The following is a 125,955-nucleotide window of genomic DNA, read 5'->3' as shown; positions in this document are numbered from 1 at the left end:
CTCATAATGAGACTCTACAGGATTCAATGAGCATTGTGGGACATTTCACTATTAGATTACAGATAGAATAACCTGGATTTATTTTTAATTAATAAACGGGTAAATTAATGAGTGTGGGGAAGTCTTAATTCAAACAAACACACAGAAAAAAATACTTTATTTTTACTACTAGGTTAGTAATGGGGGTGTCTGACTGGCACCTCTCCATTACTAATCCCTGGGCTTGGTGTCATCCAGCTGCTAACATCAGCCCCAAAAATAATTACCCCAATTGCCACCGCACCGAGGCAATCGGGAAAAGCTGAGGCTGAATGGCAGAATTGGGTCATCAAATATGACGCGCCACTTCTGGGGCAGCTGCAAGCTGATATTTGTAGGATGGGAATGGTCCAATTACCATCGGCATTTCCAGCCTATTAATATCAGCCACCAGCTGCCTGCTTTCCCTTAGCTCGTTATTAAAATAAGGGGGGGACAAGAAGCCGTTTTTTCTTTTATTTATTATTAAATAAATAAATGAAAAATGCTAATAAATAAATAGAAAAAACTACATGGGATCCCCCTCTATTTTTTATAACATGCCGATGGAAAGCAAACAGCTGTGAGCTTGTCTTATTTTAGGAAGGGGCTAATGTCCATGGACCTTCCCAACCTATTATTATTAGCCCCCAGCTGTCTACTATTAGCCCCCAGCTGTTTGCCTTTGCTGGTTATTAAAAATGGGGCGAACCTAAAAAAATTGACATGGGGGTCCCCCCTATTTTTAATACCCAGGAAAGGCAAAGCAGACAGCATGGGGCTAATATTAATAGGTTGGTAAGGGCCATGGATATTGTCCTTTGAAAAGCCTCATAAGACTAGCCCTCAGCCGCCCCAGAAATGGTGCATCCATTAGATGCGCAAATTCTTGCTCTCACCTCGGCTCTTCCCGATTGTCCTGGTGTGGTGGCAGTCGGGGTAATGGGATTGTGGGGTTGATGTCAGCTGTGCAATGTTTGCTGACATCAAGCCCATGGATTAGTAATGGAGAGGTGTCTATCAGACACCCCCATTACTAACCCAGTAAGTAAAAAGAGAAGAAAACACACCAAAAAATATCTTTATTTGAAAAATAACACCCCAACAATTTCCCTCCTTCCCCAATTTATTTTAAAAAAAAATCCACAGGTCCTCCGTAATATATAATATGGAGGTCCCACGACAATTTTAGTCTTCTTCATATAATCTATGGAACTCTGCTCAGAGAATGCATCTCCTTTGACTCGAACAGCAGCCACTGCTGGATCTTGCGCTGCGCTCTTCAAGACCTGGCTGCTGTGAACTAAGGTGACATCAGTAAGGTTATCTCAGTTCACATGAGGGCAGCGCACACCGGCACTCGAGCTACTGCGAGACCTGGTGACTGTGAACTCAGAGTTCACAGCCACTGGGTCTCTTGGCAGCTGTGAGGCCTAGAAACCTTAAGTCAGTATTTAAAGGATACTTTAAGATTACTCGAGTTTCCAGCTACTAGAACCCCTGGAGGCTGGTTGTATAAATTATTCTTTTGAAAGCTGAAACCCTCTGAAATGTGGTTTAGGTTAAGAAAATAAATTGGCATCAATGCAGAAATATTGATCAGTTAATGGACACAGAATGGTCAGATTTTGGCAAGACAAAAGTTTTGTCGTCTGGTCATATAATGTGTTATGATCCTAGTGGCAAGGATCGCAAGTCTGACTAGCTAAGTAACTTAAACAGACGACTAGCTCTGGGGAAGTGGTAACTGGATTGACCGCAACCTGATCCTATCCGCACACAACTATAGGTAGCCGTGGAACGTTACCTGAAAATCCTAGACGTCTCTTCACGGCCTGAGAAACTGACTATTCCTAGAAGGAAAGAAAGTCCTCACTTGCCTCAGTGAAATGACCCCAAAGATATAGAATAGCCCCCCACAAATATTAACGGTGAATTAAGGGGAAAGCACAAACACAGAGATGAAATAGATTTAGCAAATGAGGCCCGCTAACACTAGATAGCAGAAAATAGGAAGGGAACTGTGCGGTCAATTAAAAACCCTATTCAAAATATCCACGCAGAGATTGCTCGAGCCCCCGCACCAACTAACGGTGCTGGGGAAGCAACTCCGTACCCCAGAGCTTACCAGCAGCAAGAAATCACATATTAGCAAGCTGGACTAAACTCATCATACACAGAAATCATATTGCAGACAGATGAGCAAAAGATAATCAAACAGAACTTAGCTTCTCCTGAAGAGACTGAAAACTAAGATAATCAGGAGTAATCAGAATAGCACTGAATACATCGACAGCCGGCAACAAGTGGAGGTGAAGCAGAGCTAAATACGAACCTCCCTAGAGAATAACGAGGCAGCTGATCCAGCCACAGACCCGCAGGATAACAAACAAAGCCACCAGGGGGAGCCCAAAAACAAAAGTCACACAATACCACCTGTGACCACAAGAGGGAGCCTGAAAACAGAGTTCACAACAGTACCCCCCCCCCTTGAGGAGGGGTCACCGAACTCTCATCAAAACCCCCAGGGTGATCAGGGTGAGCCACATGGAAGGCACGAACCAAATCGGCCGCATGAACATCAGAGGCGACAACCCAGGAATTATCCTCCTGACCATAGCCCTTCCACTTAACCAAATACTGAAGCCTCCGTCTAGAAATACGAGAATCCAAGATCTTCTCCACCACGTATTCCAATTCTCCCTCAACCAGCACAGGGGCAGGAGGCTCAACCGAAGGAACCACAGGCACCACATACCTCCGCAACAACGACCGATGGAACACATTATGAATAGCAAACGATGCTGGGAGGTCCAAACGAAATGACACAGGGTTAAGGACTTCCAAAATCTTATAAGGACCGATAAACCGAGGCTTGAACTTAGGAGAGGAGACCTTCATAGGAACAAAGCGAGAAGACAACCACACCAAGTCCCCAACGCGAAGTCGGGGACCCACACAGCGACGGCGGTTGGCAAAGCGCTGAGCCTTCTCTTGTGACAGCTTCAAATTGTCCACCACATGACTCCAAATCTGATGCAACCTATCCACCACAACATCCACTCCAGGACAGTCAGAAGGCTCCACCTGACCCGAGGAAAAACGAGGATGAAAACCCGAATTACAAAAAAAAGGCGAAACCAAAGTAGCAGAACTAGCCCGATTATTAAGGGCAAACTCGGCCAATGGCAAAAAAGTCACCCAGTCATCCTGATCAGCAGAAACAAAACATCTTAAATAGGTTTCCAAGGTCTGATTAGTTCGCTCGGTTTGGCCATTCGTCTGAGGATGGAAGGCCGACGAAAAAGACAAATCAATGCCCATCTTAGCACAAAAGGTCCACCAAAATCTAGACACAAACTGGGATCCTCTGTCGGAAACAATATTTTCAGGGATCCTGTGCAAACGAACCACATTTTGAAAAAACAGCAGAACCAACTCGGAGGAGGAAGGCAACTTAGGCAAGGGCACCAAATGGACCATCTTAGAAAAACGATCACACACCACCCAGATGACAGACATTCTCTGAGAGACAGAGAGATCTGAAATAAAATCCATGAAAATGTGCGTCCAAGGCCTCTTCGGGACAGGCAAAGGTAACAGCAAACCACTGGCACGAGAACAGCAAGGCTTAGCCCGAGCACAAATTCCACAAGACTGCACAAAGGAACGCACATCCCATGACAAGGAAGGCCACCAAAAGGACCTGGCCACCAAATCTCTGGTACCAAATATTCCAGGATGGCCCGCCAACACAGAAGAATGAACCTCGGAAATAACTCTGCTGGTCCATCTATCTGGGACAAACAGTCTCTCCGGTGGACAACGGTCAGGTCTATCCGCCTGAAACTCCTGCAGCACTCGTCGCAAATCTGGGGAGATGGCAGACAAAATCACCCCTTCTCTGAGGATACCATCCGGCTCTGAATCTCCAGGAGAGTCAGGCACAAAACTCCTAGAAAGAGCATCAGCCTTCACATTCTTTGAACCAGGCAGGTACGAGACTACGAAATCAAAACGAGAGAAAAACAACGACCAACGAGCCTGTCTAGGATTCAGCCGCTTGGCCGACTCGAGATAAATCAGATTCTTGTGATCAGTCAAGACCACCACACGATGCTTAGCTCCCTCGAGCCAATGTGGCCACTCCTCAAATGCCCACTTCATAGCCAACAACTCCCGATTACCGACATCATAATTCCGCTCGGCAGGCGAAAACTTTCTTGAAAAGAAAGCACATGGCTTCATCACAGAGCCATCAGAGCTTCTCTGCGACAAAACAGCCCCCGCTCCAATCTCAGAAGCATCAACCTCGACCTGGAAAGGAAGAGAGACATCTGGCTGACATAAGACCGGAGCCGAAGAAAACCGGTGCTTCAGCTCCCGAAAGGCCTCCACAGCCGCAGGAGACCAATTAGTAACATCAGAACCCTTCTTGGTCAAATCCGTCAAAGGCTTAACAACACCAGAAAAATTAGCGATGAAGCGACGGTAAAAATTAGGAAAACCCAAGAACTTCTGAAGACTCTTAACAGATGTAGGCTGAGTCCAGACTTGAATAGCCTGAACCTTGACTGGGTCCATCTCAATAGTAGAAGGAGAAAAAATGAAACCCAAAAAAGAAACCTTCTGGACTCCAAAAAGACATTTTGAGCCCTTCACAAATAAAGCATTGGCACGCAGGACCTGAAACACCATCCTGACCTGCTTAACATGAGACTCCCAATCATCAGAAAAAAACAGAATATCATCCAGATACACAATCATAAATTTATCCAGATATTCGCGGAAGATGTCGTGCATAAAGGACTGAAAGACAGAAGGAGCGTTAGAAAGTCCAAAAGGCATCACCAAGTACTCAAAATGGCCTTCAGGCGTATTAAATGCAGTTTTCCATTCATCACCCTGCTTAATACGCACAAGGTTATACGCACCACGAAGATCAATCTTGGTGAACCAACTAGACCCCCTAATGCGAGCAAACAGATCAGATAACAATGGCAAAGGATACTGAAATTTGACCGTGATTTTATTTAGAAGGCGATAATCAATACAATGTTATGACCCCAATGGCGAGGGTCTCAGAGGAACGTGGAAGTCTGCAGAATACAAAAATCCAGCTCATAGGGCAGTGGTAACTGGGTTGACCATATATCTACTCCTAACGCCAACACTAGAAGTAGCCGGGGATCATTCCTACGTATTCTAGATGACACGCGCCAGCCGGAGAATCTAGCTACCCCTAGTAGAGGAAAACAAAGACCTTTCTTGCCTCCAGAGAAGGGGACCCCAAAGCTGGATAGAAGCCCCCCACAAATAATGACGGTGAGGTAAGAGGAAATGACAAACACAGAAATGAACCAGGTTTAGCACAGAGAGGCCCGCTTACTGATAGCAGAATAAAGAAAGGTAACTTATATGGTCAACAAAAACCCTATCAAAATCCACACTGGAAATTCAAGAACCCCCGAACCGTCTAACGGTCCGGGGGGAGAACACCAGCCCCCTCGAGCTTCCAGCAAAGGTCAGGATATAGATTAGGAACAAGCTGGACAAAAATACAAAACCCAAAACAAATAGCAAAAAGCAAAAGGCAGACTTAGCTGAAATAACTGGAACCAGGATCAGTAGACAAGAGCACAGCAGACTAGCTCTGATAACTACGTTGCCAGGCATTGAACTGAAGGTCCAGGGAGCTTATATAGCAACACCCCTAACTAACGACCCAGGTGCGGATAAAAGGAATGACAGAAAAACCAGAGTCAAAAAACTAGTAACCACTAGAGGGAGCAAAAAGCAAATTCACAACAGTACCCCCCCCTTAGTGAGGGGTCACCGAACCCTCACCACGACCACCAGGGCGATCAGGATGAGCGGCATGAAAGGCACGAACTAAATCGGCCGCATGAACATCAGAGGCGACCACCCAGGAATTATCCTCCTGACCATAGCCCTTCCACTTGACCAGGTACTGAAGCCTCCGCCTGGAGAGGCGAGAATCCAAGATCTTCTCCACCACGTACTCCAACTCGCCCTCAACCAACACCGGAGCAGGAGGCTCAGCAGAAGGAACTACAGGCACAATGTACCGCCGCAACAAGGACCTATGAAATACATTGTGAATAGCAAACGACACAGGAAGATCCAGACGAAAAGATACAGGATTAAGGATTTCCAATATCTTGTAAGGCCCAATAAAACGAGGTTTAAATTTGGGAGAGGAGACCTTCATAGGAACAAAGCGGGAAGAAAGCCATACCAAATCCCCAACGCATAGTCGGGGACCCACACCGCGACGGCGGTTGGCAAAGCGCTGAGCCTTCTCCTGTGACAACTTCAAGTTGTCCACCACATGATTCCAGATCTGCTGCAACCTATCCACCACAGAATCCACCCCAGGACAGTCAGAAGGCTCCACATGACCCGAAGAAAAGCGAGGATGGAAACCAGAGTTGCAGAAAAAAGGCGAAACCAAGGTGGCGGAACTAGCCCGATTATTAAGGGCAAACTCAGCCAACGGCAAGAATGTCACCCAATCGTCCTGATCAGCAGAGACAAAACACCTCAAATAAGCCTCCAAAGTCTGATTGGTTCGCTCCGTATGTCCATTAGTCTGAGGATGGAAAGCAGACGAAAACGACAAATCAATGCCCATCCTACTACAAAAGGATCGCCAGAACCTGGAAACGAACTGGGATCCTCTGTCTGACACAATATTCTCAGGGATGCCGTGCAAACGAACCACGTTCTGGAAAAACACAGGAACCAGATCGGAAGAGGAAGGCAGCTTAGGCAAAGGAACCAAATGGACCATCTTGGAGAAGCGATCACATATCACCCAGATAACGGACATGCCCTGAGATAGCGGAAGATCAGAAATGAAATCCATGGAGATATGTGTCCAAGGTCTCTTCGGGACAGGCAAGGGCAAGAGCAAACCGCTGGCACGAGAACAGCAAGGCTTAGCTCGAGCACAAGTCCCACAGGACTGCACAAATGACCGCACATCCCTTGACAAGGAAGGCCACCAAAAGGACCTGGCCACCAGATCTCTGGTGCCAAAAATTCCCGGGTGACCTGCCAACACCGAGGAATGAACCTCGGAAATGACTCTGCTGGTCCACTTATCCGGGACAAACAGTCTGTCTGGTGGACAAGACTCAGGCCTATCAGCCTGAAATCTCTGCAACACACGTCGCAGATCCGGAGAAATAGCTGACAAGATAACTCCATCTTTAAGAATACCAACAGGATCAGTGACTCCAGGAGCATCAGGCACAAAGCTCCTAGAAAGAGCATCGGCCTTCACATTCTTTGAACCTGGTAAATACGAGACAACAAAATCAAAGCGGGAGAAAAACAATGACCAGCGGGCCTGTCTCGGATTAAGGCGTTTAGCAGACTCGAGATACATCAGATTTTTGTGATCAGTCAAGACCACCACACGATGCTTAGCACCCTCGAGCCAATGACGCCACTCCTCAAATGCCCATTTCATGGCCAACAACTCCCGATTGCCCACATCATAATTTCGCTCGGCAGGCGAAAACTTCCTAGAGAAAAAGGCACATGGTTTCATAACAGAGCAACCAGGGCCTCTCTGCGACAAAACGGCCCCTGCCCCAATCTCCGAAGCATCCACCTCAACCTGAAAGGGAAGTGAGACGTCAGGCTGGCACAAAACAGGCGCCGAAGTAAACCGGCGTTTCAACTCCTGGAAAGCCTCCACGGCAGCAGGAGCCCAGTTAGCTACATCGGAGCCCTTCTTGGTCATATCCATCAAAGGTTTCACAATGCTAGAAAAATTAGCGATAAAACGACGGTAGAAGTTAGCGAAGCCCAAGAACTTCTGAAGACTCTTAACTGACGAGGGCTGAGTCCAATCAAGAATAGCTCGGACCTTGACTGGGTCCATCTCCACAGCAGAAGGGGAAAAAATGAACCCCAAAAAGGGAACCTTCTGTACACCAAAGAGACACTTTGAGCCCTTGACAAACAAAGAATTTTCACGCAAAATTTTAAAGACCAACCTGACCTGCTCCACATGCGAATCCCAATTATCAGAAAAAACCAAAATATCATCCAGATAAACAATCAAAAATTTATCCAGATACTTCCGGAAAATGTCATGCATAAAGGACTGAAAAACTGAAGGCGCATTGGAGAGCCCAAAAGGCATCACTAAGTACTCAAAATGACCTTCGGGCGTATTGAATGCGGTTTTCCATTCATCACCTTGCTTAATGCGCACAAGGTTGTACGCACCACGAAGGTCTATCTTGGTGAACCACTTGGCACCCTTAATCCGGGCAAACAAGTCAGACAACAGCGGTAAAGGATACTGAAATTTGACAGTGATCTTATTCAAAAGCCGATAATCAATACAAGGTCTCAAAGATCCGTCCTTTTTTGCCACAAAAAAGAATCCCGCACCAAGAGGGGAAGAAGACGGACGAATATGTCCTTTCTCCAGAGACTCCTTGATATATGAACGCATAGCGGTATGTTCAGGTACCGACAGATTAAACAGTCTTCCCTTAGGAAATTTACTGCCCGGGATCATGCTGAGATAACATGTGTAGAATCACCACAGTAGTAGCACAAGCCATTCTGGCGTCTATGAATTTTCCGCTCATTTCTAGTCAGGATTCTATCACATTGCATTAAATCAGGTGTCTGTTCAGACAACACCATGAGGGAATTTGCGGTTTTTCTATCACATTGCACCGAATTAGGTGTCTGTTCAGACAACACCATGAGGGAATTTGCGGTTTTGCGCTCCCGCAACCGCCGGTCAATTTGAATAGCCAGTGCCATAGTATCATTCAGACCTGTGGGAATGGGAAAACCCACCATAACATTCTTAATGGCTTCAGAAAGGCCATTTCTAAAATTAGCGGCCAGTGCACACTCGTTCCAATGTGTCAGCACGGACCATTTCCGAAATTTTTGGCAATACACTTCAGCCTCGTCCTGCCCCTGAGATATAGCCAGCAAGGCTTTTTCAGCCTGAATCTCAAGATTGGGTTCCTCATAAAGTAAACCGAGCGCCAGAAAAAACGCATCAAGATCAGCCAATGCCGGATCTCCTGGCGCCAGCGAAAAAGCCCAATCCTGAGGGTCGCCCCGTAAGAACGAAATAACAATTTTTACTTGCTGAGCAGAATCTCCAGATGAACAGGGTCTCAGGGACAAAAACAATTTACAATTATTCACGAAATTCCTAAACTTAAACCTGTCTCCGGAAAACAGTTCAGGAATCGGTATTTTAGGTTCTGACCTAGGATGTCTGATAACATAGTCTTGTATGCCCTGCACACGAGTAGCCAGCTGGTCCACACTTGTAATCAAGGTCTGGACATTCATGTCTGCAGCAAGCATAGCCACTCTGAGGTAAAGGGGAAGAAGAAAAAAAAAAAACAAAACTCAGAATCTTCTTTCTTATAATCCCTCTTCTGCAATGCATTAAACATTTAATACTGGCCTGGCAAACTGTTATGACCCCAATGGCGAGGGTCTCAGAGGAACGTGGAAGTCTGCAGAATACAAAAATCCAGCTCATAGGGCAGTGGTAACTGGGTTGACCATATATCTACTCCTAACGCCAACACTAGAAGTAGCCGGGGATCATTCCTACGTATTCTAGATGACACGCGCCAGCCGGAGAATCTAGCTACCCCTAGTAGAGGAAAACAAAGACCTTTCTTGCCTCCAGAGAAGGGGACCCCAAAGCTGGATAGAAGCCCCCCACAAATAATGACGGTGAGGTAAGAGGAAATGACAAACACAGAAATGAACCAGGTTTAGCACAGAGAGGCCCGCTTACTGATAGCAGAATAAAGAAAGGTAACTTATATGGTCAACAAAAACCCTATCAAAATCCACACTGGAAATTCAAGAACCCCCGAACCGTCTAACGGTGCGGGGGGAGAACACCAGCCCCCTCGAGCTTCCAGCAAAGGTCAGGATATAGATTAGGAACAAGCTGGACAAAAATACAAAACCCAAAACAAATAGCAAAAAGCAAAAGGCAGACTTAGCTGAAATAACTGGAACCAGGATCAGTAGACAAGAGCACAGCAGACTAGCTCTGATAACTACGTTGCCAGGCATTGAACTGAAGGTCCAGGGAGCTTATATAGCAACACCCCTAACTAACGACCCAGGTGCGGATAAAAGGAATGACAGAAAAACCAGAGTCAAAAAACTAGTAACCACTAGAGGGAGCAAAAAGCAAATTCACAACATACAAGGTCTCAGGGAACCATCCTTCTTAGCCACAAAAAAAAACCCCGCACCAAGAGGGGAGGAGGAGGGGCGAATAAGTCCTTTCTCCAAAGACTCCTTTATATAACTCCGCATAGACACTGACAAATTGAAAAGTCGTCCCTTAGGAAACTTACTACCAGGAATCAAATTTATAGCACAATCACAATCCCTATGAGGAGGTAGAGAACTGAGTTTGGGTTCATCAAATACATCCTGGTAGTCCGACAAAAACGCAGGGACTTCAGAAGGAGTGGATGAAGCAATTGACACCACAGGAGCGTCGCCATGAATTCCCTGACAACCCCAACTTGACACAGATATTGCTTTCCAATCCAGGACTGGATTATGAGTCTGCAACCATGGCAGACTCAACACAACAACATCATGAAAATTATGCAGTACAAGAAAGTGAATCACCTCCTGATGAACAGGAGTCATGCACATGGTCACTTGTGTCCAGTACTGAGGTTTATTCGTAGCCAATGGTGTAGCATCAATTCCCCTTAGTGGAATAGGGAATTTTAAAGGCTCCAAAACAAAACCACAGCGCCTGGCAAATGACAAATCCATCAGACTCAGGGCAGCACCTGAATCCACAAAAGCCATAACCGGGTAAGATGACAGGGAACAAATCAGGGTAACAGACAAAATGAACTTAGGCTGTAAAGTACCGATGGTGACAGATTTATCAATCTTTTTTGTGCGCTTAGAGCATGCTGAGATAACATGAGCTGAGTCACCACAGTAAAAGCACAACCCATTTTGCCGTCTATAATTTTGCCATTCACTTCTGGTCAGAATTCTATCACATTGCATAGACTCAGGTGTCTGTTCAGAAGACACCGCCAAATGGTGCGCAGGTTTGCGCTCCCGCAAATGCCGATCAATCTGAATGGCCAGAGTCATTGACTCATTCAGACCTGCAGGCGTAGGGAACCCCACCATGACATTCTTAATGGCTTCAGAAAGACCTTTTCTGAAATTTGCAGCCAGGGCACACTCATTCCCTTGAGTAAGCACCGACCATTTCCGAAATTTCTGGCAGTACACCTCTGCTTCATCTTGCCCCTGAGAGAGAGCCAACAACGCTTTTTCAGCCTGGTTCTCAAGATTAGGTTCCTCATAGAGCAATCCAAGGGCCAGAAAAAACGCATCCACACTGAGCAATGCAGGATCCCCTGGCGCCAATGCGAAGGCCCAATCTTGAGGGTCACCACGCAAGAAAGAAATAATAATTTTAACTTGCTGAACGGAATCACCAGAGGAACGAGGTTTCAAAGAAAGAAACAATTTGCAATTGTTCTTAAAATTCAGGAACCTAGATCTATCCCCAGAAAACAACTCCGGAATAGGTATTCTAGGCTCTGACATAGGACTGTGAACAACAAAATCCTGAATAGTTTGTACCCTTGCAGCAAGATGATCTACACTGGAGGCCAAACTCTGGATATCCATATCAGCAGCTGAACTCAGAGCCACACCAAGATTAAGAGGAGGAGAGAAGCCAGACACACAGCAGCTAGACACACGGCAGCAAAAAAAAAAAAAAAAATTCTCAAGGCTTCTCTTCTCCTGCTTCTGCCATGCAATTAACACTTTACTGGCCGGCTGTACTGTTATGATCCTAGTGGCAAGGATCGCAAGTCTGACTAGCTAAGTAACTAAAACAGACGACTAGCTCTGGGGAAGTGGTAACTGGATTGACCGCAACCTGATCCTATCCGCACACAACTATAGGTAGCCGTGGAACGTTACCTGAAAATCCTAGACGTCTCTTCACGGCCTGAGAAACTGACTATTCCTAGAGGGAAAGAAAGTCCTCACTTGCCTCAGTGAAATGACCCCAAAGATATAGAATAGCCCCCCACAAATATTAACGGTGAGTTAAGGGGAAAGCACAAACGCAGAGATGAAATAGATTTAGCAAATGAGGCCCGCTAACACTAGATAGTAGAAAATAGGAAGGGAACTGTGCGGTCAATTAAAAACCCTATTCAAAATATCCACGCAGAGATTGCTCGAGCCCCCGCACCAACTAACAGTGCTGGGGAAGCAACTCCGTACCCCAGAGCTTACCAGCAGCAAGAAATCACATATTAGCAAGCTGGACTAAACTCATCATACACAGAAATCATATTGCAGACAGATGAGCAAAAAATAATCAAACAGAACTTAGCTTCTCCTGAAGAGACTGAAAACTAAGATAATCAGGAGTAATCAGAATAGCACTGAATACATCGACAGCCGGCAACAAGTGGAGGTGAAGCAGAGCTAAATAGGAACCTCCCTAGAGAATAACGAGGCAGCTGATCCAGCCACAAACCCGCAGGATAACAAACAAAGCCACCAGGGGGATCCCAAAAACAAAAGTCACACAATACCACCTGTGACCACAAGAGGGAGCCTGAAAACAGAGTTCACAACAATAATGCACCGAATCCTAGTTTACATCCTCACCTGTGCTAAGTAAATGATCGTTTAATTAGCGTGTGTGTATAAAAAGAAACCCAGCACCCCAGACCTTCACTTTAACTGCAACTTGAGCTCTGACAACATGTCAAAAATCCACCCTGCGACTAAAGCCTGGATTATCGAGATGCTAAAGACCAGATCCACTGCAGAGGTGGCTGGCACCTTTAATGTGTCTCAGTGTCAAGTACAAAGAATTAAACAAAATTTGAAGAGACCAGAGATATTTGACAAGCCCAGGTCCGGCATACTCCGCAAGACAACTGCTCAGGAGGAACGTTTGTTGGTTAGAAAATAAAAAGCAAGCCCCTCTTCCACTGCAGCAGAGCTCCAACAAGCCTGGTCACCTCAAGTCCCTGTGTCAACTAGAACAGTTTGTAGGATTCTGTCTCAAAATGGCCACGATGGTCGAATCAGTGCCCAGAAGCCAGCACTAAACAAAAGACAAATAAAAAAATGTGGCATTTGCAAAGTCCCACAGTCAGCTAAACAGATGGACGCTGGAAAAGTGGCAGAAGGTGGATTTCTCTGATGAATCTTCATTAGAATTACACCACAGCCACCGCAAATACTGCAGGAGACCTACTGGAGCCCGTATGGATCCAAAATGCACCCAGAAAACCATTAAATTTGGTGGTGGAAAGATCATGGTCTGGGGTTACATTCAGTATGGGGGTGTGCAAAACATGTGCAAGATGGAAGGCAATATCAATAGCCTAAAATATCAAGAAGTATTAGCTACCTCTTATATTCCAAATCATAAAAGGGGTCAAAATCTGCAGCAGGATGGTGCTCCATCTCATACACCCATCTCTACAACAAAGTTCCTCCAGGCAAAAAGATCAAGGTGCTCAAGGACTGGTCAGCCCAGCCACCAGACATGAACATCATTGAGCATGTTTGGGGCAGGATGAAAGAGGAAGCGTGGAAGACAAACGCAAAGAATCTAGATGAACTCTGGGAGGCATGTAAGACTGCATTCTTTGCTATTCCTGATGACTTAATTAATAAATTGTATGAATGATTGTTAAACCGCATGGATGCAGTCCTTCAAGCTCATGGAAGTCACACAAAATATTAAATATGACTCTAATAGCACCACAACTTCATTCACCAATGTTATGCAACATATATTTGTATTTTAAGTTAATTATTTGTTTGAATATCACATTACTTTCTGTGGGCGACAAAACGTTTGTCTTGCCAAAATCTGACCATTCTGTGTCCATTAACTGATCAATATTTCTGCATTGATGCTAATTTATTTTCTTAACCTAAACCACATTTTGGAGGATTTCAGCTTTCAAAATAATAATTTATACATCCAATGGATGAATTTAACGTCAGGTTATAAGTTTTTATTTACATAACATGGATAAGCGACATAACTTTTGTCAGGGAGTGTACAGGGACACCAAAGATGTCCATGTTATTTGCTTATTTGTGATGTTTTAAATTTTTTCAAGAAACGCTTTAAAAATAGAATTGTGTTTTTTTTTTCGTAATTGACATTCGATGCATGCTTAATGTAGCAGGCACTTGCCGGACCATGATATGGACATCACTGATGACACTTAGTTTCAGGGTGGAGACAGTGGGGCAAGGACTGCAGCCTCTGCCTCCTAATGACGTCTCATTTGAGTATCCCATCATGGACTTAAACACAAAAAAACTGGTTAAAAAAACCCCCACATATCGAGGAGAGGGCGAATGGTAGGGTCGGGACTTTTAATTGAAGTGTATTAGATTATTACATTAAACAGACATTTAGGATTAAATCAATGTTAGTTTCAGGCTACACCATTTAATGGGCTTCTTTATAATGATATGGTCCCTTTATGACATAAGTCATTATTTGATTGTTGATACCAATATTTATGGGAATAGCGAAGTGAAAAGGTAAATTATGTCAACTGTTAAAGTGAATATTTGTGCAATTTTTATGTAAGTCTTATTATTATAATGTATTAGAATACAGTAATCGTCAGGAGCCGTGACCTGAAACCTCCGTCCCTGTCTGGTTTCTAACTCTAGACATAACATTTATCAGTGGAGGTAACACGTCACATCGGTATGATGAGATCCTCCCGGACACTTGGCCGGCGGTGTGATCCTTTAATCTTTAGCACTGACTCATACTCTGAAAATAGTCTCTGTTCAAGTCATATTGGGATACACTTGTTTCCAGGGGTGCAGAACAATCCTGGATACATACGATGCGCTGACAGAGACCATCGACACATAGACTGTACAAATACCATCTCTTCTTCATGGGAGATCTTTTGTATATGTCACAGGTGATAGGAGTCTTTGTTTTTTTTAGCAGGGAAAGATGCATTTAATTTCAAATCTTTAAGAGACTGTCCTTATTTTTCTATTTTTAAGACAAAATGTTTTCTCATCATTTTATTCAAATAATTTCTTCCACTTTTTTTCATGATACACGGGACCTAATTTTTTATGCCATTTTTATATTTGCATTTTTTAATTCTTGTTTGCCAATATCAGAGGAAAGTGGGAAGAGAAAACATTTTTCACATTTAAAAAAATAAATAATTGTAACTTAAGACCATAAATGCATCTTAATTTGTGTTTCCCTTCCTGTTCCAATTATTTATTTTCATAAATAGGAAACTAATTTGTTTGTTTTTCCTGACTGGCAGCGGCTTTCCTATTTTTCAACTTTTTTCTTTTTTGCAGGTTGTAGAAGACCGCTCCGGGGGAAAGGGGTATCTTTAAACATCCTTTTTTTGCTATTTCTGATTTATTTTGTAAATTGGGCTGCCATAATAATCCATTTTAGAGACCCACTCAGAGGTTCGCCGTGACATGGTAGTGGGCTTCTTACAGCCTGATCAAAATATTAAACTAAGATCCTCATGTTCAGTTTTGAAAATTTTTGATCAATGTATGGTTTTTGGATGTGCGGTCCATGTCTTTCTTGCAGTACTGGTCAATTTTTTTTTTAGCAAAGGACATATTGGGAAGCATGGTGGCTCAGTTGTTGGCACTGCAGCCCTGAATTCAAATCCCACTAAGTACAACATCTGTAATGAGTTTGTATGTTCTCCCCATATTTGCGTGCAGGTACAGGTGCTTCTCCCACAATTAGAAAGTTAATTTCAGTTCTTAAATATAAAGAGTGAAACTGATATGATAGAGTCATTACAAACAGAGTGATCTATTTCATGTGTTTATTTCTGTTCATGTTGATGATTATGGCTTACAGCCAATGAAAACCAAAAAGTCATTAACTCAGTAAATTAGAATAATTAACAAAAACACCTGCCAAGGCTTCCTAAGCATTTAAAAAGGTCCCTTAGTCTTGACAGATGTCCAGAAGGCAGTCATTGACACACTCCACAATGAGGGTAAGCCACAAAAGGTCATTGCTAAAGAAGCTGGCTGTCCACAGAGTGCTGTATCCAAGCATATTAATGGGAAGTTGAGTGGAAGGAAAAAGTGTAGAAGTAAAAGGTGCACAAGCAACCGGGATAACCGCAGCCTTGAAAGGATTGTTGAGAAAAGGCCATTCAAAAATTTGGGGGAGATTCACAAGGAGTGGACTGCTGCTGAAGTCATTGCTTCAAGAGCCGCCACACACAGACTTGTCCAGGACATGGGCTACAAGTGTCACATTCCTTGTGTCAAGCCACTCATGACCAATAGACAACACCAGAAACGTCTTACCTGGGCCAAGGAGAAAAAGAACTGGACTGTTGCTCAGTGGTCCACGGTGTTGTTTTCAGATTAAAGTAAATTTTGAATTTCAATTGGAATTTAAGGTCCCAGAGTCTGGAGGAAGAGTGGAGAGGCCACAATCCAAGCTGCTGGAGGTCTAGTGTGATGTTTCCACAATCAGTGATGGTTTGGGGAGCCAGGTCATCTGCTGGTGTAGGTCCACTGTGTTTTATCAAGACCAAAGTCAACTACCTACTTGCCTGTTGTGCCCAACACAGTTCTCCGCCAACACAGAGTGGTCACAGACCTCTGCTGATGTCATGCCAACAGAGCAATGATTTATTTTCCTGTTGACAGGGTGGTACTACTGGTGTCATGCTGATTGACAGCCGACTCTCTGCTGTCTAATTGGGGGAGGATGGCTGTCAATCAGCATGACGCTAGTTCTCCTGCCTGTCAACAGGAAGTGAAACCGATAATTTAGAATAGATAAAATAGAAGGCACTCACACACCCCTATTATTTAGGAAGTGTAGAAATCTACGGGATTAGTTGGTAAAGTAGTTTTAATGGTGATGTTCAAGTATGCTCAGATGCACCTAATGACCCTGTCTAATGAAACATATGACAGCCAGGATGTAGCACTGCTCAGCCATGCTCGGCTCCGAAGATCCCACTACTACCTTATGAATTTGCATATAATAACCTTGTCTAATTCATGAAAAGCAGATGCACTTATTACCCTGTCTAATGAAACAGACTCTCTCACGACATCCTCATTGTCCTGACAGTCATGACATGACATATCAGCTATGCTATGCTCAGCTCTACTATGCATGCGTAATTGAGCTTGATCATTAACTGAAGATGCCTATGAACAAGCAGTAAAATTTTGGTAAATAGCAATGAACATTGGTCAAATAATGCGTCACAGTGATTACATTCAGAACAATCAATGGCTGCCTCATGCATCTGAATAAAAATTGCGATATATCTATCAAGTATCACAAAGAATGGCAGAGTGCGGGACCTGCAGCACTAAGGAGAGGCAGGGTGCTGCTGGGAAACGTAGATTCAACAGATAAGAATAGGACTGTCCATTCAGGATTTTAAAGCTGGAAGCACAGGACAGAAGGAGATGAAAAAAGACACAAAAGTTACTAGAATCATTATGTCGGGCTTGTAAGGTGTGGATGACATTTATTTTTCAGAGAGCAATATAACCAGAAAATCAGTTTGAGTTGGTGGTTGATTCTGACAGATTCTCTTCAATTTCTCACATGTTTCACTATTCACTATTCGTTTCTCGTTTTTTTTTTTATTTCAACAGTTAAGCACGGTCTGATTTCCAGTAAGTTCACAGTTTCCATCTATTTTCACCCAGTTACTCTGGTTTTCTGCACTATTTTTCCTTTTTGTAAGCTTTCACTTACATAAAAAAGAAGGGTTCCTTTTTGCGATGCAACTTCTGTAAAAATAGACATTACATACAACATGATATAATGCTGTACAGAAGGATTTTTTTCTATAGTAGCATATCCAGATACGTGTTAAGTTTCAGAACACTGGAATTAGTGCAGGCATGTCATACGTGCAGCTCTACAGTATAGTGGCCCAACGACACCTTAAAGCAGGGGTCCCCAACTCCAGTCCTCAAGGACCACCAACAGGTCATGTTTTCAGGATTTCCTTAGTCTTGCCCAGGTGATGATTGCATCACCTGCGCAATACAAAGAAAATCCTGAAAACATGACCTGTTGGTGGGCCTTGAGGACTGGAGCTGGGGATCCCTGCCTTAAGCCAGTTTCACACGTCAGTGCCTCGGGTACGTGTAGTGACAGTTTTCTCACGTACCGGAGACACTGACACAAGTAGACCCATTCAAATGAATGGGTCTATATAGGCACATGTCAGTGGGTTTTCACCGACCGCCTGTCCGTGTGCAAAACATGGAGACATGTCCGTTTTTTACCGGCAGCACGTACTGCAATACATCTCATACACGTGCACACGGAGAACCTTGCACACTGTCGGCCGCGGGAGAAAGGTGATGAATATGGAGGCATATTCATGACCTTAATGAGCGGTACCACGTGACCGCTCATGCAGGAAGAAGGTGCTGCGCCCGCGCCTGGACAGAGCTGGAGGAATGTTCGGTGCGGTGTGGAAAAGGTGAGTATAACAGCCAGGGAGGACGGGAAGCCGAGCCATGCAAGATGGGAGCCGATGAGCCATGCATACAGAGAGGGAGAGGGGGAGATGAGCCATGCAAGATGGGAGCCGATGAGCCATGCATACAGGAGGGGGGGGGGGAGAGATGAGCCATGCAAGATGGGAGCCGATGAGCCATGCATACAGGAGGGGGAGGGAGAGATGAGCCATGCAAGATGGGAGCGGGGAGCCGATGAGCCATGCATACAGGAGGGGGGGGGGGAGAGATGAGAAATGCAAGATGGGAGTGGGGAGCCGATGAGCCATGCATACAGGAGTGGGGGAGAGATGAGCCATGCAAGTTGGGAGCGGGGAGCCGATGAGCAGGGCCGTATTTAGAGTTTCTGCTGCCCTAAGCACTGCTAGTGCTGCCTCGCCCATTGGTGAGTATGACACTATCTGCAGTGACTTTTGGCAAAAATCGCTGATGTGAAAGTAGCCTTTTGCAGCAGATCCGGCAGTTTTTCCGCATCTAATGCGTAACGGATCACTTACGGCAACACTGCGTTTGGCCTCATTCATTCCCTATGGGATTTGCGGTACTTGCTGTGATCCGGCAGATGCGGTATCATACCTCCCAACTGCGCAGGAGGGGGGGCATTATACAGTATGGAGCATCATGTGTTGCCATTATACAGTATGGAGCATCATGTGTGGCCATTATACAGTATGGAGCATCATGTGTGGCCATTATACAGTATGGAGCATCATGTGTGGCCATTATACAGTATGGAGCATCATGTGTGGCCATTATACAGTATGGAGCATCATGTGTGGACATTATACAGTATGGAGCATCATGTGTGGCCATTATACAGTATCGAGCATCATGTGCGGACATTATACAGTATCGAGCATCATGTGTGGACATTATACAGTATGGAGCATCATGTGGGGCTATTATTCAGTATTGAGCATCATGTGTGGCCATTATACAGTATGGAGCATCATGTGTGGCCATTATACAGTATGGAGCATCATGTGTGGCCATTATACAGTATGGAGCATCATGTGTGGACATTATACAGTATGGAGCATCATGTGTGGCCATTATACAGTATCGAGCATCATGTGCGGACATTATACAGTATCGAGCATCATGTGTGGACATTATACAGTATGGAGCATCATGTGGGGCTATTATTCAGTATTGAGCATCATGTGTGGCCATTATACAGTATGGAGCATCATGTGTGGCATTATACAATATGGAGCATCATGTGGGGCTATTATATAGTATTGAGCATCATGTGTGGCCATTATACAGTATGGAGCATCATGTGTGGCCATTATACAGTATGGAGCATCATGTGTGGCCATTATACAGTATGGAGCATCATGTGTGGCCATTATACAGTATGGAGCATCATGTGTGGACATTATACAGTATGGAGCATCATGTGTGGCCATTATACAGTATCGAGCATCATGTGCGGACATTATACAGTATCGAGCATCATGTGTGGACATTATACAGTATGGAGCATCATGTGGGGCTATTATTCAGTATTGAGCATCATGTGTGGCCATTATACAGTATGGAGCATCATGTGTGGCCATTATACAGTATGGAGCATCATGTGTGGCCATTATACAGTATCGGAGCATCATGTGTGGACATTATACAGTATGGAGCATCATGTGTGGCCATTATACAGTATCGAGCATCATGTGCGGACATTATACAGTATCGAGCATCATGTGTGGACATTATACAGTATGGAGCATCATGTGGGGCTATTATTCAGTATTGAGCATCATGTGTGGCATTATACAATATGGAGCATCATGTGGGGCTATTATATAGTATTGAGCATCATGTGTGGCCATTATACAGTATGGAGCATCATGTGGGGCCATTATACAGTATGGAGCACTGTGTGGCCATTTTTTTTGTTTATAATTATTGTTTATGAAACAGTGTGATCAGCAGTGCTAAATGGGTGTGGTTGGGCCTGGATATGGGTGTGACTAGTTGTGAAATGGGTGTGGTCAGAGGCGTGGCCTAAAATGTGCCCTCTTTCACCTCCTTCAACAGTTGGGAGGTATGATACCACATTTGCCAGATCACAGCAGGTACCGCAAATCCCACAGGGAATGAATGAGGCCGAACACAGTGTTACTGTAAGTGATCCGTTACGCAGCAGATGTGGAAAAACTGCCGGATCTGCTGCAAAAGGGCGACTTTCACATCAGCGATTCTTGCCAAAGTCACTGCCGATAGTGTCATACTCCCCAACTGGGAGGCAGCGCTAAAAGTGCCTAGGGCAGCAGAAACTCTAAATACGGCCCTGCTGTAATGGTCTTTTTCTCGCCCCTCCTGGGTGGCTGACCGCACACCTAGCACCAGCACACAGCCATTTGTGCAGTGTCACCGTCCAGCCACGGTAGTGTCGCAGCCAATGGGCGCAGCGCGGACACAGACGCGTGCAGCACCGGGCAGCAGCGCCGCCTGTGGTCGCCTATGGCCGCGAAGGGTGGGAGCTGCGCTCGGCCAATCAGCGGCCAGCTCCGTGTATACGTCATCCTGGAGCTTAGAGCAATAACAATAACAAGCCAGCGACAAAGCCAGAGCAGCTGCGGCAGCTGTGCCCGTGCAGGAGCGCCAGGAGCGGGCACACAGCGCCATGTCCCACAGTGAAGGGCACAACCTCCCGGAGGAGCCCCTGCAGGGTGAGGGGCACACGGCTGGCTTTTCTGTAATGCTATTATTATAGTGAGGTAGCAGAGCTGAGCGGGGGACTTCAATTTTCTTTAATCTGGTTGGAGTATTGCAGCATCAGCAGTCCTATATGCAACCGCTGATGAGGATATTATGATGACGTGGATAAAATCATGATTGCTACATGTGTGATGAGCTCTGCTACATGTGTGATAAGCTCTGCTACATGTGTGTTTAGCTCTGCTACATGTGTGATCAGCTCTGCTACATGTGTGATCAGCTCTGCTACATGTGTGATCAGCTCTCCTACATGTGTGATCAGCTCTCCTACATGTGTGATCAGCTCTGCTACATGTGTGATCAGCTCTCCTACATGTGTGATCAGCTCTCCTACATGTGTGATCAGCTCTGCTACATGTGTGATCAGCTCTCCTACATGTGTGATCAGCTCTGCTACATGTGTGATCAGCTCTCCTACATGTGTGATCAGCTCTGCTACATGTGTGATCAGCTCTGCTACATGTGTGATCAGCTGTGTTACATGTGTGATGAGCTCTGCTACATGTGTGATGAGCTCTGCTACATGTGTGATGAGCTGTGTTACATGTGTGATGAGCTGTGTTACATGTGTGATGAGATGTGTTACATGTGTGATGAGCTCTGCTACATGTGTGATGAGCTCTGCTACATGTGTGATGAGCTCTGCTACATGCGTGATGAGCTCTTCTACATGCGTGATGAGCTCTGCTACATGCGTGATGAGCTCTGCTACATGTGTGATGAGCTCTGCTACATGCGTGATGAGCTCTGCTACATGCGTGATGAGCTCTGCTACATGCGTGATAAGCTCTGCTACATGCGTGATGAGCTCTGCTACATGCGTGATGAGCTCTGCTACATGCGTGATGAGCTCTGCTACATGCGTGATGAGCTCTGCTACATGCGTGATGAGCTCTGCTACATGCGTGATGAGCTCTGCTACATGCGTGATGAGCTCTGCTACATGCGTGATGAGCTCTGCTACATGCGTGATGAGCTCTGCTACATGCGTGATGAGCTCTTCTACATGCGTGATCAGCTCTGCTACGTGTGATCAGCTCTGCTACATGCGTGATGAGCTCTGCTACAAGTGTGATCAGCTCTGCTACATGCGTGATCAGCTCTGCTCCATCTGTGCAGTGATAGCAGATTGTACTGTGTATTGAGCATTGTTTGCTTTCTTTGCAGCATTTTTTTCAGTTTTCTTTGTGTCATTCTCCGCTCTGTTTCCTGGCATTTGTCAACAGTCCCCATGAGGTGTGATTGTTTTTCCCAAGGGTTTGTTGACATGACATAGACTAGGGCAATGGAGTCAGTGTCAGTGTTTCCTAATAGTCAGCATAGATGGATTCCTGACAGTGGTGACGACGGCCCGCTCCTAAAAGTGGCCCCAAGTAGATCCAACAGGCAACAAATCTGATGATGTAGCAGAGCTGAGTTTGTCAATGTTCCAGATATTTGGTTGTTGTTTAGTAGGTAAAACTACTGGTATAAGAGAAGCAGCAGAATGACACAGTCAGCTCTGCTCCACCTGTGCTTCTGATGACCCCATGAGGACTGCTAGCTCAGCTCTGCTGTATTTGCATTTTTCCTGAAAAGTCCTTTGTTGTGCGTGACCTGTGGTTACAAGATATTTCTCCCATGTACTAGGGAAGAGTTTTCTGGTTGTTTTACGTCTAAAGGACATAATACAGAGCGACAGAACCCCCATTATTCTCCTGACATGATTGGCGTCGTAGTTCAGTCACAACTGGAGAATCATCGGTTGTTGCAGTAACCTTTAATACATTTTAAAAAATATGGTTTTCGGTTAATTTACTCTAATATTTAGACCATGACGGAGATTCAACACTACTAAAATAATAAAAAAATAACTAAAATAATAAAAAGAATAAATCAATCATAAGAAAATATATAATAATGAATTAATAATAATAATTATAGATTAATAAAAATGATTAATAATAGAATAATAAAACTGAGTGTTGTTATTATATTAGTATTAATAATAATAATAATAATAATAATTAATAATAATACATAATAAGAATAAGATGAATAAAAAAGAATAGTAGAAAGAATATTTTTCAAACCAAAATGTGAAACATGGAAGTTTCCCCAGAAACTTAAAACTTACTTGTAATATCTGTCATTACATGGATTATCTTATGGGGTCCATCCACAGGGAAGCCCCTTTTGACCGAGTAAGCCGCTCCTGGGCCTGGATTCTCCAACCATAGAGAACATCTGATTTCACAGGGAAAGCTTTGTCCCGGCTTATTTTCTCTTATACCTGGTTGCATTATATTGTTTTTTCTGAGATAGTAACTTATCCTTCTTCTCAGGTTCCGGATCTCCATTATTGGAATCACTGGGGGTCCCAGCAGTTGGACCCCCAGCAAACAGAAAGGAAATAGGTGATAACTCACTATATTGGGAATAAACGTACAAAGAGATTGTCCGGTGAAAACACGTTATTCCTTATCGCCAGGATAGGTGATAGCTTACTGGTCTGTGGGGGTCCGATCACAGGGCCCCATAATGATTGGTAGAACGGGGAACTTTTCTCCCCGATAGAGTGGAGTAGAAGTGCACATGCTGGACCGCCGCTTCAATCATTCCCTATGGGGCATCTTCCAGCAGCCTTGTAGAAAATGAATGGAGGGGCGGGTGGGTGTCTGACCTGACGCCCAATTTTGTAACAAGGGGGGAAACATTACCCATTTAGTGCGGGTTCCAACAGTTGAACAAGTAATCGACTACTCTGTGGACGCCGACCGATCTCCTAGGGAAGGAGTGCTGCACTTTCAAGCTGTTTGCTATACGTAATATATATATATGGGCTATCCAGCCAGATTCTGAGCTCCTTTGCTCCTCTGATATAAAGCTGCCTATGCTCAACACCATGCTCAGTGTAAAGCATGGTGGAGGGTTAAATCAGCATTGTGATGTTTTTCTCACCCAAAGTGTAGTTACTCATTAAGAGGTTGGCATTACGCAAGTTGACATATAAACTTGCAAATGTGAAGATTACCATACTTTCAAACAAATCGTATGTAATAAGATCCTTTATAATGTTTTCTTGCTGCGGGCTATGACTGTTACCGTGTTTTCCCGGGTTCTGCAGCTTGTCACGTCTGTACGCTGTAAACTATAGTGTTATCAGGGTGCTCAGAGGGATGGCCTCATAAAAATAAAAAAAGACGATAAAGTATCCTACAGTGATGTCATACAGTAATGGTGCATACGGCGATAGTCCACCACCACCTAAGGCTTTGTTCACATGTCCAGTAATGATCTGTTAGAATGAATCAAGCAGAAATCTGTTGGCAAAAAAAGTTGTACAAACACAACTTTTTTTTGTCCTTTTTTTTAAAAAAAAAAAATGATTACAACTGTATACATTTTTTTTTTTTTTTACAATTGAAGTCTATGGAAAACGGATCTGTTAAATATCCATGGATCCAGTAAGTAAGAAACAGACGGTAAAAAACAGATGGCGATTTAACGGATCTGTTTTCCATAGGCTTCAATGTTTAAAAAAACGGATCCATTTGAAATTAGTTTTTTTTAGGCGGACAATGAAGTTGAGTGTTCACATCTTATTTTCCAATGGATTTCTGCTGGATGCGTTCTACTGGACATGTGAACAGAGCCTTAGACGAGAATTACCCCTTAATATTAATTTAGGCAGATTAAGGATAGATCATCAGCGTCCAGAGTCACGGATCCAAGCCGGCGGTGATCAGTTTGTAGCTCAGGCAGAAGCAGATTGCACCACTGGCGGGGTCCTAAGCTATAAATATCCGGAGCCCCCCATGACCACAGCCTGTAGGACTCTAGCAGACGCTATTTTAATCTGTAGCTATTGGCTTTCTGCCTCTGTAATATGAAGAACCTGCTCCAGACAGCATGGTACTCGGGAAGGGAGCGTCTGATCACAGAATACTTAGAACCAGGAGAATCCCCCCCGCTGGCTGTAATGTCACCGCTCGTCAGATCTGTCCGCAGGGCTCCATGACACCCTGGACTGTACACAGTGAGCCTGCACTGCCAAATGCAAGGAACTACTTGGATCTTGCAATTTCCATTTTTCATGAGTTAAGTGGTGTGACTCTTTTTCCATGGAAGTGGCGTCTCCAAATGAAAGCTCTTTGTGCGTCACTCCGCCTAATTGTGACAAGCTGGATATAGGACTATGTACACAAATACATCACAGTCCAATGGATTATTTCCGACCTCTGGGCGCAGTGACATTTGCTCTGTGTACAGGGGTTTTCCATGTCCATAATACTTTGTTTAAACCCTTAAGATGCTTTTTATAAATGCAATTATTAATACAGCAGCACTATTTCTGGATAGCATTCTGCAGGGGTGGTCTGGGCCCGAGTATTAAAGTTGATCTCTCACCACATTTCACCATAAAAGCTGTAAATGTTATTAAATAGATCTCTTAGACATGATGAGGCCAGGGTACTTACTATGAAAATCCATGATAATTGCTGTATAATCCTCTTTGAACTGTAAACTGAATCTCTTCCATCCTACCTTGATTAACCGCTCCTCACTATCCCTCTTCTCTGCTGCTGCTGCTGAATCTCTGCCCAACCAGAGTATTGAGAGCCCCTCCGTGTCCCTCCTCTCTGCTGCTGCAGAATATCTGCCCACCTACTATGATTGGCAGCCCCTTAGTGTCCCTCCTTTCTGCTGCTGCAGAATATCTGCCCACCTACGATGATTGACAGCTCCTCAGTGTCCCTCCTCCCTGTTGCTGAATCTCTGCCCAGCCAGCTTGATTGTTCACAGCCCCAGTGTCCCTCCTCTCTGCTGCAGAATATCTGCCCACCTACTATGATTGACAGTCCCTCAGTGTCCCTCCTCTCTGCTGCTGCAGAATATCTGCCCACCTACTATGATTGACATCTCAGTGTCCCTCCTCCCTGCTGCTGCAGAATTTCTGCCCACCTACTATGATTGACAGCTCCTCAGTGTCCCTTCTCCCTGTTGCTGAATATCTGCCCAGCCAGCTTGATTATTCACAGCCCCTCAGTGTTCCTCCTCTCTGCTGCTGCAGAATATCTGCCCACCTACTATGATTGACAGCTCCTCAGTTTCCCTCCTCCCTGCTGCTGAATCTCTGCCCAGCCAGCTTGATTATTCACAGCCCCTCAGTGTCCCTCCTCTCTGCTGCTGCAGAATATCTGCCCACCTACTATGATTGACAGCTCCTCAATGTCCCTCCATCGTGCTTGCTGCTGAGCTCTCACACAGCTGAGTACAAGCTGCAGATATCAGTCAGGATGTGTGATCAGACTGAATACATAAGCTATTTCATTCTATAGCGGGACTCCTAAAAGCTCATTTTAATATTAGAATAATACAATACAGTCATTCTGACATTGATTTTTAAGGTAAGTACACCAGCCACATCAGGTCTAAAAGATGTTTGTAATAACGTATGCAGTTTGTATTGTGAAATCTGATGACAGATACACTTTACAATTGTAATAAGATTATTTTTGCTTTTTATTACACCGTTCATTACTTTTAACCATCGGATGACCGTGACTATCGCTCAGCAAAGTACATTGGCAAGTAATAGTTATGGATGTGGCACCACTGTAGAAATACAACACCAAAGGGATATTATTGTGTTTACACTATTCACTATTTTTGTTGTTGTTGGTGCAATAAGCATCAGATTTAGGATGATGTGCGCCTACTCTTACTGTGTGTACACCGGACACTTCAGTTTTATTTGCAGTGAAGAAATGGGGGCATTTGTTTTGCAATTGTACTCCAGGTAGAAGGTTGATGTAAACAAAACAAAAACAAAGTACTTTTTTTTGTTTTTTACTGAGACCAATCTGATGTCCATTGTGCAAAATGTATGATACATCATATGCCAAATAGATAAATTAGAATGAAAATGTGCCAGGATGAAAACAATCATGTACATGTACATGACCTTATTATTCGTCAGCGTACAATATGACAAAACATCAGATCACAATGGTATGTCATGGGGCTGTGCGCATGTCCCGTTTTTTTCCTTGGATCATTCTCAGCCATGTGAGTCAGTGGAAACCATCTGACTGCACTCGGATGACATCTGAGTGCAGTCTGATTTCCATGAACTGATAGAACGGAGAAGATGGAGACATTTTTTTTTCTCCATCTTCTCAGCTGGGAGAATCGTATCACAGTATGAGGTGGAAATGTTCAGGAAGAGGGGAACAATGTATACAGTGTGTATATATGTGGCTGCAGCCAGGAGTATCAGAAATAATCCAAAACAACGTGCTAAGTTTTCGTATTTGGTGTTAGCAGCCATAAGGGCGATCTCCCAGGTCCAGGTATAAGTAAATAAAGATATAATTATTTGCAGCAGGACAGAAGAGGACGATTTGTAGACTTTCCTAATGGAGAGTGACCTTCTTCATACTTCTCCTCGCTTGATACAACACTGACCACACTGTGATGTTGAAATAGTAGCAACATTGTAGCAAGATCTCGGCATTGCATCATCTATGTATCCAGGTCAAAGTATCATCCCTTGTGCTCTGCAAAACTGCCAAGACTTTGTGAAGCTTCCATAATGACACACTGTATGTCTGATGGGTATGGCCACATGCTCTTGTAATTTTCACAATAGTTTGGTTGGAAAGTGAATTGTAAAAGTAGCTAACAAATCCATGGCAAAAATCTGGCGTGGATAGGTAATGTGTTGTGCCACGGAACCACATGACCATTAGCCAAACTAATTTGGGTTAATCCACACAAAGTCAAATCCTGTGAGAATAAGTGGCCGGAGACTTATTTTTTCAGATTTTTTTTTTAGTATTTGGAAAAAGATCCATGTATATTGTTTTACCAGTGTATGCAAACAGAGTTGTAGAAAACCCCATTCATTGGAGGTGGTTTTGATTCAGCTTTCGGCACAGAAGCGAAGACAAAATCTTAATCCCATCCGGAATATTAATGCTGCACCTATAATAGCATCAGGATCTTTTTAGTGTCAAATGCTTTGAAGAGACCCTGGCAGGAACCCTATGGGGGGGTTGGGGTTCATGGGAGCCTGTGATGCAGGTATTTTGGGGGAGACACCAGACAGACACTGAAAGGGTTGTTGGGAGAAATGATCACCTACCGACAGGGTTCTGACTGCTTGGACCCCAAGATCACCAGAATTGGGCACTTTTATCCCTGCGAGAATGGAGCAACAGTGCACATGCTCGACCGCTGCTCTATTCATTCCCTATGGGGCTGCCAAAAAAAGGCAAGTGGCATTCGCATATAGCATGAATGTAACATCGGTCGAGCATGTGCACTCTCGCTCCATTCTAACCCTCTGTTGGTGGGTGGGTGTATAGCTGTCGGCCCCCTTCTGACCTATGACCCATCCTATGGATAGTTGATAACTTCTTTTCACTGGATGACATCTATAGTGGGAAGTGATTGTTGTGTTTCTTTAACATACATCAATGATTGAAAATACAAAATCCGTTACAGGACCCCCCCCCACCCACCATGTGTCATTATACCAGTGTCAGAGGGGCTCCAAACTTCATGACCAATCTCAGCGCCCCGTAATCTAAAAATGAATAGGATGGGCACTCGTATAACGGTAGATTTACAGAATAACAGAACTTTCTATTTCTTTGGGTTAAACTTGAATTAATTCGCTACATTAATAGCAAGATTGTGAACAAGGAAGTATTGGCACTTCTGGCCCCTGAGCCTCCGTGGCATAAACACGGCGGGCAGCCAAGTTTTTCTCTGGGCTATTAAAGCAACACAACCTTCAACAATGGACTAAGCAAACAGCTCAATCCCTTTAATGAGCTAATGAGTGGGTTAAGGATCTCTAGATCTCCGGCACGCTGGTGGCGGTTGGTTTTCGAGTAACAGCTAAGGACATATTATATTGCTATTTTTACGTGAACTTTTGTTCTCTCACCTCCGCTGTATGGTGAAAACAAATGGCATGTGACTGGCAGTCAGCAGATTGCCACATACTGTACAGAGTGGAAAGATGAGTGCGATAACATAAGTGATGTGGCCGGTGACGTGAAGTATGTTCCCATTACTACTGGTAAATATTGTCACTGTTTTGTAGGTTAATAATAAACCTGGCGATGATTGTCCTCAGACCTGAACCTAAGTGACCTTAATCCACCTGTTTATCTAGAGTGTAGAATTTCCAATAGCGATGATAATTATCTTAGCAGTGTACTACAAAGAAAAGTTTCATTATTTTCAATATGTGCCGCATTTTTAAGAACCTAATTCATCAATCTTTTTACCACTTTTTTTGGTGTAAAAAACACCTTGAAATGGTTCAAATTTTTTGCTAAAAAAAGTCTTTTAGTGTTTTTATGCTAATCCAATCCAGCTTCAACAAAATGGACGACCCACGTGGTGGGACAGAGCATGGTGAAACCCACCCGGAAAATGCATCAACATTTACCCCACCTTAGTGGCATACATTTTGCCAGAATCATGCTACAGATTTAAGGCGCATCTTACTCCAGCAGTTCCTTCATTAAGACTGCCATGCAAAACCCCAGTCTTAAAGCAGTCGCCCACTACTAGGACAACTCCTTCTAATTCCCCATGTTTGGCCTGTTAAAAAAAAAAAAAATCCACCTATACTCAACATTCCGGTGCCATTCCAGCAGTGTCGGCACTCGCCGGGCTCACATGAGGTTGTCACATCACACGAGCCCTGCGCTCCAGTCAGCGCCGGCTTCACCAGTGGACAGCCCCTTTAATGAGCTGAGCCCATTGTGGTTACTGGACTTGCACAATTTGTTCCAACCCCATTGAGTTTGGATCCATATAACAGATATGAATACTGTCAGTATCCTCCCTACAGATATCGATCTCTTCAGTTTGCGGACTCTTAGTTATTATATTAATCCGCTAATCTGTAACACTTAATTAAATAAGTCTTGCATAGATTTAGATATGTGCAGATGCGCTGACAGTTCTCCTGGAGACCGTGACTTTTTGACCTTTTGAGAAATAGTAATTCCTTCTTATTTACTAATACCTGGAACCCCTTTGTAAACGTGCCCAAGGCGTGAACTACTCGGTATAAATAAATGAATGCCGACTCTGGGACTTCCCTCCAAGACATTGACCCGACACCCGTGTGCGTTGTCTGTGCGCTCACTGATCGCGATCTGAAGAGATGACTCTTTGTGGAATAGATCAAGATACTCTAAGGCTATGTGCACACGTCAGGATTTCTTGCAGAAATTTTCCTGACAAAAGCCGGACATTTCTGCCAGAAAACCGCATGCGTTTTTGACGCGTTTTTTGTGCGTTTTTTTTCCAAATGCATAGAATTGCGGGAAAAACGCGGAAAATCCGCAAAATTAATGAACATGCTGCTTTTTTTTAACGCGATCCGTTTTTTTTTGCGGAAAAAAACGCACCATGTGCACAGAACATGCAGAATGCATTCTAAATGATAGGATGCATAATGTATGCGTTTGTCATGAGTTTTTATCGCGAAAAAACCTGAACGTGTGCACATAGTCTAAGGCTACTTTCAAACATCAGTTTTTTTGCATCAGGCACAATCCGGCGAATGTTGGAAAAAAAAAAGGATCCAGCGCAGATTGTGAAAAACTGATGCGACGGATCTGTTTTTTTTACAGATTCAACTATCCAGATAATTGGATTAAAAAAATTTGGAGCATGATCAGTTTAAAAAAATGGAATCCGGCGCCGGAATCCTTCATTTTCCGGACCCGTCACCTTCCGGCTCCCATAGGCTTCCATTCTAGCAAACAGCCAGAAGTGTCGCATCCAGCGCTTCCGGCTTTTTCACTGGAGACAAAAAACGTTGCTATGAACGTTTTTTTCCCAGAAAAGGCAGATTTTCCGGATCCGGTGAAAACCGGACAAAACGTAAGGTCATCCGGCGCAATCCAGCCCTAATACAAGTCTATGGGGAAAAAAACGGATCCGGCAGCAACATTCGCCGGATCTGTTTTTTTTTAAATTAGCCGGATTGAGCCTGACAGCGAAAACCTGATGTGTGAAAGTAGCCTAACACAGAGAATAGAGATGTTAATTGTTGGCATCATATTATGGATTTTCAGATTTGGGCCACATTTATTTTGTATGAAGAATAGAGATCCATATCACATCTTCTACTGGTGATTTACTGAACTCATTTTCAGCAGAATTAACTAATGTATTTTGCATTATATCACAGTATATTTAGGAAATTAATGTTGTTCTGTCAATAGTACCAGGTCTGAATAAATTGCGGTAGGTTCCCATCTGCCTTGGGCTGCTACATTTTTAATACATTCTCTTTTTTATTGAAAAAGTCCCAAAGAACAAACACAAGTTAAAACAAACAATCCATCAAAGATAGGAAAGTGGCGCTGCTGTTTTTTTCTGTTTGGACATCCATTATGCTTTATTTCTAATGGATATATTTTTTAAAGAGCTCTAGTTACCTTATGATCAGGCACAATTTCATGTAATGGCACCATCTAATTTAATAAATAATGGATAGAATGTAAAGACCTTTTGCTTGTTTATGAAATTTATTGATTAAAATGTTAAAAAAAAGAGCCTTCTACATCAAGGTGTTTATTTTTTCGAAGAAAAAAAGTAGCGCAGTATGATTCCTTATCTTTTTCTTTTAAACTGAAAAATCTAATGTAATGGAGCCTACATGAAGAGAGCTGATATAAAAGAAAATACCCATTAAAAAAAAGGTTCTTTAAAGGGATTCTATGGCATCACTCATTTCTGCATTGGGACCAGTATCGTACATTTGTCCAATTCATTTCAGCGGCTGCTGACAGCGCAGGCACCTATCTATGTATAGGAAATGATGGCGGATCAAAACAAATTGACTTGTATATCCAGCTTACGTTAAGAATAAATCATCATTTTTAAGTTTGACTTCTCTAACAAGTTTCCTTGTGCTCTTGTGTTCAGGTTCCTGGGTAGAGCTGCATTTTAGCAATAATGGTCATGGTGGCGTGCCAACAGTAGGAGGACAAGAACAGGTGCCAGCCTCAATCTCCATTCACAATGGGGACATGGAAAAGATATTATTGGATGCACAACATGAGTCTGGAAGAAGTAGCTCCAGAGAGAGTTCCCGCTGTGATAGGTATGATGTCGTATGTAGCACTCAATGGTGCCAGCTAAGATCGAGTTGTTAGAATGTCCTTGGATATTTCCACTCGCTAAATTGTGTTACAAGATTTCACCCTGACTTATAATGAAATCTATTTGGCGTTGGTGGAGTTATTTATGTCAAGAGCAGCCCAATGGAATACATTACTTTTGCTAACAGAAACTTCAGAACCTTGATGGAATGAGAAGAAACAGTAATGTGAGCCTTACATAAGTGGCATTACGGGAAATGTGGGACTCCACCAACCATTAAGTGGCATTACGGGAAATGTGGGACTCCACCAACCATTAAGTGGCATTACGGGAAATGTGGGACTCCACCAATCATTAGCTGGCATTACGGGAAATGTGGGACTCCACCAATCATTAGCTGGCATTACGGGAAATGTGGGACTCCACCAATCATTAAGTGGCATTACGGGAAATGTGGGACTCCACCAATCATTAAGGGGCATTACGGGAAATGTGGGACTCCACCAATCATTAACTGGCATTACGGGAAATGTGGGACTCCACCAATCAATAACTGGCATTACGGGAAATGTGGGATTCCACCAATCATTAAGTGGCATTACGGGAAATGTGGGACTCCACCAATCATTAGCTGGCATTACGGGAAATGTGGGACTCCACCAATCATTAGCTGGCATTACGGGAAATGTGGGACTCCACCAACCATTAAGTGGCATTACGGGAAATGTGGGACTCCACCAATCATTAGCTGGCATTACGGGAAATGTGGGACTCCACCAACCATTAAGTGGCATTACGGGAAATGTGGGACTCCACCAATCATTAGCTGGCATTACGGGAAATGTGGGACTCCACCAATCATTAGCTGGCATTACGGGAAATGTGGGACTCCACCAATCATTAGCTGGCATTACGGGAAATGTGGGACTCCACCAATCATTAAGTGGCATTACGGGAAATGTGGGACTCCACCAATCATTAAGGGGCATTACGGGAAATGTGGGACTCCACCAATCATTAACTGGCATTACGGGAAATGTGGGACTCCACCAATCATTAGCTGGCATTACGGGAAATGTGGGACTCCACCAATCATTAAGTGGCATTACGGGAAATGTGGGACTCCACCAATCATTAACTGGCATTACGGGAAATGTGGGACTCCAACAATCATTAAGTGGCATTACGGGAAATGTGGGACTCCACCAATTATTAAGTGGCATTACGGGAAATGTGGGACTCCACCAATCATTAACTGGCATTACGGGAAATGTGGGACTCCACCAACCATTAAGGGGCATTACGGGAAATGTGGGACTCCACCAATTATTAAGTGGCATTACGGGAAATGTGGGACTCCACCAATCAATAACTGGCATTACGGGAAATGTGGGATTCCACCAATCATTAGCTGGCATTACGGGAAATGTGGGACTCCACCAATCATTAAGTGGCATTACAGGAAATGTGGGACTCCACCAATCATTAGCTGGCATTACGGGAAATGTGGGACTCCACCAATCATTAGGTGGCATTACGGGAAATGTGGGACTCCACCAATTATTAAGTAGCATTACGGGAAATGTGGGACTCCACCAATTATTAAGTGGCATTACGGGAAATGTGGGACTCCATCAATTATTAACTGGCATTACGGGAAATGTGGGACTCCACCAATCATTAGCTGGCATTACGGGAAATGTGGGACTCCACCAATCATTAGCTGGCATTACGGGAAATGTGGGACTCCACCAATCATTAAGTGGTATTACGGGAAATGTGGGACTCCACCAATCATTAAGTGGTATTACGGGAAATGTGGGACTCCACCAATCATTACGTGGCATTACGGGAAATGTGGGACTCCACCAATCATTACGTGGCATTACGGGAAATGTGGGACTCCACCAATCAACAGACTGAAAAAAGATCTTTCTTTCTTTATTCAAGGACGCCACCGTACGTATGGATGTGGCTGCTCAGCCCTGTTCATTATAATGGGTTGTCATACTCACTAATTGGGGATACCTGGACCCCAGCAATCATACAATGATGACCTAGGTTTAGGACAACACCTTCTGTTGTGTTCTTTGTTTTGTTTGGTTCAAGATAACTTTTTTTATATGGCTTACCTTTATATGTAAAGAGCTATGATATGTACATATATATAAGGAGTATTGCCATCTCAGTCTACTTTTAGGACCTGCTCCTATGTTGATGATAAGGGTCCCACCTGGTGAGGATGGTGTTTCATAAACTGCTGTGTAAGCAGAGTAATAAAAGGACAACATTCTCAACATAAAGATGTGTCCACCCTTATCTTTCTTGAAATTATCTCCAAACTTCTAAAATTTCTCTTGATAGAAATTCGATACGTTATCGTGACGTGCTGCTAAAAGCCTCGAAAGGCCGTAACTTCCATCACAACCACTATGTGGCCACATATACATATATAGCATAAACATCTCATAAGAGTATCACAAAAACATGTTTGTTTTTTCAAAGCTGTTCATGTCTTGTGACACATCGAAAGATAAGATGAACAAAGAGGAAACGTAAGAAAGGACACAACTGACGGTGCGGTTCACAGAGATGGAACCTTCATTTATAATGTGTTTTTACTACATCCTGTGGGCGAGATGAGAACATCTCTTTTGCAGATAAAGGACCTTCTTTATGTTAACTTCTTGAGTCCTAATAAAGCTTATGGAAAAAGGTTGCTCAAAATAGTACATTCAAAGGCAAAGGGATGAGGCAAACGGATTGTCAGAGGCAAAGTCCAGGACCAGGTAACTTAGGTCAGAATGCGTCAAGGCAAAAGGGGTAATACAAACGAGTAGTGAAAAAGCAAATCCAAGGTCCGGCAACAAAGATCAGAAAATTAAAACACAGGGCAAACACACCACAGAGCAAGGCTACACCTGGCAATGTTCTGATCAATAGCCAGTTAATCACACTGAACGGGTGACAACTGGAGAAAACCCCACCGGGCTAGCCAAATTGGACAGCTGGGCTGAGCATGCCCTTGCCCAGTGGCGTAACTTGAAACTCATGGGTACCAATGCGAAAGCTCCAATGGGGCCCCCAAATATTTTAAATCTTTAATGGCAATAGTCTTTTTCTATAGGCCAAAGGGACTTTTAGGGCCCCCTAGGCTCCAGAGCCCGGGTGCGACTGCAACCCCTGCACCTGTTGTAATTACGCCCCTGCCCTTGCCCCAGATTGGATGGGCTGTCACTCACAATACTGGTAGCCCAGCATGCCTTTGACCCTGTAGGGCAGCTGAGCTGTCACACATAGCCTCCTTAGACTCCATGAGTGGTGGAATTATGACATTCCTTTTAATCATTGTTTTGGTGTTGGACCCACACTCGTAGAAGGTTTGTATGATCCAACTTGATTTCAATATTGTGGTCACACTCTTAAAAATTTCTCATTTAACAAGACTTCGTATAAAGCTGCATATCTGGCCTAAAGTGTCAAAACTTTTGACATGTCCTAAAGATATGTTTTGACTAGTGGGGGGAGAGAATGCCAAAATTGCTAAAACTAAGGAGCAGAGGAGCTCAGTTGAGCGCTGCTCTGTGACGAGACTGAAGACGACCTCAGTAGAAGGTCTGCACAGTCCGTCCTCGGCCTTGGTGGAAATCGGCACTCGGCTTGAGATCTCAGCATCTGGATGAAAACTTCTGACGTGCCTCTAAACATGTGAAAAGTTTTTCCAGTTTAAGAGTCATCAGTGACCAATTATAAGACTTTATAAAGTATTCATCTCATTTTCTTATGTTTCTCTCTTGACTTTTGAAGCCCACCACGATCTCAAACTCCTCAGAGCATTCAAAGACTGAGCGACAGTGACACCCATGGTAGTAAGGAGAAGAGCAGTTCTCAGGTAAATTAACCATCTTTTCCTGTAATTTTAGCTTTATATAGCGGCTTCACCACAATCTTGGATACTTTTTCACGCCTCTATATTTTTATACTATGACTATGCAGCTTTCCGCTCTGTCTGCTCCCTGGATTTTGATTACGGTATAATGCGTCCTACTTTAATCCGAAGCTCTTAATCTCCTTTATCTTTTTATTTTTATGCTTTTCATTTCATTTAATCAACATGATGTTATGTAGAAAAGCAAATGATCTTTAATGGAAATCTACCAGAAGTAAAACAGAGAAGGCGGTTTAGTGCCTAACCTGAAAACCGTTTTATTTATTCATTTGTTTTATTATTTTACCTTCCAAGTCATTACCAAACATCTTGTCTGAGTTAAATATTTGCAGACCCGTGTACAGATTGATGAAGGACTGAGTTGGCTTACAGATCTATTTTTTGGGGGACATTTTAATTTTTTTAATTAAATGCATTTATTTAGAGCTAAAAAGTCATTTTTTAATTTGGGTATTAAAACTGTTACACTCTTTCCCTTCTATATAACCTCTATGCTACACTTGTTTATTGTTCTATGAAGACTGAGTAACCTGAAACTCCGTCAGTGAGCTCATTTTTTTCTCTCTTTTTCGGAACTTCTTTCAGCTGATTTATGACCACATCAAAGTTGATTGTGCCGGGAATCTGCAAAAGCCTTTAACATATTCCTGAGACAACAATAGACAGTGTAGAACAAAGGTTATAGAAGGTAAACAGTGCAGAAATATTAATCGAACCCAATTGCAAAAATGCTTTTTTTTTTTAGCTCCAAATACATGTATTTAATTAAAAAAAAAACAAAAAAAAACTAAAAGTTTCCTGCAAATGTGGACATCCCCTTTCAGATCCCTATGATAACTCTGAACTCAGAACAGTCGCTACTTTTGCAGGGATGCTGCAGCCTCATCCTGTAAATTCAGGCGGCGTCAGCAGTTAGGAGAAAAGCAAGTGATGGAGCCAGTGGCGCAAGTAGAGTCCGAAGGGCCCCAGTGCAAGATTTGGACCTGCTCCCCCCACACCCCGCATGTGGGTCAGATGTACGGGCTCTTGTAGCATTCTACATCCTATATGGACACACGAGTTGCACCTCCCCTATTATGTAGTAATGTTCCCCATCTTGGGCCCCCATCCTGGTAAGTATGTTCCGCTTCCTGGTATATGTCCCTGATCCTGGACCCCATCCTGTTATATATATTCCCCATTCTGGTAAGTATGTTCCCCATCCTGGTATATGTATATCCCCTGATCGTGGTATATATGTCCCTTATCCTGGGCCCAATCCTGATATATATGGGGACCCCGGTGCCAGCGGAGCAGCGGGTGACAGGAGGCAGAAGCCAGCTGCTGCGGCTAAAGCCTGTCCTCACTGCTAAAAAATGAATATTCACTCTTCCCCATGCCCGCTATTTCACTTTAATAGCGGGCAGTTTAGCTGTGGCCCCCTCTCCCCCAGCCCACACAGCCGCTATGGGGCCATAAGTCAGTGGGGCTTGGCCCCATTGCTGCCCCCCAGTGCACGCCGCATTCAACTGTATCGGCATCATAGATACCGATACAGTTGAAAGCAATAATGGAGGAGAAAGCCTCAGATGATGCTTCGTCCCCCATCATTCCCCTCTGCCTCTAACACAGCAGGTACGTGATGACGTCACTTCATCGCGTACCCACTATGTGCCGGGCAGACTGCAGTGCAGCTGCTGATACCGGAGCAGAGCCGGAATCAGCGTGAGAACGAGGAGAAGAGGTGAATATTGTGATTGTTATATATATATATATCAGTGAGTCCTGGTTGCATTATACCCTATAAGGGGGCTACATTATATTCTGTGGGGGGCTGCATTATACTGTATGAGGGGGCTGCATTATATTTTATGAGGGGGGGCTACATTATATTGTTTGAGGGGGCTGCATTATACTATACGAAGGCTACATTATGTTGTATGAGGGGGCTGCATTATATTCTATGAGGGGGGCTACATTATATAGTATGAGGGGGCTGCATTATACTATACGAAGGCTACATTATGTTGTATGAGGGGGCTGCATTATATTCTATGAGGGGGGCTACATTATATAGTATGAGGGGGCTGCATTATACTATACGAGGGCTACAATATATTGTTTGAGGGGGCTGCATTATATTCTATGAGGGGTCTACATTATATTCTATGCGTGGACTACCCCAACCCCTGCTATGTACTACCTTATATTATACCCTGATATTAGCGCGTTTTACTCAGTCGGTGGTCTTGTATTTATTGCTAGGTAGCCACATAGCGGGCCCCAAGAATGATTTTCTCTGGTGGGCTCCAGTCCGACGCTGCTTGTGATACCAAGCTGTACAGAGCACTAGATCTGACCTCTCTTATAGGCGCACTAACTTTTCCGTGTTGTGCCCACACAGCCAGCACTGCAGGAGATGCGTTCCTGAAGGAGGAAGTGAATTGGTTTCTTCATCTCCAAAAATAGATTGTTTGCTTTTGTGGTTAATGTTCAGTTTGTTTGGAAGCAAAGTTGAAAAATGTAAATTCTGCAGAATATCTTTATGGAATAACTTTACTTGTCAGCAGAATTTCCCCCGTCTTTACACCAATAACCAGGTTTGCAATGATGATCTTTTATCATCTGGTTTATTCTGCAAAAAGGGAGAAAAATAACTTTGATCACTATATTGAAATGGCAGTAATAATTCATGGGAGTGAGGACGCTCCCCTGGATGGTCAAGATGGCCAGTCCTGCCCCTGGTTTGATTGACGGCCCGCGGGACAGATCGGTCAAGCTGCATTTGGCTCATGCACTGGCGTAGCTAGAGCTTTTGCCGCCCGGGGCTGTTCCCGAGTTTGGCGCCCCCCCCCCATTGCCGTCACTCAACGCAGGGCACCGCCCCGTCAGCGCTGTTTACCCATGAAATCCGGCGCCTGCGCTGTGTATTGCTGTTTGGTGCAGGCGCAGAGAGCTCTGGCCGTCTGACGTCACAGCCAGGCTTGCAGACTGTGCCTGTGCGGCGAGTGCGGCCACCCACCTTGGGAATCCCAGCCCCACAGTGTGTTATGCAGAGTGCGGGGCTGGGATTCACAAGCCGGGCGGCCGCACAGGCGCAGTGTCCAGCATTGCCCCAGTGTGTCCAGCAATCTGCCCCAGTGTCCAGCATTACCCCCAGTGTGTCAAGCTATCTGCCCCAGTGTCTAGCATTGCCCCAGTGTGTCCAGCAATCTGCCCCAGTGTCCAGCATTGCCCCAGTGTGTCCAGCAACTGTGAGTTTCCCACCTCTGTGTATTTATGCGTTTTCATTAAGTGCCGGGCTATACACATTATGCAGTACACAGTGTGCTGGCTATCTCACCGCACCATTGGTGTTTCATGCCAGTTGCCGGGTTACGGCGACTTCCGGTCTTTGTACCGACCCCTTTTTTTCCTCGTCTACTGGCTGCATTCAGTTCACAATTTGTGACACATATTATAATCTGCCGCCTTCCCCGGACCACTTTTATTTTGCTGCGCAAAGGGTTTGCCTGTCACAGTGAGCGTTACCTTATTTGTGCATTGTCCGGTTGCTAGGTAGCGGTAACTTCCGGTTCTGGGACGCAGGACCGGAAACGCCTCCATTGTTATGGAGATACATACTGCACATGGAGCTGGCGTGTGGCATTACCGCAACTGTGAGTTTTCCACCTCTATGTATTTATGCGTTTTCATTAAGTGCCGGGCTATACACATTAGGTAGTACACAGTGCGCTGTCACTATTTGGCACCTTATACCCTAACCATTTTCAGCTGCCATGTATTTAGTTCGCCCAATGGGGAGTGTGATATGTTATTGCATACTTCCTATTTAAGAAAGGCCCTAGTTCGTCCACTCTCTTCAGGACAGCATAGAGGGAGGCAGGACTTTTTGTCCCTCTGATACCAGCACATAATCTCCTCATACAAGCAAGTCCCCTGATGACTTAGGCTTGGAAGAAACGCGTCGGGACAACTCAGGGAGAGTGCAGGGCACATGTTTACAGGGGTAGATGTGGACTGCCCTTGTAAGGGCAGGAGCTTGGGGGATAGCATATTGTAGCCCCATAGGGATCGATATAGGGATTGTCATCTCTTCATGAACCGGACGTTTGTCTGACCCAGGAAAACCCGGTGCTCCGATGCCTGCCTTATGGAATTGGTGAGACCGTTCCTTTCTGTTTAATAGTACAGTAAGCGTATTTTTACAGTATATGTTGATTACTGTCTATTGTTTCTATATGCGTCTGGTTGTATAGGGTTAGTTGCTGTTTTATATATTGTTACACAGCTCCTTTTGAAACCTTATCCCAGATTGATTCCGCATATATTGTCGGAAACTTTTAATCCTGTTTAGGGCCTGTCATCGTTCAATGTCCATTACATATGGTGGTGACATGACCCCGTATTAAGTGTTCACTTGGGTGACCTGTTTTTTTACTTTTGTATATTAAAAGTTACTTTTTATTTTTTCCACTTTTTTGCTTTTTTTGTGCCCCAGTGTGTCCAGCAATCTGCCCCAGTGTACAGCATTGCCCCCAGTGTGTCCAGCAATCTGCCCCAGTGTCCAGCATTGCCCCCAGTGTGTCCAGCAATCTGCCCCAGTGTCCAGCAATCTGCCCCAGTGTCCAGCATTGCCCCCAGTGTGTCCAAGCCATCTTCACTGTTCAGGAGGGCGGCCTCACCCCATATTTACTTACTGCCATTTTAAAAGAGCAATCAAAGTTAGTTCTCTCCCTTACGTCCTTAAATAATAACCATTGTCTTATTTTTTTAAGAAATCAATAATACACTTAAAAATAAGCAACTTTGTCATATATATTTTTAGAGAATTCCATTTACTTCTTCTCCTGGACTTATCATTCTTTCTCAGAATTTTCAATTCATATGTAAAATCTGATTTCAGTAAATACAGATTTTCGCATTCCTGAGATAGGAGATGACAGTTGGTGCCTATAAAGTTCTATGGAGAATTCTAACTGTCGTTTCAGGAGAACTTGCAGCAGAATGTCTGTGTGTTCCTCTAGCTCCTTCCTCCTCCATAGAATGTTATAAGCTCCAACTGTCACCTCCTATCTCGGTAATAGGAAAATTCGTCTTCACTGTATACAGATTTTTGCAAATTTTAACCGTAAATTTCGAGGGAAAAAATCAATCCAGAAGGGAAAAGAAGCAGATTTCTCTGATAACATATATTTAAAAATTTCTTCGTGTCATGTGTTCTATTGATTTCTGAAATAACAACTAAAATGTTGATTATGGTAATCTTTAAGGGTAAAGTGTCAGGGTCCAGATTGGAGGCGGTTTGAGGGTGTAAGTCCTGAGGACATGTTTCCCTTTAATTTAAAATCGCGTCTGTAAAATAAAACTCTGTTCTCTTCTACAATACAGTCAGAAGAAGATTATATTGAACGGAGGAAAGAATTAGAAAACTTACTGAAGAAAAACTCAGACTGGATCTGGGATTGGTCTAGCCGGCCAGAAAATATTCCTCCAAAGTAAGATATTTGGAAATAAGTAGATTTTTTTTTGTTGCTGTACTGTGTGAGATAATATAAACTTTGTTCACAATTTATTCAGCAATTCATGTCACCTTTCAATGTATCTATAGCACATAATGAATGTTGGCCATAAATAAGGTCCGATAGATGTTTCCACCAGTGGAACGACAAATCATTGTTTATACATGTATTCTGTATCTATATCCGGTGTCTGAATATGGTGCAAAGTTCACTTCTGTATTGTTGGTTTAGTAGAGTAGAAGTCATTTCCATTATGACTGCACTGTAATATATGATCTTTATACGTTGCTGGTGTTTGCCAGTATTTGGCCACGTTTGACACAAATCGTAAGGAATATAGAAAAAATCAATCACTATTGTGTGACGTTTATTATTTACAAATAGTCACAGACACAATAAAGACAAATGTTTGATTTTGTTTGTAAATATTTAGCCTCGATTTTGAATCCCATGAAGTTCTGTATCCAGCCAGTGTAGACTAACCACTTGGGGATTAGGGCAATGCGTATGGACCCTTAACCAGTAAAGGTGTGGACCAGGTCCACTAGCCACATCAGTGGCCGCACGATGGGAGCCATGAGAACCACTTCACAACTGACGACTTCCGTGGTTCTTCTTTGGATTTGCCAGCCTGGTGCTACGTCATATGTGCTACGCCGCATCGGGCCGGCTAATAAAAAGAAGAGCCACGGATCCAGGTGGGCAGGAAGTAATTGTCAGGGCTTCTATCCAGTGGCTACTGATGTGGCCAATTCATCGGGACCTGTGAATCATTTCATGCCAACTCTGGTGAGCTCAGAGTGTAGAAAAGTTAAAAAAAAGATACAAGGGAAAAACACCACCCAAATTCATTTAGAGGAATTTATCAAGTCTGGCGTTTCATACAGCCGACTGGAGCAAGGTGACCCTCATTCATATGTATGAAAAGTTACAGGGCCAGCAGGAAGTCCCAATTTTTTACTCAGATCCTCTTTGCGTAAAATTTTGTAACTTCCTTATGGCTACATTTCCATGATGAGCTTTTTGGAGGCTTTTTTATGGTGCAGATTTTCCACACCCATTAAGTACGATAGGTTTCCTGAATTTTTTTTCAAAAATATTCAACATCAGAAACCCACCAAAAACTCGTGATGGGATTGTAGCCTTAGAGCCAGATAAAGTCTCACCCTCCCTCTGTGTTATCCCATAACTATGATGGTTGTTAAGTGACCCATGACCATTGGTTCCCAGAGAAGCAATCCATTCTCGGTCTACTACAGTATTTAATGCTAAATTCAGAATAGTACAGTATTTTACGAAACCTCTTATGATTTGTACACTATATGGATAGAAGCATTGGAACTATAGATGAGCGAATCGATTTGCAGGACCCTGGCTTAGCAGCCATGTTAGTTGTGTTTGGCTTCCGGACGGGAGCCCTGTGAACCTCCTCCTACCTACTGGCATTCATGGCTCCACTATTGATTAGTCAGCCCGATGCGATGTCATACGTGCATAACGATGACATTATGGCAGGGTTACAAATGAGAAGAGGAACTGGGGATTCGGGAAGGTAGGAGGCGTTTTGTACGTGTCCTGTCTGGTGGTCGTGGATAACTGACGTGGTCACTGGATCATGGTACTACAAATCAATTTGCTCACCTCTAATTGAGACGCTCCTCATAATCATTGTGTCACAGTTCCTCCGATCAGTGTTTCTTGGGGCATGCTGAACTGTTTGTATTTTGATAGACAGCTCAGCGGTCCAATCTGAGAATGGGAGGTGCTGAGATTTCTCCAGGTGTTCCCTGTTCTAAGTGATTACCCAGCTACTTAGCTAAGCTGTCAGTCCCAGATCTCTGCCAATCGTAGCATTTGCTCAGTGGTGCTGTTTGCTTTGTATTTCTGTTCTCTGTTTGTTGATCTATGGCTACCTGACTTTGGACCTCATTCTGACCATCCATTTGCCTAGCCCCTTTGCTCTGATACGCTATCTTTCTGGTATTCTTTAATCGGACTGTGACCTGATTTTGCCTTTATCTTTCCCCTTTTAGTTTATGACGTGCTCTCTCAGTATCTGACCCTGAACCATTTGACTACCCTGCCTCACAGTTTGTCCGTTAGTAGTGACTAGCGTCACACATTGAAGTCTTGTTTCTCATTCAATAATATTTGGACTTGAGAGTCCTCAGTGGTTGATACCTTTTAATGGCTAACTGAAAAGATGGTAACAGATTGTTTCTCATTCAGTCTCATCTGGGCCCCTTCATCATGCCATCTGCCTTTTCTAACATTTGTGAAATCTTACCTTATTATTATTGAAATTTAAGGAACTTCTGCAAGTCAGCCACGAAGTGGGACCACATAACCTTACAAAGCGGGGTCACCGATTGCTGAGGAGCAGAGGGCAGAAAAGTCACCAATGCTCTGCTTATTCCATAACTGCAGAGTCCAAAACTCTAGTGTGTATTAATATTAGCACAAAACCTTCTTCATGGCATGGATTCCCGTGGTTGAGCATCTGCATGTAAGCCTTACATCACCAAGCACAATGCCAAGTGTCAGTGATGTAAATCACTGGTGAAAAGGAGTGACCAACTCGATATTAATGCCAATGAATTCAGAAAGGGATGTCATAAAAGTTCCTGTAGGTGTAACTTGTCTCTGTCCCAATAATGGTGGCCATTAGTTTTTTCAAAAAGCTATTGACACAAATTATGATATATAATGATTCCAAATTAGTACAAAATAGTTATAGCATTTGCAGAATTACTCAATAATATGGGTAGACTTTTTTCTGTAAAATATGATAAGTGGAAATATAATGTATTTGTTTCCATTTGTTGAGCGCTTAATAAAAACTGAGAAAAATCAAGAACTGATAAATAAGTAAGATGTGCAAGTAGCACGGGAAGTTGTTGGACTCTGATGCCATGGGTGAATGTCATATGATTTATATGTATCACTGTGTATTAAATGGCATTGATTGCAAGTACGTTCTGCATTGTGCATGATTTTCTCTATATATCTTCCAAAATCTCATCACAGACTTTTTCTCAAATAGGGAATTTGCATTCAGACATCCAAAGCGAAGCGCTGCGTTAAGTATGAGGAACACAAGTGTCATGAAAAAAGGTGGAATTTTCTCAGCAGAATTTTTAAAGGTTTTCCTTCCATCCTTGCTGCTATCTCACCTTCTCGCGATTGGACTAGGGTATGTTTCTACTGTTTATTTATAATAACCTTACCATAAATATGTTCTCTTTTTTACCTAGTGTAAATGTCACTGTTCTCCTGAATCTGGCATTGTTATTTTCTTGTTCCTGCGCCTCTCCTTTCCTGAATATATGTGTCAACGGTCAGATATCCTGGGGCTAGGGGCTCCTTCCCTATCCCTAAAGCTAGGGGGCTCAATTAACCTAACACTGGAAATCCTGATTGCCAGAGGCAAGTATATATAGGAGTGGAGAGTGGTCAACACTGAACAGCTGAGACCATCAAAGCTGAAAGGCTCAAGCTAAACAGATTAACCCCTGCACTGCTAACGAAAACCTGCACTATTTATGCATGGTGAAGTGCTTCTAATCAATGCAGGAGTACGTGAAATCAGACGCTGCGGTCTTCTGACTTTTCTACGTCGCGGTAAACCTCTGACAATATGGCTCTCCTTCTGTGTATATAAATCTAGTCTTTTTAGCCAACTGTGTGAGGTCCTCCAGAAGAATCCCATAGAGAAGAGTGGAGGACCAGGCCTATTTATAACATTTCAACCCAAAATCTACAATCTTCCCATGAATGTGTTTTATGACATAATCTTGCATTTCTTAACGCATACCTTTTCTTTCACACACAACCTGTCAAAAACCATGGTCTTGCTGCCCTTATTCCCCACACGTTAAAACTTTTTCAATGGCGGTTTCTATTCAGCAGCATCCTGCCTGCACTTTAGGTGCTGGAACGTTCACGCTTCTGAAGTTGTACAGTGGCTTGCCTGTGCTCAAGAGGCATTGAATTCTGAATAGATTTGGTGCATCTTGGGCAGTTTGTGCATCGCAAAACGGATTTTTTCTATAATTTTGTGTCTTTGTCAACCACAATTTCACTCTGATAATTGGATGAGACTCGCCTATTTAAGTTCATGGGTGTGCAAAAAAACAAACAGCTGTCGTATGGAGCCACAGTAGAGGATCCGAGCTTTATGGGTACATTACAATTCTATAACATAAGAAACTGTAAATGATTAATAACTGCTGCTGTAAAAAGGGACTGTACACGGATGATACGTGGGAAACAAATCGTCCAACCTTTGTGGATAAAACACTGACCAATTTTTTTTTTTTTTTTTTTTTCTTTACACTATCAGAATGGCCAGAGCTCTGTACTCGTCTGTCTCCGGCAGTCCCATAGAGAATGAACAGAGACGAGGCATGCATGCCTGGACCAGTGGATGACCCAGCACTTAGACCCCCACTGATCTGCACTTTATCAACTATCTTTTTCATAGGTTATAACTTTCAATTATTGGAATAACCCCTGAAACTTTATTTACAGAAGATCTGGCAATCACCTTACATGCACATATGCCAATGTCAAGTGCTTCCTCCCCTGTTTATACAATATGGTTGTATGGCGTTTTGCCAATTAGTGTCAGCACATTAGAGACAAATATATACACACATATATCCATATATACATAATGACCATAGCAAGCTGTAAATGATATCTGGTCAATCGATAACTTGTGCTGTAGATATCGCATCTATGCTGTGTACACTGTACACCTAGTTCTTCGCTGCTGCAATAAAACTGCACAATATAATCTGTACCGTAAGCACCATTTATAGTACGTGACTCACAGGCTGCGTACAGATGCCAGTATATCCAGGGTCCTAATAAACCAGATCTTTGGAATTACTGTACACTACAGTCGTCCGGTCACAATCCAGAAGTGAGCTAACAGTGAATTGTAAGAGGTTAAAATGGTTGGACTGCGTCCGGGCCCCCCTCTTTACTTCTGCTCACCGGGCCCCATAAAACAGTTAGTGCAGTGATTCCCTGATGGAGGCCCTGTACACTATTTTCATTCGTTCCAAGACGGAGTCAGCTGGCCATAGCTCCCTACTGTTAGAGAGGGAAACTAGAGCTTTTTTCATTGCATACTTTTTGTCAGTGTGTATTATGCTATGGTAAGGGTCGGACGTTCGGTGTAGTCTGTCAGGAAGGTTACACTAACAAGAACAGGAGTATAACTTGTATTACTTTTATATTAATAAATGCCCAAAAATAATGCCCCTAATACATTTCATAATATAAAAGTAAAGTGGCCAACCCCTTTAATTTAGCTTTTTTGGTGGCCATCTTTGTAACACATTCCCAACATGTGATGTAAGTGGCAATCGCATAACACGATAGTTCCATTGCTCCCACCTTGTCTGCAAAAGTCCAACCTAAGAAAATAGAAAACTATTTATCCCATAAGCCTGGAAAGGCAGAAACGTGAAACTAATCAAAATGATGCTTTTGTCGGTAACCACACTTTCCCAATCCCCCAAAATGCAGTAAAAACATTGGCCCTGATTCATCTAGACCAGAGTTGTCCATTCCGGTCTGGATTAGGGGGCATGATAGAGTCAGACGTTCCTGATTTATTAAGACATTTCTTAATGGGCTAGGAGATTTTGAGAAGTGGCATGTGCTTTTGTGCACCTCGCTAGAAATATTACTCCAGTCAGAGACTGGAGTACGATTCCTGGTGTAAGGTACGCCGCAAATCGTCATAAAATAGAAGAGATGTGGCATCTCGCCACCGTCCTGCCCTGATTTGGTGATGCTGGGCTAAACTGGAGGTAAACCGCCAAAAGTCGGTACATTTATTTGTCTACATAAATCTGCTGAAATCAATTTGATAAATCAGGGTCATTGTCTGCACCCCAAAATAGTATCAATAAAAATTAGATCTCATACAGCTCCATCAGCTAAAAAAAAAGAAAATTGCGGGACTCTGAAAATGACATAATCTAAATGTTTTTATTTACAAAGTTCTTTCTCTTTTTGTTTTTTTTGTTTTAACCACTTAAATATATATAAAAAAATGCTGTAGGATCCAACCCAAATTACCGAATCCTTTCGAGCTTATTATAGTGACCTTTATAATATTAAGGGACAATTCAGGGACATGTCAGCTTCGCCTCTTCACCTTAAAATAAACGACTATATCAGACAAAACGCCCTTCCAGCTGTCCATCCTGAACTCGCAGACTCTCTGGAGGAGGACTTTTCAGAGGAAGAGATTTCTGCCATTATTAAATCAAATCCTGTGGGAAAGAGCCCAGGCCCTGATGGGTTCACACCAAAATTTTATAAGGTATTTAGCGAACAGCTTGTCCCTTTCCAAACAAAAGTCTTCAGTTCTGTGTCCAAGGGATCCCCATTCGTGCCCCAGTCCCTTGGAGGCCCACATCAGCTTTTACCAAAACCAGGGAAAGATCCATTGTTAATTTCCAATTATAGGCCCATCTCTTTGATTAATGTGGACATCAAAATATTTTCGAAGGCCCTGGCTAATAGGTTGGCACCTTTTGTTACCCGGGGTTATTCATACAGATCAAGTAGGGTTTGTCAAGGGCCGAGAGGCCAGAGATAATACGTATAAAACTCTTCTCCTGATGGCTCGGGCGAGGTCCAGATCACTCCCATTGTGTTTGCTTTCGGTTGACGCAGAGAAGGCCTTCGACCGGGTCAGTTGGAGCTTCATGTCGCTTCCTTGCATCAATTCGGCCTGGGCACCAAATTTATTGAGAAGATTCTCTCTCTATGTAGGGGCCCTACAGCTAGTGTTAGGGTTAATGGGTTCCTGTCCTCCCCTATCCACATCAACAACGGTACACGGCAGGGGTGTCCTCTGTCCCCTCTCTTGTATGTATTGATAATGGAACATCTGGCAATAGCCATTAGAAAGAACCCCAGCATTCACGGTATTCCAGTTGGGGTAGGTCAATGTAAATCGGCCTTATATGCAGATGACCTTCTCATGTCTATATCACAGCCTCGCATTTCCTTCCCCTCCATAGTCAAAGAATTTGAGACATTTGGCCATCTTAGTAATTTTAAAGTGAATTATTCTAAATCAGAGGCCCTTAATATAACTTTATCTAGAGAGGAAGTTCAACATCTTAAAGATCATTTTCCCTTTAGATGGCAGGAAACAGCATTAAGATACTTGGGAGTAACCATCCCGACAGATCATAGTAAACTATATTCTTTAAACTTCCAACCCCTTTTGGATAAGACTTTGAAAGACTTAGGTAGCTATGATAAGCGGAAGCTCTCATGGTTCGGCCGTATAATTGTGATAAAAATGGATGTACTTCCTCGTTTCCTGTATATTTTCCAGACAGTTCCTCTAATTCCTCCTCCTTCTTTCTTTTCCAGAATCCAATCAGCCATCTCGAGATTTGTGTGGGGGGTGGTAGTCCCCGGATCGGCATTGGTACTTTATATAGGCACAAAGGCTCAGGGGGCGCGGGTCTTCTGAATTTCAAATTGTATCACAGAGCAGCGCTATTGACACGCATGCTAGACTGGCAGTCCCACAGTTCAGACAAACAATGGGTGGGAATAGAACAAATTAGCTCTACAATTCCACTCCATAACCTTCCCTGGATCAGCCCTAAAAGTAGAGGTCAATTCAGTTCTGAAGCTGACCTCCTTAAAGACACACTTAGAGGATGGGATCTGGAGACCCGCAGAGGCTCTCTGTCCTTAGGCAGTGGACCGCTTACGCCTCTCTTCTCTAATCCAGAGTTTCCCCCGGGGGTGGAGAGGGATCGTTTTCTTGGGTGGGAGAGAGGGGACAATACCAGATGCTTTCATGTCCTCAAGGGTTCGGCCATGCCCGCTTTCGAATCAGTGCAGCCGTTAGAGGGAGGGGGCCCTTCTGATTGGTTGGAATACCTCCAACTAAAATCCTTCCTCTCGTCTCCAGAGGGCGCAGGCTCATACTCCTCCCTTCCTACGCCGTTTGAAAAGCTTTTCCTGTTGGGGTCGCCGCCTGCACATGCTGTCTCCTTAATATATGCTCTTTTGAACCGAAATACCAAAGACAAGTTCCCCAAGTATGTGGAGAGGTGGCGGGGTGAGTTGGGAGTTGCCATATCGGAGGTGGAGTGGAGGAAGGCGTTCGTATATTCACATAAATTCTCTATTGCCTGTGCCGCACAGGAAAAGAATTACAAAATTCTCACCAGGTGGTATCGCTGTCCTGATGTCTTACACGCCACTTTTCCTCCGTCTCCGATCGGTGCTGGCGTTGTGGAGTAGAGAGAGGTACCATGCTACACATTTGGTGGGGATGTAAGCTTATTAAGCCATTTTGGGATTCTGTCTTTTCCGCTTATGAAGCCATTAGCAGTCATTTGGTGACCAACTCCCCCCAGGTGGCTTTATTATCTATCCTCCCGGGCTCGTTTCGCTTCCAGAAAAAGGGGCTCCTAAGATTCTGCTTAACTGCTGCGCGCACTGTGATCCCGAGACATTGGAAATCCTCCCAATCTCCTAGTGTGTCTGAATGGGTCAAGGAGATGACCAGCCTTCAAAGTATGGAGGAATTGTCCGCTGAGGTTTACGGTTCAATGGAGAAATATCTGCAGGTCTGGAGTCCTTGGATTTTGTATATGGACTCTCAGGACTTTCAATCCCTCTTTTCTAAGCCATAAGGAAGATAGATTGAACAATACGGGTTAGATGGACGTCATTATAGGGGTGAAAGTTGCCCCCTTCTATATCAGACTCCATGGTTCCTCCCCCTCCCCCCCCTTTTTTTTTTCATCCTCTCTCCTCCCCCATATTCCTCTTCTTAGTCTCATTCTTTCCGTTCGTGTTTATACCATTATTACTTGGAGTGACCTAGCTCCTCTTGTTTGGGTCGCTCTCTTTCAGAGGATACCTCATATGTATCACCAAAGGTCCTACAGTCTCCCTGGATACCTACATCCGCCATGGATTTTTTTTTTCCTTTCAGATCTTGTTGGACTTGATTTTAAATGATTTTGACCTGAAAGTTATACTATTTCGGGACTTGTTGGTTACAGGTCTTGATATACAGTTGTATGAGATTTCTTTTTGTACTCAATACTTTTTATGTTGTTGAATCCTTTGTTCCTTGTTTGTTTCGAAGTTCTTTTCAATGAAAACCAGATTAAACATTAAAAAAATGCTGTAAAAATGACCCCCCAAAAAAAATAAAAAATGGCAGAATTGCATTTTTGTTTTATCATTTCATTCCTCCTCAGTATATTATATATCAGAGGTGTCAAACTGCAGTCCTCGAGGGCCGCCAACAGGTCATGTTTTCAGGATTTCCTTGTATTGCACAGGTGATAATTTAATCACCTGCATAGAATGATTCCAGCACCTTGTGGAATGCTAAGGAAATCCTGAAAACATGACCTGTTGGCGGCCCTCGAGGAATGCAGTTTGACACCTCTGTTATATATGGTGTCATTAAAAACAACTCGTTGTGCAAAAAAGCTAACCCTCATTTTGCAATGGGAAAGGAAACCTGAAAAAGTTATCGTTTTTGGAGGAAGGGGAGGAAAAAAACAAGAGCAAGAATGAAAAATTGTCTGGTCAAAGAAGGGTTAAAATCCCAGAAAAAAAAACTCCTTTTAACTACTCAGACCTTCATTATTAGGTTTCCAGGATAAAGGTTAAGTGCTTTTTTATGTGATAGCCCATGTGTCAGACACTACTGTCATTTATCCTTCGCACATGGCCAGTGATAAGAGGACTGGTGGAAGTTTGGGTTGGTCGAGTTCGACCAAACTTTAGTCCAAAGTTAATCTGAACCCAAATGCCATAGAAAACAATGCCGACCTGAACTTTGGGGCTGGAAAATCTCTCACTCTTCTCTCCCCAAACTCCCGAACTATAACATGGACTTATAGGAGGCGTCCGTTTTTGGAGTCCAGCACCTGTACAGCCCCCGTGTTACAGTTCAGGCTCGCTCATCTCTCCGCATGGTAGATACCATTTCAATACATTCCTTTTTGTTGATCAACATGCTCCTAACACAATATGTACCCGGGACACTTTATCTAACCTTAGCAGCTGTTGGCATCTTTCTTCTGTCTGGGAATTTATATCTGGGGGTGGATTGCAGCATCTCTTTCATCACTCTTTTAAAAAATTAACTAGGTCATGGATTTAACTTATTGTTATTACTTTTTTTATTATTATTATTTTAAAATATATTCTGGTTGTTGCCAATGACTGATCTGTAAATTTTCTTCATCCCCCACCTTACCGATCGCTAGAATAAAGTGTCCATTTGACTATAATGACTGCAATGGGTTATAATGAAGGCAAACTAATATCGACAGGACACAAAGTAGCACGTCCCTTTGCTGTCACTGCTGTCAGTTGCTCTATCTGCAGGGGGGTTAGACAGTTGCTGTCATTTCGACAATCTTTGCATTATTAAAGCGTGTCAGTTATAAGAAACTTTGTAATATATTTTATCAGAGACATATGCTTCTTTCTCCACTTGTGAACCACTTCTCCTGCCTCCTGAACTCATAATTCTCTCTGAAAAAATGGCTCAAATCAGTCTTGCTCAAAACAAGAAGGACCACCCGCTCACTGAAGTATCAGATTACAGCTGCCTGTTGATCTTTATAGAGAGGGGAGTGAAACCAGGAGGGCGTAGGTGGATGAAAGAGGCAGAGAGACACGGGCAGATTGTGCTACTGCTTTTTGTGCTTCTGCCATCGTAATGGGAACCTGTCACCCCCAAAATCGAAGGTGAGCTAAGCCCACCGCCAGCAGGGGCTTATCTGCAGCATTCTGGAATGCTGTACATAAGCCCCCGATGTATCCTGAAAGATGAGAAAAAGAGGTTATATTATACTCACCTGGGTGGGCGGTCCGATACGATGGGCCTCGCGGTCCGGTTCGGGGCCTCCCATCTTCTTACGATGACGACCTCTTCTGGTCTTCACGCCGCGGCTCCGGCGCAGGCGTACTTTGTTTGTCCTGTTGAGGGCAGAGCAAAGTACTGCAGTGCGCAGGCGCTGGGCCTCTCTGACCTTTCCCGGCACCTGCGCACTGCAGTACTTTGCTCTGCCCTCAACAGAGCAAACAAAGTACGCCTGCGCAGGAGCCGCAGAGTGAAGACAAGAAGAGGACGTCATCGTAAGAAGATGGGAGGCCCCGAACCGGACTGCGACGCCCATTGGATCGGCCCGCCCAGGTGAGTATAATCTAACCTCTTTTTCTCCTCTTTCAGGTTACATCGGGGGCTTATCTACAGCATTACAGAATGCTGTAGATAAGCCCCTGATGCTGGTGGGCTTATCTCAACTTCCATTTTGGGGGTGACAGGTTCCCTTTAAAAGTTTATTTAATTACCTTGCCCAATAGAAGTGTTTTTTTTCTTCCCGCCCTGGATCTGCAAGTCAATGAGTCTGTGGGAAAACATGGAACCGCACTCGGGCAGACTGACAGAATGGAGAAAAGGAGAAAATAGTTTTTCCATCTTCTCCACATCTGTGAAAATTGGATCACCCTCTGATCAAGGCTTAGATCAGAGTGTGATGAGCACGATCCGCCCCATTCTATCAGATCAGGCAAAATACGGTGGTGTGACCCTAACCCTCCGCAATGGCCACTCTGAGGCTTCAGTAACATGGAGTTCAGCCCTCTGATCTGCTATATCTGCTGGTAGATAAGTCCGTGCATATTAGGATTCGCTGTGGGTTCTTATTGTATCTGAGATCTGAGCGCTCGGATGATGAGGATTTGATGATTCATTTGCAGCTTGTGGATGAGAATTAAATCCTATTAGGTCTTAAAGTGCGACAATTGTTATCATTCTTCACTATATACCGAACGTGCTGACTTGCAATGTCATGTATCGGTGTGTAGTGCTGTGCTACTGTACACAGTGTGGGCAGCACAAAAAGTTCAGCTTTACACTAAAACTAATGCGTTGTTATAATAAGAAATATTTGTCTATACATCAATCAGTATTAGTGGAAAAGCACAAAAATGATCGTCGGATTGGCACAGATGTCATAAGCAGGTAGATATTTGTACCTAAATTTACCGGAAAAGTAGCCTCATATACAGCACTCCTATGCATCTCGATATATATGTGCAGGCCATGTAAAGAATTGTTAAAGGGAATCTGTTAGCAGGATTTCACCCATTACTATTTCTATGCACGTGTAACTAAATAAAAGACAAATCCAGCAATACCTTTTAGATGGCCAGTCCTTTCCTCCGTTACTAAGAAATCAGCATTTCAAGTGATTTGCAAAACAGAAATAAATTAAGAGCAAAAATGTGGCACTTTTGACCTGTGACTATGTGTAGGGAAGCAGGAGGTATGGAGCTGTGTAACAGGAAAACAGCTCTGATTTTATTATAAAACTGATCTTTAAACCTGTTACTGTCTGAAAAAACGTAAATGAAAGATACTTTTTTAATATTTTATTTAATATACGTATTTGCGTTTGTCTCTTCATAGGGTTTATATTGGAAGACGCCTGACCACGTCTACAGGGACGTTTTAGCTCAGAGAGAACGTCACAAGCGAGAAGACACCTGGACCGTCGGTCGTCCACTATATCTACTTCTATCTACTTCTGTTGAATGTTATATATCGGGCCTATCCTCCTTAGATTGGGGGTAGCAGTCTCTGTAACTAAGATACCCCATTTCATTCAGTGGGCATGTTTCAAGTAGATTTTCATCAACTGTGAATTGTAGTTGCTTAAGTATTGGTCGATACGATGTACAAAGTTAAAAACTCCCAGTGCCTATTTTCAATCGTTGATATGTTTGGCCCAGATCGCTGCCAGAATTTAAAAAACAAAAAAGACAAAAGCCTTTGTATAAAGCAGAGCCATAGAAAGAATTCTGTTCATTGCCCTAATTCTGGCCAAGAAAAAGTTTGTTATAGGTGCCTCATTTTTTTTATTTTTTTCCCCCTGGCACCCAACACCATGGACACTGGCCCTAGTAGCCCTGCCTATAGTTATGCTTGTGCTTTGATGGCCAGTCTATTGTATAGCACATAAGGTTCGTCCTGGTTTATTTTTAATTTATTATTGGCTTAAATTCTATAATGAATTTTCTAATAGAAATTTTTTTAATTTACATGTAGAGCCAATGTAATGAAGTTATCGCCATTGTCCAATATAGGTACAAGGAATGTATCCCGCTTTAGTAGGGATGTGAGACAGCATAAAGAATGTAAGGGAAAAGGGAGGTCTGCGGCCAAAGAAGGAGTCAAAGGGCTCAATGCACAGTCTCAACCGGCCACGTGCAAAAAGTTGGGTTTGTCAACGCTTAGTTCTTAAAAGCGTTATCGTAAGAGTAGAAGGAAAGGTTTAAATCAGAAGCAGCGCCACTCTTCTCCATAGGCTGTGTGTGGTATTGCAGCTGAGCCCTGTTCACATGAACGTTTTCATATAATCCTTAAAAGTTAAAAGAATTATGAGAAAAAAAAAAAAAAAGTGCCAAAGCTGTACACCTAACAATGTTATAAATGCCCCCAAGCAGCCCGTCTATTTTGGCCCTTTAGGACTTATCAAAAAGTACTGAAAGCAGAGGCCTAGTTTGTGATCCCTGGGGCAAAAAACTTTGTTGGTTTTGTATCCTGATCCTGTAATGTAAATGGACCTTTGTATGCAATAAAATGAAGTGTGAGACATTAAGCATAGTAAGTTATGGTGGTGGCCATATATTATATAATGTATATATACACATTTTATGTGTGCGTGTATATATGTATGGGTGTGTATATATGTGTGTGTGTATGTATATATATATACACTCACTGGCCACTTTATTAGATACACCTGTCCAACTTCTTGTTAACACTTAATTTCTAATCAGCCAATCACATGGCGGCAACTCAGTGCATTTAGGCATGTAGACATGGTCAAGACAATCTCCTGCAGTTCAAACCGAGCATCAGTATGGGGAAGAAAGGTGATTTGAGTGCCTTTGAACGTGGCATGGTTGTTGGTGCCAGAAGGGCTGGTCTGAGTATTTCAGAAACTGCTGATCTACTGGGATTTTCACGCACAACCATCTCTAGGGTTTACAGAGAATGGTCCGAAAAAGAAAAAAAATCCAGTGAGCGGCAGTTCTGTGGGCGGAAATGCCTTGTTGATGCCAGAGGTCAGAGGAGAATGGGCAGACTGGTTCGAGCTGATAGAAAGGCAACAGTGACTCAAATCGCCACCCGTTACAACCAAGGTAGGCCTAAGAGCATCTCTGAACGCACAGTGCATCGAACTTTGAGGCAGATGGGCTACAGCAGCAGAAGACCACACCGGGTACCACTCCTTTCAGCTAAGAACAGGAAACTGAGGCTACAATTTGTACAAGCTCATCGAAATTGGACAGTAGAAGATTGGAAAAACGTTGCTTGGTCTGATGAGTCTCGATTTCTGCTGCGACATTCGGATGGTAGGGTCAGAATTTGGCGTAAACAACATGAAAGCATGGATCCATCCTGCCTTGTATGGAGCATCTTTGGGATGTGCAGCCGACAAATCTGCGGCAACTGTGTGATGCCATCATGTCAATATGGACCAAAATCTCTGAGGAATGCTTCCAGCACCTTGTTGAATCTATGCCACGAAGAATTGAGGCAGTTCTGAAGGCAAAAGGGGGTCCAACCCGTTACTAGCATGGTGTACCTAATAAAGTGGCCGGTGAGTGTATATATATATATATATATATATATATATATATATATATATATATATATATATATATACAGTGGGGCAAAAAAGTATTTAGTCAGTCAGCAATAGTGCAAGTTCCACCACTTAAAAAGATGAGAGGCGTCTGTAATTTACATCATAGGTAGACCTCAACTATGGGAGACAAACTGAGAAAAAAAAATCCAGAAAATCACATTGTCTGTTTTTTTAACATATAATTTGCATATTCTGGTGGAAAATAAGTATTTGGTCAGAAGCAAAATTTCATCTCAATACTTTGTAATATATCCTTTGTTGGCAATGACAGAGGTTAAACGTTTTCTGTAAGTCTTGACAAGGTTGCCACACACTGTTGTTGGTATTTTGGCCCATTCCTCTATGCAGATCTCCTCTAGAGCAGTGATGTTTTTGGCTTTTCGCTTGGCAACACGGACTTTCAACTCCCTCCAAAGGTTTTCTATAGGGTTGAGATCTGGAGACTGGCTAGGCCACTCCAGGACCTTGAAATGCTTCTTACGAAGCCACTCCTTCGTTGCCCTGGCGGTGCGTTTTGGATCATTGTCATGTTGAAAGACCCAGCCACGTTTCATCTTCAATGCCCTTGCTGATGGAAGGAGGTTTGCACTCAAAATCTCACGATACATGGCCCCATTCATTCTTTCATGTACCTGGATCAGTCGTCCTGGCCCCTTTGCAGAGAAACAGCCCCAAAGCATGATGTTTCCACCACCATGCTTTACAGTAGGTATGGTGTTTGATGGATGCAACTCAGTATTCTTTTTCCTCCAAACACGACAAGTTGTGTTTCTACCAAACAGTTCCAGTTTGGTTTCATCAGACCATAGGACATTCTCCCAAAACTCCTCTGGATCATCCAAATGCTCTCTAGCAAACTTCAGACGGGCCCGGACATGTACTGGCTTAAGCAGTGGGACACATCTGGCACTGCAGGATCTGAGTCCATGGTGGCGTAGTGTGTTACTTATGGTAGGCCTTGTTACATTGGTCCCAGCTCTCTGCAGTTCATTCTCACTAGGTCCCCCCGCGTGGTTATGGGAGTTTTGCTCACCGTTCTTGTGATCATTCTGACCCCACGGGGTGGGATTTTGCGTGGAGCCCCAGATCGAGGAAGATTATCAGTGGTCTTGAATGTCTTCCATTTTCTAATTATTGCTCCCACTGTTGATTTCTTCACTCCAAGCTGGTTGGCTATTGCAGATTCAGTCTTCCCAGCCTGGTGCAGGGCTACAATTTTGTTTCTGGTGTCCTTTGACAGCTCTTTGGTCTTCACCATAGTGGAGTTTGGAGTCAGACTGTTTGAGGGTGTGCACAGGTGTCTTTTTATACTGATAACAAGTTTAAACAGGTGCCATTACTACAGGTAATGAGTGGAGGAAAGAGGAGACTCTTAAAGAAGAAGTTACAGGTCTGTGAGAGCCAGAAATCTTGATTGTTTGTTTCTGACCAAATACTTATTTTCCACCATAATATGCAAATAAAATGATAAAAAAACAGACAATGTGATTTTCTGGATTTTTTTTTCTCAGTTTGTCTCCCATAGTTGAGGTCTACCTATGATGTAAATTACAGACGCCTCTCATCTTTTTAAGTGGTGGAACTTGCACTATTGCTGAATGACTAAATACTTTTTTGCCCCACTGTGTATATATACACACACACACACACACACACACACACACACACACACACACACACACACACACACACACACACACGTATATGTCTGTGTGTATGTATATATACACTCACTGGCCACTTTATTAGGTACACCTGTCCAACTTCTTGTTAACACTTAATTTCTAATCAGCCAATCACATGGCGGCAACTCAGTGCATTTAGGCATGTAGACATGGTCAAGACAATCTCCTGCAGGTCAAACCGAGCATCAGTATGGGGAAGAAAGGTGATTTGAGTGCCTTTGAACGTGGCATGGTTTTTGGTGCCAGAAGGGCTGGTCTGAGTATTTCAGAAACTGCTGATCTACTGGGATTTTCACGCACAACCATCTCTAGGGTTTACAGAGAATGGTCCGAAAAAGAAAAAAAATCCAGTGAGCGGCAGTTCTGTGGGCGGAAATGCCTTGTTGATGCCAGAGGTCAGAGGAGAATGGGCAGACTGGTTCGAGCTGATAGAAAGGCAACAGTGACTCAAATCGCCACCCGTTACAACCAAGGTAGGCCTAAGAGCATCTCTGAACGCACAGTGCGTCGAACTTTGAGGCAGATGGGCTACAGCAGCAGAAGACCACACCGGGTACCACTCCTTTCAGCTAAGAACAGGAAACTGAGGCTACAATTTGTACAAGCACATCGAAATTGGACAGTAGAAGATTGGAAAAACGTTGCTTGGTCTGATGAGTCTCGATTTCTGCTGCGACATTCGGATGGTAGGGTCAGAATTTGGCGTAAACAACATGAAAGCATGGATCCATCCTGCCTTGTATGGAGCATCTTTGGGATGTGCAGCCGACAAATCTGCGGCAACTGTGTGATGCCATCATGTCAATATGGACCAAAATCTCTGAGGAATGCTTCCAGCACCTTGTTGAATCTATGCCACGAAGAATTGAGGCAGTTCTGAAGGCAAAAGGGGGTCCAACCCGTTACTAGCATGGTGTACCTAATAAAGTGGCCAGTGAGTGTATATATGTGTGTGTATATATATATATATATATATATATATATATATATATATATATATACACACACACACACACACACACACACACACACACACACACACACACACAGACACAGACACAGACACAGACACACATGCGCAAGAGTGAGTCAAAAAGTATCCGCACTCTGACTTTAACATTTCAATCAACTTTAACATTTTCAATCAACTTTCAGAAAAAGACATTTACATCTTTTTTAAACATCATTTCCCTGTTTTTCAATACGCATTGTTCCATCTGTCCACCATCTTTCGTATTCCCTCATTACAAATAAATTATGCTGATCTGTGAGCCAGAAATGCATCTCTGTCTATACCTCTTCATTAGACGTGAATCTTCGTCCTCGCCGGGCTTCTTTCAGATGTAATCTACTTTCACGCCTCTAAGGCTACTTTCACACATCAGGCTTTTTGTTTCAGGCACAATCCGGCAATTTTTGAAAAAAACGGATTCGTTAGTTTTTTTTTAAGCCGGATCCGCTTTTTTCCCATAAAGTTGTATTAGCGCCGGATTGTGCCTGATGGGCAGGCGTTTCATCTGGTTTTATCCGGATCCGTCCAAATAGTCGTTTCCGACGGACGGAAAAAACGTCCACTGTAACGTTTTTTTTGTCCGGCGGAAAAAAACGCACACTGACGGAATTGGCCAAAAACACATGAAACGGAGATGTGAAACAATGAATCCGGCACCCGGATCCGGTTTTCAAAGCATTTTGCATACAAAGATCCGGCGCATCAGTTTTTCACAATTTGCCCCGGATCCGTTTTTTTTTACAAATTGGCCAGATTTAGCCTGAAAACAAAAAAAAAAAACGGAATCCGTTCACCTGTTGTGGACGGGCATCCTGCTCTTTCTCCGTGGCTGACACTTGTGCCATCTTTCTCCTTCATTTATTCATACACACGTCTTCAAAACAAAACCCTTTCTCTATACTTTGCAGAAAGTCTTCAATCCCTGCATGCTGCCGTTCTTTAGTGCAGATCACAAGTGGGGCAGCCATTGTTTTTCGCAGCGCGGTCTTAAATGAACTGATGTAACATGTTAAAACCATCGCAGCAGTGACTGGGGAGACAACAACCTCGTAAGGAAAGTACTGATAAAAAAATCAAACAACGTGTGCATGAGACTTAAGGATTCTCACTCACTTTGCTGGGACTAGGACATAATTCAGGTTTTGTACCAAATCGGCGCAGCTAAAAAATGCGACAGAAACGCTACAAAACTGCATCATGTGCACAGGCCCTATGGGGATGTGCACATGATGTCATTTTCCAAAAACTTAAATTCTATGTAAAAAACTACTGAAGTTCATTTTTTTTAGCAGACTTTACTGCTTCAGGTTTTTTAATAATGCCAAGTGGTTAAAAGAAGGGATGTGTCCATTTTTCTGGTTATTTCCGCCCAGGAGACACTCTCTACATAATAGAAGCTCAATGGATGCCACGACGTCGATTTTTGCTTAAGAAACTGCTAGCGATTTCTTCATCATTCAGAAGAGTGAAAAAAAATTATACTTAAAAAAGACTTCACAAAATCTATGGGACAACCCTTAAAAAACACGTCATCATCTCGTGAGATCGCAATGCATTCTTGGGACCGGAGCGTCGCGAGGAGCATCGCTAAACGCCTCGCCTGGATCCGGGGGCCCACGGAAGGTGAGTATATAACTTTTTATTTTAATTCTTTTTTTTAACAGGGTGCCCACATTGCTATATACTGCGTGGGCTGTGTTATATACTATGTCTCTGTGCTATATACTACATCACTGTGCTATATACTACGTGGGCTGTGTTATACACTGCATGAGCGGTGTTATATACTGCGTCTCTGTGCTATATACTACATGGGCTGTGCAATATATTACGTGGCTGTGTTATATACTGCATGAGCTATGCTATATACTACGTGAGCTGTGCTATATACTACGTGGCTGTGTAATATACTACGTGGGCTGTGCTATATACTACGTAGCTGTGCAATATACATGGCTGGGCAATATACTACGTGGCTGTGTTATATACCCCGGGGCTGTGTTATATAGTACGTGGCCAGTGCTATATACTACGTGGGCTGTTATACCCTGCGTGGGCTGTTATATACTACGTGGGCTGTGCTATATACTACGTGGGCTGTTATACACTGCGTGGGCTGTGTTTATACACTGCGTGGGCTGTGCTATATACTACGTGGGCTGTTATACACTGCGTGGGCTGTTATATACTACGTGGGCTGTGCTATGTACTACGTGGGCTGTTATACACTACGTGGGCTGTTATACACTGCGTGGGCTGTGCTATATACTGCGTGGACTGTGCTATATACTATGTGGCTGTGCTATATACTATGTGGCTGTGCTATATGCTACGTGGCTGTGTTATATGCTACGTGGGCTGTGTTATATGCTACTCGGGTGTGGTATATTTCTCTGCTGTATCTGTGCATCATGAATGGTGGTATGTGTTAAAGAGGGGGGCCCACTGAGACTCTTGCCCGGGGTCCTCAAAAACCTAGAGCCGGCCCTGGCTTCACTGATTAGTCACGCCCGGCCGGCCGCGAACAATCAGCGACAGGCGCAGTCCGGCTGCGAATCGGTGCGGAATTTGAACCACGCTTCGCTCATTGGTCGCGCCCGACCGGCAGAATCCTGTGTATAAATTGCATTATTCTGAAAACTTCATAAATAAACTACATAGATATTCTAGAATACCCGATGTGTTAGAATCGGGCCACTATCTAGTGTGTGTGTGTGTGTGTGTGTGTGTGTATGTGTGTGTGTGTGTGTGTATGTGTATGTGTATATATGTGTATGTGTGTATATATATATATATATATATATATACTAGCTATTGAACCCGTTCTACGCCCGGGTGGCGAGCATTTATATTGGTATATGGTCTCCATCCTGGTATGTGCTGCTCCCATCTTGCTCTCCCATCCTGTCATGTGCTGCTCCATCCTGCGCCCCCATCCAGTCATGTGCTGCTCCACCGTGTCATGTGCTGCTCCATCCTGCGCCCCCATCCTGTCATGTGCTGCTGCACCGTGTCATGTGCTGCTCCATCCTGCATCCCCATCCTGTCATGTGCTCCCATCCTGCGCCCCCATCCTATCACGTGCTGCTCCGTCCTGCACCCCCATCAGTGCGAGCGGCTGTGCTGAGTGCGGGCGGCTGTGCTGAGTGCGGGCGGCTGTATGTGGCTGTGCTGGGTGCGGCGGCTGTGGACGGCTGTGCTGGGTGCGGTGGCTGTGCTGGGTGCGGCGGCTGTGCGTGGCTGTGGGCGGCTGTGCGGCGGCTGTGCTGGGTGCGGCGGCTGTGCTGGGTGCGGCGGCTGTGCGTGGCTGTAGGCGGCTGTGCATGGCTGTGCTGGGTGCGGCGGCTGTGGACGGCTGTGCTGGGTGCGGTGGCTGTGCTGGGTGCAGCGGCTGTGCGTGGCTGTGGGCGGCTGTGCGTGGCTGTGGTGGGTGCGGCGGCTGTGCGTGGCTGTGGTGGGTGCGGCGGCTGTGCTGGGTGCGGCGGCTGTGCGTGGCTGTGGGCGGCTGTGCGTGGCTGTGCTGTGTGCGGCGGCTGTGGACGGCTGTGCTGGGTGCGGTGGCTGTGCTGGGTGCGGCGGCTGTGCGTGGCTGTGCTGGGTGCGGCGGCTGTGGATGGCTGTGCTGAGTGCGGCGGCTGTGCTGGGTGCAGCGGCTGTGCGTGGCTGTGCTGGGTGCGGCGGCTGTGGACGGCTGTGCTGGGTGCGGTGGCTGTGCTGGGTGTGGCGGCTGTGCGTGGCTGTGCTGGGTGCGGCAGCTGTGCTGGGTGCAGCGGCTGTGCGTGGCTGTGCTGGGTGCGGCGGCTGTGCGTGGCTGTGCGTGGCTGTGGGCGGCTGTGCTGGGTGCGGCGGCTGTGCGTGGCTGTGCTGGGTGCGGCGGCTGTGCTGGGTGCGGCGGCTGTGCGTGGCTGTAGGCGGCTGTGCTGGGTGCGGCGGCTGTGGGTGGCTGTGCTGGGTGCGGCGGCTGTGCGTGGCTGTAGGCGGCTGTGCTGGGTACGGTGGCTGTGGGCGGCTGTGCTGGGTGCGGCGGCTGTGCGTGGCTGTGCTGGGTGCGGTGGCTGTGCTCGGTGCGGCGGCTGTGCGTGGCTGTGCTGGGTGCGGTGGCTGTGCTCGGTGCGGCGGCTGTGCATGGCTGTGCTGGGTGCGGTGGCTGTGCTCGGTGCGGCGGCTGTGGACGTAAGTGGCGTAAGTAACAAATAGCTGTGGCATGAATTTGTTACTTGCAGTACCTTATTCATTTGCGGCGCCATTTTCTGTGTCCTCCTGGTGCCGGAATCGGCGCCTGCGCAGTCCGCGCTTTCCGGCGCCATTTTCTTGAAGACACACTGCAATGTGTCTTCAAGAAAATGGCGCCGGAAAGCGCGGACTGCGCATGCGCCGATTCCGGGAGCAGGGGGATATTCATGGCCCGGAATGGCGTCGGTGGAACGGGACAGGTAAGTATACTCACCCTCCGCCTCCTGGCTCGTCCCTGTTTCTCCGTTGGAGATCGCAGTGTGCGTTCAGCGCTTACGCATACCGCGATCTCCGTGGAGCGTCACTCTGTGGGGTCCAGACTGCGCCGGCGCTTGCGCAGTCTATAAAGGCTTCGGACAGAGTGACGCTCCCAGCGTTATATTATAGATATATATAATATATATATATATATATATATACACACACACACTGCTCAAAAAAATAAAGGGACCACTTAAACAACAGAATCTAACCCCAAGTAAATCAAACTTCTGTGAAATCAAACTGTCCTTAGGAAGCAACACTGATTGACAATCAATTTCACATGCTGTTGTGCAAATGGAATAGACGACAGATGGAAATTATTGACAATTATCAAGATACCCTCAATAAAGGAGTAGTTCTGCAGGTGGGGACCACAGACCACATCTCAATGCTTTCTGGCTGATGTGTTGATAACTTTTGAAAGTTGGTTGTGCTTTCACACTCGTGGTAGCATGAGACGGACTCTACAACCCACACAAGTGGCTCAGGTAGTGCAGCTCATCCAGGATGGCACATCAATGTGAGCTGTGGAAAGAAGGTTTGCTGTGTCTGTCAGCGTAGTGGCTAGAGGCTGGAGGCGCTACCAGGAGACAGGACAGTACACCACGAGGTCAACAACCCAGAAGGACCGCTACCACAGCCTTTGTGCAAGGAGGAACAGGAGGAGCACTGCCAAAGCCCTGCAAAATGACCTCCAGCAGGCCACAAATGTACATGTGTCTGCACAAACGGTTAGAATCCGACTCCATGAGCATGGTCTGAGTGCCCGACGTCCACAGATAGGGGTTGCGCTCACAGCCCAACACCGTGCAGGACGCTTGGCATTTGCCACAGAACACCAGGATTGGCAAATTCGCCACTGGCGCCCTGTGCTCTTCACAGATGAAAGCTGGTTCACACTGAGCACATGACAGTCTGGAGACGCCGTGGAGAGCGATCTGCTGCCTGCAACATCCTTCAGCATGACCAGTTTGGCAGTGGGTCAGTAATGGTGTGGGGTGGCATTTCTTTAGAGGGCCGCACAGCCCTCCATGTGCTTGCCAGAGGTAGACTTGACTGCCATTAGGTACCGAGATGAGATCCTCAGACCCCTTGTGAGACCATATGCTGGTGCGGTTAGCCCTGGGTTCCTCCTAATGCAGGACAATGCCAGACCTCATGTGACTGGAGTGTGTCAGCAGTGTTATGACCCCAATGGCAGAGGGTCTCAGAAATATTTACTAAGTCTGCAAACACAAAAACCAGCTCATAGGGCAGTGGTAACTGGGCTGACCATATATCTAATCCTAGCACCACAAATAACAGCAGCCGGGGAACGTGCCTACGTTGATTCTAGACGTCTCGCGCCAGCCGGAGAACTAACTAACCCTAGAAGGGAAAAGAAAGACCTTTCTTGCCTCCAGAGAAAAGACCCCAAAAGTTGGATACAAGCCCCCAACAAATAATAACGGTGAGGTAAGAGGAAAAGACAAACGTAAGAATGAGCTAGGTATTTAGCAAAGAGAGGCCCACTAGCTAATAGCAGAATATAGTAAGATAACTTATATGGTCAGCAAAAACCCTATAAAAAATAACCACGCTGGAAATTCAAGAACCCCCGAACCGTCTAACGGCCCGGGGGGAGAACACCAGCCCCCTAGAGCTTCCAGCAAGGTCAGGAATCACATTTAGTACAAGCTGGACAAAAATGAGAGCAAGCAAATAACCCAAAAAACAAAGAAGCAGGACTTAGCTTAATTTAGCACGAACCGGGACCAGCAGATAGGAGCAAACAGAAAGGATCTGATTACAACGATGCCAGGCACTGGACTAAGGATCCAGGAAGTTTATATAGCAACACCCCTGGACTAACGGCCCAGGTGGGTGCAAACTGAGGGAAGAAACTCCCAGAGTAATATCACTAGTAACCACAAGAGGGAGCCAAAAAGTCTAATTCACAACACAGCAGTTCCTGTAAGATGAAGGCATTGAAGCTATGGACTGTCCCGCCCGTTTCCCAGACCTGAATTTGATTGAGCACATCTGGGACATCCTGTCTCGCACCATCCTCCAACGTCACACCAGACTGTCCAGGAGTTGGCGGATGCTTTAGTCCAGGTCTGGGAGGAGATCTCTCAGGAGACCATCCGCCACCTCATCAGGAGCATGCCCAGGCATTGTAGGGAGGTCATACAAGCACGTGGAGGCCACACACAATACTGAGCATCTTTTCCTTGTCATGAGGCATTTCCACTGAAGTTGGATCAGCCTGTAATTTGATTTTCCACTTTGATTTTGAGTATCATTCCAAATCCAGACCTCCATGGGATATTCATTTTGATTTACATTGATAATTATGTTTTATGGTTCCGAATACATTCCACTATGCGATGACTAAAAATTTGCAACTGGAATATTTCATTCAGAGATATCTATGATGTGGTATTTTAGAGTTCCCTTTATTTTTTAGAGCAGTGTGTGTGTGTGTGTATGTATATATATATATATATATATATATATATATATATATATATATATATATATATACACACACATATTGTAAATGAGTATATAAATGTTCTGTTGTGCAAAGTTTGTATTCCATTTTTGAAGCCAAAGTCCTGCTAAAGAGACTGTCACCAGAGAAGGCTTCCTTCAGCCTCGGTCATCTATTCTATACTCTTATTATAGAGTCAAGTCTACAGGATTCCTTAGGAACAACACATTTTCTGTTTATTCTGAAATCATCATATGGATGTCACATAACTTCCTCCACCTATGGAGAAGAGATCATGGAACACTGGCATATTGCAGCTCTGCAAACCTGCAATTATTCAGAATCCATAATACTAGTGATCTTTATGCCTCCGATTTCATACAGGGGACTTTATTTGCATGCTGTATTTGAAAAAAACCATGCTAGGGCAGAATATAGTGCATTTGGCGACACTTGTTCAGCACCAGAATGCTGAATTGCAATGTGACAAGCTGTTTTTTCACTCACCTGACTCGGGACGTAATTCTACCCACATGCCCGGTTTAAGCAGGGCATCCAACGGATCTCGGTTATCTAAGTACATTGTATCTTGGTGACAAGGTTGCCTTTAGGGATGTATTGAAAGGAAATCTATCCGTACAATAAAAGGACTGTTCAAACCAAGCTTGGTGTGGCCAGACAGTTCAGTGCACCTTTCCACCTACTAATTTCTATTTATCAGATTATGTAGGTGATTACATCTTGTTTTCAGTATCATGGTGCTCTGCTTTGTAGTAATGCTGTATCTATCACAAGACTTTACCTGGAAATACGTTAATATTGGGATTCGTTATTTCCTTTATCTAATTGCCAGTGAAGAACAATTGTGTATTTCCGTAAACCGTGAATGTTCTTCAAGTAGACAAATAAAGTTGTTAGTGTTCCTAACGCCGATCGGCTGCATTCTTTTCATACTTGGCGCTGTCAAGAAGCAATCTTGTTGTAAGGGGCTGCAATCTTCTATACATTACAAAGTATGATCTTTTAACGCTGGTGATTTCATCTCTTTTTGGGGGTGAAGGATAAAGTGTCAGATCATGTGTACCTGCTATTATATATGCAACAGTCACTAGGAAATGCAATTACTGTATAATCGGTGGGAGTCTTGACGTATGGAACCACCTATGATCCTGAGTGGGCAGAGTTGCTAATTTTTACGGTGCAAAGTTGGGCCTAGAAATCCGACTAAAATTAAAGCTGAAACATTGAATATATGAAATTGCATTACTTCTCTAGTAAATATGCAAAAAAAAAAAAAAAATGAAGGTACTTAGCTAATTCATGTGTGCCCAACAGTCAGCGCCAAGGCGTACCCCCCTCTGTTGGGACCCTAACCTCACATGATACCTTTTAGCCCCGGAGAGGTTACAAAGCATACCTCTCTTAGGACCCTAACCTCTCCTGGGGTATGTGAGGTTAGGGTCCCAACAGAGGGGGATACGCCTTGGCGCTGACTGTTGGGCACACATGAATTAGCCAATTTATGGAGCCAAAGTACCTTAATTTTTTAACTTCTTTTACAAACTATAGCATTTCAAAGTGCAGCTTTAATGTGTTACATATAGAGCGAATCTCTTAGTGTGCACCTCTTCACATTTGTCTGTTTGGAAGGGACGGTGAGTCTTGATACTAGCAATCCGGCTGTGCAGAGAACGGCAACCGGCAGCATATTCTCATAAGCAGCAATTCCCTGAATAGTGGGTGTCTGCGTGCTCCTGGACACCCTAATGTATTGTCATTATACTTAATCTCCTTCCTTCTGCTACTACTGCCTTTCAAGATTGGTATCCAGTCTAAATCTTCAAAACTACAGTAGAGGAATGGAAATTCTGAACCATGCCCTCGCCTATCATTTGATTGGTGTAGGTTGGACCATCGGCAATAGCGCCATTCCTCTGATCTCAGCAAAGTGTGTCCCTCACCGGTCACCTGGCAAACAACGTTTCATGACCAACGCAGTTAAATGGCCGATGCCTTCACAGTTTTGGACAAACAGTGTTCTTACACTCAGTCAAAACAATGGAAAAAAAACAAAAAAACAACATTCTCAAACAATGGGTCATCAGGTTTTCATATTAAACAAAAATTAAATTTATATACCGTATTTATATATCACTATTACAAAACAAGAGCAAGTCTTCATATTTTCACACTGGCCACCAATCCAGTGCCATACAGATCACTTTTCAGTAGTCTCATTTTCATCACAGACAGTATTATGATGACCGCTAACACAGGACTCCCCCATTCACAATGTTACAGCTCACATTCTCCCCCTCCCTTCATCACGACTTCTGCCCGGACAGAGCATGCCTAGAAAATACTGTACTACTATACAAGTCAGTAAATCAGTTGCCTTTGTCCATGTGGCTGCTGAAAATGATCTGAACAGAACAGGAAGTATGAGCCTACTATTCGGTTTAAGGGCTGATGTGAAAGTTGCAAGACATTTTTTTGTTTTTCTTTATTAGTTCTAGCGATGAGCGAGCATGCTCGTTTGCTAATAGATTATCTTCAGCGTACGAATATTAGAGTCCCTGCGGCTGCATGACTCGCAGCAGATTGACAGCCCTGAGACATGCAGCCGCGGGGACTATACTGAAGATAATCTATTAGCACACGAGCATGCCGCTCATCACCAGTTATTAAATATATCACTTAAAATGGACATTTTCCGTAACCTATTCACTTCAAGCATTCTTATTAGTAAAATACACTTGTGCTAAACTATTAATAAAGTTACCACATCAAAGTAAATTCAGGTAAACATTTAAAATTTATTACACTTTTTTGGTCAAAATAATTGAACAAATATATACAATCCTGTTGTATAGGCCTATTTGCGTTCTTTTAATGTATGTGGTCAAATTTCATGGCCAGAAAAAGGAAAAAAAAAAAATTCCACAATTTTGCATTTGGAAATGGTGACAACCAATATACAAGATTTTAAACCCCCCCCCCCCATCAAATCATACCTTAAAGGATTTTTTTTTTTTTTATTTAAAAACCGAATTTCAGGCTTTAGTGATGAGTGGCACTATTGACAATAATTAGGGATGAGGTACATATTTTGTTCTTGCATATTACCATAACCGACCACTGATTCTATTACAAGGACTGCAGATCAACCCATCATCATGGAGGCACAAAATCATCGAAGTTGGTACCAGTCCGTGTTTCCTAAAGCTAAACTGTATTTAGGACTCAGCTTTAGGAAACAGAAATGAGTGTTAAGCATTTTCCTAATCAAACCCATTTGTTCATTGAGGCTACCTTTTGATGTTTTAAGAAATAAAAGGAAGAGAGAAGAAAAAAAGAAAAAAGTTTGGCATTTGCAAATTAAAAAAACAAAAAACAAAACATTGAGTCCAAGTGCAATGACAGAAAAAAAACGACATGAAAAATATATATAAAAAAACCTAGAAAAATATATAAATCATAAAATAATGCACATTAGGTATGATTAGTCAATTATGGTCACGTTATAACCGTTCTGCATAATACTGTGCAAAAATCCCCATATTTTATCGGGGCCCAAGTTCACAGGCATAACCATTATGTTGTCTACAGAAAGTTTCTTTTTTTTTTTCTTTTTTTAAATGATAAATAAAAAGGTCTTTCATCTAAATTTGATGCAGAAAAAACAAAAACAAGTTCCCCAAATATTCTTTTATAGCCAGTGTACGACTGAACTTTCCATCATACTTGGAATACAATGCATCATGCAAAAAATAAATAAAAACCTTGAAAATTGTACTGCACCAATAAGTGCAATTGTCTAGCAATGATGATGGAGCGTGCAAAGAATGAAAAAATAAAATGAAAAGACTGAATACGCAAGATCAAATTTAAAAACACTTTACCTTGTCATTTTATTAAGTGGTTACCACAATTAAATGTGGTTATTAATACAGTAAATAAACATGGGAGGGAAAAAAATAAAAAATTTAAATCCAAAAACGGTTTACACTTAAGCCCAGATTGTATGTGCCAAAATGTAAAATTATCTAAGAGAGGCCAGTAGAGATGAGTGAATGTATTCGCATGACCTCAGTCCAGCATCCAGGTCAGTATATCGTTACTGCCGTATGGAATCCCTGCAAACCGCCTCGTGGCATGCCCAGCTCCTCTTCAGATTAGCCAGTCTGGCGCTACGTCATATCGCACCGATGACTTAGGAGTGGGCCTAAGAATCAGAAGCAGCGCTGGGATTCCGGAAGGTAAGGAGGTTTGCAGGACATCTGCCTGGTAGCCACTGGACCAGGGTCTTGCGAATCGATTTGCTCAAAGCTAAAGGCCAGAGAAGGAATGTTGCAGGCATTTACATAATGCATCGTGTTTTTAGGACATCCAATTAATGCGAAGCAGATATATAAAAAAAAAAAAATTGTGGAAAAGAAAATCTGATTTCCCTGCGGTTACGGTTTTGGTCTATGAAATGGAAGTAAGGCTACAAATGACACGTTGAGCACCAGCCTCAGTCAGATAAGCTCATACCAGGTTTGCATTTGGGGATTTGGATGTAGGGCCCTCTCTTCCACACCACTGATAACAGAGTGCTGGCATGAAATAAAATCCAGGTCAGCTTTCTAGTTATTTTTTTTCTCTTTTTGTGTTTTATTTTCTACAGAGGGAAGTGCATCCGCGTTCTTTACCGGAAGGACAGTGAAGTCCAATGTCTTACTAGGTTTAACTATGCAAGAACAAGACTTTGTCCTCGGAAAAAAAAAACAACAAAAAAAAAAAAAAATTGAAAAGAAAAAAAAAAAAAAAAAAGAAAATGCCATCTTTAATTAACTTTGTCCTGAAATATATACAAATTATTGGTGGCAGCAACAGCGATAATATTCTCTTTTGGGTGCCATGCAGTATGTAGAATCTTTTTGTTGAAATCTAGGCTGTCGACGTTGATCTCGTCTTTCTTCCTCTTACCGCCGGTACAGACTTTCCTTGGCTTTAAAATGGCACGTGGTTTGCTGCTCTCCCTCGATGCTTCCAAGGTGATATCCCGGCGTGTGTTTCTGTCAAACATTCTGAAGAAGTTGTTGTAAGAGCCAGTCATAATCGCACTGGGGAGGAATAAAAAAAAAACAAACAAATCATTACATACAAGAAATCACGCAAGCTCTATTTAGGCCGGGGCAGCAAAGAGACTTTGTAGCACGAGATTTATTTTAGGTTGGAGGTCAGCAACCTGCGTCAACAACCTGCGTCAATCAAGTGGTTCTGAAAACATCAAGGTTACTTACCGGTAGCCGTTTTTTCCAGAACCCATGAGAGCACCTGTATATTCAGATGTGCGGTCATGGGTGAAGGGAAAACACCAAGGTCACTTACCGGTAGCCGGTTTCACCAAAACCCATGATCGCACACCTGAATATACAGGTGCTGTCATGGATGAAGGGAAAATTTCAATTCTATAGAATATGCTGGAAGTTGTAGTTTAACAGTAGGGAGGGCCACAGGATGCGGACAAATTTGCGGACATTCAGACATATAATGCTCCATAAAGTTTATGATGGGCCCCATAAGATGCTCCAGACAAAAATATGCCCCATATAATCCTGCATAAAGGTTAATAATTGCCCCATAAGATGCTCCATAGACACATTTGCCCCGTAATATGCTCCACAAATGTTGATTACGGCCCCATAAGATTCTCCATAGATATATTTGTCCCATATAGTGCTGCACAAACGTTAATTATGGTCCCATAAGATGCTCCATAAAGATATTTGCCCCACATAATGCTGCACAAATGTTAATTATGACCCCATAAGATGCTCCATAAAGATATTTGCAACATATAATCCTGCACAAACGTCGATTATGGCCCCATAAGATGCTCCATATAGACACTTGCCCCATTTGCTGTTACTGCGATTAAAAGAAAAAAAAATCAAAAAAAAAATCACATACTCGCCTCTTGTCGCTCAGGCCCCCGACACTTTAACCCCTTAACGACCGCCGATACGCCTTTTAACGGCGGCCGCTAAGGGTACTTAAACCACAGCGCCGTTAATTAACGGCGCTGTGGAAAAAGTGTATAGCGCCCCCCACAGTCCGATTTTCTCCGGGGTCTCGGCTGCCGGGGGTAGCCGAGACCCCAGAGAACATGATTCGGGTCGGTTTTTACCGACCCCGCTTTTGCGATCGCCGGTAATTAACAGTTTACCGGCGATCGCAAAAAAAAAAAAAAAAAAAAAATCCGGACTTGCGTTTTCTTTCTCTCCCCTCTAATGTGATCGCACATTAGAGGGGAGAGAAATAGGGTCCCCCGAGCCCCCCACGGTACCTTATGTACCGAAAAAGGTCCCCCCCCGGTCCCCGACCCTCCTCCTCCTTCCTAGTGCTCCAAAATGGCGGGCGCATGAGCAGATGCGCCCGCCAAAACATAACTCCGGCCGCCAGAACCCAGCCTCCCCGCAGTGTATTGGGGTCGGTTTTTACCGACCCCTGGAGCGATCGCAATCCCGGGGGTCTTTACAGACCCCCGGGGTTGCGATCGCTGTATATAGTTTGTAAAAAAAAAAAAAAAAAAGTTTGCTTTTCATTTCTCTCCCCTCTGATGTGATCGTACATCAGAAGGGAGAGAAATAGAGTCCCCAGAGCCCCCCACCATACCTCCGGTGTGTCCCCCTGTCCCCGGTCCCCAGCCCACAGCTCCCGGCCCCCCTTCTTCTCTGCTGGAAGAAAATGGCGGGCGCATGCGCAGTGCGCCTGCCATGATCTGCCAGCAGAGACCCAGCAACCTGTGAGAATTTTCTCATAGGCTGCTGGGTTTTGATTACTGTGATATGTCCTATCACAGTGATCAAAACCCCTAATGTTTGATAAATATGGCAGCACTTGGGCTGTACCTCTCTCTTCTCTCCTTGTAGTTGTTCTGGGAGAGAAGAGAGAGAGACTACATATCAAGCGCTGCCCTGTCAGTAATAAAAAAAGCCATTTCTATATCCGCCAGCATCGAATTTACCCACCCCCGTTCTCCGTAATCCCTGCATCATAAGCAGGGGATTATAAAAAAAAAAAAAAAAAAATATTATAATTTTTTTTAAAACATTTTTTTAGGGTTAGGGTTGGAAATAAATAAAATGGCCCGCAGAACTTTCAGCGCGGAGCAAGCTTACAGCCTGCTTTGCTCCGGCAGCGAAACAGAATCTGCCTCTGAAGCTGAGCAGTTTTCAGACAGTGATGACGACTCTTCCTCCACAGGATCCCCTGGCCCGATGGTAGCGGAGTCGGTCGTCACTGCTGAAGCTTCAGAGGCAGGACCAAGTACCGCAGTCCCCCCACCGCTGTGGTATAATGACACCTCTTTTTCCCCTCAAATTCCCCCTTTTTCTGCAGTCCCTGGAATAAAAGTAAATGTCGCCAATTTTACCCCCATTGATTTTTTTGAAATTTTCATTAGCCCCGAAGTCCTGCAATTAATCGTCCACCAAACCAACCTATATGCCCGCCAGTATATTTCCCAAAAACCCAATGCCTTTCATTCCCGTTCCTGGATCCCCACAAATGTCCCCGAAATAAAAAAATTCTTAGGCCTCACCCTGAATATGGGTATAGTAAAAAAACCCACTCTCCGCTCTTACTGGGCAACAAAAGCTGTCCACAGCACCCCTGTATTTGCAGCAGTCATGACCCGAGTCCGTTACGAAGCCCTGATGAGATTCCTCCACTTTAGTGACAATTCCCAAGCCCTCCCAAGAACTGACCCCAACTACGATCGGCTAAATAAATTAAGACCCCTAATTTCCCTCCTAAAAACTTCCTTTCTAAATTCCTATACCCCAGAGCAAAATGTGGCAGTCGACGAGTCCTTGATGAGCTACAAGGGCCGTCTGTCATTCCGCCAATTTATTCCCTCCAAGAGAGCCAAATACGGCATAAACTTATACAAAGCATGCGAGAGCTCATCAGGGTACACGTCCACCTTTTTAATTTATGAAGGTAGGGACCGCCAAATAAACCCCCCAAACTGCCCCCAGACAATTGGTATCCCAGGCAAAATTGTCTGGGAGCTAATGACGCCCTTTCTCAATCAAGGGTACCACGTGTATACGGACAACTATTACACGAGCATCCCCCTATACAAATCCCTCCATGCTGCAAATACAGGGGCCTGTGGGACAGTGAGGAAAAATAGAGTGGGGCTTCCGTCACAGTTGGTGTCCAGACGCTTGGAGAGGGGGGCGTCATTCTCACTTGCAAGCGACCAACTTCTTGCAGTGAAGTGGAAAGACAGGAAGGACGTCTACATGCTTTCCACACTGCATACGGACACCACTGTGACGGTCAGAGAGAGGGGTGCCACCAGGGACAAAGAAAAACCTGTCTGCGTCACAGACTACAACAAACACATGGGTGGCGTAGACTTGTCAGACCAGGTTCTGCAACCATACCTGGTCAAGAGGAAGACCAGGGCATGGTATAAAAAGGTGGCAATCTATCTAATCCAAACTGCCACATATAACAGTTTTGTCCTATATAAAAAAATCACAAGGACCACTTACGTTCCTGCACTTTCAGGAAAAAGTTGTAGAGAGCCTCATATTTGAGTCCATGGCACCGGGGGAAGCCTTCGACTCTGAGGATTCCCGGAGACTTTCAGAACGCCATTTTCCTCACCCTGTCCCTGTCACTCCCACCCAAAGGTATCCTCAAAAAAGGTGCAGAGTTTGCAGAAAGCATGGCAGACGGAGTGATTCCCGATTCTATTGCCCCACATGCCCATCCCAACCAGACCTTTGTATCTCCCCCTGTTTTGAGACCTACCACACCACCTACAATTATTAGTTTGGTTTTTTTTTTCAATAATTTTTATTTTCTGCTTAGTGGCCCAAGTAGTACAATTTGGAACAATTGATAAATATTATTTTAATTAGTAGATCCCATTTTACCCCATTTCATAATTAATTCCAGAACTTGATCAATCCCATACCAAACTACTATCCCAACAAATTCTCATCCACGTACCCACGTCTGTACGCTCTAGAGTGTGGACCCCACAAATGTTCTTGCAAAGTCAGGTCATCTGAAAATTCTAGAACTTGATCAATCCCATACCAAACTACTATCCCAACAAATTCTCATCCACGTACCCACGTCTGTACGCTCTAGAGTGTGGACCCCACAAATGTTCTTGCAAAGTCAGGTCATCTGACAATTCTAGAACTTGATCAATCCCATGCCAAACTACTATTCCAACAAATTCTCGTCCACGTACCCATGTCAATAAGCGTTAGAATGTGGACCCCAGAAATGATCTTGAAAAGTGAGATCATCTGAAAATGAATTCTAGGACTTGATTACTCAAACATTTTTGACCATTTATCTATTTTTGACCATTTTTTATGACTGTCTTGCTACACAAAACTTTGGCTTCCATTTATATTACTTATATTTATGTTGATGATACGGGCATGATCATTTTATTGTAGGATTTCTAAAAAAATTAGGAAGTTCCGTACTTATACACTATGGGCTTTACTTTATGGTTCTTGCCGAACCTCTGGTACCAGACAATACTTTCTATAGAGAACTGGTTGTTTTGTGCATATAGCGGTTCTGACCTTGGCGGGTGGGAGCTTGCTATGGTGTACCACGTCTATTGGCACATTTGTCCCCATATAGGGATTGATGGAGCTAAAAGGACGTTGTACGACCAGTCTCTGAAAGTGTCTGCCATTCTAGCCCTGATGGTGTTCTTTCATCTTTGGAACAAACTCCGATTTGCCACATAGTTGGCTGCATTTTCCTACACATTTTGCCCTTCATTCCAGTACAGTTTATTCTTCCTGCTACAATATACGCAAATGCGGGACAACTGTTTTGTTAGCAAGACCAATTTTATAGTCAGCCAATGTGTTTTAGGAGCATGCCTCCCTCTGTGAGTAATAATTCCTGGAAGGATTTTCTTTTTTGCTCAATGTCTCTAGAAGCTTTGAATGGGTCCTGGATCTTCAATTTCAAATAAAGCCAAATTTGTCACATTGTGCCCCTTTCTGTCCAAGCCCTGCCATTTGTCCAAACAGAACTTTTTGACTACATATGGGATATCGCTGCACTCATAATAAAGTGGGTAACGAATTGTGGGGTCCACTTTTTGATGTTATTTCTGAAAAAGTGAGACATTCAGGTCTAAAACAAGATTCTCGTGGAAAAAAATGAATTTTTTCAGTATGCCGACCTAATGTTATCAAACTCTGTGTCGTACATGTGGGTTCAAATTGCTCAATATACCCCTGATTAAATTCTTTGAGGGGTGTAGTTTCCAAAACAGGGTCAGTTGTGGGGGGTTTCTGCTGTTAGGCACATCTACAAACCCAAAATGGCGTCCGCTCTCACAATTAAGAGATTAAAAAGTCAAACGGCGCTCCTTCCCTTCTGAGCTCTACTGTGCACCCAAACAGAGGTTTACCCCCACATACGGGGTATCGACATACTCAGGACAAATTGCACAACAACTTTTGGGAACCAATTTCTCTTGCTACCCTTGGGAAAATAAAAAATTGGGGGTGAAAAGATCATTCTTGTGAAAAAAAAATGATTTTTAATTTTTTCGGCTCTACATTATAAACTTGTGTGAAGCACTTGGGGGTTCAAAGTGTTGACCACACACCTCGATAAGTTCCTTAGGGGGTCTAGTTTCCAAAATGGGGTCACTTTTGGGGGGTTTCCACTGTTTAGGCGCATCAGCGGCTCTCCAAACGCGACATGGTGTTCGATCTCAATTCCAGGGAATTCTGTGTTGAAAAAGTCAAATGGCGCTCTTTCCCTTCGGAGCTCTGCTGTGCACCCAAAAAGTGGTCCCCCCCACATATGACGTATCGACATTCTCCAGACAAATTGCACAACAAATTATGTGGTTCATTTTCTTTTTTTACACTTATGAAAATAAAAAAAATTGGTTCTGAAGTAAAATGTTTGTGAAAAAAAGTAAAATGTTCATTTTTTCCTTCCACATTGCTTTAGCTCTCGTGAAGCACCTGAAGGGTTAATAAACTTCTTGAATGTGGTTTTGCGCACCTTGAGGGGTGCAGTTTTTAGAATGGTGTCACTTTTGGGTATTTTCAGCCATATAGACCCCTCAAACTGACTTCAAATGTGAGGTGGTCCCTAAAAAAAATGGTTTAGTAAATTTTGCTGTAAAAATAAGAAATTGCTGGTCAAATTTTAACCCTTATAACTCCCTAATATATATATATTTTTTTCCAAAATTGTGCTGATGTAAAGTAGACATATGGGAAATGTTATTTATTGACCATTTTGTGTGACATATCTCTCTGATGTAAGGGAATAAAAATTCAAATTTTGAAAATTGCAAAATTTTCGCCATATTTCCATTTTTTAATAAATAAACGCAAGTAATATCGAAGAAATGTTACCACTAACATGAAGTACAATATGTCACGAGAAAATCTCAGAATCAGCAGGATCTGTTGAAGCGTTCCCGAGTTATGACCTCATAAAGTGACAGTGGTCAGAATTGTAAAAATTGGCTCGGTCATTAAGTACCAAATTGGCTCTGTCACTAAGGGGTTAAATATTCACCTCTCCTCGTTCCAGCCGCAGCTCCGTCTTCGGCGTCTTCTGCACTGACGTTCAGGCAGAGAGCGCGCACTAACCACGTCACCGCGCCCTCTGACCTGAGTGTCACTGCTGAAAATGCTGAAGACGGAGCGGCGGCTGGAACGAGGAGAGGTGAATATCGCGCAGCGCTCCCTCTTATACTCACCTGCTCCTGTCGCAGTGCAGTCTCTGGTTCAAAGGCGCAGCAGCTTCATCCTGTATTGAGCGGTCACATGGTACCGCTCATTGCAGTAATGAATATGCGGCTCCACCCCTATGGGAGGTAGAGCCGCATATTCATTATGGTAATGAGCGGTACCATGTGACCGCTTAGTACAGGAAGAAGCTGAGGCGCCGGGAGAACCAGGGACCTGCAGGGACAGAACCAGGAGCAGGTGAGTATAATTACACAGCCCCCGCTCCCCCTTCCCTGCTGACCCCTGGGTATAACTTGAGTATAAGCCGAGAGGGGGACTTTCAGCCAAAAAAAATGGGCTGAAAATCTCGGCTTATACTCGAGTATATATGGTAATCCAATTAGTAAACTAAGTAACGAGAAAATAATAAAAAAAAAAAACTAGAATTTTTTGGCCGCTGCGGCATTGCCTCTTATTGCAATCTAAACATCGTATCTACCCCAATAAATAAAAAAAAAACAAAAAAAAAAAAAAACAAGGAGTCAGCACAGAGAGCGCAAAATAAGCCCTCACCCAGCCCAGATCCAGATCAGGTCAGTTTTACCATATAGTGAACATGGTAAATAAACTACCCAAAAAACAATGTGTGTAATTGCAGTTTTTCAATCAATAGTGTCATTCAAAAGTACAACTCGGCCCGCAAAAGACAAACCCTCGTACGTCTATATTGACAAAAAAAAAAATATGGCTCTTGGAAAAAGGGGAGGAAAAAAACAAAAGTTAAAAAAAAACCTAAAAAATTGCAAGGTCATGAAGGGGTTAATGTACAATGCCCCCAAACTGCTGCAACGTATTACATGTCTCTTCAGACTTGTAGTGGACATAAACAACTTACAGAAGTATGACAATGGTGGTATTTATGGAGCCACTTATGCCACTTTTTTTACACTACAAAAGTGGCACATTGTGGTGAACAACCAACAAATGGAAAGGTTTAAGCAGGAGAGCAATGAAAAAAGTTAGGCAAACCTGCCTCTGACCATACACAAAGGGAAAAACAACAACTTTGCAAGTAGTCATCAAAATCATTTTTTTTTAGAAAATGTGCATTAACTAACCTGTCTGATCCATTCCAGCAGCATTCAAACTTGTCAAAGATGCAGTCATTTTCATACAGGGAGCAAAGCTTGCTTCGAAGATATTCATGAACCTGAGGGGGAGGGTTGGTAAAGATTAGCATGCATGAGCATACAACACTAAAGGAGCTGTCCACTTGTTTATATTTAGAAATGATTAACTATATACAAAAGGTGTCACAGTTTCCGCATGGGGACAGCGTTTCCGGCTTCTGCATGAAAAAGGAAAGTAAAACAAGTTGGCACATGATGCGTGTGAAAAGGATTAGCTTACTACTTACTAATTTCATTATATAAGCCATCCCACTTCTGTCTATGGATCAGCTCAGACAGAAAAGGGGGCTGGCTTAGTGGATGAAATGAGCAGTCAGTCCCCTTCTCGCACAGATCCAAGGAAGAGCTGAAAGAGGATCCACTTTCCTGTTTCAAGCAGAAGCCGAAAGTGGAGCTGTCGGGGTGGCAACGAAGTGTGATCATCAAAATATTTTTTTGCTTATTATTGCCATAATTTTTTTTTTTTTTTCCTACATTTTATCCAATGTGCACACGTTCAGGATTTTTCGCGTTTTTTCGGCCGTTACCGCAGAAAAAACGCATACATAAGCATCCCATCATTTTTAATGCATTCTGCAATTTTTGTGCGCATGATGCGTTTTTTTTTCCCGTGAAAAAAACACATTGTGGTAAAAAACGCAGCATGTTCATTAATTTTGCGGATTTTTTGCGTTTTTGCAGCTATTTAATGCATTGGGAAGCTCCGGAAAAAAAAACGCACAAAAGACGCATGCGGATTTCTTGCAGAAAATGTCCGGTTTTGTTAAGGAAATTTCTGCAAGAAATCCTGACGTGTGCACATAGCCTTAAGGAAAGGGATGGGGGGGGAAATTTAAAGGGTGGTGGAATAGCAACAACAAAAATTCAATATATATATATATATATATTTTTTTTAAGGCATTCTATACCGTGTTCACTATATGGTAAAACTGACCTGGTAATATAATTCCTCAGGTCAATACAAGTACGCTGATGCCAAACACTTTTTTTTTTTTTTTTTTTTAAAAACCCTTTGACCTCGGACGGATAGTACGTCTGAGGTCAGATCCCCCTCTTTGATGCAGGGCTCCGGCGGTGAGCCCGCATCAAAGCCGGACATGTCAGCTGTTTTGAACAGCTGACATGTGCCCGCAATAGCGGCGGGTGAAATCGCGATTCACCCGCCGCTATTAACTAGTTAAATGCCGCTGTCAAACGCTGACAGCGGCATTTAACCGGCGCTTCCGGACGGAAATGAGCGCATCGCTGACCCCCGTCACATGATCGGGGGTCAGCGATGCTTCTGCAGAGTAACCATAGAGGTCCTTGAGACCTCTATGGTTACTGATGCCGGATAGCTGTGAGCGCCACCCTGTGGTCGGCGCTCATAGCACACCTGCATAGCAGCGATCTGATGATCAGGCGATCGAGTTGTGCCAGCTTCTATTCTAGGCTATTGAAGCATGGCAAAAGTAAAAAAAAAAAAAAACACAAGTAAAAAAAAAATATAAAAGTTTAAATCACCCCCCTTTTGCCCCATTCAAAATAAATCCATACAAAAAAAAAAAATCAAACCTACACATATTTGGTATCGCCGCGTTCAGAATCGCCCGATCTAGCAATAAAAAATAAAAGCAATAACCTGATCGCTAAACAGCGTAGCGAGAAAAAAATTTGAAATGCCAGAATTACTTTTTTTGGTCCCGCGACATTGCATTAAAATGCAATAACGGTCTATCAAAAGAACGTATCTGCACCAATATGGTATCATTAAAAACGCCAGCTCGGCACGCAAAAAATAAGCCCTCAACCGACCCCAGATCATGAAAAAAGGAGACGCTGCGGGTATCGGAAAATGGCACAATTTTTTTTTTTTAGTAAAGTTTGGAATTTTTTTCACCACTTAGATAAAAAATAACCTAGTCATGTTAGGTGTCTATGAACTCGTAATGACCTGGAGAATCACAATGGCTGGTCAGTTTTAGCATTTAGTGAACCTAGCAAAAAGGCCAAACAAAAAACAAGTGTGGGATTGCACTTTTTTTTTGCATTTTCACCGCACTTGGAATTTTCCCGTTTTCCAGTACACGACATGCTAAAACCAATGATGTCGTTCAAAAGTACAACTTGTTTCGCAAAAAATAAGCCCTCACATGGCTATATAGATGGAAAAATAAAAAAAGTTATGGCTCTGGGAAGGAGGGGAGCAAAAAACGAACACGGAAAAACGGAAAATCCCAAGGTTATGAAGGGGTTAAATTTAGGTGGTGAAAAAAAAAATAAATTAATGTTTTCACAGCCAGTTTCTGAAACGTTTTCATTTTTCCTTATGTGGGACTGGGTGAGGACATTTTAATTGATCCCATTTTGGGGTAGATACGATGTTTTGATTGCCTCCTGTTGCAATGTTGTGGTGGCCAAAGAACCATAATTCTGGCGTTTTGATTTTTTTTCAGTTATGCTGTTTACCGAACAAATTAATTTATTTATATTTTGATAGATCAGTATTTTTAATGGTGTTATTTCTCCTTCGCCTCATTGGGGGACACAGACCGTGGGTGTAGCTGCTGCCACTAGGAGGCTGACACTAAGTGATACAAAGAAAGTTCTCTCCTCCCTGCAGTATACACCCTCCTGCTGGCTCTCAGCTCCTCCCCTGCAGTATACACCCTCCTGCTGGCTCTCAGCTCCTCCCCTGCAGTATACACCCTCCTGCTGGCTCTCAGCTCCTCCCCTGCAGTATACACCCTCCTGCTGGCTCTCAGCTCCTCCCCTGCAGTATACACCCTCCTGCTGGCTCTCAGCTCCTCCCCTGCAGTATACACCCTCCTGCTGGCTCTCAGCTCCTCCCCTGCAGTATACACCCTCCTGCTGGCTCTCAGCTCCTCCCCTGCAGTATACACCCTCCTGCTGGCTCTCAGCTCCTCCCCTGCAGTATACACCCTCCTGCTGGCTCTCAGCTCCTCCCCTGCTGTATACACCCTCCTGCTGGCTCTCAGCTCCTCCCCTGCAGTATACACCCTCCTGCTGGCTCTCAGCTCCTCCCCTGCAGTATACACCCTCCTGCTGGCTCTCAGCTCCTCCCCTGCAGTATACATCCTCCTGCTGGCTCTCAGCTCCTCCCCTGCAGTATACACCCTCCTGCTGGCTCTCAGCTCCTCCCCTGCAGTATACACCCTCCTGCTGGCTCTCAGCTCCTCCCCTGCAGTATACACCCTCCTGCTGGCTCTCAGCTCCTCCCCTGCAGTATACACCCTCCTGCTGGCTCTCAGCTCCTCCCCTGCATTATACACCCTCCTGCTGGCTCTCAGCTCCTCCCCTGCAGTATACACCCTCCTGCTGGCTCTCAGCTAACCAGTTCTTGCTTAGTGTCCGTAGGAGGCACACGGACGGGTCTGCTATTCAGACCCAAAGAACTCTATTTTATTTTTACCTTTTACATTTTACTTTCTACAACGAAGGATCCTTTCAAGGCTCCGATCTCCCTGAACCATCAACAGGCGAGCAAGGAGAGTGTCGCCTCTCCGTATCCTCTCCTGCGACGTGGGATGCCATGCTTGGGCTGATTCTTAGGGGCGACGGCCCCTTCAAAGGCACCGATCTCCCCGCACCATCAACAGACGATCATATGAAGTGTCACCTCCATTTATCCTCTCCTGGAGCCAGGCCTAATGCCGGACAACTGGCCCTGTCCACTCGGGGGCTGAACTCCGTGGATGTACAGAGGCCCCTCTCTATGGCGTCCGAGCAGCCCCCACTGTCCCACCACTGTTAAAGCGGATGGCACAAGGAGGCGGACGGCTCCTTTCCACCTCCCTAACAAACGAATGGTGGATTGAGGTTTACCCCTCTATCCCTGCACCGTCCACGCTGCAATACCTGACCTGCAGCAGAATAGAGTGCGTGTGCTTTCCTCGGCGCTGAAACCCAGTCATCCGCGGAGGCTCCATGCCGGGACGCGCACCGATGGTGAGTGGATCAGCGGTGGGCCTCTGCAGCAGGATATTCACATGCCGACAGGCAGCCTCAGCCATGGCTTCCCTGTGGGCCACCTCCCTGAGCTAACACTCCGGCCGGTTGCAAAAATGTAGCCCCCCGGCTTCGGACGATGTGTACGCCGCATCCCGGAAACCGCACCCACACTATGGTGCGCTACGGCGGCTCCACCCAACTTTTCTGGTGCTTCTCGCCTGGCACGGGAGCGCTCAATTTTGTCGGCCACTACAACGCCATTCACTTCTACCACTCCCGCTGGCTGCAGAAAGTTAAACCCCGCTTTGGGCCTATTCATGGAAGTCTCGAGGCTCCGCCCACATCGTGTCTGTGGCTCCGCCCCTCAAATTGGCGCTTCTCGCTCTCTGCGAGATTTTTATCACCTCTGCAACTCCCGTTTGCCATCTTGGTCCACCCGGCCGGCTCACACTGGCGATGTTTTTTTTTGCATTAAAGGGGCACACTCTGCAACATCAGTACCCGGATAGAACAAATATGACAAGGACACGTTAATTATTCACTACACATTAACCCATTCCATGTGTCCACCGGATTACCAGACCTATCATCAAATATCATACAAGACCAAAATAAAAAAAAAGGATGATAGAAGGTCAAATTTCATCAAAAAGTCCATATAAATTTTATTAATAAACAATGAATCGAGTTCTAAAATTGCATAACACATAATTGGGGAAGAAGGTGAAATAGAGCGACATATTCATAGTGTAATACATAGTAAGCGACGCCATCGTCTGGACCAACAGCTTACCTAGGTGATATAACCATAGGGTAATCCTATTAATACACCGCTACCAACCACAATTCCTGACGCATAAATTGGCCATTTTGCCACATGAGATTATCTTCTAATCACAAATAGCTGGTGCGAGGATAAGCATCACGCCCCTATATACATTTCTAGCTAAATAATGCCCCCACAGAATCCCTATTCGGGAAAAGGACCGTTCCCAGCAGGGACCATATCATCAGGTCACTTATATTTACCTGTAAACCTATAAGAACACACTAAGTTGTAGGATAAGGTAAAGATGAGAAAATGCAAAACCCATCGAAACTATAAATGTATCCTAAAATCCACAACCAAGCGGTAGAGGTATCAGAAACAATTTTATTAAGTGTCAAATACAAAAAAATAGCAATAAATACACGTAGACAAAAGATGATTTAGAAAAAGCAGGGAGAACCACACCAGCATATGAGAACTGCTGGATAAAGACACAGGAAATCCAAGCATCCTAGCTACACCAGCACACCGGAATATGCTCATAAGTAAGAAATATAAAAGGAATCACAAAAAGGGGCCACCCTACAAAAGGGCATAAAGATGCAAAGTAATGGTGAATACCATGCCCAGAGAGGTAGCCCAAAGGAGTAAAAATATCTCCAAAGATGTATAGCGGTGTTCAAATCCAGAGCATAAGGATGTCACTGGCACCAGCAAACCCAAGTCCTAGGAAAAATGTATGTATGCTACAACTGATGTTAAAATATTACCTTGAGGCATGCTGGTGTCAGTACGCCGGCATGGTGGGAGCAGGAAAGGGCCTCGACGCGCTTTCGCCAGGGCTACCTATCGGTGGTCGCCAGAAATGCAGGGACTAAGCCGGAGTCCAGACGAGCGCGTCCGCCCCATCATCTTAAAGGCACATGACCAGTATGCCCTGGTCTTAAAGGCACATGATCAATCCGAAGCCTGTCACCCTAAATGTGCACAGGAGCCCTCAGCCGCTGATCCCAGTTTATCCCAGGGTACCTAGTTCCCCTCAGTAGACTTCGTCACTGACCGCAATCCATGGTTTCTCTGACCAAGAGATTGATTCCCTCCGTGAACCCTCTGTGGCTTGGAGTGCTCGCAGGACCGATATACATGGTCCCTCTCTTACATGGGAGCAGTCAGCTAGCAGGGGCCGCAAGTGTTCTAGAAACGTACAGGCGTCTAGAAACATAGAATGTAAGTCTGCAAGGACAGGGTCCTCTCCCCTCTGTACCAGTGTGTCACTGTAAACCTGTTTACTGTAAATGATATCTATAACCCTGTATGTAACCCCTTTCTCATGTACAGCACCATGGAATTAATGGTGCTATATAAATAAATAATAATAATACTCGCGCCTAGAAAACGGAAGTTTTCATTTCCTGATCCCTCACCAATGATTTGCTGAGAACAAGGCTCTGAATATGGATCGGATATTGCCTAGGACCTGGACTTGCCAGAGCTTCAGAAAAGGATGGATTCACCTATTTATATCAACCAATCTCTGTACATTGACGAGGACTCCGGTTCTGCTCTACACTACACAGTGTCCCTCATAAGGAGACTAAACTCCCTCGTAGAGCAATTGCCATTCAGTCCGGATAAGCTATTCACTGGACAGAAGCCTCTACGTGGGATGCCATGCCTGGTCTGATTTTTTAAGGGCGACTGGTCCTTTAAAGGGCACCGATCTCCCCACACCATCAACAGACGAGCACATGGATTGTCACCTCCATGTATCCTCTTCTGCATCCAAGCCTAACGCCAGACAACCTGCCCTGTCCACCCAGGGACCTGAACTCTGTGGCTGTACAGAGGCACCCTTTTTGGCGTACGAGCACCCCCCTCTGCATCACCACTATTTAGCCGATGATGCAAGGAGGTGGACGATCCCTCTCCACTTCCCTGTTAAGAGGATGGTGGGCCGAGGGTTCCTAATTTTTAACTCTGCACTGTCAAGAGAGCGGCGATGGCAAGAGACGGCTTTTTCCCGAACTGCTGGATGCAGCCGCGCATTCTGCCACTTGGCAGATTAACCGGGTAGAATCTCCTGTGGTATACCTACCAGTATCCCTGCCCAATGTATCATCAATTAAAAATACCACGGACTGTCAGATAGCAAATCTGGTTCGTTTCATCTTGCGGCTTTGGTAGTTCCTTAGCCGCCGCATGGGTTGCTAGAGCAATGGTCTCCTGGTCGGAGACCTTAACTACTTTGATTCACACCAGTAACCTTTTCCCGAAGACAGTATGGCTGGCCAATCAAATCTTCTGGACAAAGGATCGTATGTTTCCTACAGACCCAACCAGCAGTGGAAGGGTTGTCCACGACAGTCTAGATCTAAGGGATCTTGGTTCCAAAAAGAGGAACGAAAAGTAAGACCGATCCTGGACCTCAAACGTCTAACAACCTTTGACAAGGTACTCCTTTTTTGGAGAGTTCCTCCGCTCAGCCATTACTTCAACAGAAAAAGGTGCAGTTTCTGGCATCCATCGTAATTCGGGATGCTTACCCTCACGTCTCTATTTTTCCCCTCTTCAAAAGTTCCTTCACTTTTCCATTCGTGAACAGCATTTTCAAGTCACGACCTTGCCCTTCGGCCTTGCTACCGCACCCAGAGTGTTCGCAAGGGTCATGGCGGCTGTCATGTTCCTCTTGCACCCTAGAGGTGTGGTCATCCTGCCCTATTTGGTCGACTTTCAAGCCTCTCTTCCAGGACTATGCTGAGTCGTCTATATCACTTGCGATACCCTCTCACCTGGGCTGGCAGCTAAACTTAGACAAGTTTTCCTCATTTCCAGCCCAGTAGATCCTTTTTGAGGATGATCCTGCACACTTCCAGAAGGATGGTAATTCTCCCTCGAGACAAGGTTGTGGCCCTTCAACAGGGAGCTTGCGCACTTGATCACTCATACCCTCATTTAATTCGATTTGCTAGAAGGGTTCTGAGGAAAACTGGTGACGACAACGGAAGCAGTTTCCTTCGCTCCACTCGCTTTCAGCAAGTCAAACAGGCTTTCAGAGGGTAGTCTCTGAGCTCCTTCATCCAGGGCCTTTCTCCCGGTTCAATGGTTATTCGTGACTACCAATGCCAGTCTTCTCCCGATCATTGCTCTGGATATGAATGGTACGGCTAGTCCTACAGCAGGTCCACTGCCTTCTGGCGGGTCACCCCATCCAAATTCAATTGGATAATGCCACGGCTGTGCCATACGTCAATTATCTAGCAGGTACCCACGGTCAGGAGCCTTGGCCGAGGTACCTCACATTCTCTGATGGGCAGAGATCTATCGCTCGGTGATCTCGGCAGTAAATATCCCAGGAGTAGAACTCTGGGCTGCAGTCATATTCAGCAGTCAGGGTTCCCCTCAAGTGAGTGGGAACTTCACCGGGAAGTCTTCCATCAGATCTGCCTTCACTGGAGCTCTCCAGTTGAAGATCGGACAGCATCCAGACTGAACGCCAATATACTCGAGTTCATGGTTCGGCCTCGAGATCCAAGAACCATCTCAGTGCATGCTCTGGTTCTTCCATGGTACCAGTTTCCATAAGCCCTCTTCCACTACTTCCGAAAGCCTTTCGGAAGCAGAAAGGGCCCCCAGTGATCCTCAGGGATCCGCACTGACCACGTCAGTTTTTTGTTGCGGAGCTAGTATCTTTCCGTCTTCTTGCAACAGGGAGTTTTCACATGTAGTTCTTCCCTATCGCATACCGTTAGATCTTTTCTATCAGGGAATGTCGCCCCTTTTTTCTCTGCGATCTTGTCATCCTGATGAGTCTTCAGAGCTTGTCGCTCTGTTCTTTCAGACTGTTTTCCTTATTACCATCAAGGCAAGGTAGTCCTCAGGCCATCCCCGTCCCTTCTTACCAAGGTGGTATTGTATTCCCACTGTTATGAGGGCATCGTTCTTCCCTCATCTCTTTCGGCTCCAGTCTACAAAATGGAATGGGGTCCCCATAATCTCAACGAAGTGAGTGCTCTGAGTAGGTACGTATCGAGGACGGCGTCCTTCCGAAGGTCGGACACTTTTTTAAGAAGGCTTCCTGATGGTTACAGGAAGGGTTTAGCCGTTTCATCAGCCATGTTAGCCTGGTGGATTCGTTTCACCATCCAGGAGTCCTTCCGTGTTAGATGTCAGCCTATCTCCCTGTCTATCGAAGGATGTAGGCACCAGGCGTCGGCAAAGCACGCCTGCAAGGTTGTGGATTAGTCCAGTTCGCATGCATTCTTGAAGCACTATAATTCCCACAGATGTGAGTCTGGGCAGGCGGACTCTGCAGGCCGCGGTGGCGCACTTGTAAGTAGCGGTTACAGAGGGCCTGATCGGATGTTGTCCCCACCCAGGGACTGCTTTGGGACGTCCCATGGTCTGTGTCCCCTAATGAGGCGAAGGAGAAACGGATTTGTGTACTCACCGTAAAATCCTTTTCTCCGAGCCATTCATTGGGGGACACAGCTCCCACCCTGTTATTAGCTTATGTTTGTTATATAATTTGACATGCTATACTCTCAAATATAATATGACATGCTATACGCTCATATGTTGTTTTTGATCTCCTACTGCTTTTGCACCGAACTGGGTAGCTGAGAGCCAGCAGGAGGGTGTATACTGCAGGGGAGGAGCTAACTCTCTTTGTATCACTTAAGTGTCAGCCTCCTAGTGGCATCTGCATACACCCATGGTCTGTGTCCCCCAATGAATGGCTCAGAGAAAAGGATTTTACGGTGAGTACACAAAAATCCCCATTTTTAAAATTTTAAATGTATTTATTTTTAGACTGAATAGGAAAAATTGTTTTTTTTAGTGATTTTTCAGACTTTTTTGGGAGAAGACTCCGCTGCTCCCCCCCAAAAAAACTGTCCACATTCCCTAATGGTAGCCATCATCTGCACGCACAAAAAAAAAAAAAAAAGTTTTAAAGCAAACCTGATATGTTTCTACTGGTCTGCTCTCCATGTTGAGATCCCACACTTTGACAGACAAGTAATCTCTTGTCATCATGTAGCGACCGCTGTTACTGAACTTGACATCAGATATCGAAGAGATGATTTCAGAGAAAAATGATCTGCTGCTCGGGTCTTCAGGTTCCTCAAAAACTGAAAAGAAAAAACAAAACAAGACTACATAACCTCTGAAAGATGGCTCAAGATTGAACAAAATATTATAAAAAAATTAAAGATTGTGTTCAACAATACAATTCAGTATTTCCCATCGAATGATTGTCATTATCACATCCCCTCTATTGACCCAGATTGAAAAAAAACAAACAATTTTCTCCAAGCCCTTCAGCGATTTGCCGTTTTTTTTTCTCCCATTCTTCCAAGAGCAATAACTTTTTTATTTTTCCAGCCACATAGCCGTATGAGGGCTTGTTTTTTTGGCGGGACGAGTCGTACTTTTGAATGATATTTTCCTTTCTGCCACATGGTGTACTGGAAAACAGGAAAAAAAATTCCAAGTGCAGTGAAATTGCAAAAAAAGTGCAATTCCACGATGGTTTTTTCATTTATCATGTTCATTATATAGTAAAATGGACCTGGAAATAATTCCCCAGGTCAGTACGAGTATACAGATACCAAACATGTAGTTTTTTTTTATTTTATTAAGTGATAAAAAAAATAATTCAGAACTTGTGTAAAAAAATATATATAAAAAAATACCACCGTATTTTCTGGTGTATAAGACGACTGGGCGTATAAGACGACCCCCAACTTAAAATATGGAGTTTGGGATATACTCGCCGAATAAGACGGGGGTCATCTTATACGCCCAGTCATCTTATACGGCGTGTGCGGTGCGGATGGTTCCCAGGGTCTGGAGGAGAGGAGACTCCTTCAGGCCCTGGGATCCATATTCATGTAAAAAAAAAAAAAGGATATACTTACCCTCCGATGGCCCGCGGCTCTCAGCGGTGAAAGCGGCGGCCTCCGTTCCTAAGGATGCATTGAGCGAAGGACCTTCGATGACGTCGCAGTCGTGTGACCGGTCACATGACGTCATTGAAGGTCCTTTGCTCAATGCATCCTTAGGAACGGAGACTGCCGCTTGCACCGCTGAGAGCCGCGGGCCGTCGGAGGGTAAGTATATCCATATTTTTTTTTTTTTTACATGAATATGGATCCCAGGGCCTGAAGGAGTCTCCTCTCCTCCAGATCCTGGGAACCATACAGGACCGCTCCCTGAACACACGCAGTACCTGGCGTATAAGACAACCCCCGACTTTTGAGATTATTTTCAGGGGTTAAAAAGTAGTCTTATACGCCGGAAAATACGGTAATTATTTTCGCTTTTGTCTCAATTTTCGAAGACCTGAACATTCTAATTTTTTTAGGATCAGGGGCTGTGTTCGGGACTTATTTGTCGCGACCCGAGCTGACGTTTTTACTTATACCATTTTTGGGTAAACACAATGTTTTGATCGCCTTTTATTGCAATGTTGTGGCGATGAAAAAAAAATAAAATAAAGGATTTCTGGCATTTATATTTTTTTCTCGTTATGTTGGAGGGATCAATGACGAACTGTCTGCAGGCATTAAATGCCGCTGTCAAAGATTGACAGCGGCATTTAAGTGATTAACAACTGCAGGTTGATCTCTGATCCACCCACGGATTTAGAGGCACTTGATGGCTGATTAATTCAGCGTGAGCCCGCATCGACGGTAGGGACAGGGCTGATGATATAAATATGTGATCGGTCATGGAGGGGGTTAATACACAAAATCTAATTCTATTGAGAACCATGTACTTACATTTTGAATGTCTATCGCAGAGCGCAGAATCCCGCATGTCACAAAGTCTAATTGTTCCTTTGCTACTGCTGTAGACGAACACGTTACATTGGTGCGGGTGGAATTCAGCAGCGGTGATGACTTCTGTCAATTCCTCCATATTAGCAGGCTTAATATCTACAATGTCTGGCAATGTGGTTAAGGTCTTTCCTTCCAGGTAGAAAAAAAAAAAAAAGACACAATCTTGTGCTTTTTACTAAAGGTTAATGCAGCTTTAAATTATATCAACCAAGAGTGTTTTTTGTTTTTTTAAAGGAAATTTACACTTAAGAATCCACTCTCTTTACCATACAGGGAAAGGTAGCGTCATCTACTGTCATTATCAATGATTTGACTGGTTTCGATGTCTTTTTGGGGCAAAACATTTATGCATAGTACACTTGGCATCGCACAATCACTAAGGTTTGCCTCGGATCACACTAGCCTACATCACATGAAGATGACTTATAATAGCTTCCTCTAATCTAAAGAAATTGTACAAAGATCACATTACTTTGGTGGACATTAGTGTCCGCGTGCTGGGGTCCCTAACCAATCGCAAGAACGAGGAGCCAATTGGAAAAGAATTGCAAGCATGCGTGCGCACTGCAACATTACGAAAAGTCTACACGGAGGACGGAGACTGACAGCCAAGCGATCAACGGTCAATGAATGGATGGACAAGGCACGCAATCTGTCCCTGCTCCAGACAAATAATGAACTCGGGACCCCTTATATATGAGCTGTGCACCCAGGGATCTCACACTCATCACCTACATGCAGTATTCCGGGTAAGTTGAGATATGTATAAAAATGGAACCCAGATCTATGAAAAAAAGAATGTAACAACGATTGAGAAAAGTGGGAATAGAGCCTTCGCCAGATTTTCTGCATTCATAAATAAAATATAAGTAATCTTGGTTTTAAAGGGTATATGCACACTTCTTAAAAAAAAAAAAAAAAAAAAAGAGCTTTTCAAAAGGAAACTGCTTCAAGAAAAGCTCCGATGGCACGTTTTCTTTTTCTGAAGAGCTTTTTGAGTGGGCGATTTTTTTTTTTTTTTTTTTTTAAATCCTTAAATCAAAATGCTGTTTTAGGAGGCAAAAAAGCATTACAAAATTCTCTGTGAAAAGTGAGGTGGACAGACGCAGTTAATATTTAGATCTGTTTGCGTGCCCATGCAGAAGCTGCAGTGATCGGTGGAGTCTCAAGAACCGGAACGCAATTGATCAACAACAATTAGTAAAAAAAAGTTTACAAAATGATTTTTTGCTTCAGAGATGTAGAAAAAAAGATATATAAATTTTATATATTTAGTACACACAAGATCTGTTTTCAAAAGAAAAGGATACTAAAACTTCTATCTGTAATTTCTAAATGCCATAAATTAATTCTCAGGTCATCTGCAGAGAGGTAAGTTTCGTGATCGCTATTTACTGAAATAGAGTTTATGTGATATGTATGTGCATTTGCAAATATCCTTCGTGGACTTGCTTCAACCATTAGGTCCATGGGCTTCAATATTGGCACCTAGTATAGAAAAGGAAAAAGTGTAATAAGTATAACAGAAAAAAAAACCTAAACAAAAACAAACAAACAAAAAAAGACTATGGTAACTAGTAGACCTTAACAATGCAGATTTAAGAGGCAGTAGGACAAAAAAAAAAAAAAAAAAAAGAAGTTCCTTAATGAAGAGTTCAGATTAAAAGCTTGGATTTTTTTCCCTCAGCCTGTCGAAAGGATAATATGTCCCAGGTAGAAAGGGGCATTAATTAGCTGCACCTTGCAAGGCCATTTTCAAACTTGATAATATTTGTTTAGCATTTGTAGTCCAAGTGTCACAGAAGAACTATACTGTCAGATGTACCTGTACAATCTATAAACCATTTCATAGCTGATGGTGAATATTGAAGCAAGGCAATGACCTCCAGATGACCCTAGTGCAAGTGGATTCCTCCTGATGTGAACAGGTAATTAAAGAGGATAATCTGATGGATCGCAGACCAGGCAGGGCCGACAGCAATTTTGTGATACGGGATAGATTTATGGCTGGTAACTACCACCTCAGCTTGAACAGAAAGAAAAGATTACTTTGGGTGCCTTTGTTTTAATCCAGTTATGATTATTTTTATGAACAGCAAGGGTCCTACAGTTATGAAAGACCTTTTTGACATGACGAACGTAAAGCATTGTCTTATGTCACTGGATTGTTGCCGGAGCAGTGCACCTCCAAATTAAAATAGTCAGATGAATTATGCTATCCATGCCATGTCTCCTATCTATTGAAAGGTAAAATTGTGATTGGAAACATGACTAATATCTCCCCTGCCTGGGACGAAGATGCTGTGGAAGTTGGAGATCCCATAATTTTCTAGAACGAGTCACATCTCTGACCAGCCCTTTTAGGAGTCACTGAAGGGGAGGTAGGTGGGCATGATTTGTGTTAATATAAGCAAATGCCAAACTATGATCATTATCAGTCCTGAGAGACTGTGCGCAGTGGTTCTGTAGTTATCCCCCAAAAACGAAGAGCTCCCCTTCACAAAAGTCAGAGCCAACTCTGCAACATCAGGTTTAGTACCGTTCTTCTATTTTTTTTGTATATTTTTATAAAACACATTTTGAATTATATAAATAAGTAATAGCTGTATTCCTCTTGCTCTATAAACCGCACCGCTGAAGCAATACGCTGTAACGGGTGTCCAATCGACCTGTATACATAATTGGTGGTGACAGCTAGTAGTTCTTTTTGTTATTGTGGAGTTGGCAATGACGGCACCAGTTGGGTATATATTTTGTCTATCACTCGTCACTAGTGTTGAGCGATACCGTCCGATACTTGAAAGTATCGGTATCGGAAAGTATCGGCCGATACCGGCAAAGTATCGGATCCAATCCGATACCGATACCCGATACCAATACAAGTCAATGGGACTCAAGTATCGGACGGTATTCCTGATGGTTCCCAGGGTCTGAAGGAGAGGAAACTCTCCTTCAGGCCCTGGGATCCATATAAATGTGTAAAAGAAAGAATTAAAATAAAAAATATCGCTATACTCACCTGTCCGACGCAGCCTGGACCTCAGCGAGGGAACCGGCAGCGTTGTTTGTTTAAAATTCGCGCTTTTACTTGGTTACGTGAAGTCCCGGCTTGTGATTGGTCAGGGCGGCCATGTTGCCGGGACGCGGACCAATCACAGCAAGCCGTGACGAAATTACGTCACGGCTTGCTGTGATTGGTTAATGGCGGCCATGTTGCCGGGACGCGGACCAATCACAAGCCGTGACGTCACGGGAGGCTGGACACGCGCGCATTTTAAAATGCGCGCGTGTCCAGCCTCCCGGCTTGTGATTGGTTGACCGCGGCGCAACCAATCACAAGCCGGGACGTCACGGGAGGCTGGACACGCGCCCATTTTAAAATGCGCGCGTGTCCAGCCTCCCGTGACGTCACGGCTTGTGATTGGTTGCGTCTCCCATGTGACTGCGACGCAACCAATCACAAAGCCGGGACGTAATTTTAAAATCCTTAAGGATCTGAAATTACGTCACGGCTTGCTGTGATTGGTTGCGTCGCCCATGTGACTGCGACGCAACCAATCACAACGCCGGAACGTAATTTTAAAATCCTGAAGGACCTGAAATTACGTCACGGCTTGCTGTGATTGGTTGCGTCCCGGTCACATGGGCGGCACGCAACCAATCACAAGCCGGGACTCACGTAAAGGAAAGAAAAGCGCGAATTTTAAACAAAGAACGCTGCCGCTTCCCTCGGTAAGGTGCAGGCTGCGTCGGAGAGGTGAGTATAGCAATATTTTTTATTTTAATTCTCTTTTACACATTTTTACATTAATGTTGTTTCGATACCGATACCCGATATCACAAAAATATCGGATCTCGGTATCGGAATTCTGATACAGCAAGTATCGGCCGATACCCGATACTTGCAGTATCGGAATGCTCAACACTACTCGTCACATGCAGTTGTCCTGACGACTGGAGGCAGTGGCGTGTTGTTCTTTGTTACATATTGGTACCAGCCGGGAAATCTGCGATTCCCCCCCGTCGGTTCCTTGATAAATGGGTGGCAGCTGTGGGATCTACGTGATCTATCCAGCATTTTCCTTGACATGCACAAGTAATGAAACTTCCTACATCTTCCACTTTTTGGACACCCTCCAGTTTTTTGCTTTTACGGATTCAGAATATGCTTTTTTTCTGAAATGAACATGGCTCGACAGCTGTCTACAGGTCATGCATGGCATTGCAGTACAGCTGTATTTGCTTCAATGGTGATGAGCTACAACACTAGATACAACTCAGACATTGGTGCTGCTGTTCCTGAAAGAAACCACTCTTAGCATTAACAAAGGCCATTCATTGCGGAGGGGGGGGGGGGTCTGAATCGTCCCCGATAGGTTACCTGAAGGGGCTGTGACACTTGTGGTGGCTTTGTCAGATATGGCAGCTCTATGCTCCCCAGTCTCATATCATTGAGGCTGAGCTACAATACTAGAAACTATATTAAAAATGTACAGCGATTTTCCTGGTACATATTAAAGGAGACATGGCGCCAACTGGTGAGGCTCTGCCTCTGCCCTTTTCATCAGATGATTGGTTGGGGAGCTGAAAGCTGGACTCTCACCAATCTAATATTCACAGCCTATGCTAAAGAAAAACCACTGATAAAAATAGTAAAAAAAAAACAAACAAAAAAAAAAACACAAAAAGTGATATTTTCCTCCTATTCCATTGGTGCCCGAGCTACAATAAGTGGTCCCTTCCTGCTACAGTGAATGATTTTCCTCCTGCAGCCAATCCCTGGCTAGGTAGATCACTGATGGCCGGTGATTGGCTGAGCAGTCATTTCCTGCGAGGGACCAGGAAATAGAGCCTTGGAAAGACCAAGCAGGCATCAAAACAAGTACAGCAGGGCAATTGATGAGGAAGGTATCACTTTTGAGCCGTAAAAAAAGTTAGCATCCCCTTTGATTCAGTCAAAAAAAATTTCTGAGACCAACTACAGTCTTCAGAAAGAAAAAAAAAAAAAGTGTATCCCCCAATGAAGCGAAAGAGAAAATGCTAAGTGTCTAAATCCATGCAATCGTTTACCCGTAGAGAAGTGATTCTAAAAGGATCGCGTAATCTGCCATCTTCGTCTTTCAGGTTGTAACCTTCGGCCCTTTTATCCCGTTCACTAATTTTCCACAACTTTATAGTCTTGTCTGGAAAGAAACCATGTAATAATCAAATGAAGTGTCCTCACTGAGATCGCATTTTTATAACAGAATCAATAACTTTTTATAGACACCGAAACAAGAAGTTCATTAACTGATGATTAATTACAAGAAAAACGTGTGATTAGTAATAAGACTGGAATGAGACGTATGACTGTACAGCCCGTGACCTCATGACTGCAGGACGTCACTGGGCCCTGCCACAGCTCTGCTGGGAATCCTGCTAATAGGACGCTTCACCCTCTAATGAAGGCATCAGACGCCACCTTGGCTCAGGAACATTGAAATGATTCACAAATCTACTTACCATTGGTAGAAAGGAGAAAATGGGCAGCGTTCTGCTGTGGCAACCACCTAATTTTGTTAATTTTCTCTTCAATTTCTAGACTTTTTAAGTAGTCAAATTCAGGTTCATGGCTCTGAAAGGTGCTGTAAACATTGTATTCACCCCTAGAATGCGGACGGCTTTTACTCTGGTGGGAAGAATGACATAAAACATGTAAAGTATGCAGTCATAATACATGCGAGCCCAGATTAGAATTTCATGCAAAACCATTCATCCCGACCATTTTTGTTCATTGACTCAACACATGAAAAGAAAAAAAAAAAAAAAAACAAAGCAAAAAAAAAAAAAAAGTAAGTTTCAAATAGATTTAGGTTTAAAAGTTTCTGCTTTTCTTCAGCTCCCGTGCAGAAAAATGCATCTCCATGGTAAGACAACAATGTAGTTGCTGTCTTTTCCATCTATGTTACCCTGGGTGGTCGGCAAAATTTAGGGGACAGATAAGGAAGACTCTATAAGATAAGATTACACAGTGCTGTGCTCATGGAGACAAAGGAACGTTTTAATCAGGACCTATATAAAAATTGTTTATAGGTTATTTTAGATACATTGGGACACAAATTGTTGCATGAGGAAAACAAATTTAGTAACTGAAACACACGCATAAAGATCACTAATGATGGATAAAGTGTCATCAGAGCATGCTCATGTACTAACCGAGGTACTGCAGTGTTCTCTAATACCACGTTAGAGTCCGCGCACCTGAATGCAAAGATCACCTAACAAACAGGCAGTCCCTGCATGGATTGCGGCTGTTGAACAGCTGCGAGAAATGCAGCGGGCGGACGAATACATTTTGAGCACAAGAGCATGCTCAGATAACACCTTATCCCAGCACGTTCGCTCATCACTAATTATCACCTATCAGATGGATAATTATAAGATCGGTATGGATTCCATGTAGGGGACTCCCAACGCTCCACCGTTCACCACTGGCCCAACAGGAGTTGAATGCGGTGGTAGTTCGGGCATGTGCCCGGCCACGTCTTTCATAGTCTATGGAGTGACAATTCTGATAATAAAGTGCTTCTTCAGGCCCGTAGACTGTAAATGGAGTGCGTGCGAGTAGCCATTTCATTCAACTGGTAGGGATACAAGTCCCGCGATCTGGTGATTGGTGTGCACACAACGTAAATCACCACCTAGTCAGGGGATTTGGACATCATTTTTGCAGACTGTAATGCCCCTTTAACTAGATTTATACTGAAAGACAGCTACAAGACAGCTACAGCAATGAAAAGTATGAATTAAAAAGCTATAAATCCGCAGGACGTCATCACATTAGGCAAACTTAAGACAAACCTCTTGTTCCCTTTGGAATATGACGACTCTTCCTCCTTTGTCGCCTGTCGCTAATAAGTCTCCAGAAAAGTTGAACTCGACAGTGGAAATAATATCAGCTGTAGAAGGAGACAACAGGGAGAGAATGAAGAAAAGGTTCCCACAAATATAACTGTAGAAAACAGACGAGGGAAGATGATGGCATCCGCCATTGAAATCATTACCAAAAATGTATTTGGGATAACAATACATGCTTTATCAGCAGGTTATTGCTATGTGATCCGAGAGCAGCCCCATCTCACCGGAGCTGCCGCAATAAAGGTGGGTGCACATGCACAAATATCTTTGGGCATGGGCTCCGCACAAGTATGGAGAAAGGGATGCTTGGCACTCCATCATGAATGGGATAGCTAGAAAAGAGCATGAAGAGGAAAGGCGCAGACAGAAATCCAACTTCTATCTTAGCATCTAGAAAATGCAGCCGGCATCAGACATTGTGTGTGAATATTGTCCTCACAAGTGTGTTCAGACTTTATGAGATTGGGTTTCTTGTAAACCAGTTATAATAAATAATAATCTAAATCGGGGTTTTCTCTGCGGCAAGCACATTATTTTCTGCAGATTGGACCATCCTCAATGTACAAGTCATGTTAAAGGTTTATTCCAACAGTGGACGATTCCACCTTGCCTGTGAATTGTACTCTGACAGTGGCACATATTCCACTGGAACTTTTCGAAGTCAAATTTTTGGGATAGATGGGAGCACTGTCAATAAGCAAGCTAGCTATACAAACACTTGCCTATGAGATTATAGCTAGAATACATAGAAAATTCAAAATAAATATGCCCATAGGACATGACATCCCAGCAGCACCCCTTTAATATGAAAAGGGAGTCAGTCCCACCAAAAGTTCAATTTACCGTATATACTCGTGTTTTTCAGCACTTGTGTGTGATCACTCGGCCGGAAGAGCTGCTGGCATCGGAATGAGATGCAGCGAGGGCGTGCAGGGAAGGTAAGTAGGTGGTTTTTGTTTTTTTCTTTATAGGGATGATGAAGAGCCATGCAGACAAGGACGGGGAGCCATGCAGACAAGGACAGAGATGAAGAGCCATGCATATCAGGATAGGGATGAGGGGAAAACGCATACCCAGCTTATACTCGAGTCAATAAGTTTTCCCAGTTTTTCGTAGCAAAATTAGGTGCCTCGGCTTATACTCGGGTTGGCTTATACACAAGTATATACGGTAAACTACTTATACAGTCCTTTAAGATTTGGTTACCCTAGACATCATACAAAGACAGCAATCACTGGAGAAGGACATCACGGTCAGAAAATAGAAGGAACAAGGCGAAGAGGAAGACCAGCAACCCAATGGCTTGATACTATCAAGATAACAGCGGAGAAGGCCCTGGTTGACCTATCTAGTCTTGCACTCCTTTGATTGTCCCACAGAGCGTTCATCCATCAAGTCACCAAGATAAGAAGAGCCTAAGGCTAATATAAATATATATATATATATATTTTTTTTATAGTTTACCCCAATAAAATTCATACATGCAGTATAGATTTTAGAAGCCCTCGGTGAACCCTTGACATCCTCTCAATTATCACGCTGCATACCACACAGTGCGGCCATCACCCTTTCCTGCCTGTCGCGCCCACACGCTGGACACAAGATCACACAGTATCAGGGGCTGCAGACAGGAGACGGATGTGTGTTTGTGCACTTGTTTGTTTCCCGCAGTGTAAGTGAAAATGTGCCTGGACAGGGATTCAATTCAGGCAGTGATTAACCTGAACAAGCAAGTGCCATCAACCAAGCTAAGGGGAAGCACTCATGTTGAATCAGTGAATGGAACGGTGCGCAAAGGGGCCCTCATTTACATTAGGTAAAAAACTAAAGAAAGTCTATAAAGTAGGAATAAGTTTTATAGGGACTAAGTCACTTATAGGACTGTAAAGTAATTTAAATCTTGTTTTAGGGGACGATAGACTCCCTTTAGAAATATGCTGGCAAATTTGTTGCAGAATACATGGTTTCTCCACATGAATGTATTGGTGTCTGCAGAAATATTACAACCACTTCAGATCGATCTGCCACAAGTTTTGGCAGCGGCGTACTCCCTCTTCCCATTGTTATTACACGCACACCTGGCTGAACTGAGCGTGAATGTGTATGAGGTGGTGGGACAAAGCTGTCAGCAGAAGGAGCATTTTGCAAATTCCAGTTCTCATCAAACACCTTGTATCTGTTGTCAGAGATTCAACTGAGAAACGCATCAGGTTAGATCGCTATATATAGTGCCAAGTCATAGACTCCAAAGGCAATAAAACAACAATACAAACCCGGGCATGTCTCCTGCCTCTGTAATAGACGAAAAACGAGAAGACAAAGCACATTGTGGTGCTGCAGGTTTATTACCACCCACAAAATTATAACCTCAGTGAAGTCAAGAGGCTACACACCCTGCTCTCAATATTAGATGTGAAGAAAAGAGACAGAGGACCTGGATAAGACGACTCGCATCAATGTCATAAACCAAGGGAATGTGCAGAATGACAGAAATTTGCTTTTTGAATATTTAATAATCCAGATGCTTATTCTGAATGCCCCACCATAGATTCCTAGCAGACAGATAATGGAAGGAGGAGCGGTGAGTGCAGCGCTCTCCCATCAGCTGTTTATTAAAAAAGAGTACCGTACCTTCTCCAATTGCTGATGCTCCACTGATTCTGGAGGTCTTTTTTCTTTGTGCCTCTACATTCTAAAGCTGTACACCAATGGAAATAAAGAGCACCAAATGTGCACACCTGACCTTGAACCAACTGGATTTATACCACAGAAACTCCCTTTGGGCAACTGCTTTCTCTCCTCTATGACCCTGGCCAAGCAAGTCACGGATGCACCATAGAGGGGGGGGGAAAGTAAACGCCCACAGAGAAGGTCATGGCTACAGCCTGGCTCAGAGTGATCTGAGTCGGAATTTGTCTCATGTGAACATGCTATGAACTCCATAGGCGCTGTGTCCTTTCCTGTTATTAGTGTGCTGGCGAGCAGTTGGTTCTGGCGCTCTGGCTCTCCAGCGCTAGTACTCATGTGCTCCAATGCAGTGACCGCAGGGCCTCAGCGTTTACATGAGAAATCTAAACTCAAGAGTGCACTGAGCCAGGCTGCAGCGGTGACCTTTTCTGTAGGCGTTTGCCTCCCCCCCTCTGACAACTTTGCTTTTTCTCCTCTGACGTTGGCCAATGAAAGACCCAGAGAAATTCCATGGCGTATGCACAGTTAATTGAAGGGAAAATGTGGAGAGCGTGCATAACTTTGTAATGGAGGGGAGCAGGAAGAGGACAAAAAAAAAAAAGTTTCAGAATCAGTGGCACAGGGTCAATTGAAGGAGGCACAGTTGAAATGCTCAACTGCAGTGTTTACTAGCAAGTAAATAAATTATCTTGACACGTTTATTCTGATAGTACAGTTTTAACCATCAGAAAGCTGGGGGACTAATCACTGCCCCTCTTCCTTATTTACCAGGTACAGTTTTGTACTCTGAGTAGTGGAGGAACCTGGTATCACAGCTCAGATGCATTTGCAATTATGGAGCACAGCGACTGCTTAAGTACAGCGCTGTCCTTGATAAGCAAGGGACCCCTTCCATCAGCCGCTTAGAGGAGATGCAGGGAGTCAGATCTCCACCATACTGAAAACCAATTCCTTAAAGAATATTGTACACACTGACAAGTCATTCTTGGAAAAATACAATAGGGGGAACAAAAAAACAAAGCTTTTTTCCCCCCAGAATTAAAGGGCTCTTTAGGGTACTTAAACATCTTATTACATGATAAGGCTCTTTTTACAGTACGGTTGTCTCATTTTACCAAACTCCTATTGTGTACAATTTTAATGTGCTGCCATTATTTTCAGGACTAGCACAGAAAAACTGAAATACACATATATAAATTAAGCCTAAAAATGTACACACATCAAATGACTGGTGGGTTTAGCGAAGTTTAAAGAGGTTTTTACATATGATAGGTCATCAATATGAGATGGATAAGGATCGTACACTCGTCACCCCCACCTAACAGATGTTATTCAAAAGAATAGGAGCCGTTCTGCAGTACCCAGCAGTGGCAGCTACGCACTGGAGCTGCAATCTACAGCTTTGTTCCATATGGTCACCTCCAAAGCAGTTTTCATTTGATCAATGGGAGTGCTGGATGTTAGACCCCCAATCGATCGCGTAACGATGACCTATATTATAGACAGGTCATCAATATGGTGACTGGACTACCTCTAATGTGTATAGGAGCAATAATGCCCTGATGGTACCACTCTGATTTTCCATACTATATCAGTATCCTATGGACATACCCAATTGTATTAATAAAGGTTTGCTTAGAATTATTTACCAAGTCTCCAGTCAAGAAATTCATTGGCAGTTAGAATCCAAATTTGTAGTTTCCCAAAAATCATCAGTGGTAGTCTCATGCCACCCAAACAATGCAAGATCCCGAGTGTCTCCGCTCCCTGAACACAACACACAGCATACTGATAGGATTTGCTATAAATGTCTGAAGACTTGTATAAAGAGCAACCTGATTGGTAAAGCCGTACCTTCTTTTTTCCCTCCCTTTTTTCAGAGCTATAAAACGCTTATAGCCACATGAGGGCTTGGGTTATTTTGTGCTTGGCGAGCTGTCATTTTGATTGACGCCATTCATTTTACCATATATCAAGTATTGGAGGGAACAAAATTGCAAGTGAGGAGAAAGCATTTAAAAAAAAAAAAAAATATATACAATTCTCATGTTTTTTGGGTTTTGTTAACTGGGTAGTAAAAATGGCCTGGCAACATGATTCTCCAGGTCAATGTGATTACGGCAACACCACACATGCATAGATTTTTTTTTTTTATTACCGTATATTTCAGTGGCGTAAGGAAAAATGTTGTGTCACCATCTTCCAAGAATCACAACTTATTTTTCTGTATAGGCCTGTTTTTATTTTTGCACGTTGAGCAGTAGATTTTGTTGGTACCTTTTTGGGGATACATGTGTTTTGAATGCTGCTGCTTATTGAATTTTTCTAGGTGCTGCGGTGACCAAAAAAAAAAATTCTGCAATTCTGGTGCTTGGTTTTTGGTTTTTTTTGCAACAATTTCCACATAGGTTAAACAATATTTTGATAGCTCAAATTCTGCAATATGCTTTTTGTCTTTAATTTGCAGTTAATTTTAATCTCTTAACTTTTAAAAGGGGGGGGGGGGGCTGGGGAAGAGAATATGGAGTGACTACATTTTTTTTTATTCTCATAAAAGACTCAAGTCCACAATCGTTTAGTCGCTTGTGCGGTACACAGCAATACTTCAGTATTGCATCGTGGAGTAACAATGTGACAGCGATGCAAGCCTTCCGCAGACTAATGACGACACATAGGTTCAGTATTTATAAGAAAGCCAAGAGCGGGTCCAAGCATGGAAGCTGTAAATATCCCCCTCCTGGTTTTAGCTTACAAATACTGAAGCAATATGCTGCCTTGTGAACGAGGACATAGGCAGAGGCCAGATGTGATACGTGCACACTGCACACTGTATGGGGGATAATCAAGGTGAAAACCTCCATCTACTGGTATTGTACAGCAATTCGCTGAGGATTAGCGGGTGCAGAAACCAAACCGAAAATCCCTACAGTGTAAACACACCCTTGGGTCCGCTTTACACAAACACAGCTTTTAATATGTTAAGGCAGTGCCTTTTAGGCATTTTATTTTACAAGTTTTTGATTATATTTCAAGTTTTTATACGTTTAATTCCTACCATTTTTCAAGCCCTTTAACAAAGCATAAAAAAAACAACAATTCTATACAGCGTTTTGGGAAAAAAGAACCAATACAAATACCGCGATAAGTGTTTTATTTAACAAAATGCTGAGTGAAACCTGACGAAAAAGAAGTCTTCCCAGTGACACACCCAGGTGTAAGATGCTATAGGCAAAGCGTGAGCGGGATCCATCATTTATATATAGTGCATGACAGTCGCTCGGCCAATTAGTCCAGGATGTCACAACGAAGGCAAAGGGAAAAGCGGCTGCTGAGTTCCTGCCCTAGGTGCACACTGGCTGTGGGCCAAATTCAGACAACCGTGAAACACAGGCGGCGGTGCACGGGCCAGGCGGCGGTGCACGGGCCGGCCGGCGGTGCACGGGCCGGCCGGCGGTGCACGGGCCGGCCGGCGGTGCACGGGCCGGCCGGCGGTGCACGGGCCGGCCGGCGGTGCACGGGCCGGCCGGCGGTGCACGGGCCGGCCGGCGGTGCACGGGCCGGCCGGCGGTGCACGGGCCGGCCGGCGGTGCACGGGCCGGCCGGCGGTGCACGGGCCGGCCGGCGGTGCACGGGCCGGCCGGCGGTGCACGGGCCGGCCGGCGGTGCACGGGCCGGCCGGCGGTGCACGGGCCGGCCGGCGGTGCACGGGCCGGCCGGCGGTGCACGGGCCGGCCGGCGGTGCACGGGCCGGCCGGCGGTGCACGGGCCGGCCGGCGGTGCACGGGCCGGCCGGCGGTGCACGGGCCGGCCGGCGGTGCACGGGCCGGCCGGCGGTGCACGGGCCGGCCGGCGGTGCACGGGCCGGCCGGCGGTGCACGGGCCGGCCGGCGGTGCACGGGCCGGCCGGCGGTGCACGGGCCGGCCGGCGGTGCACGGGCCGGCCGGCGGTGCACGGAGATAATTTGAGATGCTCAGAAAAACTACATTGTTTTCTTTGCAGCATTATATTTCTGATTGTCTTTATTTTTATTTTTTTTTTCAGCCACACACACTTTCCTACACAGAAGCACATAGAAAAGGTACCTTAAGTAACAAAAAAAAAAACACAAGGAGTTTTTAAACAGAAAGTAGTAGTTTGTAGTGGTCTGCTATTGGCTTACATGTGGCTGCAGCACTTTATTACTGCAAAACAAAAACATAGCATATATCATAGCATAGATCAAGTAGGGGTTCCGAAACCGTGTCCCATGTTAACACGTGCGGAGGCTGAATGATCAGTGATAATACACCTATCTGCCATTGGGAGCATGTTGTACGATGACCTAAGAACTATATTGTCAGTCACCATCCCCTAGTGTGAATAGGCATCTGTAGTTAGTAACACAAGAGTTAAGATACACATGTACAGGATAGCTATTTAGGACCACTACTTAAAATGAAAAAAAAAAGGGGTCCCTTCTTTGAACGGAGAATCAATTGGTACATGTGTGTGAACTGCGGCTCCATTAACTCTCCATTGGCCTGAAAAAGATAGTTGAATAATGCAGGGACAATAAATGGAGCAGCTGAAAGGTGGCTGTGGGGGGCAGGGTTATTCGTTTTGCCTTTTTTTCTCCAATTTTAACCAAGGTTTTTTTCCCCCAGGACTATTTGATTTAGCTGCGGATCCAGTTAGGAGCTTGTTGTGGAGTTCTGGTAAACCTAAACTAAACATATCTGCAGTGTATCTGCCATGGGTGTATATACCCCAGCCACTTATTAACGAAATGCTCTGTCCAGTCTGGAAGCACACAAGATTTTGGTACAGAAGCATTTCTCATTGGAGAACACGTTGTATTGATCGCCGTCTCGCTCTGTATTTGTGCCAATGGCAGATTTCTGGGTGCAGCGTATAGGTTCAGCAGAGGAAAGGATCTTTCATGGAAACTTATAGAGGAGCTCTTCATATAGAAGTTTCCTAAAAAATGAACTATGAAAGAATTCGGCTGCTTCCACACATCAGTTTTTTGCCGTCAGTAAAATCCGGCGAATTTAGAAAAAAAAAACGGATGCGGCAAAAGTTGCCGCCGGATCCGTTTTTCTCATAGACTAGTATTAGCGACGGATTGCCTCACGTTTCATCAGTTTTTCGCCAGATCCATTGAAAATTGTTTATCCGGCGGCCGGAGAAAACAGAAATAGTAACGTTTTTGTGTCCGTCGAAAAAACGGACAGCGACGGATCCGTTGCCGTCCATCGTTTGCTAGAATGGAAGCCTATGGGGCCGGATCCATCAAATGACGGAATCCGGTGACGGATTCGGTTTTTTTTAACTGAGCATGCTCCCATGTTTTTTTAGGATCCAGTTAGCTGGATCAGCTAGTCAGATCCAGCAAAAAAAACCGGATCACATCAGTTTTTAGTTTTTCACAATCTGCGACGATCCGTTTTATTTCCAACATTCGACGGATTGTGACTGATGGCAAAAAACTGGTGTGTGAAAGCAGCCTTAAAGGGTTTATACACCCTCAACATGGTGAAAACTACAAACTAAAGTCAATCATATTCACCCTATTGGTTCCCACTGGTCTCTTCCCGTAAGTCGTGACCATTGTGGCTGGAGATAAGAGGACGAGACTGGAAGGGACAGAGGTCGTTATAGAGGAGCGACAAGGACTGGTACAAAATGATTTGTTTTATTATATGGGTTTCTCTCATCCTGCTGACCCGCAGCTCACTGGTCCTCTGCCTTCCAGATCAGAGGTGTTGGTGATCTGACTTGTGCGCGCTCCAATGCTAAAAGGAGAATCAGCTTTCCCTCTGCATCATATGAGCGCAGAGATCAGGTCTGCTCAGCGCTTATTAACTCACTTGTAAGATTCCTGCCTATGAGGCCAGCCGCCGCAAATACACTGCAGCAGTGGCTGGTAACCTAGGCAACGCACAGTACGCAAAACTAAAACATCCCAAAATGACATTTTTCTCATAACAAGTACATTGCAAAGTTGTTTTTTTTTTTTTGTTTTTTTTACAAGTCCTTTGCAACCATTTTAGACAAAGCGAATAACTTTTAACATGTCCTTACACCTTCAAGAGTCCTGTCTGGAGCTAGTCACGAATCGATTCCCACGTCAGTGGTCTGTGGCCTGCTGTTCTGATCAAAAGAACAGAAGGAGTAAGGTCAGAGACCGCGCTCCTGTGCAGCAACCACACAGCAGGAATCTGTGAGCATCTCTAGTACTCATGAGCGAGTGTACTCGTTGCTCGGGTGGTCTCCGAGTATTTATGACTGCTCGGAGATTTAGTTTTCATCGCTGCAGCTGAATGATTTACAGCTACTAGCACTAGCCAGGCTGAGTACATGTGGGGATTCCCTAGCAACCAGGCAACCCCCACATGTACTCAGGCTGGCTAGTAGCTGTAAATCATTCACCTGCAGGCGATGAAAACTAAATCTCCGAACACTAACAAATACTTGGAGACCACCCGAGCAACGAGTATACTCGCCCTTCACTAATCTCTAGCCGTCACTTGCCTGCTATAGCCAGTGACCCTCAAACACATGCACGCTCAAGTCAGAGGAGTTAGCAGCTGCCAAGTGAAATAAAAAGGATGGGGCGATAGAAACCAACATGCCCCCCGACCTCAGACAGGGTAGATCGGTGGACCAAGCTCTGTGTTCAGGTTCCAGCTTTGCTGTGATTTCAGGGAGCAGTGGCCCCCTTACTTCTCCCCTGTGACCCTCCCAGCATGCCTGCGCCCCTCTTACTGCTCCCATGACCTCCAGCATGCCTGAACACACTCATATGCCTGCAGCCCCACACCCTCCTTACTTCTCCCCTGAGACTCCCTATACCTGCACCCCCCCATAAGTCTGCAGACATCCAGCCCCGAGACCACCCTCATACACCTGCGGACCTGCACCCCCCAAACTTCCCCACTGTGATCCCCTATACCTGCACCCCCCATACGCCTGCAGATCTGCACCCCATGCCTGCAGCCCTGGGACCCCCCCCCCCCCATATGCTTGCAGATCTGCATCCCAGATACTTCTCCCTTGTGACCCCCCATACCTGCAGACCTCCAGCCCTGAGACACCCCATACGCCTGCAGACCTGCACCCCCACACCCCCCTTACTTCTGCCCTGCGAGCCACCCCCCCATACCTCTGCACTGTGACCCCTCCTATACTTGCAAACCTGCAACCCCCCCATATACCTGCAGACCTCCAGCCCTGAGACCCCCCCCATACGCCTGCAGACCTGCACCCCCCATACTTCTCCCCTGTGACACCCCCCCATACCTGCAGACCTCCAGCACTGAGATACCCACATACTTCTCCACTCTGACCCCCGCCCCTTACCTGCATGCTCTGTACCTGCAGCCCCCCATCCCATGCTCTGTACCTGCAGCCCCCCATCCCATGCTCTGTACCTGCAGCCCCCCATCCCATGCTCTGTACCTGCAGCCCCCCATCCCATGCTCTGTACCTGCAGCCCCCCATCCCATGCTCTGTACCTGCAGCCCCCCATCCCATGCTCTGTACCTGCAGCCCCCCATCCCATGCTCTGTACCTGCAGCCCCCCATCCCATGCTCTGTACCTGCAGCCCCCCATCCCATGCTCTGTACCTGCAGCCCCCCATCCCATGCTCTGTACCTGCAGCCCCCCATCCCATGCTCTGTACCTGCAGCCCCCCATCCCATGCTCTGTACCTGCAGCCCCCCATCCCATGCTCTGTACCTGCAGCCCCCCATCCCATGCTCTGTACCTGCAGCCCCCCATCCCATGCTCTGTACCTGCAGCCCCCCATCCCATGCTCTGTACCTGCAGCCCCCCATCCCATGCTCTGTACCTGCAGCCCCCCATCCCATGCTCTGTACCTGCAGCCCCCCATCCCATGCTCTGTACCTGCAGCCCCCCATCCCATGCTCTGTACCTGCAGCCCCCCATCCCATGCTCTGTACCTGCAGCCCCCCATCCCATGCTCTGTACCTGCAGCCCCCCATCCCATGCTCTGTACCTGCAGCCCCCCATCCCATGCTCTGTACCTGCAGCCCCCCATCCCATGCCCTGTACCTGCAGCCCCCCATCCCATGCCCTGTACCTGCAGCCCCCCATCCCATGCCCTGTACCTGCAGCCCCCCATCCCATGCCCTGTACCTGCAGCCCCCCATCCCATGCTCTGTACCTGCAGCCCCCCATCCCATGCTCTGTACCTGCAGCCCCCCCATCCCATGCTCTGTTCCTGCAGCCCCCCATCCCATGCTCTGTACCCACCTTCGGCCACATCCTCGTCTATGGCACCTTTGACTTGGGAGAAACACCACTGGAAATCGTTCCCTCCGCCTACTCCTGCAAGACAAGACGAGAGCCGGTGAGGAGGCGGCGGGTCCCGGGCAGCAGCAGCAGCAGCAGGCCGCAGCCTCCCTCCAGGTACCTGCCATGGCTTCCCTCTAGGAGCAGGCCTCCCAATCCAGGCGTCGCTGACAAGGAGGCGGAGGACGAGGAGGCTTCGCCCTTCACACTCTCCTCCTCCCGAGGATGCGTCTCCGTGGGTGTCCGCGCCGTCCGGGGCCGCTCCGGTGCCGGTGACTGGCGGGCAGGACGCGGTGCTCAGGAGCCGCTCTCGGCTTCTCCGGGATGAGGTTTCAAAATGGCGCACATTGCTCGTCGACATGATTCGGTGACGTCATTTAACCCTCCTGCCGCCGGGCGCGGCGCTTAGTCACACACAGGAGAAGCTTTCAGCTCCGGGCGGAAGCTCCGGCCGCGGACGGGTTAATAAGAGAGAAGCGGCCACTATGGGAAATGTACGCGGGGTACACGGGCATCACACGGGGGCTTCTCCTGGGGAACCGCAAGTCTCAGCAGCGCGGCTGGTTGCTACAATGGAGACGTTAGAGCGGAGATTTGACTCCATAGCAACCAATCAGATTTCAGCTCTTATCTTTCAGGTTCCTGTCGGAAAAGGAAAGTCGCCGTGTGAGTGGTAGACTGGTAGATTTCTGCTCTTCCTATAGGTTATAGGGTGACCGGTGCTGTTATACAGGGGGGAACTCACCGAGGAGCTGCACTAGTACCGAGCACCTAGTACCCTGCACCTCATACCGAGCAGCAGTGATGAGCGAGTGCACTCGTTACTCTGGTTTTCCCGAGCACGCTCGGGTGGTCTCCGAGTATTTGTGACTGCTCGGAGATTTAGTTTTCATCACCTCAGCTGAATGATTTACAGCTACTAGCCAGCCTGAGTACATGTGGGGGTTGCCTGGTTGCTAGGGAATCCCCACATGTAATCAAGCTGTCTAATAGCCGTAAATCATTCAGCTGAGGAGATGAAAACTTATTACCGAGCAGTCACAAATACTCGGAGACCACCTGAGCATGCTCGGGAAAACCAGGGCAACGAGTACACTCCCTCATCACTACCGAGCAGCCTGGTACCCTGCACCAGATACCGAACACCTGATACCTAGTACCACGTACACACCTAGTGCTGAGAGCCCCAGCGCCTGGTGTCCAGTACCAAGCACCTGGTACCTAGCACCTTTTTCTGAGCTCCTGGTACCCAGCACCTAGCACTGAGCACCTGGTACCTAATACTGAACACCTTTTGGTGGTATTATATGGGCACTGTATGGTGGTATTATATGGGCACTGTACAGTGGTATATGGGTACTTTATGGTATTATATGGGCACTGTACAGTGGTATTATATGGGTACTTTATGGTATTATATGGGCACTGTATGGTGGTATTATATGGGCACTGTACAGTGGTATTATATGGGTACTTTATGGTATTATATGGGCACTATGGTGGTATATGGCCACTGTATGGTGGTATATGGGCACTTTATGGTATTATATGAGCACTGTACGGTGGTATTATGGGCATTGTATGGTGGTATATGGGCACTGTACGGTGGTATATGGGCACTGTATGGTGGTATTATATGGGCACTGTACGGTGGTATTATATGGGCCCTGTACGGTGGTATTATATGGACACTGTATGGAGGTATTATATGGGCACTGTATGGAGGTATTATATGGGCACTGTATGGTGGTATATGGGCACTGTATGGTGGTATATGGGCACTGTATGGTGGTATTATATGGGCACTACGGTGGTATTATATGGGCACTGTACGGTGGTATATGGGCACTGTATGGAGGTATTATATGGGCACTGTACGGCGGTATTATATGGGCACTGTATGGTTGTATTATATGGGCACTGTATGGTGGTATATGCACACTACGGTGGTATTATATGGGCACTGTACGGAGGTATTATATGGGCACTTTTTGGTGGTATTATATGGGCACTGTATGGTGGTATTATATGGGCACTGTACGGAGGTGTTATATGGGCACTGTATGGTGATATTATATGGGCTCTGTACAGTGGTATTTATAATGCAAGGCGCTGCTGTTTCAAAACTACAGACTGTTATTTTTATTGTTTGGTGTTTGCAGCACTGTTAGGCTACGTTCACACGATCCGTTTTTTGCTGCGGATCCGTAGCGGAATTGCAGCTACGGATCCGCAGCCGTTTTCCATGCAGGGTACAGTACAATGTTACCCTATGGAAAACAAAACCCGCTGTGCCGACGATCCTTTTTTTCGCTGGAAAATCCGCGCGGATTTGCCAACGGAAAAAAGAAGTACCATGTCAATTCTTTCAGCGGATTCCGCTGCGGGTTTCCAACAGCACCAATAGGAAACTGCAGTTGGAAACCCGCAGTGGAATCCGCAGAAGAAAAAGGACACAAATCCGCCGAGAGAAGCACCGCCGTTTTCCACTGCGGATTTCCCCGAAAAAGGACCGGAAAAATCCGCAGTGAAAAACGGATCGTGTGAACGTAGCCTTATTGCATTGTGTAGGCAAATTAGTGGTAATGTTATTTGCCTAGTGTATAGCACTGTTATTTGCACTGTGTGTTGCTGGTAGTAAGATGCACTAAAGTATAATGACAGTGCTCAGCATAAATGAGTACACCCCAACAGATTTGTCAGAATACCTTTAGTTTCCTCACAAAATCCACATTTTTATCTGAGATAACAAACTACAAAATACTCCCTCATTTATGGGCCATTGATTGCAAACAAGGTTTATTTTGTTCACACAAAAATAACTTTCCAACAAATTCATTCAAGTTCATGTTGCAAAAAATGAGTACACCCCAATGAAAATCTTAGACGCAAAGCTAAAGTTTAGACTACAAAATTCTAATCAACAAGGCGGGGACAGTGGTGCCAGCGCTAATTGGACGTCGGAGTCACAACAACCGCACGAGAGCCCTGCCAACCGCGAGTGCTGATACTGCTGGCACGGGAGGGGAGTATAGGCTTTTTTATTTTATCGGGGCCAAACATTTACCGTAGATTAAGAAGGGGTTGTCCTAGTAGTAGACAACCCCTTTAAATGGGCAAAACTGCATTATGCTTTTAAAAACCACATCTTTGCAATTTACCTATTTAAAAAAACCTATTCATTATCTAGAACAGATGGATTTTTAATTCTAGCATGTACTGCTCGTTGCCTAGGATGGAGGAGTGCAGTTGTACTTAAGCTGGCCAGAACCGCGCTTGCCAGCGCTCGCTTTTTTGCCTAGGAAAAGACAAGCTAGTCTGCAGAGGTGGGCAATTTCCTAAGCAAAAGAGTGAATGCTACAAGCGCTGCTCTGTAGCTGGTTGTGCTCAGCTTCAGTCCCCATGTGCTCATCTGATGCTGCTCCTGCAGAGGTAACGTTACCTCTGCTGGCAGCGTGTGAGAACGTACAGCACATTTACGCCACTGGTCTGAACTGTCAATCATCAGGGAGCACTGTGCTCCTGAATGCAGAAGATTAGTCAACCCATTTACATCTTTATGTGATCGTACCCACATCTGCATCTGTAAAACCCTGAAACAACATGGAGATTAAAGAGCTTTTCTGGTTTTAAGGAACTAAGTTAATTCACATTTCTGCAAAACACGGACGGTGCTCTGATCACAACATTCTGACCAGAGCTAATATTCTATGGGAATAAATGAGGCAGGTAGCTCAGGTCAGGAGACACGCCAGTAGGGCTGCGGGCTAAGCCCATTCCGTGGTCCATGATGTATGAATGTGGCTTTATACTTGGTGCTTCCATTCCTTGCCTATCTTACTCCTTCCTGTTTAAGCTGCTGCTGTTTCAGCCTGAGTTCCTTTGTTCCCCACCACTTTTGAGTCCATACACAGACCTGGCAAATATGTCATATGATCTTTTAGGCCATTGGCTGATTGGCTGCAGCGGTCACAAGAATGATTCATCTGATATCAACCCTGATGGACTATCAGTTGAAATTGTGTGTGAGGGGTTTAAACTAATAAGTCGTTTTTATTTATTTTTTATTTTTTTATCATTTCCTGCCCTTAGCCCAATTTGAAAAAATCTCCCAGACAACTCCACTAAATAGAAATCAAATCACACCTTTTAATGACCTGATATTGTCCTTAATTTTTTCAAGCAGCTACACTTATGTCTGAGTCCTTTAATGAGATTTTCCATTCAGGTGCTCATAACCGCTGCAAAGCGTGCAAAATATTATATATTGATGATGGCGGGTGCACCTGAGCATGCTCAGATAACACCTTATCCCGGCACGTTCGCTCATCATTACAGGTGACCAAGCTCCACCCTGCAGGATTCCATGTGACGTGGTAAGTAGAGATGATCAGGGCCTGGGATTACACAGCGTCGGCAGGAATGCAGGTAATCACACAGCACTTAAGCACTTGTAGCAGCTTGATCACCTGTCACGCATAAACCTACGTCTAGCACATACCGTCATATACAAATAATCATACAGGTGTAGTAAAACCCCTTCGTAAACCCTGGAATATAAAAGACCAGGTGCTCATAAACCACGTGCGACTGGTTTAGTACAGAACACCTAAAGTGATCACTACGACAAATATGCATCCAAATGGCATCCTTTTTACGTGCCACATACTTATATATGTTATAAACATAGTTATCTTTATTTTGGAGAACTTTTACATTTTTTTTAGCTTAGAGCAAATTGTTTAAAAAAAACTTTCATGTTTTTTGCATTTTTTCCCTCCTTCCCCTTTTTCCAAAAGCCATAACTTTTTATTTAATTTGCCCGTAAATGTAACAGTATGAGAAATTGATTCTAATGGATGAGATCTAGTGTTAATATATGTACAGTAAAATGGGGGGGGTGGGGGAAATGAAATCATGAAAATAAAACCCCACAATTCCATCACCCCACGATTCCATCACTGGTTTTTGATCATAGATTTTACGGATTTCGTTGTGTGTTAAAAATGACCCAGCAAAATGAGTCTTCAGGTCAGTACAATTACAGTGGGAATGAATAAATTATTATATAATATTTTATTATATTATTTTAGTAGCTTAAAAAAAATTGGAACTTTGTGAAAATAAAATGTTTTGTATCGTCACTTTTCTATTTTCAGGTTAGGTGCGACAATCGAAAAACAGCAGTTTTGGTGTTTTAAAGGGAACCTGTCACCCCCAAAATCGATGGTGAGGTAAGCTCACCTTCATCAGGGGCTTATCTACAGCATTCTGTAATGCTGTAGATAAGCCCCGATGTATCCTGAAAGATGAGAAAGAGGTTAGATTATACTCACCTGGGCGGTCCCGCTGCGGTCCGGGTCCGATGGGCATTGTGGTCCGATTCGGGGCCTCCCATCTTCATTCCATGACGTCCGCTTCTTGTCTTCACGCCGCTGCTCCGGCGCAGGCGTACTTTGTCTGCCCTGTTGAGGGCAGAGCAAAGTACTGCAGTGCGCAGGCGCCGGAAAGGTCAGAGAGGCCTGGTGCCTGTGCACTGCAGTACTTTGCTCTGCCCTCAACAGGGCAGACAAAGTACGCCTGCGCCGGAGCCGCGGCGTGAAGACCAGAAGAGGATGTCATGGAATGAAGATAGGAGGCGCCGGAGCAGACCGGAGACACCCATTTGACCGGACCGCAGCGGGACCGCCCCTGGGTGAGTATAATATAACCTCTTTTTCTCCTCTTTCAGGTAACATCGGGGCTTATCTACAGCATTCCAGAATGCTGTAGATAAGCCCCTGATGCCGGTGAGCTTACCTCACCATCGATTTTGGGGGTGACAGGTTCCCTTTAATATGTTTTTACTTTATGGCTGATGCCATTGCAGTTATACATGATGTAGCAGAGTCTGGTAGGACAGGGTTAAATCCTAGCACTGCAGGTCTTGATTGGATAGCCCTGCCTTGCTTTTTACAAGAACCAGGGCCTGTGTTCACTAGAGGTTTCAGCCTGCTGGATACTCAGCAGAGTCGAGTGTGCTGAAGCTGGTCAGCAGCGTGGTCCTCCGGGGTCTCCTGCCATTCATATGTCGTCCGGTTCTTTGCACTGACTTTGGAGTGGCCTAGTCCGTCAAAGTCCTGACTTTAATCCAGTGGCTGTAGAGTACATTAAAATACATCCACAGGTGTGTCTCTAATTAACTCTTATATTGCCAATAACTCTTATATTGCCAATAAACCTATCGAAGCTTCCAAACACATGACATCATCATATGAGCAGTCCAGAATTGTTTAAAGGGAACCTGTCACCCCCCCCAGGCGTTTTTAACTAAAAGAGCCACCTTGTGCAGCAGTAATGCTGCATTCTGACAAGGTGGCTTTTAGTTCTGGGTGCTGTAACTGCTGAAATAATCAGCTTTATTTGTCCAAAATACCTTTCTTCAGTCCTGGAGGCCGGCGTTTATCCCCCTGCTTCAGACGCCGCACAGCCGTCAGTCATGTCTTCTTGGCGCCGGGCGCCGCCTCCTCACCGCTGGTTTGAAATGAGCCGGCGCCTGCGCGCTTTTCTCTTGCCTTGAGCAGGCGCAGTGAGCGCTGCCCGTCTGTCCTCATATGCAGTTTAGCTGCCTGCGTCTGTGCGGCCGCCTTGCCTGTGAATCCCAGCCCCACAGTGTCTTCTGATTTATTCACATTGCGGGGCTCGGATTCACAGGTAGGGCGGCCGCACAGGCGTAGTCAGCTAGACAGCATATGAGGACAGAGGACGGGCAGCGCTCACTGCGCCTGCCCAAAGCAGAAAAAAAGAGCGCAGGCGCCGGCAGATTTCAAAACAGCGCTGAGGAGCCGGCACCAAGAAGACATGACTGACGGCTGTGCGGCGTCTGAAGCAGGGGGATAAACGCCGGCCTCCAGGACTGAAGAAAGGTATTTTGGACAAATAACAAAACTGATTATTTCTGCAGTTACAGCACCCAGAACTAAAAGAGCCACCTTGTCAGAATGCAGCATTACTGCTGCACAAGGTGACAAGGTGGCTTTTAGTTAAAAATGCCTGGGGGGGGGGGGGTGCCAGGTTCCCTTTAAAGTATAGTAGCATAGTAATTTTATTGTAAACTTTTGACTCTGCAGTAAGTAATAAAAATGCCTTAAAACATTCACTCATTATTTTGGCATTTGGCAAATATTAATAACTAGATGTTTCCAGCCAGCTAACGCTCGGCACGCTCATTGCTATCTAATTAACGCTGCTGGTGATTAAACTAAAGTAAATAATGACAACATTCAATAGCGCTTACACAGGTGGTAAATTAACTTAAAATGAAGTTAATAACAATAGTGTGGTGATGTGTTGGGGGCGGGATTATGTGTGGTGATGGGGGGGCGGGATTATGCGTAGTAATGTGGTGGGGGTGCGGGATTATGTGTGTTGGGGGGCGGGATTATGTGTGGTGATGTGTTGGGGGGCGGGATTATGTGTGGTAATGTGGTGGGGGGCGGGATTATGTGTGGTAATGTGGTGGGGGGCGGGATTATCTGGTAATGTGGTGGGGGGGCGGGATTATGTGTGGTGATGTGCGGATTGTGTGTGGCAATGTGGTGGGGTTGGGATTATGTGTAGTGATGTGGGGGTGGAGCTGCTGTGCAGGGGGCGGGATTAGCGAGTAATCACGATGCCTCTTATATATAGATTATGGTAATCCTAATTTACCTAAAACGGGAAAGATTTATTCTGATTTCATGTCAAATATTGAGAAAAACAGATGTCTTTTTATACAGTGTATGGAAACTTCTGAATTCAACTGTGTATAATATACATACACACACTGTACGTACACATGTGTGTATATACACACACACACACGATGCACATATAGACTTTTCATCTGCTATTGGGGGATTGTCCAGTGAAATGGGTAAAGTTTGGCAATTCTTTTTATGCCTTAGTTAAATATTTTTTGAGGTTTCTGGGTGTGAAGGAGTTACAAACTATAAAGTAACATATGTCTTTGACCATATTAAATAATATTTTGTAGTCTTCCTCCCTATCCTCCCATAGGATTTAAATCCTTTTTCTGGTTTACCATCCTTTGTCCCCCTCTTGTTACCTGTCTGTCTTATTTTGATTTTGTCACTTTTTTATTGTGTATATATATATATATATTAATGAAGGACTTTTTAGCTTTAAAACTCCATTTATTTCTCATTTTGTAATTTGATCCAGGAGTGGCTCCTTTTTTTTTTATATATATTTTTGTCGCTCATTGTTTTATGGTTTATTATGTCTTGACACCACAATGTGCCCGATGCTTTCATTTCTAATGTATGCTACATATCAGTCTATCGTCTCCTAAGTTCCTCTCGACTCCTGCTGTTAATGGACCTTTGGTGACCTCATGATCACAAGACGTTTATGTCGCCAAAGGTCCTAAAGCAGTCTTAACTTCAGAATAGAAAAGCTGGAGGTCCCTAAGAGAGTGGGGACCCTGGGAAATTGCCCAGTTTGCCCCCCTTATCCCTAACATCGCTCCTGCATACTGGCCTGTCCCCTCTGTAGTTCCTCTAGAGTCCTGCAGTTAAATGACCATGATGTCACCATAGGTCCTCAACCAGTATTAACCTCAGAATAGAAATGCTGAAGGTCCTGAGAGTGGGGGGCCTTGGGCAATTGACCAGTTTGCCTATCCCCCCCCAAACTTGGGTCCTGACTGGAACTAGGACTTACTTTTTGAGTAGGGTTTATATTTCAAGCATACACCAAAAATCTTGTAAAATCGCGCTATGGCTTCTTTTCAGGGTATACCTTATTTTTGGGGAAACACAGTAGATGAATAAGAGTGTTTAGCTATTTCTAGCACCCTATTAATTTTTAGGTTTGTCCTGCTCTCCACTTAAAAGTAAATTCAAGTATACAATTGAAACCAAAATAATTGATTTGCCAACTTGAAAACTTTACGGATGAAACATAGAAATAATGCTGAAAGTAAAGGTGATTATCTCTGCAGGAGGTTCTGCAGGTTACTGAAATAGCCAGTCTGAAATTCCGCAGAGAACACAGGAGTTAATCGCTTCCATTTTTGACAAAAGACTGACGGGAACATGGTTTAGCCAAGACGCGGGGCTTAACAATTTGTGTCCTGCTGCAGTAGATTGTTTTAAAGGGGTGGTCCGAAACGAAAATTTATTTAATCTTAAATCTCTATTGCATGTCATTATCTAATCTCTCTTTTAACATACTTAAATTAAAGATTCCCTAGCATTCCGTCACTACTCTAACAGCTTTACTGTATTCTTTACTACTTCCTGTGTGATGACGCTTCATTTGAGAATCCCAGTGCATGCTGCAATACTGAAACAAGTCATCATCAGGGATCAGAGGCTGCGGTTACTGCTGCAGCCTCTGTCCCCACCCTGAAATGAAGCGTCATCAGTGACATTTGTTTCAGGGGCTGGGCTAGTCCCTGCTGTACTGATCGTGCCTTGGTTGTCAATTTCAACAAATACTCAGTAGGATCTTGTCACTGCACTGTTCTTCTCAGTGCACAGTGACAGTGCGCTCTCTCACTGACTGATGAGAAGTGAAAAGAGTGAACTGTCACTGCATTGTAAGGAGTGAATGAGAGAGCAGAGACCATCGCCGCCCCCGCAAGTGATGTCAAACAACTGATCGGTGGGGGTGTTGAATATCAGACCCTCACAGATCTGATATTGATGACGTTCCCTAAAGATCGGCCATCAGTTTCTAAATAGTGGACAACTCCTTTCATAATGAATGGATTTGTCTCCTTTGGATAATCTCTACTAATTAGAAGTGACTCTGAATAATAGGCTGATCACAGAGTTTCCTGCTGCTGGAAGACCAATCAATCAGCTGTAATCTATTGGGAAACCTGGCAGTAAGTGATCAGTTCCATGCATTGCTATTGTAGGTGAAATGAAGCATTACCCTGTTCCTATGTAAACCAATGGGCTGCTTGTTTAGTGCAGGACAGAACATGTCCTCCAATGTAAGAATCTGCTCTTCTCTCTAATAACTTAGTTTTTCCCTAATACAGTAAATGAAAATGGGTGTTTGTAACTAGTCAGACCCTATTGATACAAGTTGAATCAGTTTTGCAGAAAATCATGGCATCCTCCATGATTTGACAACATTCAAAGGCATCAATGTTTTCCTTTCCTCCTTTACAATGTAGTTTATAGACACAGAAAATTTACCATAGCATTTTCTGATTGATTACTTTTATTCCATTTTCTGTATATGATTGGGGGGGGGGGGAGGGAAGCTATTGTGACTGAGCTTTTGTTACCAGAATTTGGGGATATACCTCACAGCAGCCACATGGAGACTTAGTCTAGAGATGACTCATTGACTTCTATGGAAAACTGTAGTGGACACGCTCCGTAACCTGTGCAGAGGTCTTTGTGCAGGAAAGAGGAGAAGGTGAGCTGTGACCATCTCCTATTTTGAATGCTGGATTATGTTTTATGAATTTATAGGGGTTTTCTGGCCATTGTGATTCACTATGTAAGGCTGGAGTCACACACAACGTATAAAAAAATCGGTCCGTTTTACATGGACGAGAATCGCACAAATGTTTCATGAACAGTGATCCGTGTGCAATGGGAGGATGCAATTTTTTTCTCAAAAAAGTATCCGTGTGTCATCCATATGGCGATATTTTCTCGCCGGCTTGCAAAATGGAAATATGGATTCATGGGCTGAAATATTCGTGAAAACATATACACAGTATATATAATATATATATGCATCACAAAAACAGGCAGCACTCCATGTCCTTAAGTTCATATGCAGGTGTTTATTGTGCCCACATCTCCATGCAACGTTTCGGCTCTGACTGAGCCTTTCTCAAGCCAAGGCTGCCTGTTTTTGTGATGCATATGAAGTAGAAACAACCGAGGACAGGTTGTCTGGGCTGTGCACCCGAAGATAAGTAAAGAAGTAGTGCTGTTCCATTTTTTTCTATTATATATATATATATATATATATTACTGTACAGTGCCTTGCAAAAGTATTCGGCCGCCTGGAACTTTTCAACCTTTTCCCACTTATCGTGCTTCAAAAATAAAGATACCAAATGTAAATTTTTGGTGAAGAATCAACAACAAGTGGAACACAATTGTGAAGTTGAACAAAATGGATTGGATATTTAAAATTTTTGTGGAAATTCAAAAACTGAAAAGTGGGGCGTGCAATATTATTCGGCCCCTTTAACGTAATACTTTGTTGCGCCACCTTTTGCTGCGATTACACCTGCAAGTCACTTGGGGTATGTCTCTATCAGTTTTGAACATCAAGAGACTTAAATTCTTGCCCATTCTTCTTTGGCAAACAGCTCGAGCTCAGTGAGGTTTGATGGAGATCGTTTGTGAACAGCAGTTTTCAGCTCTTTCCCCAGATTCTCGATTGGATTGAGGTCTGGACTCTGACTTGGCCATTCTAACACCTGGATACATTTATTTGTGAACCATTCCATTGTAGATTTTGCTTTATGTTTGGGATCATTGTCTTGTTGGAAGACAAATCTCCGTCCCAGTTTCAGGTCTTTTGCAGACTTTAACAGGTTTTCTTCAAGAATGGTCCTGTATTTGGCTCCATCCATCTTCCCATCAATTTTAACCGTCTTCCCTGTCCCTGCTGAAGAAAAGCAGGCCCAAACTATGATGCTGCCTCCACCATGTTTGACCGTGGGAATGGTGTGTTCAGGGTGATGAGCTGTGTTGCCTTTACGCCAAACATATCATTTGGCATTGTTGCCAAAAAGTTTGATTTTGGTTTCATCTTACCAGAGCACCTTCTTCCACATGTTTGGTGTGTCTCCCAGGTGGCTTGTTTCAAACTTTAAACAACACTTTTTATGGATATCTTTGAGAAATGGCTTTGTTCTTGCCACTCTTCCATAAAGGCCAGATTTGTGCAGTGTATGACTGATTGTTGTCCTATGGACAGACTGTCCCACCTCAGCTGTAGATCTCTGCAGTTCATCCAGAGTGATCATGGGCCTCTTGGCTGCATCTCTGATCAGTCTTCTCCTTGTTTGAGATGAAAGTTTAGAGGGACGGCCGGGTCTTGGTAGATTTGCAGTGGTATGATACTCCTTCCATTTCAATATGATCGCTTGCACAGGGCTCCTTGGGATGTTTAAAGTTTTGGAAATCATTTTGTATCTAAATCCGGCTTTAAACTTCTCCACAACAGTATCACGGACCTGCCTGTTGTGTTCCTTGGTCTCCATGATGCTCTCTGTGCTTCAAACGGAACCCTGAGACTATCACAGAGCAGGTGCATTTATACGGAGACTTGATTACACACAGGTGGATTATATTTATCATCATTAGGCATTTAGGACAACATTGGATCATTCAGAGATCCACAATGAACTTCTGGAGTGAGTTTGCTGCACAAGTGGAACACAATTGTGAAGTTGAACTAAATTTATTGGTTATTTTACATTTTTTGGGAAATTCAAAAATTGAAAAGTGGGGCATGCATTCAGCACATGCTCGGTGACTACCGCTGACGTCACTTAGGCTGCGTTGACTCCCCGCCTGACGCTGTGAACTGACAGTGTGGGAAAATGTTCATAAACTTTCCCACGCTACAGAGTTCATGTCCGGTCACGTGGGGAGGCTGCACAGGCAGCTTTTCATTCATTCCTCCGTGGTTTACAGCCCGGCCGGTCGCATTAGCACCACTCAGGGTTGTAAACTAATTAACCCCTTGAGATGGATTTACAGTGTGGGACTTGACTGTACGGCGGACAGGTATGAGATATTGTTGGGTTTTTATTTTGGATATTTTTACAGAAGAACGAGGGCTTCGTTTGGATTGAGCGTACCATAAAGATGGTAAACCTGTGCGTGTAATTATTTCATTAACAATTTTTATTGAGAACACCACACAAAAAACATTAAAAACAATTAAAAACCCAACCACATGGGTAGAGGATTAGGGTCCACATAAATATGAGATAAATACCCAAAGAGCACTCCACAGCCAGTTACAATAGAATACATATCAATACAATCAAATGTTAGCCAGATAAAATATGCATGCTGTTATTCCCAAACAATACCAATCCCCATAAGGGTAAAAAATTACAGGAATATGGATACCTATCCAGCAATAGCGTCCATGACCGAGGGGAAAACCTAAGTGTCCATTGGTCACACGGAGATGAAATACTCCAAGCGGTAAAGATTCAGCAGGGTTTACACCCAAAATCCTAGTATCTTACCCCAACTCTTACAGCTAGGTCACCCCTCAACTACTGGCATAACAGGCTGTATCAGTGTTCAGACCCACGCGTATCGACGCATAGAGCGTCTTCCTCAAGGTCATTGTTTTTAATGTTTTTTATGTGGTGTTCTCAATAAAAATTGTTACTTTTGTACTACAAATATTGATGTGGTGATCCCAATTTTTGATGCATACACTTTTTTTCTTTATGTTTGTGTCTCAATGGATATGCATTAGGAGATCCCCTTATTTATATTAAGTGGATGGTGCCCGCTCAAATTGTGTTTTGCACTTTAATTATTTCATTAAAATACTTTAAATGTGTGTGTGTGTATTTCTAACCCTTTCAGACTATTGGATTAATAATGGATAAGTGTCTTATTGACACCTCTCCATTATTAACCAGGCTTAATGTCACCTTACAATAGCAAGGTGACATTAACCACTTATTACCCCATATGCCAATGCCACAGGGCAGTGGGAAGAGAGAGGCTAAGTGCCGGAATAGGCGCATCTTACAGATGCGCCTTTTCAGGGGTGGCTGGGGGCAGATGTTTTTAGCCGGGGGGGGGGGGGGCAATAACCATGGTCCCTCTCTAGGCTACTAAGATCTGCCCTCAGTCGCTGGCTTTCCCTCTCTGGCGGAGAAAATTGCGCGGGAGCCCACGCCATTTTCTTCAGTGAATTAACCCTTTAATTTAACATCTAGAGCTCCAAAATTTTACACATTTATATGTGTGTGACATATACAGTGTATATATATATATATATATATATATATATATAATTTATATGTGTGTGACATATACAGTGTGTGTATATATATATATATATATATATATATATATATATATATATATACACTCACCGGCCACTTTATTAGGTACACCATGCTAGTAACGGGTTGGACCCCTTTTGCCTTCAGAACTGCCTCAATTCTTCGTGGCATAGATTCAACAAGGTGCTGGAAGCATTCCTCAGAGATTTTGGTCCATATTGACATGATGGCATCACACAGTTGCCGCAGATTTGTCGGCTGCACATCCCAAAGATGCTCCATACAAGGCAGGATGGATCCATGCTTTCATGTTGTTTACGCCAAATTCTGACCCTACCATCCGAATGTCGCAGCAGAAATCGAGACTCGTCAGACCAAGCAACGTTTTTCCAATCTTCTACTGTCCAATTTCGATGAGCTTGTGCAAATTGTAGCCTCAGTTTCCTGTTCTTAGCTGAAAGGAGTGGTACCCGGTGTGGTCTTCTGCTGCTGTAGCCCATCTGCCTCAAAGTTCGACGCACTGTGCATTCAGAGATGCTCTTAGGCCTACCTTGGTTGTAACGGGTGGCGATTTGAGTCACTGTTGCCTTTCTATCAGCTCGAACCAGTCTGCCCATTCTCCTCTGACCTCTGGCATCAACAAGGCATTTCCGCCCACAGAACTGCCGCTCACTGGATTTTTTTTCTTTTTCGGGCCATTCTCTGTAAACGCTAGAGATGGTTGTGCGTGAAAATCCCAGTAGATCAGCAGTTTCTGAAATACTCAGACCAGCCCTTCTGGCACCAACAACCATGCCACGTTCAAAGGCACTCAAATCACCTTTCTTCCCCATACTGATGCTCGGTTTGAACTGCAGGAGATTGTCTTGACCATGTCTACATGCCTAAATGCACTGAGTTGCCACCATGTGATTGGCTGATTAGAAATTAAGTGTTAACAAGAAGTTGGACAGGTGTACCTAATAAAGTGGCCAGTGAGTGTGTATATATATATATATATATATATATATATATATATATATATATATATATATATATATATATATATATATATATATATACATTTATTTTATCTATTCTATTTTAACCTGTCAGTGTGATTTTACTGTACACCGCACTGAATTGCCGGCTTTTCTATAGAACACCGGTGCATATTTCTCGCAAGTCACACTGATGGTCCGTGTGGTATGCGAGTTCTTCTCGCACCCATAGACTTGCATTGGCGATTCTCGGCCGAGATAAGCTGATAATCGCAGCATGCTGCGATTTCACTCGCATACTGAACATGATGGGAGCTAACCCATATATTAACATTTGTCCGAGTGCTATGCGATAAAATAGTCCGTATTACGCTCTAGTGTGAGTCCGGCCTAATGATGAATGTTGAAAATAGTACTGAATGTATCAGACTAATATGAGACTCGGTGGCCTCCCAATAATGTTAGATTTTAGATATTTATGAAAATGGAGATTTTAGATATAAAGAAGAATGGGCAGCACGGTGGCTCAGTTGTTAGCACTGGAGCCCTGGGTTCGAATCCCACCAAGGATGACATCTGCAAGGGGTTTGTTTGCTCTCTTAGGGTATGTGCACACGTCAGGATTTCTTGCAGAAATTTCCTGAAGAAAACCGGAAATTTTCTGCAAGAAATCCGCATTTTTTTTTCCCTGTTTTTTTCGCGGTTTTTTTTAGCATTTTGCAAGCGTAATTAGCTTGCAGAATGCTAAAGTTTTCCAAGCGATCTGTAGCATCGCTTGGAAAACTGATTGACAGGTTGGTCACACTTGTCAAACATAGTGTTTGACAAGTGTGACCAACTTTTTACTATAGATGCAGCCTATGCAGCATCTATAGTAAAAGATAGAATGTTTAAAAATAATAATAAAAAAAAAGGTTATACTCACCTGCAGACAGCCGATCTCGTCAGCGGCTTCCGTTCCTATAGATGGTGTGTGTGTGTGCAGGACCTTCGATGACGTCGCGGTCACATGAGCGGTCACGCGACCAATCACAAGACCGCGACGTCATCGCAGGTCCTTCACCACACCATCTATAGGAACCGAAGCGGCAGCATGCACCGATGAGAGGCGGGAAGACTCCGGGGGCCATCGAAGGTGAGTATATGACTATTTTTTATTTTAATTCTTTTTTTTTTACCAACTATATGGTGCCCAGTCCGTGGAGGAGAGTCTCCTCTCCTCCACCCTGGGTACCAACCGCACATGATCTGCTTACTTCCCGCATGGTGTGCACAGCCACATGCGGAAAGTAAGTAGATCAATGCATTCCCAGGTGTGCGGAATCTCCGCAAATTTAATGAACATGTTGCTTTTTTTTCCACGATGCGATTTTTTTGCGGAAAAAAATGCAACATTTGCACAAGAAATGTGGAAAACACTGAAAATAATGGGAGGCATATGTAAGCGTTTTTTTTTTTCGTTTTTTTTCGCGTTTCTATCACGTTTTTATAGCGAAAAAACGCGAAAAAAACCGCGAAAAATACTGAACGTGTGCACATGGCCTCAATGTGTGCGTGGGTTTCCTCCCACTCTCAAAAGACATACTGATAGGGAATCTAGATTGTGAGCCTCAATGGGGACAGTGGTGGTGTTTGTAAAGCGATGTGAAATTAATGACGCTATAGAAGTGAATAAAATAAATTAAAATAAATGTGGAAAATTAAAACAATTTTTAAAAATTCTTAAAAAATGTGTGATTTGAAGAATAGGTCATTTTGCTAATAATTCATTACCCGTAAGATGCTTTTTTATGGTTATACTAGCTGTACTACCCGGCTTCGCCCGGGTTAATGACTGCTGTTAGCAAAATAGAATGTGTTAACAAAAATTTATTCTGCACACAAAAACCACAAAACAAATAGATAGAAATGTAATTATTAAAAGGCAAAAACTAAGCAAATAGAAGCATTTCACAACATATATTAGCTTTGTTATACTGAGAATGTCTTTGTTGCCTATATTAACCAATCAGAGCTCAGGTTAATTAACTGTAGCAAAATAGAAGCTGAGCTGTGATTGGTTGCTATTGGCAGCCTGATAAATCCCCAGCCAACAGGAAGCCCTCCCCCCTGGCAGTATATATTAGCTCACACATACACATAATAGACAGGTCATGTGACTGACAGCTGCCGTATTTCCTATATGGTACATTTGTTGCTCTTGTAGTT

The 125,955-nt window shown here is 44.2% G+C and overlaps 2 protein-coding genes across 2 annotated transcripts; one reads left to right on the top strand and one right to left on the bottom strand.

Moving 5' to 3' along the window:
- The first annotated feature begins 21,165 nt into the window (after positions 1-21,165).
- BNIP3 (BCL2 interacting protein 3) lies at positions 21,166-55,648 on the top strand. Its single transcript, XM_077258437.1, has 6 exons — positions 21,166-21,320; positions 32,320-32,497; positions 36,304-36,388; positions 41,816-41,922; positions 44,990-45,139; positions 54,452-55,648. Exons 1-6 carry the CDS (start codon positions 21,275-21,277, stop codon positions 54,495-54,497), a joined length of 612 nt encoding a protein of 203 aa, XP_077114552.1. The 5' UTR covers positions 21,166-21,274; the 3' UTR covers positions 54,498-55,648.
- Positions 55,649-69,165: 13,517 nt separating this feature from the next.
- On the bottom strand, positions 69,166-109,296 carry PPP2R2D (protein phosphatase 2 regulatory subunit Bdelta). Its single transcript, XM_077258436.1, has 10 exons — positions 108,875-109,296; positions 108,715-108,789; positions 97,712-97,809; positions 96,374-96,539; positions 95,942-96,054; positions 92,182-92,359; positions 90,812-90,976; positions 88,989-89,158; positions 79,238-79,329; positions 69,166-71,477 (listed from the first exon to the last, which is right to left on the bottom strand). The coding sequence occupies exons 1-10, from the start codon at positions 108,879-108,881 to the stop codon at positions 71,198-71,200; spliced, it is 1,344 nt and encodes a 447-aa protein (XP_077114551.1). The 5' UTR covers positions 108,882-109,296; the 3' UTR covers positions 69,166-71,197.
- Between the last annotated feature and the right edge of the window lie 16,659 nt (positions 109,297-125,955).

This window comes from Ranitomeya variabilis, chromosome 4 (assembly GCF_051348905.1).
Source record: "Ranitomeya variabilis isolate aRanVar5 chromosome 4, aRanVar5.hap1, whole genome shotgun sequence".
Classification (NCBI taxonomy): Eukaryota; Metazoa; Chordata; class Amphibia; order Anura; family Dendrobatidae; genus Ranitomeya; species Ranitomeya variabilis.
Note: the sequence above shows the minus strand (reverse complement) of the source record. Positions and strands in the feature narration are given on the sequence as shown.

Coding starts and splice junctions, on each gene's coding strand:
- PPP2R2D (XM_077258436.1), bottom strand. Junction 96,055..96,373: donor TTTTCTCCTTTCTACCAATG/GTAAGTAGATTT, acceptor GTTTCTTTCCAG/ACAAGACTATAAAGTTGTGG. Junction 90,977..92,181: donor AATTACAGATAGAAGTTTTA/GTATCCTTTTCT, acceptor CCACATTGCCAG/ACATTGTAGATATTAAGCCT.
- BNIP3 (XM_077258437.1), top strand. CDS start 21,275: ATGTCCCACAGTGAAGGGCACAACCTCCCGGAGGAGCCCCTGCAGG. Junction 32,498..36,303: donor GAGAGTTCCCGCTGTGATAG/GTATGATGTCGT, acceptor TGACTTTTGAAG/CCCACCACGATCTCAAACTC. Junction 41,923..44,989: donor CCAGAAAATATTCCTCCAAA/GTAAGATATTTG, acceptor TTTCTCAAATAG/GGAATTTGCATTCAGACATC.